At 39.4% G+C, this 144179-nt stretch overlaps 1 protein-coding gene across 3 annotated transcripts; it reads right to left on the bottom strand.

The window, feature by feature from the left end:
* Positions 1 to 34558: 34558 nt before the first annotated feature.
* Positions 34559 to 137425, bottom strand: BEND5 (BEN domain containing 5). 3 transcript variants are annotated; one of them, XM_053693496.1, is made up of 6 exons: positions 137304 to 137425; positions 126547 to 126682; positions 91358 to 91742; positions 72448 to 72596; positions 50115 to 50328; positions 34559 to 35620 (listed from the first exon to the last, which is right to left on the bottom strand). In XM_053693496.1, the coding sequence occupies exons 2-6, from the start codon at positions 126652 to 126654 to the stop codon at positions 35463 to 35465; spliced, it is 1014 nt and encodes a 337-aa protein (XP_053549471.1). In that variant the 5' UTR covers positions 126655 to 126682; positions 137304 to 137425; the 3' UTR covers positions 34559 to 35462. The 3 variants fall into 3 exon arrangements, with proteins under 3 accessions (XP_053549471.1, XP_053549472.1, XP_053549473.1); XM_053693497.1 differs by lacking the exon at positions 137304 to 137425 and adding an exon at positions 134404 to 134971; XM_053693498.1 differs by lacking the exon at positions 137304 to 137425 and having other exon boundaries at positions 91358 to 91740; positions 126547 to 126661.
* Between the last annotated feature and the right edge of the window lie 6754 nt (positions 137426 to 144179).

Genomic DNA, 144179 nt, shown 5'->3' with positions numbered 1-144179 from the left:
ACTGTATGGTTCTCTATTAGTATTACTTAAACAAATTGATACTGGGACAATATAATTGACATAGAGAGTTGTTTTTTAAAAAAACCTGTTTTTTCCCTGCGGGATGTGCTTTGGACGGGATAATATAGGGGGTGCAAGTAAAAATGAAAATAAATTTCCCCTTTCTGTATGTCTCTACGAATCCGTTATAAATATAAATAAAAATGATTGTTAATCTTAAAAGAATCTTAAATTGATCATCAAATAAGCTGAAATTTGAAGGGCAAATTGTGCATCTTTAAATGTATTAGGAATAAGAGCAGAAAGTAACAATAGAAAAAATGTATCATTTTGTATCTGTATCGCAGTTCTCTTTGTTTTTGTTTTTGAATTAATGCCTAACCAATCATATGCAGGGGTGACGGTATAAAAGACCTGACCTCCCATCTATCAGGAGCTTGACAAAGGCCCAGACCGGGCTGAAACGCGTTGCTCCGCCCACTTTTCTAACACACAGGTGACTGGAACTAATTACCAGCGCCGAGACCGCACAGAGACCTAGAGCACATTTTGGTCTATCTGGCGTGAGTGCTGATACGGATTGTAAAAGACAAGAGGTTTCCTTCATTTCGGGGATCCATCCAGCAGTGATCTAATCCAGGACCGCTATAGAGAGACAGCTGGGACTTCATAGAGCATTTTCGGTGTAAGTATAGGTGAACACCTTAAATTTTGGCTCTCTTCCTGTCTGTTTCATTTGGATCCTCATCTCGTTACAGCTCCGGTTAAAATACCACTAACTTCCAGCTGACGTGGATCTTCCTTGGTTTCCAATGGGATCTTTGTTCTCTATCTCGAATTAACCATTTGTGATAATGATTGTCTTATTGTTGTTTTATTGTTATTTCATTTATGCAATTTTATTTTGAGGTTTTTAGGGATTTTATTGATACTACATTTTTCAAACGCCTGATCAGAGTGTTTTTTAAATTTTGTTTTAAAAATATTTTTGTGCACGATTAAGATTGTAATAAAATAAAATTTGTTTATTTTTTACTTGCACCATTACTCTGGTTCATCCTTAAGCACATCCCTTAATCAACTACCCCAGTTTTCACATATTTGCAAGGAATTATCATTTCCATTGTACCAAGGTAATTTATTGCTTATAGTATAAAAATTATAGAACCTTTGCATTACCAATTTTAGCTACACGTTAGCGCCAAGGGTTATTATAGCTAATATCCTTATTACTATTGTATGATTGTATTTTTCTCTGTGAGTTTGAGGATACTCCATTTACCCAGTGGTTTATTGGTAACTTTCCCAGCGCAAGGTTGATCACACCCCTCAGTACACTGTTGTTTTTTATCCTCATAGTGACAATCCGCTGCAGGGATATGACTGAATCTAATGTTTTTAATATAGAGATGAAGTATATAAGGGGATTATACATATTTCCAAACTGATAATATTATTGTCACTCCAGATAATGTAGATTCATTAGCAAACTAATGAAGGATTTAGAGGACAAACTAGTATTAGAGATGAAACATAGAACAGAATTCATTTTCATTGAAAAATATTTAGAAAATAAAAGAGTCCCACGGGGATTACGAATTAAAAAAAGATGTGCTTTTAAAATTGAGATATAGATTTAAAAAAAGGTGGAACGATATCCTAGAGCAAGCTTCTTTTAAACCTTTTGAGATGATAAAAGACTACAGGGGCGAAATTTTGAAAAATTAGAGATTGAGATTAGAGAATTAGAAATTCAGTTAAAAGAGTTTGAGACAATATGGAATATATAAACAAAGAAAAAGAAATCAACGAAATTGCTAGCTAGTACTAAGGAGGATATTTTAAAAGTTAAAATAAGAAAATTTGAAAGGGACCGAGAGGATTACTTATCCCACATAAATCAACCTAATTGGGATAATTATATCTCACCATACATGGAGACAATACAAAATTCACAGAGAAAGAAAATAATAGGACTGACCTAAAAAAGCAGAAAGGGCTAATACTATCAATTCACAACATTATAAAAGTAATGAACAGAGAAGGTATGGGATTATAATCAAGTATCAGGGCACACTAGGGCTAGAAATTATGAAAATTATAATCATTTACAGAAACAGCATAATTTAGGGGATAATTACGACTCCTGCTATAGTCATAATAATAGTAATGAATATGGCCACATGAGGGGAAGATATACAAAGTCCAAGAGTAAGGATTACAATTACAGAGATCAATCGTATAATGCAAGACAAATGTATCAGAGAGATCATAGACCATACATTATAATGATGGTAAACAACAACAAAAAAATAGTAATGAAAACTATAGACCAAATTATAATAATAGATCTCATACAATCAACAAGGTGAAAATAGATATAAACTCAATCGAGATAATAGTAATGATTGGAGACTGTCTGATAGGTATGCTCCATTGCAGGACACTAGGGAAACTGAACAAATAAATCAACATGCATCTACTTCTTCTTCTTCCACCTCTACTTTATCCGCCCTTTTTTAGGACAAGGCCAAAAATTCATTTGCAAGTCCACTTCCGCAAAGAGATTTAAGAAAAAGAAGGGCATCAGACAGAGAGGAAGAGAGGTGGAAGCAGGAGGACTCAAAAAAGAACCCGATTTTAGAGAAACCAGGTAATAACTTAGGGTATCTTTAATCTTAGTAAAGAAAATACTGAATTCAGAACATGAGGCAACTATTGGGAAAAGGTCTATCTTTTGCACCAAGTTGCATACTTAATAGATTCGAGACATATATTGATGCACATAAGTTTGTCAGAAAATTAACTGTAAAGAGATGGTTTCAAAAAAAGTGAAATAGAAAAAATGGCTGGGATACTTTACCAAATAATAGTGATATATACATACAGACCTAAGAAGCAAGTCTGTATTTTACCCAAGCATGAGAAAGGTCCTATAATAGAGACATTTGAGAAATTAATTCTGAGGGACATTGAAATCTGACTGAGGATAAAATAAATAAACATATAGCAATTTAAGTAGGAAACAACTAATGATCATTAGCGAATTGGAGATGGATGATATAAATTATAAAGCCCGCAGCACAAGGGCGGGGGAATAGTCATCTTAGATCAGGCAGACTATCAAATAATGTGTGAAAATACTTGTAAAAGATAACGACACTTATAAAAATTACTGAGTGATCCAACGAAAAGATACAATGAGGAATTAAATAAAATTAATAGATTCTGCACCATGATAAAGGGAATACTTAATGACAAAGAGAGAGGCTATATAGTACCCAAATTTCCAAAAATTCCCCTACTATATTGCTTGCCAAAAAATTCACAAAACACTTTTAACCCTCCAGGTAGGCCGATTCATCTCAGGAATCGGATCCCTGACAGCAAATTTATCGGAATATCAGGATATCTTTTTACAAAAATATGTCAGGACATTACCGTCATACTTAAAAGATTCTCCTACAGATGTTCTGAAATTAGTAGACCACCATCACCTGGCAGGAGGATTACCTCCTTGCACATGTGATGTGACGTCATTATATACCTGTATAAATCACCATGACGGTATATTAGCCGTAAACACATTCTTAGACAAAGATGAGACCTTGAAAGAGGAACAAAAAGGTTTCCTTATAGACTCTATCAAATTCATCTTAACACATAATTTTTTCAGTTATGACTCTCAGTTTTTTATCAAGAAAGAGGAACAGCAATGGGCACCAGGTTTGCTCCAAGTTATGCAAAATTTATTTATGGGTTTTTTGGGACATTTTTTTCTCAGCAATACCAACTTTGGAGCAAACCTGGGTGTCTTACAAGCGTTATATAGATGACATCCTTATTATTTGGAGGGGTGATGAAGTTAGGTTAAATGAGTTTATTGAAAGTATGAATAATAATGAGATGAATCTCCGTTTTACTTGTGAAAAAAGCAAAAAAAGTGTGAATTTCTTAGATCTAGAACTATTCCCTGTGAACAATCAAATACATTCAAAAACACATTTTAAAAATGTGGATGCAAATAGCTATATCCACCATACGAGCTGTCACCATCCAAGATGGATTGACAATATTCCTAAAGGACAGTTCCTACGTATAAAGAAAAATTGTACAAATATATCCGATTTTGACAGTCAGTCTGAAAAATTAAAACAGAAATTTGTAGATAGGGGCTATAATGACAAAAAGATAGAGGAAATAAGACAAGAAATAAGACAAGTAAATAGATGTGATTTGGTAAATAAAAATGGATTTAAAAATAAAAAAAACCCTAAAAGAATTCAACAAGCTGCAGAGGATAACTTATTTATTCCATTTATCACAAATTATAGTAATAATAAATTTCTGATAGAAAAAATTTTAAAAAAACATTGGGGAATACTAAAGAACGATGAGCTCATAGGCTCTCTACTCCCTAAAAAACCACAAATTATTTATAAGAAGGCTCGAAACCTAAAGTCCATTTTAGCACCAACTGAAAATAAAAATAAAAATAGACATAAAAATAAAGAAAAACAAATGGATTTAAAAGGTAACACCTTAGAAGGTTTTTTTCCATGCCTAACCTGTAAGGCGTGTAAACACTCCAAAAAGGAAAAGGAATTCAAATCAACTGTCACAGGAAAATCCTATAAAATTAGAGACACCATAAGGTGCTCAGACAAATCGGTTATTTATTTAATACAGTGTAAATGTGGCAAGCAATATATAGGGGAATCAGAAAGACCCCCTACGAGACCGAATTCGTGAACATATCTGGTCGATTGAAAATCACGATTTAGATAGGAACAAAGATCTCCCTATACCAAAACACTTCATTACCTGTAATGGGGGAGATATGAAGTGTTTTTCATATATGGGTATAGACAAGTTGAAAAAGAACTGGAGAGGGGGAGAAATGCACAGTCAGAATTACTTAAAAAAGAGACCAAATGGATTTTTGATCTAAAATCGCTTAAACCGAACGGCCTAAACTTAGATTTCGATATAGGGTGTTTCCTTAGAGAATAAATCCTATTTGCTTCTTCCCCTTAGTTTTGCTTTTTGTAAATTATCTTAACTCCTTTATTTATATTGCGGACTTAAAATTGTATTTGTTGAATATATCTGTTTAGATTACTGTATGGTTCTCTATTAGATTATACTTAAACAAATTGATACTGGGACAATATAATTGACATAGAGAGTTGTTTTTAAAAAAACCTGTTTTTTTCCCTGCGGGATGTGCTTTGGACGGGATAATATAGGGGGGTGCAAGTAAAAATGAAAATAAATTTCCCCTTTCTGTATGTCTCTACGAATCCGTTATAAATATAAATAAAAATGATTGTTAATCTTAAAAGAATCTTAAATTGATCATCAAATAAGCTGAAATTTGAAGGGCAAATTGTGCATCTTTAAATGTATTAGGAATAAGAGCAGAAAGTAACAATAGAAAAAATGTATCATTTTGTATCTGTATCGCAGTTCTCTTTGTTTTTGTTTTTGAATTAATGCCTAACCAATCATATGCAGGGGTGACGGTATAAAAGACTGACCTCCCATCTATCAGGAGCTTGACCAAAGGCCCAGACCCGGGCTGAAACGCGTTGCTCCGCCCACTTTTCTAACACACAGGTGACTGGAACTAATTACCAGCGCCGAGAGACCGCACAGAGACCCAGAGCACATTTTGGTCTATCTGGCGTGAGTGCTGATACGGATTGTAAAAGACAAGAGGTTTCCTTCATTTCGGGGATCCATCCAGCAGTGATCTAATCCAGGACCGCTATAGAGAGACAGCTGGGACTTCATAGAGCATTTTCGGTGTAAGTAATAGGTGAACACCCTTAAATTTTGGCTCTCTTCCTGTCTGTTCATTTGGATCTCATCTCGTTACAGCTCCGGTTAAAATACCACTAACTTCCAGCTGACGTGGATCTTCCTTGGTTTCCAATGGGATCTTTGTTCTCTATCTCGAATTAACCATTTTGTGATAGTGATTGTCTTATTGTTGTTTTATTGTTATTTCATTTATGCAATTTTATTTTGAGGTTTTTAGGGATTTTATTGATACTACATTTTCAAACGCCTGATCAGAGTGTTTTTTAAATTTTGTTTTAAAAATATTTTTGTGCACGATTAAGATTGTAATAAAATAAAATTTGTTTATTTTTTACTGTGCACCATTACTCTGGTTCATCCTTAAGCACATCCCTTAATCAACTACCCAGTTTTCACATATTTGCAAGGAATTATCATTTCCATTGTACCAAGGTAATTTATTGCTTATAGTATACAATAATTAGAACCTTTGCATTACCAATTTTAGCTACACGTTAGCGCCAAGGGTTATTATAGTAATATCCTTATTACTATTGTATGATTGTATTTTTCTCTGTGGAGTTTGAGGATACTCCATTTACCCAGTGGTTTATTGGTAACTTTCCCAGCGCAGGTTGATCACACCCCTCAGTACACTGGATTGGTAAAGGGCAGAGAGCTCCAGTCCGACTCAGACGCCAGCAAGGTGGAGGTGGAGTACTGGTTTGGGCTGGTATCATCAAAGATGAGCTTGTTGGGGCCTTTTCGGGTTGAGGATGGAGTCAAGCTCAACTCCCAGTCCTACTGCCAGTTTCTGGAAGACACCTTCTTCAAGCAGTGGTACAGGAAGAAGTCTGCATCCTTCAAGAAAAACATGATTTTCATGCAGGACAATGCTCCATCACACGCGTCCAAGTACTCCACAGCGTGGCTGGCAAGAAAGGGTATAAAAGAAGAAAATCTAATGGACATGGCCTCCTTGTTCACCTGATCTGAACCCATTGAGAACCTGTGGTCCATCATCAAATGTGAGATTTACAAGGAGGGAAAACAGTACACCTCTCTGAACAGTGTCTGGGAGGCTGTGGTTGCTGCTGCACGCAATGTTGATGGTGAACAGATCAAAACACTGACAGAATCCATGGATGGCAGGCTTTTGAGTGTCCTTGCAAAGAAAGGTGGCTATATTGGTCACTGATTTGTTTTTGTTTTGTTTTTGAATGTCAGAAATGTATATTTGTGAATGTTGAGATGTTATATTGGTTTTCACTGGTAAAAATAAATATTGAAATGGGTATATATTTGTTTTTTGTTAAGTTGCCTAATAATTATGCACAGTAATAGTCACCTGCACACACAGATATCCCCCTAAAATAGCTATAACTAAAAACAAACTTAAAAACTACTTCCAAAACTATTCAGCTTTGATATTAATGAGTTTTTTTGGGTTCATTGAGAACATGGTTGTTGTTCAATAATAAAATGAATCCTTAAAAATACAACTTGCCTAATATTCTGCACTCCCTGTATATGGTCTTGGTGGAACCATAAACTGTGGTACTCAGGTCTCATACCATTAGATCTGGTTAAATGCAGGATTAAGGCTTGTTTGTATGTATTTCAAAATTAAGTTAGCTGTAGTGTAAACTGAACAGTGTTAAGTTAAACCTGTCTCATTTCAAACACCTGAGCAATCTTAGTCTGAGAGTATAACATTGTATGCAGATGTAAAAATCTTAGATACAATGCCTCCTTGCATCTGGAAAGTCCTTGTGTAAAGGGGCAGTAAACTGGAATGTAATTAAAATATATATATTAATAAAAAAAACTCATATCTGCCAAAAGGGGCACCTACCATTTGTGTATTGAGGAGGAAACATGTATGCATGGCTTAAATATAAAATTTCTACAGCATTGTTCAAATAATCATAAATACACTGCTGCATATTTTTTTCAAAAAAATTGTTTTTATGGACTTCTGGCCCCTCCATACCACTACTACTACACTGAAGTTCCAATCCAAAATTGCACAAAGAAATAAAAAACATTTTCTAAGTAAGTCCTACCTCCTCTGCAAATTAAACTGATCTTCCATCTGGCTCAGGCACACACTGTACAAACTTAAGTGCCAAATCTGTCTCACACTGTGCGTAGTGGTTTAGTGCACACTCAGAAATCCTCTCAAATACTAATGCTTTACTTTATAACATTTCCCACACTCAATAGCACTCTGCTGTAGTACCCACTGGTGGCTGCCAAAATGTAAAAATATATATATATTTTTAAATAAATTGTTCTTGCCCTCATGGGGCCCCCCTGGCCCATTGGGTCCCTGACAGGAGTCACCCCTGTCACCCCCTGATGGCGCCCTGACCGCAAGGCTCTGTCCTCCGTCCGCTTCTCTTCTCCAATCTACACATCCTCACTAGGTTCCCTAATAAAGTCCCATGGTTTCCAATATCATTTGTATGCCGACGACACCTAAATCTACTTCTCTGCACCAGACCTATCTCCTTCCTTGCTAAACCGTGTCACTAACTGTCTTTCTCACATCTCTTCATGGATGTCCCTCTCACTACCTCAAGCTAAATCTCTCCAAAACTGAGCTCCTTATTTTCCCCCCTTCTTCCAAAATCTCCACCCCCAATTTCTCTATAACTGGCGACAACTCCACCATTAACCCTACCCCGCATGCCCGATGTCTCGGGGGGTCACATTTGACTCAGATCTTTTTTTCACTTCTCACATTCAGTCCTTGGCTAAAGCCTGCGCTTCCACCTTAAAACATCACTTCCTTACATAAGACACAACTAAGATTTGAATCCACTCTCTCATTCTTTCCTGCCTCGTTTACTGCAACTCTGCCCTCTTTGGTCTCCCCAGCTGCCGCCTAGCTCCTTTACAATCCATAATGAATGCCTCTGCCAGACTCATCTTCCTTACACGTCGCTCTTCATCTGCTGCACCAATCTCTTCACTGGCTTCCTCTTGCCTCTAGGATCAAACACAACATTCTTACTCTGACATACAAAGCCCTCAACTGCACTGCTCCCCCCTATATCTCAGACATTGTCTCCAGATACTGTCCCTCCCGTCCCCTTCGCTCTGCTCATGACCTCCTACTCTCCTCCTCTCTGGTTACCTCATCACACTCCTGTTTACAGGACTTCTCCAGACTGGCTCCCATCTTGTGGAACTCTCTGCCTCGCTCCACAAGACTCTCCCTAGTTTTGAAAGCTTCAAGCGCTCCCTAAAGACTCTACTGTTAAGGGATGCATACAACCTATGCTAACCTTACTTTATACCAGTTCCTTTCCTACATCGCTATCCCCTGAACCCCCTTAGCATGTAAGCCTAATAGTCCAGCTGTTTGTAGATCACCTTCTTAAGAGCTGACTACAACAGTGCAACTATTGGCAGGGCCCTCTACCCATTTGATCCCTATAATTGTTTTGTTGTACTCCCCCTTTGTTTATAGTGCTGCGGAATCTGTTGGCGCTCTACAAATAACCGATAATAATCTAGGGCATAAAGTGTGCCCTTGTTTAATGAGATACTTCTCTTTAAGACAGAGCCCCAGTTTCAGAGCCCTCACACATTAATTACTCTTTGTCAGTCATAACTAAAATCCACAGTAAATAACTGAAAGTTCTAGATATTTTGTAACAATCTAGAGACGTTTACTTTCATGGAGCTGACTCATATAATTTATTGCTTGGGTAAATATGGATTCATTGAGTCATTAGCACAAAGGTCTACTGAACAGGCTTTCCAGGCCTCTGTACATTATTACTTGGAATAAGAATAAAATAACCTTGCAGGTGGAATGGATCATAACTAATCGCAACATTAGGGAGTTGGTATACATTGGGGGATCATTTAGTGTTGTGACAGAATGGACTGGATCGTGTAGAAAAGGGTATAGGATATGAGGGACCTTTAGTTGATGGCGTGGGAATATGTGTTCAGTGATGTGTGTGTGTGGGGGGGTTATAGGTTAGTAGAATGGGAGACTGATAGAGGATTAGTGGTTACTATGGTTGGAGAGGGTTAGCTAGTGAACTGGGGTTGCAGTAAAATTTAAAAAGTGGAGACTCAGCAAATACAGTTATTCTTTAGGGCATGGGGGAGTAAGCCTTGGTTAGGTTAACTGACTGCCAAAGCAATTACAGACAGACCTATTACAGTGGAGGGGGGAATCAATGCACCCCTTACTACTATTAAAGCATTGATATTTAAACCATATAGTATCAGAGCAGGATTTTGATCTGGCACAAGTCACACCTGTTTGCAAACACAATTTCTGGTATGCACCAGTCCCTGTCAAAAAATTCTAACCAGGTCAAGATCAGTCCGTAGAGAGGGAGAACCAAATATTCACGATGAAAGCTATTTAGCAACTAATAATTTCTTAGTCTCCATATTAGCCATCAATAGCAAAGTCATAACCTGTAAGTTTACCCTAAGACTAGGGATCAAGCTATTGCACTTTGTCACTTTCCATTTAAAGTTCTCATATGATCTCCTGACTTGCCCTACCCATCTCATGTAACCCAAACTCTCATTAGTGCAGTAACCTGAGGCACACACAAATATGTCACCATAAATCATATCTACTTGCTACTCTATAAAGAACATTTTGTCTTTAAACCAAATAATATTGTCTGCTATTTTTTTCATATAATGGCACCAGATAATCGTGCACTCTTAACCAAGAATACACTACATCCAATTATAGCATTAGCAATCAGTAACAATATTATTCCCAGCTGCCACAAACCATAGGATGCTATAAACCTTGCAGAAGAAATCAGTGCCACCTTCTCCAAGATTGCTTTGATATAGTCATGCTGTTCCCCTAATCTGGTTAGTAGTCATTTTCTGCATGTTCTAGAATATGTGCTGTATGATCAGACAAAACACGCTAACAAGTCAGGTCACTGCTCCATATTCTTTTTTCAGTTTCACAATCACAGCAAAAAAAAAAAGAAAAATAATGTGAGCAACATCTCTTTATTAATCTCTGCTTTACTGTCCTGTACTGTGATAATCACATCTTGACTAATGCTCTTAGCCAAGACACAAATGCACCCAGGCTGTCTCCATGGGCAATGTTTTTAAACCATTTAAGCTTTACTTAAACTTTAAACAGGAGTTGGCGATTACTGGACACGACGCACAATATTTACTCAATAAATTACAGTCCGCCAACTGCAGAAATCTTAGGAAAGTCATAACAATTTAAAGGATGAAAAGCAGTTATTTGTTGCTTTGGACAGTAACAATAAAGAGGCTCTGTACTGAAGTTGGCTACAAAAATAAATATATCGACCTACATTACACAATGTGATATTTTGATATTAAAGCTGTTTTTTCCCACTTTTTTGCAGCCTCAAGCAGAACTCCAAAAATGGATCACAAAAATAAATTAGTAGCAAAACCTGTAATGGTGAGAAATTGCCACTGTAGAAAAGTGTTGGATAATAGCTACCACTTACTTGCCAAAAACAGAGCAAATAATTTAATGTACATATTAACCCCTGAACGACCCTACATACCATGTACGTTGTATGTAATTAAGGCAGTTTTTATCCCATTAATAGTGTGGATATCGCCATCAGCATCAGGATGAGCCATTACTGCATTCCTCAATCCAGGAGGTATTCGGCTATAGCGTGGTCTTGCTGCTGGCGGACAGACCCGCACCATTTAACCCCAGAGTTTAAAAATGACAACTGATGTTCAGGGTACGTTGGCTGTCATTAAGGGGTTAAAGGAACATGAAACCAAAAATATTTCTTTAATAATTTAGATAGAGCATAAATTTACTTCTGTTATCAAATTTACTTCATTCTCTTTGTAGCCTTTGTTGATGGAGCAGAATGCAGAACTGGGAGCTAGCTGAACACATCCAGTGATCCTATGATGATGCATGCATGTGCATTGCTGCTCCTGAGCCTGCAAATGTATGTCTTTCAACAAAGGATACCATGAGAATGAAGCAAATTATAGCATATAAATAAGTTTATTCATAAAAATGCTTCAATCTGTCTGTGTTTCTTTGCTTTAAAAATAAACCTTTGTCTCCAAAAAATGAGTGAAAATGTAGAAAATCCCACGAAAGGCATGATGTTGATTTACCTGTGAATACATCTTCAACAAAGGCCTAGAAAACTAACTGAGCACATCCACATCTCACAAATATGACATCTCAGGTTCTGCATAGCTCTATAAGCTACTGAACAGAAAGGGCACTTTACGTTTGGAAATCCTATGACGGTGAACAATAGGTAGAGTATATTTATTAGCTAAATATCACTGGCTACATTCACTAACCGCCTCTCCAACCTCTGTTATTATAAGGTCCCTTACATTAAAAGCATTAGCCTTCTTTAGTGAGCTGACTCTGTAGTAATGCAGATGAATTAATGAGATTGGAGAGATGACATGTATAGCGCTGCAGAATCTGTTGGCGCTCTACAAATAACCGATAATAATAATGTATACAGCCTAGGGACGTAATACATACAAAAACACAGCAAATAAAGTGCACCTTTTTAACACATTCCATCCCCGGTTGGAACACATAAAAAATCGGATGGAGGAGGGGTCTTCACTGGTAAGTATCATAACGGCAGTAAATAGATGAGATTTATAAAACCTCTGCAAGTGAGCGTACAACTTCATTCCATGGGGCATATGTATCAAGCTCTGAATGGAGCTTGATGCCCCGTGTTTCTGGCGAGCCTGCAGGCTCGCCAGAAACAGCAGTTATGAAGCAGCGGTCACAAAGACCGCTGCTCCATAACCTGTCCGTCTGCTCTGAGAAGGCGGACACACATCGCCGGAAATCAACCCGATCGAGTACGATCGGGTTGATTGACACCCCCCTGCTGGTGGCCGATTGGCAGTGAGTCTGCAGGGGGCAGCGTTGCACCAGCAGCTCTTGTGAGCTGCTGGTGCAATGCTGAATACGGCGAGCATATTGCTCGCCGTATTCAGCGAGGTCTGCAGATCAGGTCCGCCAGACCTTGATAACTAGGGGCCCATGAGCTTTAAAGAGACAGTGAATTAAAGTGATTAAAGGGGGTAAAATTAAAGTTTCATGATTCAGAGAGAGCATGCAATTTTAAACAACTTTGCAATTTACTTCCATCATCAAATTTGCTTTGTTCTCTTTGGATCCTTTGTTCAATAGGAAAACTAGATAGACTCACAGGGGCTCAGAAGAGTGCGTGTCTTTAGCACGCTATGGCAGCAGTGTTTGCAACAATGTATGACACTGCTAAAAACAATATTGCAAAACATTGCTGTCATAAAGCACTAAAGACTCACTCAAGTACCTGAGCTACTACGAACCTAGTGCACGGCCCCTCCAATATAAACAGTGTATTCGAACACAAGTGCCGATTCACTGTTTACAACTATGTCAGTGGGAGTTCCCTTCTTGGCACATAGCACAAATACCTTATTTTTAACGAGCCGTGAGGCTAACTTGATGATTGGATGAGTGGCTCAAATGTCAAAAAATGAAAAGAAAAAAATACACCTCGTGAGCGGGGCTGGCATGGGGCAAAGTAAAACTTAAATAGAGGAAATTTACATGACATACGTGAAGTTTAAAAAATATTTATCTCCTTAAATCAATAAAAATCTGTTATTTGCATTGTACAGAACGGGATCCTGTAATCTCAGTCTGTACAGGGAGAACTGACAGTTTTACAAAAATGAAGCGGTTCATTAGTTGCTCTGGTACAAATGGCACATTTTTGCCGTTTGAAAAATAAAGCCTACTATAGTAAACAGGGAAAGTGGCTACCATTTTTTTTATCTGAAATAATATCCCATACTCTTCTTAGGGGCCGAATTATCAAGCTCCGAATGGAGCTTGATGCCCCTTGTTTCCGGTGAGCCTTCAGCCTTCTAAAGACCACTGCTTCATAACTTGTCCGCCTGCTCTGAGGCCACAGACAGAAATCAACCCGATAGCACACAATCAAGTTGATTGACACCCCTGCTAGTGGCCGCGAATCTGCAGAGGTTGGTATTGCACAAGCAGTTCTGGTGAACTGCTTGTGCAATGATAAATGCCGACAGCGTATGCACTTTCATAAATATACCCCATAATCTGGTTTCTAGACCAAAACCTCATCAAATTAAAAATTGGTTACAACAACCAGTAAAAAAATGCATAATGAACAATTTTAAAGTATAATACAAATAAATATCACATCATACCCATAATGCCCCAGCTCAAATGTAACAAATAATTAATTTACAACTTTTGCTATTTTTTTTAGAAGTAAAAAATGTTAATTTCACACATGTAAATTGCTATTTTCATTGAACACTGTACATTGGTATCAGTGCAGACACCTGTATTGTAAGGGATACATCTGCTGAATTACCATTATATTATTTGTAGAATGTGAAACACAACGGGAATCACAATTTACTTACAGTTTTGGTAACTTACATTGCATCATACACCAACATATCCGTACACTTTGCTCCTAGAATAAAGGAACTCTGCTATAATAAAAGAATAGGACAATTATAGAAGCAAGTTAGGCCTGGAGCACAAATGCATATATGATTCTATTTTGTTTTACTGTTATGAATACCAGAAGTTCAGATGCAACAGACTTCTCAAATTTAAACATTTTCAATTGTGTCCTTAATCCATAGAAGGTACAGAAATAACCAGGGACATGTTATTCAACCTTAAAGTGATTGTAAATCCTTTTTTTTTTTTCCAAACGCTAAGATTTACCATCACTAAAAAATGGAGGTTAAGTAATCATTTATGTAAAAAAGGGTGCTAGAATTACCCTGAATGTGCTGTTGCACATCGCAAAACTCACCGGCTCCGGCCGCCCAGGGCACATCGCTCTTCTACCAATGAGGTGCCACTTGCACCTCTAAACAAATAGCCAATCGTGCATATAGAACACTGCCAGTTGACACGCACAGCTATTGGTTTAGAGGTGCTGATCATGCTTGAGATATACTGTTTAGGGTATTTGCAAGGCTAGACCAGATATACGCGCAATAGAGATTAAAAATCAGTCTAGTTTGCTTATTTGACCCCTAAAAGTGGAGAAATTACCATCAGTAAGAGCCTAGTGCATTTTTACCCCACTAAGTAAATTCCCATTATTTTCTAACACGAGTGTAGAATTTTGGAGAATTAAACTTGCTTATTGTGCAGTTTTAATCTATATTGATGATACTTTGCAAAAAGAGTTAATTTGTTAGCACATAATGCACCAAGAATGTTATGTCAATATAAAATGGAAACCAGCTAAAATAATGAATGTGCCCAAGTAGACCATGTAATAAAACACGTCACTTCTCAACTGAATTCCACAAGTTCAAGAACCCACCAAGGAATTGAGCAATTTTGTTTTTTTAATGCATAAACTATAATCCTAGCTTTTTTTTATATCATAAATTGGCTCATTAAATCTAAATCTGTTCACAAATGTATAGCATGTTATATCAAAAGCAATATCAGTCCATCTGATTATTAACAGGAAGGACACAGGATTGGACTATTTCTAAAAGAAAGGTACTTAAGAAATATTTGCTAATTTTGTTATAAAATGTCCTTTGGTTGGTGTTTATAATAAAGGTTTATTTATGAGAATACTTTTAGACAATAATAATAACCTCTTCTATTTAGAAAGAATAATTTTTATATAGTGATGCACAAACATTCCTGCAGATGCCTCTGATGCACAAGGATATCACAGTATCCATATCTTTGTACAGGTAACAATCAGACTGAACGAGCTATAGGTTATTAAAGGGACATTAAACACTAATACATGCTAGATAGAATGATGCATTCAAAGAAAAGATAAGTCCATGACTAACATGTAGATGTATTTTTTTAAAGTTTCATAGTTGTTTAAAAATTGACCAAAATAAGTGTAAATGTTTTAGTGTCTATAAAACACTGGGAGCTGCCATGTTGTAACTTTGTGTTACCTTCTCTGCTGTGGCCAATTAGGGTCAGTTATAAATAGGTCACTAGAGTGTGCAGCCAATGGTTGTGCTGGATTTAATAGTGTTCTGCACTTCCATTTCTAACAGAACTGAAAAGCTCACAATTTCAGAATGGAATTACAGGCAAAGAGAACAAAATAAATAATGAAAGTATAATGCAGAGTTGTTTTATTATATACAATTTATCATTTTATATTACCATCCTCAAAGTGTTTATGTCCCTTTAACTTTGTGATTATTCAGATTCTACTGGTTTTCAAAGCTAATCTAGAGGTAACGACTTGTCTAGCAGGCAAGTCAGGTTCTAGCCTAAATACATTTACCGGAGAATACAAACATGATACTATATAATCAAGCTTTGAGCTAAAGACTAGCAGTCAACACCCAGATTATATTATCCTTTTATAAAGTAAAAAAATATATTTTGTTGGGGAAAACTAGGGCTCATATAAGTAAGGAAAGGTTCAGCTTGTGTGGGCTTATTGGTTTTGATTATTGCCCATTTTCAGTTAATGTGAACATATGAATTTAGATACGGGCAAAGTCTAGGGAATGGTAGATACTCACTCTGTCATGCCTGGAAATCACATAAGATTTTTAATATTGCAATAAAGTCGACCACTCACTTTATAGTTAGTTCAGTGAAGATACCAGAAAGTAGTCTGAACTCACGAGCTGCCTAATGACAAACAACTATTGGATGAGAGTCAGACAAGCTATATAAATGTTACAGCATATACTTCTTTGTTTTTTTATTACAAAGATATACAGACTTCATTTCTGAAGATCTATTAAACATACCTATTAAAGACCAATGACAATCTGTAGGGATGTAAAATGGTGAATGCTTTTAACTGTAAATCCAATAAATATTAGCAAGTTGTGTCTCACTGTAAAGTCAAACGATTTGTTGACTTATTAAAATTTCCTCATAAATAAACTGGTGTTTATTTTATTTTATAGAAAACTGTTTCAGTGGAATGTGTGTCTGACATATTTAGAAAGGTGCCTATGACGCATTATTCCTGGAATTAGGATACATTTAAAGGTAAAAAAATGACTAATCTAATTTGTTACAGCATGTTATATTATTACTAGCGACCCTGCAGCTATATGTGTTTAACCCTTGCAAAGAGGCTAAAGACACAGATAAAAAAGTAACGTTCAGAAGCCGAAGAGAACCGCTAGCTTCATTTGGAAATGGTCGGTGACCCAATCAGCAGTGGTAGTTAAATGACCCAGTTATGTGGCTGGCGCTGTCATTTTTCCATTCTGAACCAGAAGTTTTACGTGACTCCCAAGTGGTTCTTTAACTATGTGTTTAAACGCCTTTGCTAGAGGTTAAACACATAGGGCACAAATCTAAAAAAGCTTCCTGGTATGGAGTGACATTAACAGCTTATTTTTAACTGAGGATTATATTGTCGAGTGTCTCTTCTTAAAGTAAAGTATATTAGTTATTACCCCTTAATGAGACCACAAGCTCCCAAAGGTAAAAACTGCCTTTAAAACTATCCCAGAGAGGCCTTGTAATAATGACAAAGCAACTTATAGGATCTCACCAGACCAGAGAGCTTTAGAGAATTCAGGCCAAAGACTTGTATTGTGTCTAGTGATAAAACAACATGTAAAAAACTAGAGTGCAGTTTTTTTCACCTTTAACTGCTCTTTAACCCCTTAACGTCAAGGGTCGTACAGGGTACATCTTACACAAACTGGTCTTTAAAGACCAGCGACGTACCCTGTACGACCTAGGGTGTTTAAAGCGGCAGGAAGCGATCCTGATCGCTTCCAGCCGCTTTCAAGGTATTGCCGTGATGCCTCGATATTGAGGCATCATGGGCAATACTTTTTCTGGCACACCGATGCAGAGAGGGCCACTCTGTGGCCCTCTCTGCATCGGCCAGCGATGGTGGCGATCGGTTGGGTGGGTGGGAGCAGCTACACGGAGGAGGGCTGGGTGGCCCATCGCTGGGAATCTAGTTCCGGATTAGTCCCCGGTGCGCCAGCGCGCGCGCCTGATCTGTGATGAGAGCGGGTGATGGGGTTCAATTTTTATTTATAAAAGGGATCTAGGAGAGGGGGGTGGGGGTATTGAGGGGGGGCCAGCTACAATACAGAAAAAAAAATATTAAAAAAAATGCACTAAAGTTTGAAAAGTGGGTACTGGCAGACAGCTGCCAGTACCCAAAACGGCACCAAATAGTGAGAGGGGGGAGATTAGAGAGCTGGGGGGGGGGGGGCTCAGGGAGGTTGGGTGCTATGGGGGGCTCCTACACAGCAGCATATGTAAATATGCTGGAAAAAAATTAAAAAAATTAAAAGAGAGCTTTTATTTTAGTACTGGCAGACTTTCTGCCAGTACTTAAGATGGCGGGGACAATTTTGGGGTGAGGGAGGGAAGAGAACTGTTTGGGAGGGATCAGGGGGTGGGATGTGTCAGGTGGGAGGCTGATATCTACACTAAAGCTAAAATTAACCCTGCAAGCTCCCTACAAGCTACCTAATTAACCCCTTCACTGCTAGACATAATACACGTGTGATGCGCAGCGGCATTTTGCCGCCTTGTAATTACCAAAAAGAAACTCCAAAGCCATATATGTCTGCTATTTCTGAACAAAGGGGATCCCAGAGAAGCATTTACAACCATGTGTGCCATAATTGCACAAGCTGTTTGTAAATAATTTCAGTGAGAAACCTAAAATTGTGAAAAATTTTACGATTTTTTTAATTTGATGGCATTTGGCGGTGAAATGGGGCATGAAATATACTAAGATGGGCCTTGATCAATACTTGAAGTTGTCTACTACACTAAAGCTAAAATTAACCCTAGAAGTTCCCTACATGCTCCCTAATTAACCCCTTCACTGCTGGGCATAATACACGTGTGGTGCGCAGTGGTATTTAGCGGCCTTCTAATTACCAAAAAGCAACGCCAAAGCCATATATGTCTGTTATTTCTGAACAAAGGGGATCCCAGAGAAGCATTTACAACCATATATGCCATAATTGCACAAGTTGTTTGTAAATAATTTCAGTGACAAACCTAAAGTTTGTGAAAAAATTTGTGAAAAAGTGAACAATCGCATTTGGCGGAGAAATGGTGGCTTGAAATATACCAAAATGGGCCTAGATCAATACTTTGGGATGTCTTCTAAAAAAAATATATACATGTCAAGGGATATTCAAGAATTCCTGAAAGATATCAGTGTTCCAATATAACTAGCGATAATTTTGAAAAAAAGTGGTTTGGAAATAGCCAAGTGCTACTTGTACTTATTGCCCTATAACTTGCAAAAAAAAGCAAAGATCATGTAAACATTGGGTATTTCTAAACTCAGGACAAAATTTAGAAACTATTTAGCATGGGTGTTTTTTGGTGGTTGTAGATGTGTAACAGATTTTGGGGGTCAAAGTTAAAAAAAAGTGTGTTTTTTTCCATTTTTTCCTCATATTTTATAAAAATTTTTTATAGTAAAATATAAGATATGATGAAAATAATGGTATCTTTAGAAAATCCATTTAATGGTGAGAAAAACGGTATATAATATGTGTGGGTACAATAAATGAGTAAGAAGAAAATTACAGCTAAACACAAACACAGCAGAAATGTAAAAATAGCCCTGGTCCTTAAGGGAAAGAAATTGAAAAATGGCCTTGGTCCTTAAGGGGTTAAAATAATTAGATGCAGTCAACTGCAGCAAAGAAAAATAGATTTTTGAATATTCGTCTGCTGTACTATTCAGTATTCTATAAATATTCGGGGAACATTTACATTCCTGTTCCTTTGGTACAGGTGAAAAAGTTCAATCGTAGCATTATAGTTAACTCTAACGTGCTGCAGAGCGGAACTGATCCCGACCCTTCTTCATAGCCCTGGTCCGCACTAATAGTAGAAGCCTGAGCTAAATGACCTTCGATTTTAAAATGGGCTCTGGGATCGGCCGTGCAAAGCCTGTTATGAGCTCAGCCCGGGACTCTGTGAAGAAGGGTTGGGTTTAGCGAGGCGCTCTAGTGGGCTAAAGGTAAGTATTTAACCCTTTACAGATAATTTAAAGGAGACAAATGTATACTGACTAATTTTGTCAGTGTTTGTTCAGTTTCTTTAAATTAGTTAGTGCATTCGTTCTGATATTTGTTATGTTAAAAAACGAAACGAATGTCCGTGTTTTTGTCACAAATTCACATTTGTAACTAAATGAATCCACGTCATTAAAGGGACATGAAACTCCCAAATTTTCTTTCAGGATTCAGTCAGAGAATACCATTTAAAAAAGGTTTTCAATTTACTTCAATTATCAAATTGACTTTGTTCTCTTGTTTTTCTTTGTTAAAGTGATATCTAGATAGGCAGCGTGCACATATCTGGAGCTCTATATGACAGGTGCTGCCATCTAGTGCTCTTGCTAATATAACATTCTTGCAAAACTGCTGCCATATAGGGCTGCAGACACATGCACACTCCTGAACTTATCTTCCTGCTTTTCAACAAAGGATAACGATCAGACAAAGAAAATTTGAAAATAGAAGTATATGAAAAATTGTTTAAAATTGTATCCTCTATGTGATTTATGAAAGAAAAAATTGGGTTCTATGTCCATTTAAATGTTTTTCAGTGATTTTTTGTTAACTTTTTTTTTTGTTCTGAATGAACCAACTTTTTACTGTTTCTGAAGGGTTCGTCAGTCAGTGAGCAATAGCGAGCTCGGTATCAGATGTGTTTACTTTAAATAGTTTTTATTTAAAAGGGACACTGAACCCAAATGTTTTTCTTTTGTGATTCAGACAGAGCAGCAATTTTAAGCAACTTTCTAACTGACTCCTATTATTAATTTTTCTCCATTCTCTTGGTATCTTTATTTGAAAAGCAACAATATAAGTTTAGATGCCGGCCCATTTTTGGTGAACAACCTGGGTTGTTCTTGCTGATTGGTGGAAAAATCCACCCACCAATAAAACAAGGGCTGTCCAGGGTTTGGAACCAAAAATTGTCTGGCTCCTTAGCTTAGATGCCTTCTTTTTCAAATAAAGATAGCAAGAGAACGAAGAAAAATTGATCATAAGGGTAAATTAGAAAGTTGCTTAAAATTGCACGCTCTATCTGAATCAAAAATATTTTTGGGGGGATCAGACCCTTTAAACACCCTCAAAATAGTTTTAAATTATAGTTTTTTTTTTTAAAACAATTTTTTTTATTGAGACATTCATAAATGAGTACAATGTCATAAGATTAAAAGGAACATTATAATTCGACATTATATTAAAAGATATAATAGAAGTTAGGAGAAACAACAAAGATAAAACATAGTAATATGGTTTGCTACCTTCTGTGTATCATTGACATGCAATACTCATAACAAAGGTGCAAGGGTTAAGTTCTCAAAACTAAGAAAAGTGTCTCATTTTTCGAGATGGAAGAGCAATGTGATTGTGTTTTCACTATAGCTATCCAAAGTAATTATAAAGTATGAATAAATTTCAGGTTCAAAGGTGTCGGCCCAGAGGTGGGGGAAAAGGAAGGGGAAGGGGGGTTTTATGAGAAGGGGGGAGGGTATCTGAATTAGGATAGTCCAAAGTGTAATGTCTAGTCTGGGTGGATTGTACACCATGGAGACCATACATTTAGGTGGAAGTCTGCTTTATCTAGGACCCTATGAGAGTACTGTTCCATTAGTCTGATCTGTCTGACTATGCTCAGGACTTGTGTAAAGGATGGTGTTTTTTTCTTTTTCCAGGTTCTGGCTATAGCTAACTTTGTTGCCATGAAAAGATATATCGTGAGGGCTTCTGTGGGATCATCTAAGATGGGGGTCTGCATATGGAGAATAGTAATCTCCAGGAGATAAGGGGGTTTAATATTAAGGGCGTGTAGAGTGCTAAAAAGATTCCTCCAGAGGGGTTGTATTTTGGGACAGGACCACCAGATATGTAGGGGGGTACACATATAGCCACAAAGTCTCCAACACATAGGAGAGTGCGAGCAGTACATTTTATGTAGAGTGGTTGGGACCAGGTGCCATCTTACTAAAACTTTATAATACAGTTCCCAGAGGGTTGCACAGTGTAGGTGTTTTTTAGTTATCAAAATTCTTTTGTGCCAGGTGTTGGAGTCAGTTATGAAACCCAACTCTCTTTCCCAAGCTGTATGTTGGGATATATTTTGTTGGGAACGGGTATTTGAGAGTAGGTTATAATGGAAGGAGAGGGGATGCTTAATGAGTTGGGGTTTGTTCCATGCGTGTTCCCATAAGGAAGGGACTCTTGGGTTTTGTTTAGGGTAGCCCCATGAACGCAACCAGGAGCTCAGGCGAAAAGCTTCAAACCGGAGTCTTGGAGGAATTTGATATTTAATGCAGAATTGGGGATGAGGGATCCATGTGTTAGAGTAATAAAAGTCATCTACAGTTGTGATGAGCAAGTTCTGCCAGAGGTCTGGGTGTGCGTCTGGTAGAGAGAACAGTGCTGCAGCTAGGGTAAGGTTGGGGCGAGAGGCTATGGTTGGATCGTGTCGTGTTTGGTCCCAAAATTGAAAGGCATCCTGAATGATAGGATGCAGGTCGCCCAACCCTTGTCTTTGATGGGATGGAATCCAGATAAGATCTGGTAGCTCAAGGGAGGGAGGCAATAGCGATGCCTCTATGTGATACCATCCTAACAGTCAGTCTTTGTTGTTCCAGCTAAGTATATGAGAGAGCCTGGCCGCATTGTAATATACAATAAGGTTGGGGAAAGCAAGTCATCCCTGAGCAACTGGTCTCTCCAGAGTTTGTCTAGAGGTCCTGGGTCTTCTGTCTTTCCAGACGTAGGACGTAATGGGGCTTTGTAGCTTGTTTAGAATAGGTCTAGGGATATTATATGGAATACATCTGAAGAGATAGGTGATCTTGGGCAGGAGGGACATTTTTATGGCTGCTATTCTGCCTGTCCAGGATATTTCTCTGAATTCCCATGAGTTCAGTAGTTTACTGAACTCAGGTAGCCTTTGTGTATAATTTTTGGTTATGATAGTTGTAGTATCTGTGGCTAAATGAACTCCTAAAACTTTGATAGATCTCATGTTCCACTGTAACTTGTAGGATTTTTGTAATAGTCTAAGTTCTTGGGGTGTAATGTTGATGCTTGTATTAAGCTTGTAAAAGCTCATCTCGTTAAACTTTCTGATAATGTTGAAAACTTCTGGGAGAGAAGTCATCGGGGAAGTCAAGAAAAGGGTGATGTCATCTGCATATAAAGAAATTTTATGGGGATGTTTTTCTGAGGGTATGCCTCTTACCGGCGGGTTTATTCTTATAGCTTGAGCTAAAGGCTCAATGGCAAGGGCAAAGAGGAGAGGCGATAAAGGGCAACCCTGTTGTGTGCCATTAGTTATGGAAAAAAGATTTGAATGAAAGCCAACTCCCTTGACTCTAGCAATGGGTGAAGAGTATAGGGCCTGGATTACTCGGATAAAAGGAATAGGGAGATCAAAGTTCTTTCCAAAAGATAGTCCCATCTGACCCTATTGAAGGCCTTCTCAGCGTCTAGGGACAGTGCCAGGAAGGGGGTCGCCCTTCTTTGAGGCCAAAATGAGTATATCTAGGATGCGTCTGGTGGCGTCAGGGACCTTGCTGATAGGGATAAAACCCACTTGATCTGTATGTACTATTGAGGTGATGACCTTTGAGAGTCTGTTAGCAAGCAATTTGGCGTATAGTTTCGTATCTATGTTAAGGAGGGAGATAGGCCAATAGCTACTGCATTGTTCTGGGTCTTTCCCAAGTTTTAGTATAGTTACTACCGTGGCTTCCAGAAACTCCAGACCAAAGGATCCTTTTTGCATCACCTCTTGGAACATTCTACAGAGAAGAGGGGCTAATATAGTTTGATACGTTTTATAAAACCTGGCAATATAACCGCCAGGGCCCGGGGATTTCCCTAGTTTCAGAGATTTTATTACGCTTTGCACCTCTTCAACCGTTATTTGGGTAGTTAAGGAATCTGCCATCTCAGAATTCAGAGTGGGTAACGGTAATGTGCTGAGGTAGTCAGAAATGATCGTTTGGGGGGGGGAGGAGGGGTATCTAATTCCATCTGTATGTTGTAGAATGTAGAGTAGTATTCTCGGAATGTGTGACCTATGTCTCTAGGGGAAAAAACATGATTGCCTCCCATTTCCCTGATAGCCAGTACCCTAGATTGTGCTGTGCGATGTCTTAGCTTCTTTGCCAATAAAGAGGAGGCTTTATTACCAAAATGATAATATATTTTTTTAAATTTTTCTAAAGTGGCCTGAGCTGTTTGTAAGTCTAAGTCCTGTATCTTTTTAGTGAGGTCTAGGAGTTGATCGTTTAACGTGGTAGAGTACGAATTATTGAGTTGGAGCCTTAGGTTTCTAGGTTGAGATATAAGCGAGGCAAGGTGGGCACCCATCTCCTTGCGTTTTGCAGAATCTATCTCAATGAAGTGTCCCCGTAAGAATGCCTTAAGTGTAGACCATAGATTCTCTGTGGAAGTCTGCAGGTCATCGTTAACCTCTAGAAAGCCAGAGATCTTTTCTTGAATGTCCGACCTTATAGAGGGGTCTGTAAGTATCCAATCTGGAAGGCGCCATAAGGGCGGTGTGGGGTGCGCAAAGCGCGGGCAAAGAGAGAGGAAGAGAGTGTCGTGGTCTGACCAAGAGATCGGGGTTATTTTAATGTATGATATTTTGTCAAGTAATCTAGAGGTCATGAAAAAGTAGTCGATTTGGGTATGGGACTTGTGTGGAGGGGAGTAAAAGGGAGTATAGTCTCTCTCTTGTGGGTGAAAAGATCTTGATGCTTCATAAGTTGTACAGGCTTATAAGCGTCCTAAATGCCTTGGAAAGCGAATGAATGGATCTGTAATGTGCAGTGATCTTAGGTCCCCCTATTAAGGGTATAATCCCAGATGAGATTAAAGTCTCCAGCTATAATCAACTCCCCTAAATGATAGTTTTTAATAAAAAAAGTTAACTGCTGCTGTTTCATATTTTATAAAGAAAAACAATGAGAACAATGTCCATTTAAATACATCTGCACAGAGAAACCCAAACAAAAGCAACATATATATTTTCAATCAGAATCTGGTCATATTTTCAAGTAAATTATTATTTTTATTTTTGTAAAGTGCCAACATATTTCACCATAAATGAGTTAACAAATGTCTTTCCTTAGCCTAAAACATTGGAATAAATGTAATAATAATATTGTTCATATAACACTTATTTCCAAAGGAGACTCTTAAGTGCTTTGGCCCCTAAGCCTGTAGCAGAAATAAATAACACTCATTATTATTTAGCTTATTAGCATCAGTTTATGGACCTAAGAAGCATGAAACACACTGAACAGGCCGTGTCAGAACCAGATATCTGAATGGGGCTGGCCTTGCGAAAGGGACAGTCTACTCCAGAATTTTTATTGTTTAGAAAGATAGATAATCCCTTTTTTACCCATTCCCCAATTTTATATAATCAATACTGTTATATTAATATACTTTTTACCTCTGTGATAACCTTGTATCTGCCGACTGCCCTCTTATCTCAGTTCATTTGACAGACTTGCAGTTTAGTCAATCAGTGATGACACCTAAGTAGTGAGCACAATCTTTATGGCACACATGAGCTAGCACTGAAATAAGGTTAAAATTCACTGAAATAAGAGGTGGCCTTCAAAAGGTTTAAAAATTAGCATATGAGCCTACCTAGGTTTAGCTTTCAACAAAGAATACCAAAAGAACAAAGCAAGTTTGATGATAAAAGTAAATTGGAAAGTTAATTTAATTTAAAGGGATAGTCTAGTCAAAACAATATTTTAAGCAACTTAATGTACTCCTATTATCAATTTTTCTTTGTATCTATTTGAAAAGCAGGAATATAAGCCTAGGAGCCGGCCCATTTTTGGCTCAGAACCTGGGTAGCACTTTTGATTGGTGTCTAAATGTAGCCACCAATCAGCAAGTGCTACCCAGGTGCTGAACCAAAAATGGGCCAGCTCCTAAGCTTACATTCTTGCTTTTTTAAATAAAGATACCAAGAGAAGTAAAATTGATAATAGGAGTAAATTGGAAAGTTGCTTAAAATATCATGCTCTATCTGAATCATGAAAGTTTAATTTTGACTAGACTATCCCTTTAAGGGACATAAATCTCCAATATTGTCTTTCATGATTTAGATAGAGCAAACAATTTTAAATAACTTTCCAATTTACTTCTTTTATCTAATCTGCTTCATTCTCTTGGAATCCTTTCTTGAAGAAGCATCAATGCACTACTGTGAGATAGCTAAACACATCGGGTGAGCCAATAAAATGAGTCATATATGTGCAGCCACCAATCAACAGCTCCTGAGCCTACCTATGAATCATTTTCAACAATGGATACCAAGAGAACAAAACAAATTAGATGATGGAAGTAAATTTGAAAAATGATTAAAATCCCCTGCTCTATCTGAATCATGAAATAAAACATTTAGGTTTCATGTCCCTTTAACCAATCACACTATTTCACAAACTCAGCTGTTTTTTCAGACAACTCATGGAATGTCTATGAGTGAAGCTGAAAAATGGGCGTTAAACAGTAAGCAAATGTCTGATAGAATGATGTATTCAAAACAAAGATAATCCTGACAATAATATGCAGATGTATTTCTTAAAACGAAAAATAAGTGTAGTTTTACTGACCATAAAGCAATGTGCCACATTGTTGTAACCTAAGTTTCCTTCCTATGAGTCCCATGATTATTGAGTCACTAGAGTGTACAATTAAAGACTGTGTATAACACTGTTTGTCCACCGCGGTTCTCAAGTAGCCCCAACAGGCCAGGTTTTCATTATAGCTGGACCAGTGCACGGGTGAAATAATCAGCTGATGGGTGGGAGCAGGTTAGTAACCATGGTTACCGATCAGATGATTACAACACCTTTGCACTGGTTCAGCAATAATAAAAACCTGGGCCTGTTGAGGGGACTTGAAGACCATGTTGAGAAACACTGGTGTAGAATATAGTAGTGCTAAGTCGGGGGGCCGGAACTACTTCTAACACAATTTGGAAAAGGCCACAATTTTTAGAACTAAAGTTATAGGAAAGCAGAAAAAATAACTAAGATTTTATTTACAATCTCAAAGTGTCAAAATTACACCCAGATTCATTATTTATATTCATTGCTTCAATGTAGCTTGCCCCTAAAAAAAGAAAACTTTATGCTTACCTGATAAATTTGTTTCTTCTAGACACGATGAGGTACACGGATCATCTTCATTACTTATGGATATTCACCTCCTGGGTCAGCAGGAGGAGGCAAAGAGCACCCACAGCAAATCTGTTAAATAGCTCCTCCCTTCCCTCCCACTAATTCGACCGAAGTTAGGAAGAGAAAGGAAAAGCCAAGGTGCAGAGGTGTCTGAAAAGTTACAAAAAATAAACAACCTGTCTTAAAGAACAGGGGAGGGCCGTGGGACTCATCGTGTCTAAAAAGAAACAAATTTATCAGGTAAGGCATACATTTTCTTTCTTCTTAAAGACACAATGAGTCCATGGATCATTACTTATGGGATACAATACCCAAGCTAAAGGACACAGATGATACGGGAGGGACAAGACAGGGAACCTAAACGGAAGGCACCACTGCTTGAAGAACCTTTCTCCCAAAAGCAGTCTCAGTCGAGGCAAAAGTAAGAAATTTGTAAAATTTAGAAAAAGTGTGAAGAGAGGACCAAGTTGCAGCCTTGCAAATCTGTTCTACAGAAGCTTCATGTTTGAATGCCCATGAGGAAGCAACAGCCCTAGTGGAATGAGCCGTAACCCTCTCAGGAGGCCGCCGTCCAGCAGTCTCATATGCAAAGCGGATGATACTCTTCAGCCAAAAAGAAAGAGGAAGCCATAGCTTTCTGACCCCTACGTTTTCCAGAGAAAATTACAGACAAAGAAAAGGACTGACGAAAGTCCATAGTCGCTTGCAGGCAAAATTTTAAAGCACGGACCACGTCTAAATTGTGCAGAAGACGTTCCTTTTGAGAAGAAGGATCATGACACAAGGAAGGAACAACAATCTCCTGATTAATGTTCCTGTCTGAAACAACCTTAGGAAGAAAACCTAGGTTAGTCCGTAACACCACCTTATCTGAAAGTAAAATAAGATAAGGCGAAGTATATTGCAACACCGAGAGTTCAGACACTCTACGAGCTGAAGAAATAGCAAGAAGAAATAAAACTTTCCAAGATAACAACTTAATATCTAAGAAATGCATAGGCCCAAACGGAGCCCCTTGAAGAACTTTAAGAACTAAATTCCGACTCCATGGAGGAGTAACTGGTCTGAACACAGGCCTGTTCCTAACCAAGCCTGACAAAAAGATTGCACATCTAAAACATTTGCAGACGTTTGTGTAACAAAATAGACAAGGCAGAAATTGACCAATTAGGGAACTTGTCGACAAACCCTTCTCCAAACCTCTTGGAGAAAAGACAAAATTCTGGAATCCTAACTCTACTCCATGATAGCCCTTGGATTCACACCAATAAAGATACTTACGCCATATCTTATGGTAAATCTTTCTAGTTACAGGCTTACTAGCCTTTTTGTGGACCCAGGAGATACTTGAAAACGAGAGAAATCTCAATGAATCCTTCCTGGTAAAATATTTTATAAATAAATAAATAATAATCATGGTCTCTATGACGACTCAGAAAACCCCCGCTTGGATAGGATTAACCGTTCAATCTCCAAGCAGACAGCTTCAGAGAAACTAGATTTGGGTGAAGAAAAGGGCCCTTCAATGAGAAGGTCTTTCCTCAATGGCAGGGATGACATCTCACCAGGTCTGCATACCAAATCCTGCGAGGCCAAGCAGGAGCGATGAGGATCACAGATGCCCTCTCCTGCTTGATTTCGAGCAATGACCCGAGGAAGAAGCGAAAACGGAGGGAATAGGTATGCAAGGTTGAAGGACCAAGGGGACAGCCAAAGGATCTATTAGTTCCGCCTGGGGATCCTGGACCTCGACCCGTATCTCGGTAGCTTGGCATTCTGACGATCTGCCTTGTAATACAACTCCAGCCGACCCCATTTGAGGATCAGGATGGAGGAGGATCAGGATGGAGAAAACACCTCGGATGGAGTTCCCCCTCTCCCGGATGAAAAGACTGCTGTTCAGAAAATCCAATCCGCCTCCCAGTTGTCCACCCCTGGATGTGGATCGCTGACAGACAGCAAGAATGGGCCTCCACCCACCGGATTATCTTGGCTACCTCGGTCATCGCTAAGGAACCTCCTCGTTCCTCCCTGATGATTGATGTAAGCACTGTCGTTATGTTGTCTGACTGGAATCTGATGAACTGGGCCGAAGCCAACTGAGGCCAGCCAGAAGAGTATTGAAGATAGCTCTCAGGTCTCAGAATGTGATGGGAAAGAAAGAGACTCTGCTTGAGTCCACACTCCCTGAGCCTTTAGGGAACCCCAGACAGCTAGAAGACTGGCGACTGTTGTCAGAATCACCCAGGACGGCCTGTGAAAGCAGGTTCCCTGGGAGAGATGATCCAGAGACAACCACCATTGAAGAGAATCCCTCGTCCCCTGTTCCAGGATTATTCGAGGAGACAAATCTGCATAATCTCCATTCCACAGCCTGAGCATGCTTAACTGCAGAGGCTGGAGGTGGAACCGAGCAAACGGAATTATGTCCATTGCCGCCACATCAGATCCGATTACCTCCATACACTGAGCCACTGATGGCCGAGGAGTGGACTGAAGTGGCTCGACAGGGTATCTATAATCTTTAATATTTCCTGACCTTCTGTCAGAAAAATCTTTATCAATACAGAATCGATTAGAGTTCCCAAGAAGGTCACCCTTGACTTCAGGATTAAGGAACTCTTTCCTAGATTTACTTTCCATCCGTGAGTTCTCAGGAAGGATAGAACAATGTCGGAATGATCCCTTACTTGTAGACAAGACGGCGCCTGGATTAGAATATTCTCCAGATAAGGCGCCACCGCAATGTCCCACGGTCGTAGAACCGCCAGCAGAGATCCCAGAACCCCTGTGAAAACTCTGTGTGCCGTGGCCAGACCGAAAGGAAAAGCCACAAACTGAAAATGTTTGTCCAGAAAGGTGACCCTCAGGAACTTGTGATGATCTCTGTGGATAGGAACATGTAGATATGCATCCTTTAAATCCACTGTCATCATAAATTGACCTTCCTGGATCAATGGAAGAATGGTACGAATAGTTTCCATCTTGAATGATGGAACTCTAAGAAACTTGTTTAGACTCTTGAGATCTAGAATAGGTCTGAAAGTTCCCTCCTTCTTGAGAACTACAAACAGATTTGAAGAAAAACCCTGCCCGTGTTCCTGTACAGGAACGGAAGTAATCACTCCCAGGGAGGAAAGGTCTCTTACACAATGTAAGAACGCCTCTCTCTTTATCTGGTTTGCAGATAATCTTGAAAGAAGAAATCTTCCTTGAGGAGGAAAATTTTTGAACTCCAGATTGTATCCCTGGGACACTATGTCTATAGCCCAGGGATCCTGAACATCTCGAACCTAAATCTGAGCGAAGGCGGAATTCTTGCCTTCTACAAAATCCGGGTCCCGGATCTGAGGCATGTCCTTCAAGCTGTGTCCAATTCAATAGCAGGTTAAGTGAATTCCAGAGGATATAACTTTCACCAAGCCAGATCCCATCAAGGTCTTCCCCTTGCAAGGAATAGCTAAAAGCTTAAACTTAGAGCAGACATCCGTAGAACATACTCTAACCATAAGACTCTGTGAGCTGGGACAGAAAACCCTGAAACCTATGTTCCCAGAATGATAACTTGAAGGGAAAAATTTGAAATAAAGGAAGTAACCAACTCAAAGGCTTTCATCCTATCCTAGTTCCTTACCCAGGGGAGATTCTGACTTAGTAACATCAGAAAAAGCATCAGACCCATATGTCGTCTCACTAGTGACGGCAGCAAAATACACAGCTGGTTGCCATTATGAGCCCTGGTGTACGTCCCCTTCTACTTCTTCCATAGGACCTTCGAACCCAACTATCCTCTAAGGGAATGGTAGTTCTCTTGGCCAAGCTGGAAACTACTCTGTCCATAATAGTGAATGCTTGTCCAGCCTCCATTGCTAAGCCGACTATGGAAAATATCCTTTTTTAATTAAAGGGAATGCGGTTCCTTCCATTCCTTAACAACTTACTGGACGCACTAGATAAAACTAGCAGAGTCGAAATCGCCCAGGGTAGCTAAAATCTCCTAAAGTAACAAATGTAGGTAATCAAGCTAAAAAACAGAGAAAACAACCTCAGGATCAAATAAAGATATTATTCCATCTGAATCTAGACAAATCAGAATAGAGGGCGCCACATGGTGCAGATCAGATGGTAAATGACAATACAAGCAAAGAGGACAAAAGAATCCTACTCACGAGATGTAGAGCACAGATGTGCAAAACCAGCAATCCGGAACCACTCGTCGTCCGGTAGACCAATAGAGATAATCACAAGGGCGAATCCTCGTCTCACCAGGGAGAGTCCAGGGATGCCTAAAGCAGGAGTCAGTCAGCAGAGAAGAAATCCAACGGTGACCAGTCCCACACCTCAAACAGCTAGAAAGGAGACTAGACCAGCTCCAAAAAGGTCAACGATTAGAGGATCAAAAAGGTCGGCAGCAAGTGAGATGAATAAATCTTAAAATTTATTAAAATAAGCTTTTGTTTTTATTATTTTAATAAAATTTTAAGATTTATTCATCTTCTCACTTGCTGCCGACCTTTTTGATCCTCTAATCGTTGACCTTTTTTGGAGCCGGTCTAGTCTCCTTTCTAGCTGTTTGAGGTGTGGGACTGGTCACCGTTGGATTTCTTCTCTGCTGTCTGACTCCTGCTTTAGGCATCCCTGGACTCTCCCTGGTGAGACGAGGATTCGCCCTTGTGATTATCTCTATTGGTCTACCGGACGACGAGTGGTTCCGGATTGCTGGTTTTGCACATCTGTGCTCTACATCTCGTGAGTAGGATTCTTTTGTCCTCTTTGCTTGTATTGTCATTTACCATCTGATCTGCACCATGTGGCGCCCTCTATTCTGATTTGTCTAGATTCCTTTTTCCCTGTGTCGTGGCGTGACACCCTAGAGGAGCGGCCTGTCCGGAACATCTCTTCTGGGACTTTACATCACGGATATTAAGGACTTTGCCTTCACATGCCATCCCTTATTGGATGATAGTTTGTATATTATAGATATCATTGTATACTCTTGCCTATAGTCTTTTATAGACCATTTATCTAATTCATCTACTTGTATCTGTTTGTTACTCCTAGGCGCCTCTTACAAGTACTATAGTGATATTAGTTGTCACTGGAGTACTAGTCTACCATTATTCCATCTGAGCCTGAGAATTCTCTATTAGATAATCCCAAAGTATCTTCCACCCTTCATTAACAGGGAAGAAACAGCTGGGATAACAACTACCAAAACAATCACCCTAACTGATTGAAATTAATTCCTCTAGTAATGTACAGTAATTCCAAACGGAGAGTTAGAGGAAGCGCAGGGCACTGCATGCGGGCTATGTTGTGGGACACTAGGAGACATTTGTGGCATAGATTGACCATAGTCAACAGACTCCCAATAGCAGGAGAAGGTTCAAAATTTTTTTTTTTTTTTTTTAAATTGACACAAAAGTTACTGTCTCTTTAACAATTAAAAGTAACTCATTTTTTTGTGTGTTCCAGTTCCATCCCAAGACACAAGGATGGATTAGACAAATAAACAGAGAAATTATTTTAATAAAGATTAACAGATAAAACTGTTAATGTCTCTTTAAATGTAAAAAGAAACTCATTTATTGTGTGTTCCTGTTCCATCCTAAGACACAAAGGATGGAGTAGACAATAAAACAGTGAAATTATTTCAATAAAGATTAACAGAGAAAACTGTTACTATCTCTTTAAATGTAAAAAGAATTCATTTAATGTGTGTTTTTGTGTCATCCATCAACCCAAAGGATGGATTAAACAAATAAATAGTAAAATTATTTCAAATAAGAGAAACAGATAAAAATGCTGTCACTTTAAATTTTAAACAGTAACCTTTTATCTTAGTGTGTGGGAAAATGCTTATAGTGCACAAAACATAGAAACACGGGCAGAAACCTCAGTGAAAACTTGCTGAGGCGCCCTCTAATGCTGAAACCTCTCTCAAACTTCAAGTACCTAAGAAGGACATGACAGATTATAAACGGATCCGGAGCGCAGCTGTAGCGCTAACCGGACTCATCTAGCATAACCCATGTGTAACTAACAAAGCCACCAGAACTCCGTAACGGAAGAGCAAGTGCGGGCTAAGTCGGCCCCAATCTCCGCCCTTTGTGGGCATGACACACATCTCAGAGACTGCAGGGTAGAGAAATACAATATGCGCTGCTGAAAAACGGCGCTAAAACTAAACCCCCCCTTCGTTGGCGTAAAAATACATGCTCTCCCGGTAGCCATTATTATGTAAGGAATAGACTACCGGGAGATGAAAGTAAAAACTTCTTTGAACCTGAGGGCAAATTACCATACCAGTAAAAAGTACAAAATGTGCCTAACATACTTATACAGTTGAATTGAGCCAGCCTACAAAAATATAAAGGCAATAGTGGATTAGCCCTCACTGTTATAGGGCATACCCTCATGGAATCCAGCTCGGTTTAAGTGTCCCCACAAGCCACTCTCCTCAGCCCCAGTGCCTGCTATAAACATGCTGTTTAGAAAATCCTCCTAAATCTATATATAGGAGATATATGTCCCAGTAAAGTGCTATACTTCCTCTGTTCTGAATCCTTCTGTGTGTTTCAGACCCAGAATAAAAAGTTAGCACTTACCTTTGTATTCTGCCCGGCAGCAGGACAGTCCAGCAGGTGTAAGAGGTCCTCTTCCTCCCATAGCCCTGTGGAAGAAGATCAGCCTGAGTTAACAGTGCTTAGGCTATCTGAATTAGGGCAGCAACATGTATAGGAGGCGCAGTGAGAATTATGTCCCACCAGTTCCTATTGCTTTAAAGCCACCAAAAGCTCTGCTGTAGAGACTGATCTGGACTAGGCTACACCGTAGAACAAAGTAGTACTCTCTCGCACTACTTTAAAAACCTCACTTTGCCATCTCCTATCACTAACGCAGGCAAAGAGAATGACTGGATTGGCAGGGAAGGGAGGAGCTATTTAACAGCTTTGCTGTGGTGCTCTTTGCCTCTTCCTGCTGACCAGGAGATGAATATCCCATAAGTAATGAAGAAGAAATGTGTGTTTTTCAGCTACTGAAATTGGTGCTGGAGTGTTCTGAGCTTGACCTTGCAACAAGCTAAACACAGTCTGCTTTATCAATGCAAACGCTAATTTATAGCTTCACTGGCCACAACTGCAGAGATAATATGAAGAAAATATTCACAGTCTTTCAAGGGTTATGACTTTGGAGTGCTTTGAGAAAGTAAAACAATAACAATTTTGCTAAGAAAATGCAGTTGAGATGCTTATAAATTGTTTGTCTATGCAGGCCTCTGGTGATGCAGTGATTAATTGTGGATATATACTATGTATATATAAAATGACTTCAAGGTCCTTTTAATGCTTTGCAGGCCAAGAAAGAAATGTGCACTCTCCTGAGTGCACAGCTACGTAAGTGCCATGTATCTGGGAGACTTCAGTATAGTAAACAGTAAAGGGTAAACTATCCCAAGTGTATAAGCCCAAGAGACAAAATTGCACAACATCACGGACAGAGGAAGATTACATATTTTTACAGAGAGCAAAATAATACAAACAAGAATATTCCAGGAGCGACAGTGGGAGCATCTGAAGAAATAGGATATGGAATAACATCACTGATCAATTGTAGAATTTAGATGATAGAACGTGGATTCTTTCAGTACAGGATCAGTTTCTTCCAGAAGGTTAACTCCAGCCAGGAGGAAAAAGAAAAAAAGTTGCATCACAGCAAGGAACGACCAGGGTTGATAAAGCAGAGAAATAATGAGCACCAATAAATAACACAAATTTGACAATTTTCCCATATTAAAATGTTAATAAATTAATATACTTTTAATTGACATCAAAGTAGCCTCTTTATCCACACCACTGCTAATTTTGGACCAGATGACCCAAGATTCTCCACTCAAAAGATGATCTGAGACATCTTGTAAGTACTGCGAGATCCCTCAAATAATTTTAGAAACACAAATTTTAGCTTGAGAGCAGTTCATCTCACTATTAAGGGTTCTGGATGTGAATGAGAAACAACTACATTACAATATAAGGTCTAAAAAAAATCCAAAATATTTTCTGTGAGTTTTCTCCATGCAGGTGAGTTTTTGATCATCAGCCCCAAAGACACATTTTTGACAAAACAGATATTAATGAGTGGCGCAATACACAAAATGTCTGATGACTGGGCCTCTTGGTGCGTCATTCCCACATCATGAACGAAAACATCACATTTGGCAACAAATTTGTGCAACAGAATCACAGAGAGTTGAGGGTCAACCACTGAGAAGGTACCATCAGCTGAGGGTTCACGTTGCTTTGCTAACTAAATAACTTATTTTCTGTTTATGGTTCCCGTCTGTGTGAAACAGCTAATCCTTACATTTCCACATGACGGAAAGATGCAAAGAGCCAATATTTACTGTAGATTGTACTTCGCCTCTCTCCTCTCTTCATTTTTACACGACTTATTAATATCCATGATTTTTTCACAGATGTATTTGTTGATTTTGGACAGCCTCTGAGCAATTTCATTTTCATCCATTGTTTCTTGAGCTATTCTGTCGTACATACATTCTATGGAAGAAAGTAAATACCAGTAGGTTACTAAAAGAAAAGGTAAAAAAAACAAAAAAATACCCCTGAAAATGTGGAAGCCAGAATCTTGGGATGAGTGTGCTGAGAAAATGTGCAAACACAGCAGATTAATGAAGATAAAAAACATGGAAAAGTCATAAAAAGAAGACATATCCCAATAAACATTAAAATTGGCTAACCATCCTAGATAACAAACACAGGTATAAAAGACAGCTGTAGACCGGATAACCGATTCCCAGTATTATAACAATCTGCAGCCATTGATCATGCAGAAAATAACACACTATTGCTTAAGGGAAGATGTAGAAAAAGTAAAGAAAGATTAGCAAAGATAATATTTTGAATTGTTCACTTGTTGCTTTAATGAGGTATCAACCAGTACTTCACTCACATGCTGCTGTGGGACCCTACTAAACCAGTCCCTACTCCCTTCCTTGCCTCACTAGCAGCCATTTTCCTTGTTGACCTCTTTTAGCTCTGATCTAGAACATTGTAACCAACGTTGAGCTCATGTGTTACATTGTGCTTGCACAGGGCTATGATGTACGTAGTAGCTGAGCTCTGCAGCATTAAAACATAAATTATCCTTACCTAATAATTTTCTTTTCTTCAGATGGAAAGAGTCCACAGCTGCATTCATTACCAGGAGGAGGCAAAGACATCCCAGCCAAAGGCTTAAATACCTCCCCCCACTTCCCCCATCCCCTAGTTATTCTGCAGAGGAACAAGGAACAGTAGAAGAAATATCAGGGTGAAAAGGTGCCAGAAGAATAAAAATAACAGACGCCCCACAGAAGAAATACGGGCGGGAGCTGTGGACTCTTTCCATCTGAAGAAAAGAAAATTATCAGGTAAGCATAATTTATGTTTTTCTTCATAAATGGAAAGAGTCCATAGCTGCATTCATTACTTTTGGGAAAACAATACCCAAGCTATAGAGGACACTGAATGCTAAAACGGGGGGTACAAGAGGCAGCCCATTCTGAGGGTACCAGGCCTGAAAACTCTACCCAACAAAAACCTGCTTCGTCCGAAGCCGAGAAAACCTTAAAAAAAAAAAAAAAAAAAGGAAGTGGCCCCAATGACACTGACCCACAGATAGTCCACAAGCCTTGCTAGAGACCGCAGGAACTAGACACGACTGCGCCAACAAGCCTCCAGGAGACACCGTCTCCAAGCAGTCGGTCCCAAACACACCCCTTACTAGAGAAAGGGATCAGGTTACCGTAATCTCCCACAAAGGGAAAAAACACGGATGAACATCCATCAAGGACTGCAGAAAAACCCTAAATAGGGTAACAACGAGTCCCAAATAAAAATACAAGGCAAAAACCAGAGAAACCGAGCCAAGCTCACAGAGACCCAATCAGTCTCGAAGAAACAAGGGGAGGCAATGCCCAGACCCCAGATTGTACAGAAACCATGGGGTAGGACTGGGAATCTGAAACAAAGAAGAGATCTTCTCCCAAACACGTGCAACCGCACCCTAGAAGACAACTAGAAGACGAAAATCCCCAGAATCACAAAGGTCGCTCAAAATATCTAAATCCTCAGTAACCGAAACCACGTGCAGCACAAATAGGTAAACACCTAAGTCAAAACACTGCACACTACAGTCATCCAAAGATGACTCTGAAATTTGAAAACTTGCAGGGCAAGTAAAGAGCAGCTGAAGATAGGTTCCAAACCGTCAGACTGCTAAGCATCCACTAAGCAGTGGACACGTCAGGGGCTATCCAAGAGCCGCCAATCCTTCCCACAGATCCTGAACGTGGAGAAGACACAGAGCCCTCAAGGAGGCTCACCGTACCTCGAAGATCTGAGGATGAAGCAGCAGAGCAACAGACCACATATCCTGCTCCAAACACCAGACCAGCCCAAGCGACAGGCATGTCTGAAAGACGGGGGAACAGACAAAGACCCCAACCACAAGCCCCCAGGGAATGGAAAGAATGGGAGGAAATCACCCACCCCAACAGAGCTTGGGTGCCAACCCAATCTGCTCTTCCAATATAGGTACTCCCAAGGAGAACCCGAGGACCTGAACAGAGAAAATTGCAGTAGCTCCCTGAGAAGACCTGGCACAACCCTCTATAACAGTCCCGGCATGGAGACTTCAACTTCCATAGTTGGAAAAGAACAAGCCCCGGAACAGCAGACCGCTATCCCCTAGGACCTGTTCCAACCTGCTGCACACAGGGAAGGTCAACGACCCTCCAGAGAGAGGAAAACCCCACCTCTTAAGGAAGACAAGTACCCCCTCAAGGGGAGAGCACAGATAAAGGACAGCGCACATGCCCAAAAGACAAGAAAGTCGTAGTCTGATCAAACCGTGGACCGAATGAAATTCATCCAGACACCACTGTTGATCCAACAGAGAAAAAACTCCCCAAACACACTTCATAAAAGTCCATGTGCAAATTATTGTATCACAGAACCACCATAAAGTGAAAGGACATGCATTGTGAAGAACATGTAGCCATAGCTGGAATTGAACTCTCAACTATCAGCTTACAAGCCTGCAAAGCCTACAACTAAACCATTGCGGGACACTTTCCAAGGACAAAACAGGCCATAAGGAACATGCCAGCACCCGAAGGTGAACACAAATCCTGGCTCAGCTGCTTGCAGGCTCAACGAGCTAGCCATTAAACCAAGCCTGTGTTCCTGGGAAAAACTGGGTCGCCCCGAACCAGTCCTCAGGATCATAAGTCTCCAGACATCCATAACGATCCAAGACACGAACCCTGAGCCCGGGCGCCAGAATCGTTTAAAAACAAACAACACCTCAGGGAACACAAAATACCTTGACTGAAGGAATCAGACCTCACAGAGGAAGATAACCGGACTAAACCGGAGAACGGGAACAAGACTCACTCGTAATTCCCAGCCCAAGGGAAGAGGCACCCCTAGCAGGAGTCCAACCTTCAAAAACGTGCAAATACTCTAGAACCCAAGGGCATCAAGGACAACACACAGGAAGTCCAAGCCCAAGGGGAAAAAAAACAGATGACTAACTCCCAGAAGTAGGAAAAAGCCACACAGCCCTCACTTCCTAAATTAGACGGCAAAAACCATCAAGTAGAAACAGACAAAGTCCAGAAGTCTGGACCCGAAGGAAGAGAACCTCAAAAGGAACATTCCAAAGAGCCCCTGAAGGCAAGATTGCCAGGAACCGGCAGCAAGGAGGTCCGAAGTCCTCCCAACCCACGCGGGGAAAGAGACACTCCAAGACCAGACAGAAAAACGGAATCAAATGAGTGGGTTGCATTAGAACTCCTAGTCCCAGTCTACCAACATGAGAGGCTAATGAGGACTGAACCAATCCCCCATGTCTAATAGACCCTCAGGTCCTCTCAGAATGCTTAGCTGAAACTTGTTAAAGAAAAACAAGAAATAAGACAAATAATAATGTGAAGCACTAGGCGCCCTAACCTGACCAGCCAGGCAAAACAGGCGCCACGTGTCTGATTAGGCCTCAAGACAGAAGGATCTGAACCCAATCAGGACCAGCCTGTAACCAAGGGCTCTCACTGTCAAGGCTGCATAGAATCCCCCCTAGAGAGGGATAAATAAACAGCAGACAAACATAGGACTAAAACACGTCTAGAACAAACTTCCTAAGAAGTAACAAGGCGATCAAACAATCGCGAGTATCGATTCCAGATAAAATTCCCGAAGGAAATATAAATCTAACATGAGCTTTAAACCAAATAAAAACAATCCTAACCAGATATAAATAAAAGATAAGGCAACCCACAGGTTATCGCCTATGAAGAACAGGCGCACCCGCAGGATCGGCCCAACAGGGACCCTGTTCTTCCAAGCTCAGAACTGGAAAGGGATACTCAATAAACAAGACTATAAGAAGATTACTTCATCCCCTTATGTCTAATTCTGTAAGCTATTCGAAGAAGCAGACTGAAAATTCTCAGATCCATTAAGGATGGGATCTTCCGACAATGCTAAAGTGTGCCTCAATAAAACACGAAGGCGTATCAGTCTATACCAAAAAGCACAGCATACCCCCGCCAGAGCAAAAGATGACTCCAGCCCCAAAGGTTGACCCCCTGAAGCCTCAGGGACAGTCGTTCCCCCAGAGAGCTGAACAGGCCATTCCATGCCTGAAGAGCCCTGGATAACGGAACACGAACAATATCTTAAGCCAACTTCTGGACATTGCAGATGCGCCAGCACCAAAATTATGGACATGCAAAATCGTGCCGAAACCCTCGGCGGGAAAAAGCCACCTTCCAGAGAAGGATAAGCAAAGTCTGGGTTACCTGCATGCATAGTAAGCGATGGTGGAACGGAACTCACCACTTGGAGGACAGAAGCCCCAGAGGTGGATGGCTCAGCGGCCTCTTGATCCCGAGGAATTGAGCACTCTAATACGGCATTCAGAACATAACTGATAGGCTTGTATCATCTGGGGCAATACGCATTTTGCGCAAGGAATAGAAACTTAAACAGAGATGTCCGTCTCCACAATATCAGACTCCTGCATTACTAGGATATTGAATACAAAAGATTGGACCAAAAAATCTAAACGACACCTGACACCCACAATGGCTGGGGCACTCACCACCTCCTATGAACCCGACACCAGCAGACCAGAATTTCTCAGTCGCCACACGGTCAGAAATGCGGAAATGGAGGCCATAAATGTGACCACGCCCGGTCACCAGGAGAACTTTATAGTGCAAAAATGCACGCCCGACCGTAAGGCCACGTCACTTTCCAAAAGCCGTTATGTTCCACAAGCCATGAGCCAAAATACACAACACATAAGCAGGTTGAATCATATAACAAAGATGATTAAAAAAAAACCCTCAGGAGATATTAAGCCTTGATTCCAAGATACAAAAGGAGCCTCACTGAGGCCCTTTGATATAAGTTAGTCTAGCTAGGTGGTAGCCCCTCGGGAAAACATCTGTAATACAGTACATTTGAGGCAAAAAGTACAATGAAATGATCTTACCGAAATCTACGCTGTGGAGCAGGAACATGGCCCTTCAAGTGTGACAGATAGTAGCATCGCTTCTGCCATGGACTTGAGAGAACAAAGCAGGCAGCGATACTTCTCAACGCCAATTGCTTGTGAAGCTGTTAAAATGAGTCGGGATGGTTTAGCAGAAAGACTCTCCCTGCATCTACGGACTCTAACTTTCATCCAAGCTTTCACTGAAAGGCTGACAGGACTACTTAAAACTCCAGTCCCATGCCGAAGAGTACTACTCTCCATAAGAGACTAATTCAAAACTTCTGACACTTCTCTGCCAACCTCCTGGGACGAAAGGCAAAGAAAGACTGGGGGATGGATGAAGAGGGAGAGGTATTTAAGCCTTTGGCTGGGGTGTCTTTGCCTCCTTCTGGTGGCCAGGTTCTGAATTCCCAAAATTAATGAATGCAGCTGTGGACTCTTTCCATTTATGAAGAAAAGGAAGGTTTCTGGGTGTCAAGCTGCCATCCCCAGTCACCATAGCCACCTTGTACCACCGGAATTTGTCAAGTGCTGCTAAAACAGATAACAGTTTGGCATGGTGCTTGATCAAGGCTAAGTTATACTCCCCATAGCCCTAAAATGTCTTTCCATACAATTTTTTTGTCATGTACTGGTTCTATTAGTCATACTATATGATAGTTAATACGACAGCTGTTTTTATAAAAGGAGGCTCAAGGTCATTATCATGAACACTTATACCGGTAGCATTTCCTAGAACAGTCAGAATATTACTTAAAGGGACACTCAAGTCAAAATAAACTATTATGATTCAGATAGAGCATGCAGTTTAAAGACATTTTCCAATTTACTTCCATTATCAAATTGTGCACAGTTTTTTTATATACACAGCGTCAGGGGAACAAGCTCCAGCTCAGAGGGTATATGTATACTGGTCTGTGATTGGCTGTCATCTGTCACATGATGCAGGGGCCGGAAAATGGGAGAAAAAAATAAATTGGTCAGAAAAAAATCTACTCATTTTAAATTCAGAAAGGTGTTATTGCATTGTCTTTTTATTATGCACTCGTAAATTATGTAATTCTACTGCATTGAGTTTCCCTTTCATCAGGAATTAATAATTTAAATCAAATACAATAGCTGAAAATGGTCATGAAAAAAAGAAAAAAAAAAAAAAAAAGTACAAAAAAAGAGGGAAGAATCACATAAAATGAAAAAAAAAAAAAGTTAATCAGGCCTAACAAAATGTGAAAAATCCACTTCTGAAATAATAAATATTGAATATGAATAATCTGCAAGTTGAAGCCCAAAGAAACTATAGGCCTATATTACCTCTACACATTCTTACTGGTGTAATTAACAAAGGTCTATAATACCTCTACACATTGTTACTGGTGTAATTAACAAAGGTCTATACTACCTCTACACATTATTACTGGTGTAATTAACAAAGGACTATAACACCTCTACACATTGTTACTGGTGTAATTAACAAAGGTCTATACTAACTCTACACATTGTTACTGGTGTAATTAACAAAGGCCTATATTACCTCTACACATTGTTACTGGTGTAATTAACAAATGCCTATAATACCTCTACACATTGGTACTGATGTAATAAACAAAGACCAATAATACCTCTACACATTGTTACTGGTGTATATAACAAAGGCCTATAATACCTCTACACATTGTTACTGGTGTATAAAGACCTATAATACCTCTACACATTGTTACTGGTGTATATAACAAATGCCTATAATACCTCTACACATTGTTACTGGTGTAATAAACAAAAGCCTATAACACCTCTACACATTGTTACTGGTGTAATTAACAAAGGCCTATAATACCTCTACATATTGTTACTGGTGGAATAAACAAAGGCCTATAATACCTCTACACATTGAGAACAGTTAAGTAGAGAGGTCTCTACCAGGAAAGACTACATACTGTACTGTAGTCTTTCCTGGTAGAGACCTCTCTACTTAACTGTTCTCATCAAACTACAACTACATAGCACCTATCCTATCCAATCCAATATATATATATATACACAGGGAATAAGCCCTAAATTAACTAATTTGGAAATAGTGGGTTAATATTGAGTTAGACACCTACAAGTAGTGCCATTTACCCTACCCCCCTCTAACTAGTACCTCTACACATTGTTACTGGTGTAATAAGCAAATGCCAATAATACCTCTACACATTGTTACTGGTGTACATAACAAAGGCATATAATACCTCTACACATTGTTACTGGTGTAATAAACAAAGGCCTATAATACCTCTACACATTGTTACTGGTGTAATAAACAAAAGCCTATAATACCTCTGCACATTGTTACTTGTATAATAAACAAAGGCCTATAATACCTCTACACATTGTTACTGGTATAATAAACAAAGGCCTATAATACTTGTATACATTGTTACTGGTGTAATTAACAAAGGCCTATAATACCTCTACACATTGTTACTGGTATAATAAACAAAGGCCTATAATACTTGTATACATTGTTACTGGTGTATATAACAAAGGAATATAATACCTCTACACATTGTTACTGGTGTATATAACAAAGGCCTATAATACCTCTGCACATTGTTATTGGTGTAATAAACAAAGACCTATAATACCTCTACTCATTGTTACTGGTGTAATAAACAAAGGCCTATAATACCTCTACACATTGTTACTGGTGTATATAACAAAGGCCTATAATACCTCTACACATTGTTACTGGTGTAATAAACAAAGGCCTATAATACCTCTACACATTGTTACTGGTGTAATAAACAAAGGCCTATAATACCTCTACACATTGTTACTGGTGTAATAAACAAAGGCCTATAATACCTCTACACATTGTTACTGGTGTAATAAACAAAGGCCTATAATACCTCTACACATTATTACTGGTGTAATAAACAAAGGCCTATAATACCTCTACACATTGTTACTGGTGTAATAAACAAAGGCCTATAATACCTCTACACATTGTTACTGGTGTAATAAACAAAGGCCTATAATACCTCTACACATTGTTACTGGTGTAATAAACAAAGGCCTATAATACCTCTACACATTGTTACTGGTATAATAAACAAAGGCCTATAATACTAGTACACATTGTTACTGATGTAATTAACAAAGGCCTATAACATCTCTACACATTGTTACTGGTGTATATAACAAAGGAATATAATACCTCTACACATTGTTACTGGTGTAATAAACAAAGGCCTATAATACCTCTACACATTGTTACTGGTGTAACTCCATTGCTAGAAAAACTGTATCCCAGACCATAACCATATCTCTGAGCACACCAAGTCTTTGATAAGAGATAGACTGTACCTCCATATAAAAAAACAGAATTTATGCTTACCTGATAAATTACTTTCTCCAACGGTGTGTCCGGTCCACGGCGTCATCCATTACTTGTGGGAATATTCTCTTCCCCAACAGGAAATGGCAAAGAGCACAGCAAAAGCTGCCCATATAGCCCCTCCTCAGGCTCCGCCCCCCAGTCATTCGACCGACGGTTAGGAGAAAAAAAAGGAGAAACTATATGGTGCCGTGGTGACTGTAGTGTATAGAGAAAGAAAATTTTTCAAACCTGATTAAAAAACAGGGCGGGCCGTGGACCGGACACACCGTTGGAGAAAGTAATTTATCAGGTAAGCATAAATTCTGTTTTCTCCAACATTGGTGTGTCTGGTCCACGGCGTCATCCATTACTTGTGGGAACCAATACCAAAGCTTTAGGACACGGATGAAGGGAGGGAGCAAATCAGGTTGCCTAAACAGAAGGCAACACGGCTTGCAAAACCTTTCTCCCAAAAATAGCCTCCGAAGAAGCATAAGTATCAAATTTGTAGAATTTGGCAAAAGTGTGCAGAGAAGACCAAGTCGCTGCCTTACATATCTGATCAACAGAAGCCTCATTCTTGAAGGCCCATGTGGAAGCCACAGCCCTAGTAGAGTGAGCTGTGATTCGTTCAGGAGGCTGCCGTCCGGCAGTCTCATAAGCCAATCGGATGATGCTTTTCAGCCAGAAAGAAAGAGAGGTAGCAGTAGCTTTTTGTCCTCTCCTCTTACCAGAATAAACGACAAACAAAGATGAAGTTTGTCTGAAATCCTTTGTTGCGTCTAAATAGAACTTTAAAGCACGGACCACATCTAAATTATGTAACAAACGTTCCTTCTTTGAAACTGGATTTGGACACAGAGAAGGAACAACTATTTCCTGGTTAATATTCTTGTTGGAAACTACTTTTGGAAGAAAACCAGGTTTAGTACGCAAAACAACCTTATCTGAATGGAACACCAGATAGGGTGGATCACACTGCAAAGCAGATAATTCAGAAACTCTTCTAGCAGAAGAAATAGCAACCAAAAATAGAACTTTCCAAGATAGTAGCTTGATATCTATGGAATGTAAAGGTTCAAACGGAACCCCTTGAAGAACTGAAAGAACTAAATTTAGACTCCAAGGAGGAGTCATGGGTCTGTAAACAGGCTTGATTCTGACCAAAGCCTGTACAAAAGCTTGTACATCTGGCACAGCTGCCAGTCGTTTGTGTAACAAAACAGATAAAGCAGAAATCTGTCCTTTTAGAGAACTCGCTGACAACCCTTTATCCAAACCCTCTTGGAGAAAGGAGAGAATCTTAGGAATTTTAATCTTACTCCAGGAGAATCCCTTGGATTCACACCAACAGATATATTTTTTCCATATTTTATGGTAAATCTTTCTAGTCACAGGTTTTCTGGCTTGGACCAGAGTATCTATCACTGAATTTGAAAACCCACGCTTGGATAAAATCAAGCGTTCAATTTCCAAGCAGTCAGCTGCAGAGAAACTAGATTTGGATGTTCGAATGGACCTTGTACTAGAAGATCCTGTCTCAAAGGTAGCTTCCATGGTGGAGCCGATGACATATTCACCAGGTCTGCATACCAAGTCCTGCGTGGCCACGCAGGAGCTATCAGAATCACCAAGGCCTTCTCCTGTTTGATCCTGGCTACGAGCCTGGGAAGGAGAGGAAACGGTGGAAACACATAAGCTAGGTTGAACGACCACTAGAGTCGCCTTGGGATCCCTGGATCTGGACCCGTAGCAAGGAACCTTGAAGTTCTGACGAGACGCCATCAGATCCATGTCTAGAATGCCCCATAATTGAGTTAACTGGGCAAAGACCTCCGGGTGGAGTTCCCACTCCCCCGGATGGAAAGTCTGACGACTCAAATAATCCGCCTCCCAGTTGTCTACTCCTGGGATGTGAATTGCAGATAGATGGCAGGAGTGATCCTCCGCCCATTTGATAATCTTGGATACCTCTCTCATCGCCAAGGAACTGTTTGTTCCTCCCTGATGGTTGATGTAAGCTACAGTCGTCATGTTGTCTGACTGGAATCTTATGAATCCGGCCTTCGTTAGTTGAGGCCAAGCCCGGAGTGCATTGAATATCGCTCTCAGTTCCAGGATGTTTATCGGGAGAAGAGACTCTTCCCGAGACCATAGACCCTGAGCTTTCAGGGAATCCCAGACCGCGCCCCAGCCTAATAGACTGGCGTCGGTCGTGACAATGACCCACTCTGGTCTGCGGAAACTCATTCCCTGAGACAGGTGATCCTGAGTCAACCACCAACGGGGTGAGTCTCTGGTTACCTGGTCTACTTGAATCTGGGGAGACAAGTCTGCATAGTCCCCATTCCACTGATTGAGCATACACAGTTGTAATGGTCTTAGATGAATTCGAGCAAAAGGAACTATGTCCATTGCTGCAACCATCAATCCTACTACTTCCATGCACTGAGCTATGGAAGGCTGCAGAATAGAGTGAAGAACTTGACAAGCGTTTAGAAGCTTTGACTTTCTGACTTCTGTCAGGAAGATCTTAATTTCTAAAGAATCTATTATTGTTCCCAAAAAGGGAACTCTTGTTGACGGAGACAGGGAACTCTTTTCTACGTTCACCTTCCACCCGTGTGATCTGAGAAAGGCTAGAACAATGTCTGTATGAGCCTTTGCCTTGGAAAGAGACGACGCTTGAATTAGAATGTCGTCTAGATAAGGTGCCACTGCAATGCCCCTCGGTCTTAGAACCGCCAGAAGGGACCCTAGCACCTTTGTGAAAATTCTGGGAGCAGTGGCTAAACCGAACGGAAGAGCCACGAACTGGTAATGTTTGTCCAGAAAGGCGAACCTTAGGAACTGATGATGATCTTTGTGGATAGGAATATGTAGGTACGCATCCTTTAAATCCACGGTAGTCATATATTGACCCTCCTGGATTGTAGGTAAAATTGTTCGAATGGTTTCCATTTTGAACGATGGAACTCTGAGAAATTTGTTTAGAATTTTTAAATCCAGAATTGGTCTGAAAGTTCCCTCTTTTTTGGGAACTACAAACAGGTTTGAGTAAAACCCCTGACCTTGTTCCACTGTTGGAACTGGGTGTATCACTCCCATCTTTAACAGGTCTTCTACACAATGTAAGAATGCCTGTCTCTTTATTTGGTCTGAAGATAAGCGAGACATGTGGAACCTTCCCCTTGGAAGACGTTCTTTGAATTCTAGAATATAACCCTGAGAGACTATTTCTAGTGCCCAGGGATCCGGAACATCTCTTGCCCAAGCCTGAGCAAAGAGAGAGAGTCTGCCCCCTACTAGATCCGGTCCCGGATCGGGGGCTACCCCTTCATGCTGTCTTGGTAGCAGCAGCAGGTTTCTTGGCCTGTTTACCCTTGTTCCAACCTTGCATTGGTTTCCAAGCTGGTTTAGCCTGGGAAGCGTTAGCCTCTTGTCTAGAGGCTGCAGAGTTAGAAGCCGGTCCGTTCCTGAAATTACGAAAGGAACGAAAATTGGACTTATTCTTAGCCTTGAAAGGCCTATCCTGTGGGAGGGCATGGCCCTTCCCCCCAGTGATGTCTGAAATAATTTCTTTCAATTCTGGCCCAAAAAGGGTCTTACCTTTGATAGGGATATTAAGCAATTTTTTTTCTTGGAAGATACATCCGCCGACCAAGACTTTAGCCAGAGCGCTCTGCGTGCCACAATTGCAAACCCTGAATTTTTCGCCGCTAATCTCGCTAATTGCAAAGCGGCATCTAAAATAAAGGAATTAGCTAACTTAAGTGCGTGAATTCTGTCCATGACTTCCTCATATGGAGTCTCCTTATTGAGCGACTTTTCTAGTTCATCGAACCAGAAACACGCCGCCGTAGTGACAGGAATAATGCACAAAATTGGTTGGAGGAGGTAACCTTGCTGAACAAAAATCTTTTTAAGCAAACCCTCCAATTTTTTATCCATAGGATCTTTGAAAGCACAATTGTCCTCAATGGGAATAGTCGTGCATTTGGCTAGCGTAGAAACTGCCCCCTCAACCTTAGGGACTGTTTGCCATGTGTCTTTCCTTGGGTCGACCATGTGGAACAATTTCTTAAATATAGGAGGTGGGACAAAAGGTATGCCTGGTTTCTCCCACTCCTTATTCACTATGTCCGCCACCCTTTTAGGTATCGGAAAGGCATCAGGGTGCACCGGGACCTCTAGGAATTTTTCCATCTTGCACAATTTTTCTGGAATGACCAAAGAGTCACAATCATCCAGTGTAGTTAGCACCTCCTTAAGTAATGCGCGGAGATGCTCTAACTTAAATTTAAACGTCACAACATCAGGTTCTGCCTGTTGAGAAATTCTTCCTGAATCAGAAAGTTCTCCCTCCGACAAACCCTCCCTCACTGCCACTTCTGACTGGTGTGAGGGTATGACAGATAAATTATCGTCAGCGCCTTCTTGCTCCACTGTATTTAAAACTGAGCAATCACGCTTTCTTTGAAATGCTGGCATTTTAAATAAAATATTAGCTATGGAATTATCCATTACTGCCGTTAATTGTTGCATAGTAACAAGCATTGGCGCGCTAGACGTACTAGGGGTCGCCTGCGCGGGCATAACTGGTATTGACACAGAAGGAGAGGATGAAGAACTATCCTCACTACCTTCATTTGAGGAATCATCTTGGGCAACCTTATTAAATGTGACAGTACTGTCCTTACTTTGTCTGGACGCCATGGCACAATTATCACATACATTTGAAGGGGGGACAACCTTGGCCTCCATACATACAGAACATGTTCTATCTGAAGGTACAGACATGTTAGACAGGCTTAAACAGGCTAATAATGCAAAAAAAACGTTTTTAAACAAAACCGTTACTGTCTCTTTAAATGTTAAACAGAGCACACTTTATTTCTGAATGTGTGAAAAACTATGAAGGAAATATCCAATCTTTACCCAATTTTCACCACAGTGTCTTAATGCTTTAAAAGTATTGCACCCCAATTTTCAAGCTTTTAACCCCTTAAATGAGGAAACCGGAGCCGTTTAATCAATTAGCAATTTTAACCCCACTACAGTCCCAGCCACAGCGTTTGCTGCGACTTCACCTGTCCTTGGGGGTTATACGATACCAAATTAAGCCTTCCAGGAACGTTTTCAATGATCACCAGACCCTCTCACATGCAGCTGCATGCACTGCATCCAAAAGAAACTGCGCAATTATGGCGCGAAAATGAGGCTCTGCCTACTATAGTGAAAGGCCGTTCCTGACTGGGAAGGTGTCTAAACGACTGCCTGGCGCCTAAAAACGTTCCCCAACACTAAAAGTTTAGAAATCACTTCAAACTTCATAAAAAACTAAAATAAAGCAATCGATTTAGCCCACAAGAGTGTCAACCAGTGTATAGCCCATAATAAGCCTTCATTCTGTTAAGAGTCTAAGAAAATGGCTTACCGATCCCCAAGAGGGAAAATGACAGTCTTCTAGCATTACACAGTCTTGTTAGAAAATGGACTAGTCATACCTTGAGCAGAAAAGTCTGCAAACTGTTCCCCCCAACTGAAGTTCTCTGGGCTCAACAGTCCTGCGTGGGAACAGCAATTGATTTTAGTTACTGCTGCTAAAATCATACTCCTCTTTTAAACAGAACTCTTCATCCCTTTCTGTTTTAGAGTAAATAGTACAAACCGGCACTATTTTAAAATAACAAACTCTTGATAGAAGAATAAAGAACTACAACTAAACACCACATACTCTTCACCATCTCCGTGGAGATGCTACTTGTTCAGAGCGGCAAAGAGAATGACTGGGGGGCGGAGCCTGAGGAGGGGCTATATGGGCAGCTTTTGCTGTGCTCTTTGCCATTTCCTGTTGGGGAAGAGAATATTCCCACAAGTAATGGATGACGCCGTGGACCGGACACACCAATGTTGGAGAAACAAGCATGTATGAGAAAAAAAAAGTCAGTAACTTCGACTACTATAACTTGTGAAGGGTAGAGGCTGGGGAGCCATATTTATATAGACCAATGTGCATGCTCTCAGCACAAAGACAGTATTTATATACAGAGAATAAGAGTAACATTCAGACTTAGCGTACCAGAAAAGAGAGTTGTATCGTCATATATAAGAAGCAATCCGTACCGTACCTCTGACTACACTGAGCTTGTGAGGGGACAGAGGTGGTTTAGGAATAGCGTCCTTTTTCTTCTTTGTAGCCACACCGGTTACACTTCGATTTTTTAGAACATCTGTGCCCCAAATCATGACGGCTAGGTTCTTTGTGAACTTGGAGTCTCCCTGTGTTGCCTGCAGCTGGTGCCACTTCTCCTCATTTACCCAGACCCCACTGCCCAGGTGAACCTGTGAGTAAAGGGCCAATATATTACAGGTGTACCAGTCATCGCATGTAGAGAATAGTAACCTGCCTTTGCAATGATTGTAAAACTGTTTTCTTCAATAAAAATTAAACTACTTTTCAACAGCAATGTCTAGTAAGCTGAGGCGTACAAAGGAATGTTTTTTTTTTTAAATCTGAAATGCAATTAACAAAAACTACAAATATTTCTCTCTCTCATACATAAACACACATTATTAGATGTATGCAAGTTACTTAAAGTGACATTAAACACTTTGAGATGGTAATATAAAATGATACATTGTATATAATAAAACAATGAAAGAGAGAAATTGGAACCCAATTTAAATAAAGTTGTAAAATTTCTCCTAAAGTGTTTTGTCAAATAAAGTATATGATTTCTCAACAATATATTAGTGAACACTTAAAGGGACACTGTACCCACATTTTTTCTTTCATGATTTAGAAAGAGAATGCATTTTAAAACATCTTTCTAATTTACTTCTATTATCTAATTTGTTTTATTCTCTTGATATTCTTTGCTTAAAAGCATATCTAGATATGCTCAGTAGCTGCTGATTGGTTGCTGCACATAGAAGTCTCATGTGATTGGCTCACCCATGTGCATTGCTTTTTCTTCAAATAAGGATATCTAAAAAATGAAGCAAAATAAATAATAGAAATAAATTGTAATGTTGTTTAAATTTGTATGTTCTATCTGAATCATGAAAGAAAGATTTTGGGTTTAGTGGCCTTTTAAGGAGCAGTGCAAAAGCATAAACAATACAATGTAGTACAGATTATGACTATACTTGCTCAAGAAGCAAGTTAGTCAAACAAAAAAGAAATGCTTATATGCACTGATATGATATCATTATTGGTTATTTAATCATGATTACTGTGCCTTGAAAAGCAAAAAAACATAATTTATGCTTACCTGATAAATTCCTTTCTTCTGTTGTGTGATCAGTCCACGGGTCATCATTACTTCTGGGATATAACTCCTCCCCAACAGGAAATGCAAGAGGATTCACCCAGCAGAGCTGCATATAGCTCCTCCCCTCTACGTCACCCCCAGTCATTCGACCAAGAATCAACGAGAAAGGAGAAACCAAGGGTGAAGTGGTGACTGGAGTATAATTTAAAAAATATTTACCTGCCTTAAAAAACAGGGCGGGCCGTGGACTGATCACACAACAGAAGAAAGGAATTTATCAGGTAAGCATAAATTATGTTTTCTTCTGTTATGTGTGATCAGTCCACGGGTCATCATTACTTCTGGGATACCAATACCAAAGCAAAAGTACACGGATGACGGGAGGGATAGGCAGGCTCATTATACAGAAGGAACCACTGCCTGAAGAACCTTTCTCCCAAAAATAGCCTCCGAAGAAGCAAAAGTGTCAAATTTGTAAAATTTGGAAAAAGTATGAAGCGAAGACCAAGTTGCAGCCTTGCAAATCTGTTCAACAGAGGCCTCATTCTTAAAGGCCCAAGTGGAAGCCACAGCTCTAGTAGAATGAGCTGTAATTCTTTCAGGAGGCTGCTGTCCAGCAGTCTCATAGGCTAAACGAATTATGCTACGAAGCCAGAAGGAGAGAGAGGTAGCCGAAGCCTTATGACCTCTCCTCTGACCAGAGTACACGACAAACAGGGAAGACGTTTGTCGAAAATCCTTAGTTGCCTGCAAGTAGAACTTGAGGGCACGAACTACATCCAGATTGTGTAGAAGACGTTCCTTCTTTGAAGAAGGATTCGGGCACAGGGAAGGAACCACGATCTCTTGATTGATGTTCCTGTTAGTTACTACCTTAGGTAAGAACCCAGGTTTAGTACGCAGAACTACCTTATCTGAATGAAAAATCAAATAAGGAGAATCACAATGTAAAGCTGATAACTCAGAGACTCTCCGAGCCGAAGAAATAGCCATTAAAAATAACACTTTCCAAGATAACAACTTTATATCAACGGAATGAAGGGGTTCAAACGGAACTCCTTGTAGAACGTTAAGAACAAGGTTTAAACTCCATGGCGGAGCAACAGTTTTAAACACAGGCTTGATTCTAGCTAAAGCCTGACAAAAAGCCTGGACGTCTGGATTTTCTGACAGACGCCTGTGCAACAAGATGGACAGAGCTGAGATCTGTCCCTTTAATGAACTAGCCGATAAACCCTTTTCTAAACCTTCTTGTAGAAAGGACAATATCCTAGGAATCCTAACCTTACTCCAGGAGTAACCTTTGGATTCGCACCAGTATAGGTATTTACGCCATATCTTATGGTAAATCCTTCTGGTAACAGGCTTCCTAGCCTGTATCAGGGTATCGATAACCGACTCAGAAAAACCACGTTTTGATAAAATCAAGCGTTCAATTTCCAAGCAGTCAGCTTCAGAGAAGTTAGATTTTGATGTTTGAATGGACCCTGTATCAGAAGGTCCTGTCTTAGAGGTAGAGACCAAGGCGGACAGGATGACATGTCCACTAGATCTGCATACCAAGTCCTGCGTGGCCATGCAGGCGCTATTAGAATCACTGATGCTCTCTCCTGTTTGATTTTGGCAATCAATCGAGGAAGCAGCGGGAAGGGTGGAAACACATAAGCCATCCCGAAGTTCCAAGGTGCTGTCAAAGCATCTATCAGAACCGCTCCCGGATCCCTGGATCTGGACCCGTAGCGAGGAAGTTTGGCGTTCTGGCGAGACGCCATGAGATCTATCTCTGGTTTGCCCCAACGTCGAAGTATTTGGGCAAAGACCTCCGGATGAAGTTCCCACTCCCCCGGATGAAAAGTCTGGCGACTCAAGAAATCCGCCTCCCAGTTCTCCACTCCCGGGATGTGGATTGCTGACAGGTGGCAAGAGTGAGACTCTGCCCAGCGAATTATCTTTGATACTTCCATCATTGCTAGGGAGCTTCTTGTCCCTCCTTGATGGTTGATGTACGCTACAGTCGTGATGTTGTCCGACTGAAACCTGATGAACCCCCGAGTTTTTAACTGGGGCCAAGCCAGAAGGGCATTGAGAACTGCTCTCAATTCCAGAATGTTTATTGGTAGGAGACTTTCCTCCTGACTCCATTGTCCCTGAGCCTTCAGAGAATTCCAGACAGCGCCCCAACCTAGTAGGCTGGCGTCTGTTGTTACAATTGTCCAGTCCGGCCTGCTGAATGGCATCCCCCTGGACAGATGTGGCCGAGAAAGCCACCATAGAAGAGAGTTTCTGGTTTCTTGATCCAGATTCAGAGTAGGGGACAAGTCTGAGTAATCCCCATTCCACTGACTCAGCATGCACAATTGCAGCGGTCTGAGATGTAGACGTGCAAAGGGTACTATGTCCATTGCTGCTACCATTAAGCCGATCACCTCCATGCATTGAGCTACTGACGGGAGTTGAATGGAATGAAGGACACGGCATGCATTTAGAAGCTTTGTTAATCTGTCTTCTGTCAGATAAATCTTCATTTCTACAGAATCTATAAGAGTCCCCAAGAATGGAACTCTTGTGAGAGGAAAAAGAGAACTCTTCTTTTCGTTCACTTTCCATCCATGCGACCTTAGAAATGCCAGAACTAACTCTGTATGAGACTTGGCAGTTTGAAAGCTTGAAGCTTGTATCAGAATGTCGTCTAGGTACGGAGCTACCGAAATTCCTCGCGGTCTTAGTACCGCCAGAAGGGCACCCAGAACCTTTGTGAAGATTCTTGGAGCCGTAGCCAATCCGAATGGAAGAGCTACAAACTGGTAATGCCTGTCTAAGAAGGCAAACCTTAGATACCGGTAATGATCTTTGTGAATCGGTATGTGAAGGTAAGCATCCTTTAAATCCACTGTGGTCATGTACTGACCCTTTTGGATCATGGGTAAGATTGTCCGAATAGTTTCCATTTTGAACGATGGAACTCTTAGGAATTTGTTTAGGATCTTTAAATCCAAGATTGGCCTGAAAGTTCCCTCTTTTTTGGGAACCACAAACAGGTTTGAGTAAAACCCTTGTCCTTGTTCCGACCGCGGAACCGGATGGATCACTCCCATTAATAACAGATCTTGTACACAGCGTAGAAACGCTTCTTTCTTTATCTGGTTTGTTGACAACCTTGACAGATGAAATCTCCCTCTTGGGGGAGAGAATTTGAAGTCTAGAAGGTAACCCTGAGATATGATCTCTAGCGCCCAGGGATCCTGAACATCTCTTGCCCAAGCCTGGGCGAAGAGAGAGAGTCTGCCCCCTACTAGATCCGGTCCCGGATCGGGGGCCCTCGATTCATGCTGTCTTAGGGGCAGCAGCAGGTTTCCTGGCCTGCTTGCCCTTGTTCCAGGACTGGTTAGGTTTCCAGCCTTGTCTGTAACGAGCAACGGCTCCTTCCTGTTTTGGTGCAGTGGAAGTTGGTGCTGCTCCTGCTTTGAAATTCCGAAAGGGACGAAAATTAGACTGTCTAGCCTTAGCTTTGGCTTTGTCTTGAGGCAGGGCGTGGCCCTTACCTCCTGTAATGTCAGCGATAATTTCTTTCAAACCGGGCCCAAATAAAGTTTGCCCTTTGAAAGGTATATTAAGTAATTTGGACTTAGAAGTTACATCAGCTGACCAGGATTTTAGCCACAGCGCCCTACGTGCCTGAATGGCGAATCCTGAGTTCTTAGCCGTAAGTTTGGTTAAATGTACTACGGCCTCCGAAATGAATGAATTAGCTAGTTTAAGGACTCTAAGCCTGTCCGTAATGTCGTCCAGCGTAGCTGAACTAAGGTTCTCTTCCAGAGACTCCATCCAAAATGCTGCCGCAGCCGTAATCGGCGCGATGCATGCAAGGGGTTGCAATATAAAACCTTGTTGAACAAACATTTTCTTAAGGTAACCCTCTAATTTTTTATCCATTGGATCTGAAAAAGCACAGCTATCCTCCACCGGGATAGTGGTACGCTTAGCTAAAGTAGAAACTGCTCCCTCCACCTTAGGGACCGTTTGCCATAAGTCCCGTGTGGTGGCGTCTATTGGAAACATCTTTCTAAATATTGGAGGGGGTGAGAACGGCACACCGGGTCTATCCCACTCCTTAGTAACAATTTCAGTTAGTCTCTTAGGTATAGGAAAAACGTCAGTACTCGCCGGTACCGCAAAGTATTTATCCAACCTACACAATTTCTCTGGTATTGCAACAGTGTTACAATCATTAAATCCGCTAAAACCTCCCCTAGTAATACACGGAGGTTCTCCAATTTAAATTTAAAATTTGAAATATCTGAATCCAATCTGTTTGGATCAGAACCGTCACCCACAGAATGAAGCTCTCCGTCCTCATGCTCTGCAAGCTGTGACGCAGTATCAGACATGGCTCTAGTATTATCAGCGCACTCTGTTCTCACCCCAGAGTGATCACGCTTGCCCCTTAGTTCTGGTAATTTAGCCAAAACTTCAGTCATAACAGTAGCCATATCTTGTAATGTTATCTGTAATGGCCGCCCAGATGTACTAGGCGTCACAATATCACGCACCTCCCGGGCGGGAGATGCAGGTACTGACACGTGAGGCGAGTTAGTCGGCATAACTCTCCCCTCGCTGTTTGGTGAAATTTGTTCAATTTGTACAGATTGGCTTTTATTTAAAGTAGCATCAATACAGTTAGTACATAAATTTCTATTGGGCTCCACCTTGGCATTGGAACAAATGACACAGGTATCTTCCTCTGAATCAGACATGTTTAACACACTAGCAAATAAACTAGCAACTTGGTTACAATCTTATTTAACAAAAACGTACTGTGCCTCAAAGAAGCACTAAACGATTAACTGACAGTTGAAATAATGAACTGAAAAAAACTGTTATAGCATCAATCCTGAAAACAACACAACTTTTAGCAAAGGTTTGTTCCCATTAGTAAAGTAACAATAATTAATTTTGAAACGTAAAAATTACAGAGCAACGTTTTTAATCACAGTCAATATATAAGTCTCACAGCTCTGCTGAGAGAATCTACCTCCCTTCAAAGAAGTTTGAAGACCCCTGAGTTCTGTTAGAGATGAACCGGATCATGCAGGAAATACAAGAGTAACTGACTGGAAATTTTTGATGCGTAGCAAAGAGCGCCAAAAACGGCCCCTCCCCCTCACACACAGCAGTGAGTGAGAAACGAAACTGTCACAATTAAAACAAGCAACTGCCAAGTGGAAAAATAATGCCCAAACATTTATTCACTCAGTACCTCAGAAAATGCAAACGATTCTACATTCCAGCAAAAACGTTTAACATAATAAATACCTATTAAAAGGTTTAATATACTTTTTACAGAGTAATTCCAGTGAAGTACCATTCCCAGAATACTGAAGTGTAGAGTATACATACATGTCATTATAACGGTATGGCAGGATTTTCTCATCAATTCCATTCAGAAAATAAAAACTGCTACATACCTCAATGCAGATTCATCTGCCCGCTGTCCCCTGATCTGAAGCTTTTACCTCCCTCAGATGGCCGAGAAACAGCAATATGATCTTAACTACTCCGGTTAAAATCATAGTAAAAACTCTGGTAGATTCTTCTTCAAACTCTGCCAGAGAGGCAATAACACGCTCCGGTGCTATTGTAAAATAACAAACTTTTGATTGAAGTTATAAAAACTAAGTATAATCACCATAGTCCTCTCACACATCCTATCTAGTCGTTGGGTGCAAGAGAATGACTGGGGGTGACGTAGAGGGGAGGAGCTATATGCAGCTCTGCTGGGTGAATCCTCTTGCATTTCCTGTTGGGGAGGAGTTATATCCCAGAAGTAATGATGACCCGTGGACTGATCACACATAACAGAAGAAATATAGAGTATTAAAATGTAACCTTTATTAATATAATTTAAAAAAGACAGCTTATTGTGGATCGTTATGCTGCCCAAAAAAAGTATTAAAAACACACTCCCTGTGTTTTGTAAATATTCAGCAAGTGCTATTTGTATTGAGAAATTTAGACAGATCTGTGTGCAGCTAAAAGAAATGAGAAATTAACAGAAGAGCTATTGTAACTCATAGAAGCCCAAAGTTGAGCATATCATGCTCTAAGAAATTTCTCAATAATTATATAGGTATTTATCTATGCTTAAGCTCACAGAGAACTATGTGATTTATAGTGACAATTGGATATTATCCACACTGGTAAATACTAAGAATGGTAGGGGACAGTGGTCCCAAAGAAATGTAGATAGAATATAATACCCTTAATGTTATCCTATTACAATCTTAGGCTGCTGGTAAGTCTAGGTACTCAGGATAATATTGTGTTCATGCGTTAGTTGTACTTAACAGGTAGCAGAGAGGAATAAATTAATATTATATACTGTTAGAGAAAACGAAATTGTACCACTACAAATGTGGTTTGTGGAACCCAAAACAGTATTGATAGATATAGTAATATATTACTGGTCAACTGCACCTTAAAATTGCACTTTATTTACTATAGAGTTACACAAATATTTTTGTTATACTTAAGAATGATATCTAGTGTACTGCGGTTAGTACTACAGAATGTACAGGTATTAGCTTAAAGGTTATGTCTTGATTAATCACCTGTTTATACTCAGCGTTATTTTCTATGCTGGATACATAACTCTTAAATATATAATCCCCTCATATATAGGGCTGGTAGATATAATTAGAGATATACAGTTTGTGTTATAATTTAAGCCACTGTGTAGCTTGATTGACTCTAAAGCATAGTATGCAGGCTGGTCCTTTAAGACTTGTATGTTAGCTGATGTGCGGTGCTGTAAATATCAAAACAGCGTATAATATTATGAAATACACCACCATAAAAAAAAAATAAGTAACCTGTTTAAACCAGTGTATTTAAATTAGTTTAAGAACTTTATCATCATAATTCTTAGTACCACATTTCATAGTTTAAGTATAAATTGTGCTTATTGGCTACCCTAAATCTGCTTGTGATACACAAGGCTGTCACTTACACGCTTATAAAGCTGAAGCGTATAAGTCTTAAATTGTTAGTAAATAATAGAGCACGAATGATTTAATTATACATATGAATAGTACCTAGAGTACTGTGGTTAATACTACAGAGTATACCAGTATTGGCATTAAAGGTTATGTATTGGTTAATCACCTGTTATTACACAGCGTTTAAACCTATGCTAGATATATTTCTAACTGGTACAAGACACTAAAAAATCTAATTCTCCCATATATAGGGCTAGTAGATATACCTGGAAATATATAGTTTGTATAGATATTTGAGTCACTATATAGCTTGACTAACTCAAAAACATAGTGTGCAGGCTGGTCCTTTAAGACGTTAATATTAGCTGATATTCAGTGCTGTCAGTATCTAAACAGCGCATAAGATTGTGCAATTAATCAACGTAAGAGAAATAAGTAACTGATTGATACCAGGGTATTTAAATAAGTCAACAAGCTTTGCCATCATAAGTATAAGTACCGCATTGCAAAATATAAGTATTATGCGTGCTTATTAGTTAACCTGAGTCAGCTTATAATACACATAGCTGTCACTTATACGCTTATAGAGATAAAGCGTCTAAGTCTTAAATAGTTTTTAAATAATAGAGCATGCTGAGTTTTTATAATTTTAACAACAAGAGAGGCTAGTTAAAAAATAGAGGAGACCCCTGACGCAGCGTTTCACTAACGCTTCCTCAGAGCGTTAGTGAAACGCTGCGTCAGGGGTCTCCTCTATTTTTTAACTAGCCTCTCTTGTTGTTAAAATTATAAAAACTCAGCATGCTCTATTATTTAAAAACTATTTAAGACTTAGACGCTTTATCTCTATAAGCGTATAAGTGACAGCTATGTGTATTATAAGCTGACTCAGGTTAACTAATAAGCACGCATAATACTTATATTTTGCAATGCGGTACTTATACTTATGATGGCAAAGCTTGTTGACTTATTTAAATACCCTGGTATCAATCAGTTACTTATTTCTCTTACGTTGGTTAATTGCACAATCTTATGCGCTGCTTAGATACTGACAGCACTGAATATCAGCTAATATTAACGTCTTAAAGGACCAGCCTGCACACTATGTTTTTGAGTTAGTCAAGCTATATAGTGACTCAAATATCTATACAAACTATATATTTCCAGGTATATCTACAAGCCCTATATATGGTAGAATTAGATTTTTTAGTGTCTTGTACCAGTTAGAAATATATCTAGCATAGGTTTAAACGCTGTGTAATAACAGGTGATTAACCAATACATAACCTTTAATGCCAATACTGGTATACTCTGTAGTATTAACCACAGTACTCTAGGTACTATTCATATGTATAATTAAATCATTCGTGCTCTATTATTTACTAACAATTTAAGACTTATACGCTTCAGCTTTATAAGCATGTAAGTGACAGCCTTGTGTATCACAAGCAGATTTAGGGTAACCAATAAGCACGATTCATACTTAAACTATGAAATGTGGTACTAAGAATTATGATGATAAAGTTCTTAAACTAATTTAAATACACTGGTTTAAACAGGTTACTTATTTTTTTATGGTGGTGTATTTCATAATCTTATACGCTGTTTTGATATTTACAGCACCGCACATCAGCTAACATACAAGTCTTAAAGGACCAGCCTGCATACTATGCTTTAGAGTCAATCAAGCTACACAGTGGCTTAAATTATAACACAAACTGTATATCTCTAATTATATCTACCAGCCCTATATATGAGGGGATTATATATTTAAGAGTTATGTATCCAGCATAGAAAATAACGCTGAGTATAAACAGGTGATTAATCAAGACATAACCTTTAAGCTAATACCTGTACATTCTGTAGTACTAACCGCAGTACACTAGATATCATTCTTAAGTATAACAAAAATATTTGTGTAACTCTATAGTAAATAAAGTGCAATTTTAAGGTGCAGTTGACCAGTAATATATTACTATATCTATCAATACTGTTTTGGGTTCCACAAACCACATTTGTAGTGGTACAATTTCGTTTTCTCTAACAGTATATAATATTAATTTATTCCTCTCTGCTACCTGTTAAGTACAACTAACGCATGAACACAATATTATCCTGAGTACCTAGACTTACCAGCAGCCTAAGATTGTAATAGGATAACATTAAGGGTATTATCTACATTTCTTTGGGACCACTGTCCCCTACCATTCTTAGTATTTACCAGTGTGGATAATATCCAATTGTCACTATAAATCACATAGTTCTCTGTGAGCTTAAGCATAGATAAATACCTAAATAATTATTGAGAACTTTTTTAGAGCATGATATGCTCAACTTTGGGCTTCTATGAGTTACAATAGCTCTTCTGTTAATTTCTCATTTCTTTTAGCTGCACACAGATCTGTCTAAATTTCTCAATACAAATAGCACTTGCTGAATATTTACAAAACACAGGGAGTGTGTTTTTAATACTTTTTTTGGGCAGCATAACCATCCACAATAAGCTGTCTTTTTTAAATTATATTAATAAAGGTTACATTTTAATACTCTATATTTTTTGCTTTTCAAGGCACAGTAATCATGATTAAATAACCAATAATTATATCATATCAGTGCATATAAGCATTTCATTTTTGTTTGACTAACTTGCTTCTTTAGCAAGTATAGTCATAATCTGTACTACATATAATAAAACAACTCTGCAATATACTTTCATTATTTATTTTGTCCTCATTGCCTGTAATTCCATTCTGAAATTGTGAGCTTTTCAGTTCCTGTTAGAAATGGAAGTGCAGAACACTGTTAAATCCAGCACAACCATTGGCTGCACACTCTAATGACCTATTTATAACTGTCTCTAATTGGCCACAGCAGAGAAGGTAACACAAGTTACAACATGGCAGCTCCCAGTGTTTTATAGACACTAAAACTTTACTCTTATTTTGTCACTTTTTAAACCACTAATGAAACTTTAAAAAATACATCTACATGTTACTCATGGACTAATCTTTACTTTGAATGCATCATTCTATCTAGCATGTATTTAGTGTTTAATGTCCATTTAAGTGCCTGGGCGCGATGTGCACTGAAATATCTATACACACAAAATCTGCTCTTATATCAGTAGATCTTGTAGCACTGAGCAGCAATATTGCCACTATAACAAAACACATACAGTATTCTGTCTGGGAGAATTAAAGAGATATGAAACCCAATAATGTTCTTTTGTAATTCAGACACAGCCTGCAATTAACCCCTTAACGACTGAGGACGTGCAGGGTACGTCCTCAGAAAAAAGGCAGTTAATGCCTGAGAACGTACCCTGCACGTCCTCAGTGTGGAAAGCAGCTGGAAGCGATCCTGTTCGCTTCCAGCTGCTTTCCGGTTATTGCAGTGATGCCTCGATATGGAGGCATCCTGCAATAACCCTGCATGGCCATCCGATGCAGAGAGAGCCACTCTGTGGCCCTCTCTGCACCGGACATCGGTGGCCGGTAACGTTGGTGGGTGGGAGCTGACTTGGGAGGCGGGTGGGCGGCCATCGATGGGCCGTATAAGGTGGAGGGGGGGCGGGATCGGGGCCGGAGCTGACGGGGGCGGGATCGGGGCCGGAGCTGACGGGGGCGCGCACGGGCGCGCGCGCGTGCACAGAGGGTGGCGGGCGGGCGCGTGCACGGGGCGGGAGCGGGTGGGAACCGCTATACTACAGAAAATTAGATTGTAACTGTGGGGGAAAAGGGACAAATTAAAAAACAAATAAACTTTAGTAAAAGGGATCTTGGAGGGGTGGGGGGGTGTTCTTGGGTGTGGGGGGAGCTACACTACAGAAAAAGGGATTTTTCTTAAAAAAAAAAGCACATTTTTGTTCTAAACTGGGTACTGGCAGACAGCTGCCAGTACCCAAGATGGCGCCCATTAAGGCAGAGGGGGAGGGTTAGAGAGCTGTTTGGTGGGGGATCTGTGAGGTTGGGGGCTAAGGGGGGATCCTACAAAGCAGCATATGTAAATATGCTAAAAAAAAAACTCAAAAAAGCCCAAATATACCTTTTATTTTAGTACTGGCAGAGTTTCTGCCAGTACTTAAGATGGCGGGGACAATTGTGGGGTGGGGGAGGGAAGAGAGCTATTTGGGAGGCATCAGGGGGTCTGATGTTTCAGGTGGGAGGCTGAGCTCTACACTAAAGCTAAAATTAACCCTGCAAGTTCCCTACAAGCTACATAATTAACCCCTTCACTGCTAGACATAATACACGCGTGATGCGCAGCAGCATTTAGCGGCCTTCTAATTACCAAAAAGCATCGCCAAAGCCATATATGTCTGCTATTTCTGAACAAAGGGGATCCCAGAGAAACATTTACAACCATTTGTGCCATAATTGCATAAGCTGTTTGTAAATGATTTCAGTGAGAAACCTAAAATTGTGAAAAAGTTAACGTTTTTTTTTTTATTTGATTGCATTTGGCGGTGAAATGGTGGCATGAAATATACCAAAATGGGCCTAGATCAATAGTTGGGGTTGTCTACTACACTACACTAAAGCTAAAATTACCCCAAAAAGCTCCCTACATGCTCCCTAATTAACCCCTTCACTGCTGGGCATAATACACGTGTGGTGCGCAGTGGCATTTAGCGGCCTTCTAATTACCAAAAAGCAATGCTAAAGCCATATATGTCTGCTATTTCTGAACAAATGGGATCCCAGAGAAGAATTTACAACCATTTATGCCATAATTGCACAAGCAGTTTGTAAATAATTTCAGTGAGAAACCAAAAGTTTGTAAAAAATTTGTAAAAAAGTGAACGATTTTTTGTATTTGATCGCATTTGGCGGTAAAATGGTGGCATGAAATATACCAAAATGGGCCTAGATCAATACTTTGGGATGTCTACTAAAAAAAAATATATACATGTCAAGGGATATTCAGGGTTTCCTGAAAGATATCAGGGTTCCAAAGTAACTAGCGCTAATTTTGAAAAAAAATGGTTTGGAAATAGCAAAGTGCTACTTGTATTTATGGCCCTATAACTTGCAAAAAAAGCAAAGAACATGTAAACATTGGGTATTTCTAAACTCAGGACAAAATTTAGAAACAATTTAGCATTGGGTGTTTTTTGGTGCTTGTAGATGTGTAACAGATTTTGGGGGTCAAAGTTAGAAAAAGTGTGTTTTTTTCGATTTTTTCCTCATATTTTATAATTGTTTTTATAGTAAATTATAAGATATGATGAAAATAATGGTATCTTTAGAAAGTCCATTTAATGGCGAGAAAAACGGTATATAATATGTGTGGGTACCGTAAATGAGTAAGAGGAAAATTACAGCTTAACACAAACACTGCAGAAATGTAAAAATAGCCTTGGTCCCAAACGGACAGAAAATGGAAAAGTGCTGTGGTCATTAAGGGGTTAAAAAAAGTTTCCAATTTACTTTTATTATCAGATTTGCTTTGTTCCCATGGTATTCTGTATTGAAGAGATACCTAGGTAGGTGTGTGGAGCACTACATGGCAGGAAATAGTGCTGCCGTCTAGTGCTCTTGCAAATGGATATTGCTGCCTTATAGTGCTGCAGATATGTGCACACTCCTGAGCTTACATCCCTGCTTTTCAACAAAAATACCAAGAAAACTATGAAAATTTGATAATAGAAGTAAATTAGAAAGTTCTTTTCAACACATACCCCCCACATTCTCTTCCTTTCAAGTCCATACAATTTATTTATTCTCAACTCAAAATTTTTATGTTGCTGGCATTTATCGCCCCCTTGGGTCACCCAGCCTTTTCCTTGACCACTATGTCTCACTACCTTATTTCCTCTCCTGCCCTCATTCTCGGGGACTTCAATATTCCCATTGATAACCCTTGCAATCCTGGAGTTTCAAAGCTTCTGTAGCTCACTTCCTCATTTGGCCTCTCGCAGTGGACTAATTCCCCAACTCACAACGATGGCCATTCAATTGACCTAATCTTCAGCCACGATTGTTTGAAATGCTGCATCACTACACAAAATGCACATTAACCACCTAGCCCTTCAAACAGACTCCATAGAAACTTACACACCATAAACAGAGAACTACTCTCTCACACCCTAAACCCCCTTCTCTCTGCAACCTCCTCCCTTTCCTGTCCTGAAGAACCTCTCTGTATAATTCCATTCTGACCTTGACAAAATAAACCCTAATTCCATAGCTCGCGACCAACGTAAACACCCACAACCTTGGCAAACAAATCAGACATGCTACTTGCAAAAATGCACCTGCACTGCAGAACGGCACTGGAGGAAATCTCGCTCCTCTGCCAACTTCTTACATTACAAATTTTTGCTGCACTCCTCCTAATCCTCTGCCATCAAACTCTACAAACAAAACTAAATGTCATTTAAACTATGTCCCACAATCCTAAACATCTTTTCACAGGTCTTAATACCATCCTGTGTCCTCCCTTTCCTCCCATCACCAATTCCCTCACATTATATGACTTTTCAATACTATACATTTAAAAATCAAAATTGACTCCATCAAACATTAAATAACCTCCTACCACAACAATATTCACCCAAAGCTCAGCACATTCACTCCTGTTACAGAGGAGGTTCTGCTCTCCGTCTTCTTGAGCGGTTTATAAACACATCACACTGTCTCATCTACACCTCTTCTTGACCCTTTGCATTCTGGTTTTTGCCCAACACTCTACCGAAACTGCCATCAACAAGGTCACAAATTACCTGCTTACTGCCAAGTCTAAAGATCATTACTCAATGCTAGTTGTTTTAGACCTCACTGCAGCCTTTGGCATTGTTGACAACCCATTGCTGCTCCAGACCATTCAATCTTTGGGTATTTGTGACACAGCTCTACTATGGCTCTAATTTTACCTTTCTAAACGTACCTTCAGTGTATCCTTCTCTGGTTGCTCATCCTCCCCTCTACCACTCTATGTTAGGGTACCTTAAAGGGACACTAAACCTCAAAAAATTATTTCATGATTCAGATAGAGAATACAATTTTAAATAACATTCCAATTGACTTATATTATCTAATTTGCTTCATTCTTAAGATATCCTTTGTTGAAGAAATAACAATGCACATGTGTCAGCCAATTACACGAGGCATCTATGAGCATCTACTAATCAGCAGCTACTGAGCATATCTAGATATGCTTTTCAAATTAGATAATAGAAGTAAATTAGAAAGTTGTTTAAAATTGCATGCTCTTTCTAAATCATGAAAGAAAATATTTGGGTTTCATGTCCCTTTAAGGCTCAGTTCTAGGGAAAGCTTTAGAACAAGAAGGACGAGCCACTCCTCAAAGGTTAGATAAAACCAAAATTTATTGACAAATCTTTAAAACAAGTAAGGGAAGCTCCCAAACACTTATCAAAGCAGGAGCTTTTATTTGTAAAAACATTTAATAAAGTTCTATTATTTAAAATGCCACTAAAATGAAATATTTAAGTATTTGAAATGTACTACCCTTCTTTTTCATCATTAACATTATTGGATCAGTTGTGAAAAGACCTATAAACTATCTTACGTCCCCTATGGTTACCCTGTATCCTCTTTACCCATGGCTAACAATTATTTAATTAATAGTATTCTTAATTGGCCAATCACATTGTCCTTGCTGTTTTAAATATGAAAGCAAGGAACAGCACTATAGGCTATGTCTACGGCTACAAAGCCGAAACGCGTAAGCCCAGTGCTGCGCCTGCTTTGATGGGAGCTTCCATTACTTGTTTTAAAGATTTGTCAATAAATTTCGGTTTTATCTAACCTTTGAGGAGTGGATCATCCTTCCTGTTCTACAGCTTTGCATCACCCAGAAATAGATCCACATACTCAGCACATCGGACCGTTTCCTGCCAGTTCCCGCAATCCCCACTCGGCTTAGCAACGGGCGATGACGTCATTGGAGCGCCCGTGGAAGCCCAGTCAGCTGTACATTGCACTGTGAGACGCAAGCAGTATGGACGGTGAAAGGAGGCAGGAGTAAAACTTCTAGCATACCGCATGGACAGCGGAATTCCTTTACACTGGAGAGCGTGAGTACATTTGCAGTTGAAAAACAGCGGTTAAAATACAGCTCAAGGAGTATATAGGTACTACGGCGATTTGCATTTAAGCGAGTGGGAATATTACTGGTAAAACCATTTGAACTTGAGCTTGATATGCTTGTTTAAAAATTGGGATAACACTCTGCTACTCTTTATTAACTTCAGTTCTAGGCACCCTTCTTTCTTAGTCTACACATCATCTCTAGGGTCATTAATCAAGTCTAGTAGGTTTCAGCATCATCTTTATGCTGACGACACCCAAATCTACCTTTCTGCACCACACATTTCCTTCTCCCTGCTGACTTGTGTCACCAGCTCCCTAGCTAATATCTCATCCTGGATGGCCTCTAACTACTTAAAGGGCCACTGTAAGTAAATATTTTCTATGCCTGTTACTATCTAACTACCCCAAATACGCTTTTTATCAATAGCATTTCATTAACATATCTCTACCGTATATCAGAAATCTTGTCTGCAAATTTAATTGTTTTCCACACCCACTCCGTGGGTATCCTTTGCTCTGTACCAATCCGTTTACAATACCTAGGTTCCAAAATGGCGCCTTAAACACAAAGTTATTGGTTTAAGCATTTTGAACATGCAGTGCTGAAAATAGTGGGCAGGATAACGTGACATCATCAGCGAATAAAATATATAACTTTTAGAATGTTATGAAACTTCGTTTTGGAGAAAATATAGGTCAGTAGGTTTTAATTAATGTTTATTAACTTTAATATGTTAGTTGTTTAGCTTAAAAATTATAACAGAAAGTAATCCTTTAAGCTGAACCTCTCTTAAAACTGAGCTCCTATTACCGCCTTCTACCAATCTCCCCATTCTCCAAATCTCACTTACTGTGGACAACACTGTCATCACCTCTACTCTTCAGGCCCGCTGTCTCTGGGTCACACTTGACTCCAAACTTTCTTTTCCTCCCCACATTAAGTCCTTAACTAACTCCTGCCGATTCCACCTTAAAAATCTCTATAATTTGTGACTTTCTCACTAAAAATACAACTAAGATTCTTATCCACTCCCTTATTTCCCACCTTGACTACTGTAATTCTGTCTTCTCTGGTCTCCGAACTACAGCCTGTCCCCACTACAATCCATTATGAAGGCCTCTGCCAAGCTCATTTTCCTTAAGCATCGCTTCACATCTGCTGCACCTCTTTGCTAGCACCTCCACTGGCTTCCTTTAGCCTTGGGAATAAAATACATTTTGACCATAACATACAAAGCCCTCACCAACACTGCATGCTCCTATATCTCTGCCATCATTTGCAAATACTCTCCAACACGCCCCCTCCACTTTTCCAAAGACCTACTTCTCTCCTCATCTCTCATTACTCGTTTGCAAGACTTTTCTAGAGTTGCACCTATCATATGGAACTCTAGTCTCAAAAACTTCAAGCGTTCCTTAAAAACATATCTGTTCAAGGACACATACAACTTACTTTAAGATGTCTCTACTATCTATGTTTCCCTCTTCCTCAACGTCCCCATGTACCTCCTTTATATTGTAAGCTTGAGAGCCTCTCTAACTGTAGCTCACTTTGTATAAAGTGCATCTATTTAGTCTGTAAGCTTGAGAGCCTCTCTAACTGTAGCTCACTTTGTATAAAGTGCATCTATTTAGTCTGTAAGCTTGAGAGCCTCTCTAACTGTAGCTCACTTTGTATAAAGTGCATCTATTTAGTCTGTAAGCTTGAGAGCCTCTGTAACTGTAGCTCACGTTGTATAAAGTGCATCTATTTAGTTTGTAAGCTTGAGAGCCTCTCTAACTGTAGCTCACTTTGTATAAAGTGCATCTATTTAGTTTGTAAGCTTGAGAGCCTCTCTAACTGTAGCTTACTTTGTATAAAGTGCATCTATTTAGTCTGTAAGCTTGAGAGCCTCTGTAACTGTAGCTCACGTTGTATAAAGTGCATCTATTTAGTCTGTAAGCTTGAGAGCCTCTCTAACTGTAGCTCACTTTGTATAAAGTGCATCTATTTAGTTTGTAAGCTTGAGAGCCTCTCTAACTGTAGCTCACTTTGTATAAAGTGCATCTATTTAGTCTGTAAGCTTGAGAGCCTCTCTACCTGTAGCTCACGTTGTATAAAGTGCATATATTTAGTCTGTAAGCTTGAGAGCCTCTCTAACTGTAGCTCACTTTGTATAACGTGCATCTATTTAGTTTGTATGGTTGAGAGCCTCTCTAACGGTAGCTCACTTTGTATAAAGTGCATCTATTTAGTCTGTAAGCTTGAGAGCCTCTCTAACTGTAGCTCACTTTGTATAAAGTGCATCTATTTAGTTTGTAAGCTTGAGAGCCTCTCTAACTGTAGCTCACTTTGTATAAAGTGCATCTATTTAGTCTGTAAGCTTGAGAGCCTCTCTACCTGTAGCTCACGTTGTATAAAGTGCATCTATTTAGTCTGTAAGCTTGAGAGCCTCTCTAACTGTAGCTCACTTTGTATAAAGTGCATCTATTTAGTCTGTAAGCTTGAGAGCCTCTCTAACTGTAGCTCACTTTGTATAAAGTGCATCTATTTAGTTTGTATGGTTGAGAGCCTCTCTAACGGTAGCTCACTTTGCATAAAGTGCATCTATTTAGTCTGTAAGCTTGAGAGCCTCTCTAACTGTAGCTCACTTTGTATAAAGTGCATCTATTTAGTTTGTAAGCTTGAGAGCCTCTCTAACTGTAGCTCACTTTGTATAAAGTGCATCTATTTAGTCTGTAAGCTTGAGAGCCTCTCTAACTGTAGCTCACTTTGTATAAAAATGCATCTATTTAGTTTGTAAGCTTGAGAGCCTCTCTAACTGTAGCTCACTTTGTATAACGTGCATCTATTTAGTCTGTAAGCTTGAGAGCCTCTGTAACTGTAGCTCACTTTGTATAAAGTGCTTCTATTTAGTCTGTAAGATTGAGAGCCTCTCTAACTGTAGCTCACTTTGTATAAAGTGCATCTATTTAGTTTGTAAGCTTGAGAGCCTCTCTAACTGTAGCTCACTTTGTATAAAAATGCATCTATTTAGTTTGTAAGCTTGAGAGCCTCTCTAACTGTAGCTCACTTTGTATAAAGTGCATCTATTTAGTTTGTAAGCTTGAGAGCCTCTCTAACTGTAGCTCACTTTGTATAAAGTGCATCTATTTAGTCTGTAAGCTTGAGAGCCTCTCTAACTGTAGCTCACTTTGTATAAAGTGCATCTATTTAGTCTGTAAGCTTGAGAGCCTCTCTAACAGTAGCTCACTTTGTATAAAGTGCATCTATTTAGTCTGTAAGCTTGAGAGCCTCTCTAACAGTAGCTCACTTTGTATAAAGTGCATCTATTTAGTCTGTAAGCTTGAGAGCCTCTCTAACTGTAGCTCACTTTGTATAAAGTGCATCTATTTAGTCTGTAAGCTTGAGAGCCTCTCTAACTGTAGCTCACTTTGTATAAAGTGCATCTATTTAGTCTGTAAGCTTGAGAGCCTCTCTAACTGTAGCTCACTTTGTATAACGTGCATCTATTTAGTCTGTAAGCTTGAGAGCCTCTCTAACTGTAGCTCACTTTGTATAAAGTGCATCTATTTAGTCTGTAAGCTTGAGAGCCTCTGTAACTGTAGCTCACTTTGTATAAAGTGCATCTATTTAGTCTGTAAGCTTGAGAGCCTCTCTAACTGTAGCTCACTTTGTATAAAAATGCATCTATTTAGTCTGTAAGCTTGAGAGCCTCTCTAACTGTAGCTCACTTTGTATAAAGTGCATCTATTTAGTTTGTAAGCTTGAGAGCCTCTCTAACTGTAGCTCACTTTGTATAAAGTGCATCTATTTAGTTTGTAAGCTTGAGAGCCTCTCTAACTGTAGCTTACTTTGTATAAAGTGCATCTATTTAGTCTGTAAGCTTGAGAGCCTCTGTAACTGTAGCTCACGTTGTATAAAGTGCATCTATTTAGTCTGTAAGCTTGAGAGCCTCTCTAACTGTAGCTCACTTTGTATAAAGTGCATCTATTTAGTTTGTAAGCTTGAGAGCCTCTCTAACTGTAGCTCACTTTGTATAAAGTGCATCTATTTAGTCTGTAAGCTTGAGAGCCTCTCTACCTGTAGCTCACGTTGTATAAAGTGCATCTATTTAGTCTGTAAGCTTGAGAGCCTCTCTAACTGTAGCTCACTTTGTATAAAGTGCATCTATTTAGTCTGTAAGCTTGAGAGCCTCTCTAACTGTAGCTCACTTTGTATAAAGTGCATCTATTTAGTTTGTATGGTTGAGAGCCTCTCTAACTGTAGCTCACTTTGTATAAAGTGCATCTATTTAGTTTGTAAGCTTGAGAGCCTCTCTAACTGTAGCTCACTTTGTATAAACTGCATCTACTTAGTTTGTAAGCTTGAGAGCCTCTCTAACTGTAGCTCACTTTGTATAAAGTGCATCTATTTAGTCTGTAAGCTTGAGAGCCTCTCTAACTGTAGCTCACTTTGTATAAAGTGCATCTATTTAGTCTGTAAGCTTGAGAGCCTCTGTAACTGTAGCTCACTTTGTATAAAGTGCATCTATTTAGTCTGTAAGCTTGAGAGCCTCTCTAACTGTAGCTCACTTTGTATAAAAATGCATCTATTTAGTTTGTAAGCTTGAGAGCCTCTCTAAGTGTAGCTCACTTTGTATAACGTGCATCTATTTAGTCTGTAAGCTTGAGAGCCTCTGTAACTGTAGCTCACTTTGTATAAAGTGCATCTATTTAGTCTGTAAGCTTGAGAGCCTCTCTAACTGTAGCTCACTTTGTATAAAGTGCATCTATTTAGTCTGTAAGATTGAGAGCCTCTCTAACTGTAGCTCACTTTGTATAAAGTGCATCTACTTAGTCTGTAAGCTTGAGAGCCTCTGTAACTGTAGCTCACTTTGTATAAAGTGCATCTACTTAGTCTGTAAGCTTGAGTGCCTCTGTAACTGTAGCTCACTTTGTATAAAGTGCATCTATTTAGTCTGTAAGCTTGAGAGCCTCTCTAACTGTAGCTCACTTTGTATAAAGTGCATCTATTTAGTTTGTAAGCTTGAGAGCCTCTCTAACTGTAGCTCACTTTGTATAAAGTGCATCTATTTAGTTTGTAAGCTTGAGAGCCTCTCTAACTGTAGCTCACTTTGTATAAACTGCATCTACTTAGTTTGTAAGCTTGAGAGCCTCTCTAACTGTAGCTCACTTTGTATAAAGTGCATCTATTTAGTCTGTAAGCTTGAGAGCCTCTCTAACTGTAGCTCACTTTGTATAAAGTGCATCTATTTAGTCTGTAAGCTTGAGAGCCTCTCTAACAGTAGCTCACTTTGTATAAAGTGCATCTATTTAGTCTGTAAGCTTGAGAGCCTCTCTAACTGTAGCTCACTTTGTATAAAGTGCATCTATTTAGTCTGTAAGCTTGAGAGCCTCTCTAACTGTAGCTCACTTTGTATAAAGTGCATCTATTTAGTCTGTAAGCTTGAGAGCCTCTCTAACTGTAGCTCACTTTGTATAAAGTGCATCTATTTAGTCTGTAAGCTTGAGAGCCTCTCTAACTGTAGCTCACTTTGTATAAAGTGCATCTATTTAGTCTGTAAGCTTGAGAGCCTCTCTAACTGTAGCTCACTTTGTATAAAGTGCATCTATTTAGTCTGTAAGCTTGAGAGCCTCTGTAACTGTAGCTCACTTTGTATAAAGTGCATCTATTTAGTCTGTAAGCTTGAGAGCCTCTCTAACTGTAGCTCACTTTGTATAAAGTGCATCTATTTAGTCTGTAAGCTTGAGAGCCTCTGTAACTGTAGCTCACTTTGTATAAAAGTGCATCAACAACTGATCAAGGGCAGGGGGGCGCTCCTCTCCTTTTGTTCACGTTTGTCAATGTAAGTGTAGTAAAGTACATTGTACAGTCTTACATAATGTCTCATTGTACGTTTTTTATATTATTGTACATTTAGGATTGGAATGCATCTTTGTATAGTGCGGCATAACATTTTGGTGCTTTATAAACAATAATAAATATGTATTCAGCCATTCATGTCACAGAACCCCAGAATGTATTTCTGAAACTAGTGGATGAGCTAGAATCAGAAAAAGACCAATTAAAACAGCATTATTACCCACACTGCGAAGGAAATAATTTAACATTGAATTAAGTTGTTCCCTGTCACCATTTAAACGTAATATTACCTGTCCGTTCTCTAAAATATATTTGTCTAGCACTGGAGCAGGTGTAGAGTAATACGACGACGTATTTGCCTCCTCAGTTGGAATTTTATGTATTTCAACATCTGGCTCTTGATATTCAGATTTCTCACTTTCTAGTTCTACAGTGGGTCCTGCAATGTACAGAAGAAGCATGTAAATATCAGCGACTGCACTAAATCCACATAAATGATACTGACGTATCTCTTCACCTCTTCTCAAACATTTATTGTGGGTCTAAATATACACAGCTAACTTTATAGAAAAACTCCAGGCTTCATATTTAATACATATGCATAAAAGTTTTCAAGACATTAAATTAACTATTATTCTGATTATTTATAATAATTAGATTATTTTTTAATTGTATTAAGACTTTTGGCAAATTTGTAGTGATGGCTGTAAATTCCTATCATATTTCAGCACCTTCCTATCCTATGCACATAAAACCTAAAATTAGATTAGCTGTTAGTCCTACTTGTTTGGATTGGCATTACTGTTCCTCACCACAAAGTGCTGCTAACCTGCTAGGTTCTTACAAAGCTTTTGCACAATTCATCCCTAAGATAGTTATCTGGCTAATAAGGACACCTCCCAATATAACTATATTGAAGGACAATGACGCAGCTCAAAAATACCCTCAAAAGGAGACAACCAAGATATTACACTTGTTGCTTCTCATCTATTTTATTCTCATCTAAGGTGCAAATTATGAATAAAATATGTTTTATAAATTAATTAAAAATGGGAGTTATATTTGAATATAAGGATAAAGTGTTGCGTGCATTGTTTGTGGTGGCCTTTGTTCATTTTTATACCACAAAAAACATAAAAATACTTTGTGCTGAAAGCTCCTTTATTTGTTTCAAGCGTTGCCGCACTGAGCTGCTAAGACAGCCCACGGCACAAAGTTATTTTGCTAAGGTGGTGACGTTTCCACCGCTTAGAAAATAGCGTGCAGGAAATCCGGCGCCACACAGAGTCAAGCCGGATATCCCGCACGGCTATTGGCTAAGAGGTGAAAATGTCACCTCTCAAGCAAAATGGCGTGCTGCCGTGGAGTGTGGCAACGCTTGAAACAAACAAAGGAGCTTTCAGCATGAAGTATTTTATACTTTATGAATGAAAGACCCCTTTTATTTGTTCCAATGGTCAATTCTAGCGTTTTATGAACGCTAGGATTGACTTTCACTTTAACTCTGCTAAAAGTAAGCTTTTTGCACACATCTGGTTGCGCTTATATTATTGAGCTGAAAGTAAACTGTTTTCAATCAATCACACACACATTATCATATATAGGAATATCTATCTAGAAATACTTAGAACATAATCCCCTATGTGCAGAACACTGGAATGTAAAATGTTTAAAGTAAATACATAGTTAAAACCTTTATTAAATATGAATATTGCATAAATACGATTTTTCATGTTTTCATCTACTTAACTACAAATGGCTAAAATGCACTTTTATATATATTGTATATATATATATATATTGTATATATACACATATGTAACACACACACACATACATATTTATGCATGTATCTCCAGGTTACACACACACACACAAATGTTGCTATATGTATGTATCTATATTTTAAAGCCCTTTGCCTTCTTTTTTTCTAACTGAGACCTCATATCTTTGAGCCCTTATAACTTTTGTATGCAATATTTTTTTTTATTAGATGGCATTATGATTGTAAGTGTACGTTGTAATGTATTTGTGATGTGTTTTGTAAAACCTTTTTGTTTTGCAAAACAGCTAACCAGAGCTCTGAGATTGTGCTAACACGACGCACATTAACTTCAATTGCGCTCAAGCGATCGGGTTTACTTTCAACTTGTAATACGAGCGAAAAACCCAATACGCGCAAACGGCAGCAATAAACCCGTTTTTGCTTGTGCGCAACTGTTAGCGTGTCACTCGTAATCTAGCCTGAAATTGTAATTTCAATCTGAAATCAACGTTTTTCCACTATCGCCAGAGAGGCTGAAGTGCATTATGTAAAATGTAGAACCTTCTGTAAGCTGCACAATGATTGGCCTTATGTGCAGGAACTAATTTACATATGTTACTTATTGGCAATAGTAAAGGAAGATAACATTTAAGACATTTTATAAAGAGTGTGTTCCTAGTCTGCAAAACAGTGCAGATTGTGCTCACAAATTTACAGTTTTAAAGGTTAAAACATTTTTGTATGTATTTTGTAATTAAGCGATTCATTTCTGATGCCTATATAAAAATAATGAATGTCACTTTAGTTAAAAAAACAAATGGAAAAAATGCAAACAAAAACAAACACTTAAAGGGACACGGGGACACTGAACCCAATTTTTTTCTTTTGTGATTCAGATAGAGCATGCAATTTTAAGCAACGTTCTAATTTACTCCTATTATCAAATTTTCTTCATTCACTTGGTATCTTTATTTGAAATGCAAGAATGTAAGTTTAGATGCCGTCCCATTTTTGGTGAACACACTGTGTTGTTCTTGCTGATTGGTGGATAAATTTACCTACCAATAAACAAGTGCTTTCCATGGTCCTGAACCAAAAAAAAATAGCTTAGATGCCTTTTTTTCAAATAAAGAAAGCTAGAGAACGAAGAAAAATTGATAATAGGAGTAAATTAGAAAGTTGCTTAAAATTGCATGCTCTATCTGAATCACGAAATAAAAAATTTGGGTTCAGTGTCCCTTTAAGCTAAATTAAAGGGACAGTATACATCAATTTTCATTTAATAGCATGTAATAGACACTACTATAAAGAAGAATATGTACACATACTGATATAAAAATCCAGTATAAAACATTTAAAAAACTTACTTAGAAGCTTGGAATTTAGCACTGTTGATAAGGTTAGGCTGGGACACCCACTAAGAGGGGATGAGAAAGCAGGAAGAGCAGACACTCTCCCCTCCCCAGCATATGACCCTCCCCTGCATATGGAAAACCCATTACACAAAAAAGGAGCTGCAGGAGTCTGACGACATCAGTATACATCTAAAACTTTGGGGCTTGGTTAGGGGTCTGAAAATCAGCACAATGTTACTAAAAAATAAGCAAAATATTACATTGTTACAAAAGCACCCTCAGATAAGCTATATAAATGTATCATCTATAAAATATTTATGCAAAGAAAAATGTAGTGTGTTAAGAAGCTGTACTAAAGTTTTTTCCCCATAAAATCAGCCCCCTTTATTACGCTTACTGACCTTATGTGATAAACTCCTAACTCAACAGCCGTTTTATTTTCCTCTCTTTATGAAGCAGAGTTACAGCTAACCACAAGCTGTAATACTCTCTTGTAGGAGTACTTGAAAGGTAAGTGAGGGTAAAGGGAGTTACATTAACAAAAGATATTATTCAGGCAATAAAAGGTGTTTAAAGGGGGGGCGGAGCCGACAGCAAGCAAGAATGGTCGCATTCATTCAGAGCTCCAACTGCTACTGTTTTATAATTGATATAAGATGTGATTTAGCTATGTAATTAGACACAGCAAAAAAGGGGCTTCATGTTTGATTTCTAAACAGCACTCAGAGAACGCAGATTTTGCCTCTGACACTCTGGCATCGAGTTGAGGCCTGAGATTAGTTTTGCAGTTGCAAAGACGGTGGCCATCTTGCCTTCCTTTGGCCTAAGTTAAAGTGAACACCGCTCTACCAGCACAGTATAGAATCGCAACTACAGGGTACGCAGAGCAGATTGAGATTCCCTGCAGACTTCTCCTTGAAAATGGAGGAGGATTGGTACTTAAAGGTACAAGCCTTGTTCGAGAAACATGAGCAGCAGATACTCAGTAGATTTGATCGCACCCTAGCTATAGCAGGAGACCAACAGGAGGAGAAGGGGATCAATGAGTCTGCTGTAGCGGGTGAGATGATCACTGATATGCAGCCTGTCACACAGCTAACAGTGGGGAATACTTCTGCAGTAACTACTATACCTACAAAGGACTTTGGGCAAGCCGACACCATGGAGGTGAGTGCTGGAGATGCCTGGGGGTCAGCCGCTCTGGGAGTGTATGGGGTGCTGACGGTTGCGATCAGAGACAATGTGTGTGAAGAACCCTTACCTAGCGATGGGGAAACTGCAGGAGCTACTGACATTTGTTCCTGGCAGGGCGTCCGGACTGTTACTATACGCGGCGCTGCGCAGGTGAGAGCTGCCAATTTCCTGATGCGCGGCCCTGATGATGAGAGCTGGGTGTCATTGTCCTGCTGTCCTCCCAGTGCCTTGGGGACCTACTCAGATAGGGATCAGGGTCTACAGAGCGCATACGTTCCAGTTACAGACTTAACCTTGCTCTTTGCGCATACCTCTGCATCTCTAGGACGACCCATGTTTACCCCTCTGCTGGACATTTATTCTAACAAGATTTGTGACCCTTTTTCCTTCTTACAATTGGATTTTTCTGCTGAGTTAGTGGGACTACACTGTGTGAAAGCAGGTGTGGGCTGAATGTTTCTGCTGAAGCTGTAGGAGCATGCAACCGCCAGACTCAGCAAGATGTCTTTGCCCTGTAACTACAACTTTGCATGAAGACCATAAGGTCTGAATTTACAGCCTCAGCATCCTGACCATCTTGTTTTATGGCTTCAGCAATCTTAGTGTATTCAATATTATGGAGATGTGAGACTTTTCTATTCTATCTGACTGTTGGTTTTACCCTTGGTTCAAATGTCTAATTGCTATGTTTCCCCTTATGTGGACAATTGCTACTCTTTGCCCCTTGAGCTTTCTTGTTAACTATTATGAGTCAGAGCAGTATTTCAAGTTCTTGTTGAGCTCTAGGGAAAGGGAGAAAATTTTAGCATGGCAGTTTACTATGTGTTCATTGGGGATTATGGGGGGATGTCTATCACTCTCTAGTTGTAAGCTCATAACACATAGCCTCACTGATAAATAGGTAATTTCCTATGAGAATACTTTCAGAAGCTATAATATGTGTTTGTCAATAGACAGCGTGTCTTGCTGATTTTGGGTCTCTCTCCATGTGGTTGCTCACACTGGCCTATGAATCCCCATCTAGCTGAGAGTGTAGCTTTAATTGAGGCCGGCCCCATGGCTTATATGTTTATGCAGATAGACTCCTAATAGTCCACACCCCCTGCCTATGGTGTACTTGCGATTTTTTTTTATTGAGCAGCCTTGCACCTGTGTGCGACATCACCTTAATTCATAACTATATGGTATAAATAGTTAAAAGTTCTCTCCTATTGCATGTGAAATAACAAACAAGATACACAGATTACTTTCCACTTTAGTATAGGGATAAGGATCCAGAGTTCAATTGGTTGTATGTATTCACTGTGTGCCATTTGCTAACCTGTGTTATAAGTGTATTATTTAGTCAAGATAATTTCTAGTAGTTGTATACACTAACGTGACTGTTCTGCAATTGTAAGACCTAAAGGGGATTTATGAGTAGAGGCCTGTGGGTTCCATGTTTAGATAATTAATTGAGGGGAATACCCTCAACCTGCTCCCCAGTACTTTGAATCATAATGCTAATTGATCCTGCCCGCTCATAGGCTTATTAGCTCTAAATTGTTTTTGAAGCAACCACTAACTTGTGTACTTATGTTAATATGGACTCCACTGGGCAGAAATTATTTGCGTTTGTTATTGCCTAATGTCCGCCATAATTATAATAGTTTTTGTCTATGGCGTAGGTCAGCAGTAGGGGAGAACAATATTATTAGTCTGGTGCTCACGCCCCCCCCCCCCCCCCTTTCTATGCGGTAAGGGAAGAGTCATTTTTCCTCCGCATTAATATTCTGGCAGAGTTTCGTAGTCTCTGCCCTATCCGAAGAGCCTGTTTATAGCTTTTTTCCTTATATGTAATGACAGACTCTTAGGGGCCTAAATATAACAGAAGAAGTGTGGCGACTATACTTATGTTCCTTATTAACTACAGTCAAGATGTCTAATTTTATTAAGCTTATCCGGATTCCTGATGTCTGACCAGTTTTGAGAGTTTTATTAGAGTAATTTTCACTATAGAATGTTTGGAGTTATTATCCTATTGTATTTTCATTGTTTTCTGAAGACTGTCTGGACATAGCACTTGATTTTATGCGCTACTATTTGTCACCACCAAAGACGGACCTTGGTGTCATCCGTGATCTTATCGAGTATGTTCCCACCAGTGGAGTTAGCTGTCTTTGATGACACAACAAACTTTTAAAAGCTTAAATGAGGAACAGAAAAGATTGGCCACTAAGACAACTGTGTAATGTATTGTCATGGTGATGTGTTTACCTTGTTGTCAAATTTTGAGATACCCTCTGTACCTACATTTGCCTTGTATGTAATATTGTGTTATGCTTCCTCAATAAAAATAGAAATAAAAAAAAAAAAAAAAAAAAGGTGTTTAAAGGGACATAACACTTTTTTTTTTAATGATTCCGAGCCTACAAACTTAAAGTGAATGTCAATTTTTAATGTTTGGATGATATAGTTATGTACAGAATCATCCTATATAGCATACCGCCACAATCATTTTTTAATATAAGTTATTATTTCTTTATAATTTTATATCCTAAATATCGTTGATGTACTTTACCCACTCCTCCCACTCACTGTTTCCTAATTCTCCTCGAAAATACGTAAACAGCGGTCCCACCCGCTGTTTACATATCGGCATTGCGCGCTCCCGTTTAGATTAGCCATTGCGCATGCGTTACTCCTGTTTCCGCTATTTAACCACATAGTATTCATTGAATGAGTGTATTCAATGAAAACTATCGTGGCGAAGGAGCGAAGGACAGGAAATAGGAAATAGGGGCATAGTTGGTTAGATAGAGAAGAGAAAGTACTTGTATACGGAGCCCTTTCATATCAACTTACCCAGCGATAATAATGTTAGGAAATGACAAGACTCCGTATACATTTCTATTGCTACGCCGTATACATTTCTATAGCGCATGCGCGAAATGTGCACAAGCTTAGAATAGAAGTGGTTTGCAGCGCAATCGAACGCATGCGCAAGAAGGAGTTATTACGTCATGGTAAGGGGGTGGGTCCCCCTGTGGTTAGAGCCGTTATTGGCTGTGAAGACGTACGTTAGAAACAACAGGAAGGGAGCGCGAATGCCGGGAGGAGGATGATTACAGCGAAAAAGAATATAAAGTATTGAAAATAAAGGTAACAAAGTAAAATGTGAGGAATTGATGAATGAAAGTCAAGTTTTTTTATAGACAAATGTTACAAAGATGTTTAGACCGGAGGCTGACTTTACATTCACTTTAAATAACTTTCCAATTTACTTCTATTATCAAGTTTATTTTGATCTCTTAGTATAATTTTAAAGGGACACTGAACCCAAAAAACATAATTTATGCTTACCTGATAAATTCCTTTCTCCTGTAGTGTGATCAGTCCACGGGTCATCATTACTTCTGGGATATTACTCCTCCCCAACAGGAAGTGCAAGAGGATTCACCCAGCAGAGCTGCATATAGCTCCTCCCCTCTACGTCACTCCCAGTCATTCGACCAAGGACCAACGAGAAAGGAGAAGCCAAGGGTGTAGTGGTGACTGGAGTATAAATTAAAAAATATTTACCTGCCGCAAAAAAACAGGGCGGGCCGTGGACTGATCACACTACAGGAGAAAGGAATTTATCAGGTAAGCATAAATTATGTTTTCTCCTGTTAAGTGTGATCAGTCCACGGGTCATCATTACTTCTGGGATACCAATACCAAAGCAAAAGTACACGGATGACGAGAGGGACAGGCAGGCTCTTTATACAGAAGGAACCACTGCCTGAAGAACCTTTCTCCCAAAAATAGCCTCCGAGGAAGCAAAAGTGTCAAATTTGTAAAATTTGGAAAAAGTATGAAGTGAAGACCAAGTTGCAGCCTTGCAAATCTGTTCAACAGAGGCCTCATTCTTAAAGGCCCAAGTGGAAGCCACAGCTCTAGTGGAATGAGCTGTAATTCTTTCAGGAGGCTGCTGTCCAGCAGTCTCATAAGCCAAACGAATTATGCTACGAAGCCAAAAAGAGAGAGAGGTAGCAGAAGCTATTTGACCTCTCCTCTGACCAGAGTAAACGACAAACAGGGAAGACGTTTGTCGAAATTCTTTAGTTGCCTGTAAGTAAAATTTTAGGGCACGAACTAGAACTACATCCAGATTGTGCAGAAGACGTTCCTTCTTTGAAGAAGGATTTGGACACAAGGATGGAACAACAATCTCCTGATTGATATTCCTGTTAGTGACTACCTTAGGTAAGAACCCAGGTTTAGTACGCAGAACTACCTTACCCGAGTGAAAAATCAAATAAGGAGAATCACAATGTAAGGCTGATAACTCAGAGACTCTTCGAGCCGAGGAAATAGCCATTAAAAATAGAACTTTCCAAGATAACAACTTTATGTCAATGGAATGAAGGGGTTCAAACGGAACGCCCTGTAAAACGTTAAGAACAAGGTTTAAACTCCATGGCGGAGCAACAGTTTTAAACACAGGTTTAATCCTGGCCAAAGCCTGACAAAAAGCCTGAACGTCTGGAACTTCTGACAGACGTTTGTGCAACAGAATGGACAGAGCTGAGATCTGTCCCTTTAAGGAACTAGCAGATAACCCCTTTTCTAAACCTTCTTGTAGAAAAGACAATATCCTAGGAATCCTAACCTTACTCCAAGAGTAACCTTTGGATTCGCACCAATATAGGTATTTACGCCATATCTTATGGTAAATTTTTCTGGTAACAGGCTTCCTAGCCTGTATTAAGGTATCAATAACTGACTCAGAAAAACCACGTTTTGATAAAATCAAGCGTTCAATTTCCAAGCAGTCAGCTTCAGAGAAATTAGATTTTGATGTTTGAAGGGACCCTGGATCAGAAGGTCCTGTTTCAGAGGTAGCGACCAAGGTGGACAGGATGACATGTCCACTAGATCTGCATACCAAGTCCTGCGTGGCCATGCAGGCGCTATTAGAATCACTGATGCTCTCTCCTGTTTGATTCTGGCAATCAATCGAGGAAGCATCGGGAAGGGTGGAAACACATAAGCCATCCTGAAGGTCCAAGGTGCTGTCAAAGCATCTATCAGGACCGCTCCCGGATCCCTGGATCTGGACCCGTAACGAGGAAGCTTGGCGTTCTGTCGAGACGCCATGAGATCTATCTCTGGTTTGCCCCAACGTCGAAGTATTTGGGCAAAGACCTCCGGATGAAGTTCCCACTCCCCCGGATGAAAAGTCTGACGACTTAAAAAATCCGCCTCCCAGTTCTCCACTCCCGGGATGTGGATTGCTGACAGGTGGCAAGAGTGAGACTCTGCCCAGCGAATTATCTTTGATACTTCCATCATTGCTAGGGAGCTTCTTGTCCCTCCCTGATGGTTGATGTAAGCTACAGTCGTGATGTTGTCCGACTGAAACCTGATGAACCCCCGAGTTGTTAACTGGGGCCAAGCCAGAAGGGCATTGAGAACTGCTCTCAATTCCAGAATGTTTATTGGTAGGAGACTCTCCTCCTGACTCCAATGTCCCTGAGCCTTCAGAGAATTCCAGACGGCACCCCAACCTAGAAGGCTGGCGTCTGTTGTTACAATTGTCCAGTCTGGCCTGTTGAATGGCATCCCCCTGGACAGATGTGGCCGAGAAAGCCACCATAGAAGAGAATTTCTGGTCTCTTGATCCAGATTCAGAGAAGGGGACAAGTCTGAGTAATCCCCATTCCACTGACTTAGTATGCACAATTGCAGTGGTCTGAGGTTTAAGCGTGCAAAGGGTACTAAGTCCATTGCTGCTACCATTAAACAGATTACCTCCATGCGTTGAGCCACTGACGGGTGTTGAATGGAATGAAGGGTGCGGCAAGCACTTTGAAGTCTTGTTAACCTGTCTTCTGTCAGGTAAATCTTCATTTCTACAGAATCTATAAGAGTCCCCAGGAAGGGAACCCTTGTGAGTGGAACGAGGGAACTTTTCTTTTCGTTCACCTTCCATCCATGTGACCATAGAAATGCCAGTACTAACTCTGTATGAGACTTGGCAGTTTGAAAGCTTGAAGCTTGTATCAGAATGTCGTCTAGGTACGGAGCTACCGAGATTCCTCGCGGTCTTAGTACCGCCAGAAGAGCACCCAGAACCTTTGTGAAGATTCTTGGAGCTGTAGCCAATCCGAATGGAAGAGCTACAAACTGGTAATGCCTGTCTAGGAAGGCAAACCTTAGGTACCGGTAATGATCTTTGTGAATCGGTATGTGAAGGTAAGCATCCTTTAAATCCACTGTGGTCATGTACTGACCCTTTTGGATCATGGGTAAAATTTTCCGAATAGTCTCCATTTTGAACGATGGAACTCTTAGGAATTTGTTTAGTATCTTTAAATCCAGGATTGGTCTGAAAGTTCCCTCTTTTTTGGGAACCACAAACAGATTTGAGTAAAACCCTTGTCCCTGTTCCGATCGTGGAACTGGATGGCTTACTCCCATTAACAAAAGCTCTTGTACGCAGCGTAGAAACGCCTCTTTCTTTGTTTGGCTTGTTGACAACCTTGACAGATGAAATCTCTCTCTTGGAGGAGAGTATTTGAAGTCCAGAAGGTATCCCTGAGATATTATCTCTAGCGCCCAGGGATCCTGGACATCTCTTGCCCAAGCCTGGGCGAAGAGAGAAAGTCTGCCCCCCACTAGATCCGATCCCGGATCGGGGGCCCTCAATTCATGCTGTTTTAGGGGCAGCAGCAGGTTTCCTGGCCTGCTTGCCCTTGTTCCAAGACTGGTTAGGTCTCCAGCCTTGTCTGTAGCGAGCAACAGCTCCTTCCTGTTTTGGAGCAGAGGAAGTTGATGCTGCTCCTGCTTTGAAATTCCGAAAGGAACGAAAATTAGACTGTCTAGCCTTAGGTTTGGCCCTGTCTTGAGGCAGGGCGTGGCCTTTACCTCCTGCAATGTCAGCGATAATTTCTTTCAAACCGGGCCTGAATAAGGTCTGCCCTTTGAAAGGTATATTAAGTAATTTAGACTTAGAAGTAACATCAGCTGACCAGGATTTTAGCCACAGTGCTCTGCGCGCCTGAATGGCGAATCCTGAATTCTTAGCCGTGAGTTTAGTTAAATGTACTACGGCCTCCGAAATGAATGAATTAGCTAGCTTAAGGACTCTAAGCTTGTCCGTAATCTCATCCAGAGTAGTTGAATTAATGGTCTCTTCCAGAGACTCAAACCAGAATGCCGCCGCAGCCGTGACCGGCGCAATGCATGCAAGGGGTTGCAATATAAAACCTTGTTGAACAAACATTTTCTTAAGGTAACCCTCTAACTTTTTATCCATTGGATCTGAAAAGGCACAGCTATCCTCCACCGGGATAGTGGTACGCTTAGCTAAAGTAGAAACTGCTCCCTCCACCTTAGGGACCGTTTGCCATAAGTCCGTGTGGTAGTGTCTATTGGAAACATCTTTCTAAATATCGGAGGGGGTGAGAACGGCACACCGGCTCTATCCCACTCCTTAGTAATAATTTCAGTTAGTCTCTTAGGTATAGGAAAAACGTCAGTACTCGTTGGTACCGCAAAATATTTATCCAACCTACACATTTTCTCTGGTATTGCAACTGTGTTACAATCATTCAGAGCCGCTAACACCTCCCCTAGTAATACACGGAGGTTTTCCAGCTTAAATTTAAAATTTGAAATATCTGAATCCAATCTGTTTGGATCAGAACCGTCAGCCGCAGACAGAAGCTCTCCGTCCTCATGTTCTGCAAGTTGTGACGCAGTATCTGACATGGCCCTAGCATTATCAGCGCACTCTGTTCTCACCCCAGAGTGATCACGCTTGCCTCTTAGTTCTGGTAATTTAGCCAAAACTTCAGTCATAACAGTAGCCATATCTTGTAATGTTATATGTAATGGCCGCCCAGATGTACTGGGCGCCACAATATCGCGCACCTCCCGAGCGGGAGATGCAGGTGCTGACACGTGAGGCGAGTTAGTCGGCATAACTCTCCCCTCGCTGTTTGGTGAAATCTGTTCAATTTGTACAGATTGACTCTTATTTAAAGTAGCATCAATACAGTTAGTACATAAATTTCTATTGGGCTCCACTTTGGCATTAGCACAAATAGCACAGATATCTTCCTCTGAATCAGACATGTTTAACACACTAGCAAATAAACTTGCAACTTGGAAATACTATTCAAGTAAAATACTATGAAAACGTACTGTGCCTATAAGAAGCACAGAAAGATTTATGACAGTTGAAAATTAATAAACTGAAAAGGTTATAGCATCAATTCTTGTAAAAAACACAATTTTAGCAAAGGTTTGTTCCCATTAGCAAAGGACAACTAACCCTGATAGCAGAAAAAAAGTTACAGAATAAACGTTTTTTATCACAGTCAACTACAATCTCACAGCTCTGCTGTGAATGATTACCTCCCTCAAAACAAGTTTTGAAGACCCCTGAGTTCTGTAGAGATGAACCGGATCATGCAGGAAATACAATGAGCTTCTGACTGAATTTTTTTGATGCGTAGCAAAAGCGCCAAAAAACGGCCCCTCCCCCTCACACACAGCAGTGAGAGAGATCAGTAAACTGTCAGAAATTAGATCAAGCAACTGCCAAGTGGAAAAATAGTGCCCAAACATTTTATTCACCCAGCACCTCAGAAAATGAAAACGATTTTACATTCCAGCAAAAACGTTTAACATAAATTAAGAGTTATTAAAAAGCCTGTTGCTAGTCCCTGCAAAATAGGCTAAAGTCTTATGTACACAGTGCAATTCCAGTGAAGTACCATTCCCCAGAATACTGAAGTGTAAAATATACATACATGACATTACATCGGTATGGCAGGATTTTCTCATCAATTCCATTGTCAGAAAATAAAAGCTGCTACATACCTCTTTGCAGATTATTCTGCCCGCTGTCCCCTGATCTGAAGTTTACCTCTCCTCAGATGGCCGAGAAACAGCAATATGATCTTAACTACTCCGGCTAAAATCATAGTAAAAACTCAGGTAGATTCTTCTTCAAATTCTACCAGAGAAGGAATAACACACTCCGGTGCTATTATAAAATAACAAACTTTTGATTGAAGGTATAAAACTAAGTATAATCACCATAGTCCTCTCACACATCCTATCTAGTCGTTGGGTGCAAGAGAATGACTGGGAGTGACGTAGAGGGGAGGAGCTATATGCAGCTCTGCTGGGTGAATCCTCTTGCACTTCCTGTTGGGGAGGAGTAATATCCCAGAAGTAATGATGACCCGTGGACTGATCACACTTAACAGGAGAAATTTTCTTTCGTGATTCAGATAGAGCATGACATTTTAAGCATCTTTCTAATTTACTCCTATTATGAAATTTTCTTCATTCTCTTGGTATCTTTATTTTAAATGCAAGAATGTAGGTTTAGATGCCGGCCCATTTTTGGTGAATAACTTGGGTTGTTCTTGCTGATTGGTGGATACATTCATCAATAAAAAAAAATAAAAAATACATTCACCAATAAAAAAGTGCTGTCCAGGGTTCTGAATAAAAAACTTAGATGCCTTCAATTTCAAATAAAGATAGCAAGAGAATGAAGAAAAATTGATAATACGAGTAAATTATAAAGTTGCTTAAAATTTCATGCTCTAAGTATTGTTGCAAAACTGCTGCTATTTACTGTAGATCGAAATATAGTGCTTGCCCCTAAACAATCTATGTTTGTTATTCAATAAAGGATCAAAAAACAGAGACGCGGGCTCAGATAAAAAAAAAAATTAAAAAAAAAAAAGTCCTTTATTCAAATGAACAACATCATCAATAGTAGTATAAGGAAAATCACAGGTAAGATACACGGTCTTATTCGTTTCGGCACGAAACAGCCTTAATCATAGACCTGTGTCTCAGCCCACATTCTCATATATAAAGGCACACCTGCAACCTAATTAGAGACATGAGAACCTCCCACAAAAAAAGAAAAACTCTATCATTTAAAGGGCTAAGAGTATGTTAATTTAATGTCAATAGGACATTTGATATAAAGAGAGTAAATATTTATATACCTGTATATATAATTATAAATAAGAACCCAAATAGCTTCTCTTTTGTCTAAAAGTGCTTCTATATCAACACCCTTAGGGGGCGCCTGGTTTTTTCAACAACAAACCATTTAAAAAAAGATGTGTATATCATGATGTTCATCCATAAAGAATACAAAGAGAAAAAAATATAATAGATGTAAAATGGAAAGTTGAGTTTCAGATCTTTTTTTTTTCCAGGTGTTTAATGTAGAATTTTCAAGACAGAGGTTCCTTTAAATTTATATATAAAGTAAGGGGCTATTGCAACAACAAAAAAGGCAACGCAGGAATGTTTGTGTGCAAATACTTCTCTAACATAAATGTAAAACCTGACATCATGTGCACAGCATAACACGTTACCCCCTAATGCAGAGAAGTCAGACAACAAAATAAAAGAGCAGAAAGTGGAAACGAATTGAGCAGCCTGAAGCACTTTCCTGTTCCTACACACAGGGTCTTGCCGTGCATCATTCAGAATGTGTTACCGTTATATACGCAGCGGCAGATCTGAGCACCCTCCATACAAAATCGTAAGAAACACAAACAAATACAGAATGGTTTTTATACAGAGATTTTCTCATAGGAAATACATGATGTACAGGACAAAGAGAAACATTTTCAGGCAACAAAGTAAGAAGCAAATGGTAGGATGTTGTCAGATGGGTAGAGGGCAGGCGTGTCCCACTCCTCCAATAGTGCTACAGGTATTGTCATTAGCAGCCAATAGAAAGTAATAAGAAATACACAACTGATACTATGAAATTAGCATCAATTTAAATGTTAACAGCTTTTACTTAACCATTTATGCATTTTTGACATAGGTACTACGTAACAGGGTACTTTGCTTGGTGCACTCAATTGACCTATGTCCAACCTTCTGCCTCCTGCTGTGGCCCCGGCTGTCAGCTTTGACAGCTAAGACCACAGCCAAAAGCACCTTTCTTCATATGGTAATGGATCGCTGATCGTGCTCCCTTTATTATATGAAGGTAAATTACTGATGCCAGGCAGTGACACTGTCTGCATTGGCATGTGGTGTCACCGCGGGTTGTGTGGGAGGCAAGAAAGGAGGCATGGACAGCTCATCGCAGGAGGGGAAGAAGGGGAGATTCCCTACTTACCGACTTGCTTAATGAGGGAGGGGGAGAGATGGGTTCACTACACTACGGAAAGGTGTGAGGGAGGGTAGGTATATGAGCAATCTGTTTGGGGGGTCCCTATACTACAGAAACATTTTTTTAAAAATAAACGATACCATTTTTAAGAAAAAAATGACTAAAAACTGGATATTGCCAGTACCTAAGATGGCGGCACCTAGTGAAAGGGGGAGGGTTTGAGAGCTGTTTGGGGCTTGGAAACAGGGAGAGGGTTCCCTACACTACAGAAAATAAAAAATACATATATTGGGGGGGGGGGGGGGGGAGAAAACTACTCCCTAAACTACATACTATCAGACTGTTTGCCAGTACCTAAGATGGTGGTGATCAGTGTGGGGTGAGGAATTATATAACATTAGTTTGTAAGTTTACTGCCCCTTTAAGACTAAATACATTATTTAAGCATAGCACAGAGGTTATTCCCCAACTCCCTCTAGTCATGGGTGCCCCTATGTTGAAATCTAGCTTACACTACATTCTAGTTCTGCTGTGTTTGCACGTGCAGTAACTCTCCCTCAGATACCTGCAGTGTAACCTAGGTTCTGTAATGGCAGCACTCATAAATAGAATGAGGTGCATGAAATCTATTTAGTGTCTCTTTAAGAGAGTCTCGGATACTTAGCCCTTCAATACAACATGGATATTTTCCATGCAAATCCATATTTTGTATAAATGTAAAATTATTTCCAGATTATGATTAACCTGTTGGCTGCCTTCTCTTTGTAAATATTAAAAAAAGGGAATCCAATTAAACTATGCAATATCTAATTAAGAAAAGGTGTCACATTGTTAAATGAATGACACTTTTCAAGTTGATAGTAAAAACAAGTGAAGTCAGGATAAATTACAGTAAATCAAAGATTACACAATTTTCTAGGTAGGGACATGTTAATGAACAGATGTAGTTGGTAGAATTGCTTTTAAGACCACTCAAGTCTCTTCTTTAGATGTGTAGCAGCAGAAGCATCAAAGCGTGTGATTTAAGTTGTCCCCCGAGCAACCAGAGACCTCACCTGATTATAATGAGGTGCTGAAGTGGATAATATCAGTTACAAGCAACATGAATCTTGGGAAAAATAATTGTAATTAGGGAAACTAAGAGATGAAAAATCAGAAAACCTGAACTTTATTAGTAGCAGTGCAAGACGAAAGGAGCGCTTCATACAACGTAGTTCTTGCACTTATACTGATTTGAAGAGATAACTGAGACCTAGGTTGCAACATTTCAGCACCCAATACTTTATATAGACCAAAAGAAATAAGTGTAAACACTGCATATAATTTAAATTATTCTACATATTATTCTAAGGCTAAACTTATCTTTGAATACATCATTATGCAAACACTTTATTTCTGTTTAATGTACATTTTATTTCTAGGTACGATTCTTGTAATTCATAAAAATTAGCAATCTGAACTTGCACACATCCTGTATCCTTAAAGGGACATAATACTCATATGCTAAATCACTTGAAACTGATGCAGTATAACTGTAAAAAGCTGACAGGAAAATATCACCTGAGCATCTCTATGTAAAAAAAGAAGATATTTACCTCACAATTACCTCAGCTCAGCAGAGTAAGTTCTGTGTAAAAAGTTATACTCAGCTGTTGCCCAGCTGCAGGTAAAAAAAAATAATAAAAAAAAGAAGAAATGAACAGCAGCCAATCAGCATCAGCAGTGCTGAGGTCATGAACTCTTTTACTGTGATCTCATGAGATTTGAATTAACTCTCATGAGATTTCATAGTAAACTTCCTTTAAACTGAATAGGGAAATAACATGAGAGTGCATGAGGCTCAACTCTTAAGCTGTCCCAGGACAGACATACTAATATGCTGCTTAGAAGTCCTTTACAATAGGATGTGGCTACTGAGGAACTTTTGAGGTAAAATATCTTTCTTTTTTACATAGAGATGTTCAGGTGATATTTTCTAGTCAGCTTTTTACAGCTATGCTGCAGCACTTTCAAGTGTTTAAACATTTGGGTATTATGGCCCTTTAATGTTTAGGCAACTGTAAACAAACATCATAAGCCCTCATAGATACGTTTCCCCTGAACCCAAGACCGTGCTTTAACAGCTTCCCTCCCTCCCTCCTGTAGGCCACCTGTTATAGAGCGGTCTTGCCGCTGGTGGGTGGAGAGAGCCGTGCTATCAAAAACACAAGCTCCATTAAAAGACCAGTGACGTATCACGTAGCTGGTCTTTTAATGGGGGCTTGTGTTTTTGATAGCGTGGCTCTCTCTGCCAGCAGAGGGACTGTGCTGTAATGGGCCAAGGGGTTAACTATCTCATTTCTGTATGTGATGACAAGATACATAAATACAGGAAAGAGCTCAATAAACTAAGCATTTTAAAGGCATATTTAATGTACACTAGGGCTGTAAGATATAGAAAAACTAAATTTGTTTTTGTTTTTTTTTGGTGAAATATAGCAATTGCTATTTTTATTGTGATGAAATTAAATTATTATTTATTTACATACGTTTTGCATTAAAAAATGTGTTTAACTGTTCAAAACAGAGGCTTGTTCCTTCTGGAATTTGCACTGCAGACTATATACGCCAGAGAAAGAGCCCAACAAGTCCACCATCTTCCTGGTCTGTGCACACCTCAGGATTGAAGCAGCAAACCACAAGCCAAGTAAAATGGAGGCTGTAGAGTTATATGCTGTATTACTGATGTTACGCTTCCTAGTCTGCCCCCCCTAAAGCAGGGATCAGTGCTGCTTCTGGGCTGGCCTGGTGCGTTTGCGCGACTGACATGACATGGTAAAGAAGCGTTTTTGGACTGTTTTTTTTTTTTTTGTTTATAACAAGATTGAAGTCTAATATTAATTGAATCATGGGATTAATTGCACAGCCCTAAAATACACTGTAAAAATTAGATACATATTACACATGTATAAAACAGTACTCATCGAAAAAGCTGTCAAAAACCACCGGCAAATTTACATTATTCCATAACATAGGACACAAAAATGTATGAAAACAAAGTTGTAATCTTAATCAAGATGTCAAATTTTGAAGGGTTTGTTATATTTATTTTGTGCAGCATTGGGAGGTGTGCTGAACAGGGGCATTCCTTGGGCATATATCAAGTTTGCTTGCAGCTAGTATGGGAATGATCTAAGCACATTACGCTTGCCGGTCTTACAGTTTCATCTCATCTCACTGAATGTAGGCTGGTGAGTGTTTCACAATACGTATTGCACTTACTAAGATGAAGAAAAAAAGATATGTATGCTAAACTAGAAACAAATGCAAAGTAAATTATGCTAAATACATTGTGATTTGATTTGTATGTGCTTCAGAAATAATATTGCTATCAAAGCCAGGTGCTCCCCTGTCACATTCACTTTCCTCTAGTGAGATTTTTTACTTTCTATAGAGGCAAGTTTGTAACTCTGTGGTAATTTCTGGTTTAGCCCCTTTTCTTAAATAATTTTGTGAGGTCTGCTCACTCAAGGGTGGGCATGACATGTCTCACCATGATAATGAATTTAAGGTCATCTGTTCCATAGTATAAAAGAAGATGACTAACCCAGTTATAATAATAAAATAAATAAACAAGGTTTGAGGTTTTACTGGAAGTGAAATACCTTCTGAAACAACAGCTTTAATACTCATCCACAATCAGACTTTATAATTAAATTAAGTTGAATAAGTCACACATGGTCACACCATCTATCAGTTCAGACACTTACCACTGCCTAGCCGTAGAAGTAACACATCCTGGAGTCTCCTGTTTAGGACTCTGAGTTCTTTTACTTCTGTAACTAACACGCCATAATCTTTTAGTTTTTTAGCCTGCTGAACAAGCTGTCTCCGAGTCCTTTCTAGTTCATTCTGGATGTGCCTCATTTCCTCCTGCTGTTGCTGGTAACTCCTCAGTAACTCCTCGTACAGAACTCGAGGAACCAGGGACTCATCCAGTCTGTCCATGTGGACCACCGTTTGGCAGGGCTCTGGGAATGTTTCATCACAGATTGAGTTGTGACTACTTCTAACACCATTCTGTTTCTCCAGACGTGCAACAACGGCTTCAATGCTCTTATGAGATCCTTCTACTGGTTTCCTTCCATCTGGTCTCTAAATGCAATGGCAAGTATTAGAGAGAATCATAATTTTTTTTTAAAAAAAATCATATTATATATATATATATATATATATATATATATATATATTTTTATTTTTTTTTCTTAAATGCTGAGGTCACTTGATGGAAAAGTAATAATACCAACACCTTTTCGGGTTTTGATATAAACCTAAAGTTCAAAAGGAAATAGTAAGCACTAAGAGCAACGTATCCATCATTCAACATAAGCCGGTGCTCGACAAACCTGTTTAAAAATTAGGAGCCAGTAAGAATATTTAGGAGCCAGACAGTGGTAGTTGTATATAGATATATGGAGAATAACCCAAAAAATTAGGAGCCAGGGGTAAAATTCTAGGAGTCAGTGGCTCCCTGGCTCCTGGGTTTGTCAAGCCCTGACATAATTTACAGTAGAATATAATAAGTACTTAGTCTGTATACAGTATTATGCTATGATTATGTAAACGGCAAACAAACATATGCTAGATTTGTATATAATGCCATCCCAACATTACAGCCACAAAGTTACTATGGCGAGAATGTGGTTGCAGAAACATCAAAAGCGACATTTATTGTAGTGAGACCTCATATGCTCACAATTTCAGAAGACTCAAGAACTTGAGTTGTGACACTATGGTCCCCTTATAGGGCCCAAGTACTCTTTAACTGGCAAGATACCAATCACTGAGAAAATAAAAAAGACAACCCTTTTTTGTGTCACATTACTTTCACACATTTAAACACTGGGTCTAACTTTGATGAACATATTCCCTACTGACCATATTTAGTTATTGTAGAAAACAAATGGCTTATAAAGCATGTTTTTCTTTCTTAACTACTTTGTAAACCGCCCTGCTTAAAGGGACAGTCTACACCGGGATTTTTGTTGTTTAAAAAGCTAGATAATCCCTTTATTACCCATTCCCCAGTTTTGCATAACCAACACTGATATATTAATACACTTTTTACCTCTGTGATTACCTTGTATCTAAACAGACTTGCAATTTAGCCAATCAGTGCTGACTAATAGGTAACTCCATGGGCGTGAGGTAAGTTCTTACATAAATTAATTTCTTTCATGTAATTGGCAAGAGTCCACGAGCAAGTGACGTATGGGATAGCAATACCCAAGATGTGGAACTCCACGCAAGAGTCACTAGAGAGGGAGGTATAAAAATAAAAACCAGCCATTTTTCGCTGAAAAAAATAATCCACAACCCAAAATATAAGTTAATTCTCATGAAATGAAAAAACTTAAAACATAAGCAGAAGAATCAAACTGAAACAGCTGCCTGAAGAAGTTTTCTACCAAAAACTGCTTCCAAAGAAGCGAATACATCAAAACGGTAGAATTTAGTAAATGTATGCAAAGAAGACCAGGTTGCTGCTTTGCAAATCTGATCAACTGAAGCTTCATTCTTAAAAGCCCACGAAGTGGAGACTGATCTAGTAGAATGAGCTGTAATTCTCTGAGGCGGGGCTTGACCCAGCTCCAAATAAGCTTGATGAATCAAAAGCTTTAACCACGATGCCAAGGAAACGGCAGAAGCCTTCTGACCTTTCCTAGAACCAGAAAAGATAACAAATAGACTAGAAGTCTTCCTTAAATCTTTAGTAGCTTCAACATAATATTTCAAAGCTCTTACCACATCCAAAGAATGTAAGGATTTCTCCAAATAATTCTTAGGATTAGGACACAAGGAAGGGACAACAATTTCTCTATTAATGTTGTTAGAATTCACAACCTTAGGTAAGAATTTAAATGAAGTCTGCAAAACTGACTTATCCTGATGAAAAATCAGAAAAGGAGATTCACAAGAAAGAGCAGATAATTCAGAAACTCTTCTAGCAGAAGAGATGGCCAAAAGGAACAACACTTTCCAAGAAAGTAGTTTAATGTCCAAATAATGCATAGGCTCAAATGAAGGTGCTTGTAAAGCCTTTAAAACCAAATTAAGACTCCAAGGAGGAGAGATTGATTTAATGATAGGCTTGATACGAACCAAAGCCTGTACAAAAAAGGGAATATCAGGAAGCTTAGCAATCTTTCTGTGAAATAAGATAGAAAGAGCAGAGATTTGTCCCTTCAAGGAACTTGCAGACAAACCCTTATCCAAACCATCCTGAAGAAACTGTAAAATTCTAGGAATTCTGAAAGAATGCCAAGCAAATTTATGAGAAGAACACCATGAAATATAAGTCTTCCAAACTCGATAATAAGTCTTTCTAGAAACTGATTTACGAGCCTGTAACATAGTATTAATCACTGAGTCAGAGAAACCTCTATGACTAAGCACTAGGCGTTCAATTTTCATACCTTCAAATTTAATGATTTGAAATCCTGATGGAAAAACGGACCTTGAGACAGAAGGTCCGGCCTTAATGGAAGAGGCCAAGGTTGGCAACTGGACATCCGAACAAGATCCACATACCAAAACCTGTGAGGCCATGCTGGAGCTACCAGCAATACAAACGACTGTTCCATGATGATTTTGGAGATCACTCTTGGAAGAAGAACTAGAGGCGGGAAAATATAAGCAGGTTGGTAACACCAAGGAAGTCTCAACGCATCTACTGCTTCCGCCTGAAGATCCCTGGACCTGGACAGGTACCTGGGAAGTTTATTGTTTAGATGAGAAGCCATCAGATCTATTTCTGGAAGACCCCACATCTGAACAATCTGAGAAAACACATCTGGATGGTGGGACCACTCCACCGGATGTAAAGTCTGACGGCTGAGATAATCCGCTTCCCAATTGTCTACACCTGGGATATGTACCGCATAAATTAGACAAGAGCTGGATTCCGCCCAAGAAAGTATTCAAGATACTTCTTTCATAGCTAGGGGACTGTGAGTCCCACCCTGATGATTGACATATGCCACAGCTGTGATATTGTCTGTCTGAAAGCAAATGAACGATTCTCTCTTCAACAGAGGCCAAGCCTGAAGAGCCCTGAAAATTGCACGGAGTTCCAAAATATTGATTGGTAACTCGCCTCTTGAGATTTCCAAACCCCTTGTGCTGTCAGAGATCCCCAAACAGCTCATCAACCTGAAAGACTCGCATCTGTTGTGATCACAGTCCAGGTTGAACGAACCAAAGAGGTCCCTAGAACTATACGATGGTGATCTAACCACCAAGTCAGAGATAGTCGAACATTGGGATTTAAGGATATTAATTGTGATATCCTTGTATAATCCCTGCACCATTGATTCAGCATACAAAGCTGGAGAGGTCTCATATGAAAATGAGCAAAGAGGATCGTGTCCGATGCTGCAGTCATGAGACCTAAAACTTCCATGCACATAGCTACTGAAGGGAATGATTGAGACTGAAGGTTCCGACAAGCTGAAACCAATTTTAATTGTCTCTTGTCTGTTAGAGACAGTCATGGACACTGAATGTATCTGAAAACCTAAAAAGATAACCCTTGTCTAAGGAATCAAGGAACTTTTTGGTAAATTGATCCTCCAACCATGTCTTTGAAGAAACAACACTAGTTGATTTGTGTGAGATTCTGCAGAATGTAAAGACTGAGCTAGTACCAAGATATCGTCCAAATAAGGAAACACCGCAATACCCCATTCTCCGATTACATAAAGTAGGGCACCGAGAACCGTTGAAAAGATTCTTGGAGCTGTTGCTAGGCCAAAAGGGAGAGCAACAAATTGGTAATGCTTGCCTAGAAAAGAGAATATCAGAAACTGATAATGATCTGGATGAATCGGAATATGAAGATATACATCCTGTAAGTCTATTGTGGACATATAATGCCCTTGCTGAACAAAAGGCAGAATAGTCCTTATAGTCACCATTTTGAAAGTTGGTACTCTTACATAACGATTAAAAATTTTCAGATCCAGAACGGGTCTGAATGAATTTTCTTTCTTTGGGACAATGAATAGATTTGAATAAAACCACACACCCTGTTCCTGAAATGGAACTTGCATGATTACCCCTGATAACTCCAGGTCTGAAACACACTTCAGGAAAGCCTGAGCTTTTAATGGGTTTGCTGGAATTCGTGAGAGAAAAAATCTTCTCACAGGCGGTCTTACTCTGAATCCTATTCTGTACCCCTGAGAGACAATACTCTGAATCCATTGATTTTGAACCGAATTGGTCCAGACATCTTTGAAAAATCTTAATCTGTCCCCTACCAGCTGAGCTGGAATGAGGGCCGCACCTTCACGTGGACTTGGGGGCTGGCTTTGATCTCTTAAATGGCTTGGATTTATTCCAATTTGAGAAAGGCTTCCAATTGGAAACAGATTCCTTGGGGGAAGGATTAGGTTTCTGTTCCTTATTTTGTCGAAAGGAACGAAAACGGTTAAAAGCTTTAGATTTACCCTTAGGTCTTTTATCCTGAGGCAAAAAAACTCCCTTCCCCCCAGTGACAGTTGAAATTGTTGAATCCAACTGAGAACCAAATAATTTATTACCTTGGAAAGAGAGAGATAGCAATCTGGACTTAGAAGTCATGTCAGCATTCCAAGATTTAAGCCACAAAGCTCTTCTAGCTAAAATAGCTAAAGACATAGATTTAACATCAATTTTGATGATATCAAAAATGGCATCACAAATAAAATTATTAGCATGTTGAATCAAGTTAACAATGCTAGACAATACAGTATCCAATACTTGTTGCGCTAAAGTCTCCAACCAAAAAGTTGAAGCAGCTGCAACATCAGCAAAAGAAATTGCAGGTCTGAGAAGATGACCTGAATATAAATAGGCTTTCCTTAGATAAGATTCAAGTTTCCTATCTAAAGGATCTTTAAAAGAAGTACTATCTTCTGTAGGAATAGTAGTACGTTTAGCAAGAGTAGAGATAGCCCCATCAACTTTGGGGATCTTTTCCCAAAACTCTAAAGTAACTGCTGGCAAAGGATACAATTTTTTAAACCTTGAAGAAGGAATAAAAAAAGTACCAGGTCTATTCCATTCTTTAGAAATCATACCAGAAATAGCATAAGGAACTGTTAAAACCTCTGGAGTAACCACAGGAGGTTTATAAACAGAATTTAAACGTTTACTAGTTTTAATATCAAAAGGACTAGTTTCCTCCATATCCAATGTAATCAACACTTCTTTTAACAAAGAACGAATATACTCCATTTTAAGTAAATAAGATTTGTCAGTGTCAATATCTGAGGTAGGATCTTCTGAACCAGATAGATCCTCATCAGAGCAGGATACTTCAGCATGTTGCCGGTCATTTTAAATTTCATCAACTTTATGAGAAGTTTTAAAAGACCTTTTACGTTTATTAGAAGGCGGGATGGCAGACAAAGCCTTCTGAATAGAATCAGAAATAAATTATTTTAAATTTACAGGTATATCTTGTGCATTAGATGTTGAGGGAACAGCAACAGGTAATAAACTACTACTGATGGATACATTCTCTGCATATAAAAGTTTATCATGACAACTATTACAAACCACAGCTGGAGAAATAACCTCCATAAGTTTACAACAAATGCACATAGCTTTGGTAGAACTGTTATCAGGTAGCAGGGTTCCAACAGTGATTTCTGAGACAGGATCAGATTGAGACATCTTGCAAATGTAAGAGAAAAAAACAACATATAAAGCAAAATGATCAATTTCCTTATATGGCAGTTTCAGGAATGGGAAAAAATGCAAACAGAATAGCCCTCTGATAGAGAAAAAGGCAAGAGGCATATAGAAATGGGGTCTTAAATAATGAAAATATTTGGCGCCAAGTATGAAGCACACAAACAGAAAAATATTTTTTGGCACCAATAACGTCCGGAAATGACACACTCGCGTCACAGATGATGCAACCTTGTGAAAGACTTGGCGTCAACTAAGACGCCGGAAATGACGAATTTGCATCAACGAATGTAACTTTGCGGCAAAAAAATCTTGCGCCAAGAATTACACAATAAATTTTGGCATTTTGCGCCCTTGCGAGCCTAATTCTACCAGCAAATTTAAAAAAAAAAAAATAGTCAATTTGAAAAAAAAGAGACTAAACCCCAGGTAAGAAATACATTTTTCTAACAAATGCATTTCCCAGATATGAAACTGACAGTCTGCAAAAGGAAATATACTGAAAACCTAATATACTGAAATCATGGCAAATATAAGTACAATACATATATTTAGAACTTCATATAAAAATACATAAAGTGCCAAACCATAGCTGAGTGTGTCTTAAGTAATGAAAACATACTTACCAAAAGACACCCATCCACTTATAGCAGATAGCCAAACCAGTACTTAAACGGTTATCAGTAGAGGTAATGGAATATGAGAGTATATCATCGATCTGAAAAGGGAGGTAGGAGATGAATCTCTATGACCGATAACAGAGAACCTATGAAATAGGTCCCCATGAGGAAAACCATAAAATCAATAGGCAATACTCCCTTCACATCCCTCTGACATTAACTGTACTCTGAGAGGAATCGGGCTTCAAAATGCTGAGAAGCGCATATCAACATAGAAATCTTAGCACAAACTTACTTCACCACCTCCATAGGAGGCAAAGTTTGTAAAACTGAATTGTGGGTGTGGTGAGGGGTGTATTTATAGGCATTTTGAGGTTTGGGAAACTTTGCCCCTCCTGGTAGGATTGTATATCCCATATGTCACTAGCTCATGGACTCTTGCCAATTACATGAAAGAAATTAGCATATGAGCCTACCTAGGATTAGCTTTCAACTAAGAATACCAAGAGAACAAAGCAAATTTGATGATAAAAATAAATTGGAAAGTTGCTTAAAATAGCATACCCTATCTGAATAATGAAAGTTTATGTTTGACTAGACTGTCTCTTTAATCATCAATCCTAAGAACATACTCCATGGCAAAGTCCTACAACTTGGTTGATGCAGCTACTGAGTAAAGAATGCAACTTATACAGCAGCCCAGGGAAAGAGACTTTGCCCTTCCAGTTTCCTTTTGTTCCTTCTAAACTCAATACTTCATATCAAACCATTATAAAAGGATATCAGGTTAAATACACTTTTAAAGATAAAGGGTATCACGCCGTGCATTTCTCAGTCTTTTCTTTCCTGCATACACAATCACATGAACTAAAACATACAACATATATAGACAGAAAGACTTACTGCCAGTATTTGCTCCATACTATGTCAATAGAAGTAAAATTAGAGGGATTTTTTTCCCTAAGGAAAACAAGACAAGGTTGTTGGTCTTGTGCCGTTTAAAAGGGACATGAAACCGAAAAACTTTCTTTTATGATTCAGAGAATACAATTTTTTTGTTTCCAGTTTACTCCTATTATCAGATTTGTGTCATTCGCTTGTTATTCTTTGTTGAAAAGATATCTAGATAGGTAGCGTGCACAACTCTGCTAATGTATAACATTGTCACAAAACTGCTGCCATATAGTGCTGCAGACGTGCACGCTCCTTAGCTTACATCCCTGCTGCTCAATAAAGGATAACAAGATAAAGAAAATTTGATAATATAATTAAATTGGAAAAATATTAAAATTGCATGCTCTATCTGAATCACGAAAGAAAATGTTTGGGTTTATATCCCTTTAATATGATTTTACCAATGTCATTTTTACCATTTAAATTAAAAACTTCAGGCTGAGAGCTTATTAATACATTGCACATTCGACCACAGTTTAAAGGGACAGTAAAGTCATAATTAGACATTCATGATTTAGACAGAGCATAACATTTTAAACAACTTTCCAATTTCTCTTCCTTCTCTTGTTATCCTTTGCTGAAAGGTTTATCAAGGTAAGCTCAGGAGCAGCAAAGAACCTAGCTGCTAATTGGTGGCTGCATATATATATATACCGATTGTATACCGATTAAGTTAGAAACCAGTAGTGCATGTCTGCTCCTTCAACAAATGATACCAAGAGAATGAAACAAATTTGATAATAGAAGTAAACTGGAAAGTTGTTTAAAATTGTTTGTTCTACCTAAATTATAAAAGAAAAATTGTGTGTTTCATGTCCCTTTAAAATTGCTGTGAATATTAGAATGAAGGGGCAAAATTAAATAACATTAATATCAAGATCTACATCAACGTGCTGAAGAAGAGATTTTTATTAACGCATAGATCAAATAATCATGCAAACAAAGACAATCGTGTATCAGCGTCGACCCTGTTTACACACTGCTTCCTTGGAATGGGTCAAGCTGAAGTCTTAGGAGAAAGAATAGTTGAATTATTCCTCCGAAGCCACTACCTTAGGTCATGATCAAGATGGCGGACTACTAGAGAACAACATCCCTTATTAGTGTTTCTTTTAAATGAGTCTGGCTAAATCTATTTGCTTTTGAGAAAATGAATAAGTAAATATTCCTATTGCGATCTGAAAGAGATGACTGCTTTGGTACTAAGCACCAGCCTAGCAGTCGGAGGATTCATAACTCACGCTGCATTATTTAAAAATGACATTAGCAATAAAATCCCCAATATTTTACAAGGACTTTAATTAAGGAAAGTGAAAATAAATATTACTCTTCTGCAATTCACAAGGAGAAATCATTGAAGCCAAATTATATTTAAATAATGTAATGCAAAAAGCTTGATTCATTAAAAAAAGAATTACTTAAAGCTATACCCTGTGAGCAAGTAATCAATGCTCAGAGATTTTAGGCGTGAATAGCTCATTAACCTTATATATTGCTGATGGAAAATCGAGCAGATTTGTAGCTATTTCACAAATTTGATGAGCTCTGAATATTCCAGCACATTTCTTTTTTCTTTTTTTACATTAGGGTGATTAAGGAATAATGACACAAAAAATAATTCTGTGTCAACATTCACTATTTAGGCACATTTATCCAACGCCTTAAAACATGACAGGAGATGTGGCATCTAAAATTCTGGCTTTGGCTCATAACTGAATTATTTCTTAATCCTATGCAACTTATTGAATCTGGCTCCTAAAAAACCCAGATTCCTCAGTTTTTATTTTAGGCAACTGCTACATTTTAAATACATTTTGTAAAACTCTTCTCTATCGGTATTAAAAGAACATGAAAAGTCAAAATTAAACATTCGTGATTCAGATAGAGCATGCAATTTTAAATAACTTTCCAATTTACTCCTATTATCAATTTGTCTTCATTCTCTTGCTATATTTATTCGAAAAAGCAGGAATCTACGCTAAGGAGCCAGCCCATCTTTGGTTCAGCACCCTGGATAGCGCTTGGTGATTGGTATCTAAATGTAGCCACCAATCAGCAAGCACTATCCAGGGTGATGAACCAGCACTACGGAATTTTGCGGCGCTATACAAATAAATTATAATAATAAAATGAATCAAAAATGGGCCAGCTCCTAAGCATACATTCTTGCTTTTCAAATAAAGATAGCAAGAGAAGAAAAATTGATAATAGGAGTAAACTAGAAAAGTTGCTTAAAATTGCATTCTGTATCTGAATTATGAAAAAAAAATGGGTTTAGTGTCCCTTTCAGCTAAAATTATCTAATTTTAAATTGTTTTAATGTTTGTTGCACACATTATCAAACATTAATGGTGATTTTCTGTTAAAAAGGACACAAACAGCGCTGGTGCACAAAGCATATCTAGGTATGCAGTGGAATCTTTTGGCACTCTACAAATAACTGCTAATAGTAATAATAATAATATTAATAGGTATACTTCACATGCCTATGCACTGAAACAGTGATAACATACATATATTAGCAACAAAAAATGTAGTAAATCACATCACATGCAAATGCTTTTCAACTTTGAATAGAACCATTTTTGCATTTCAGTTTTGGCTGGAATGTCCCTTTAAAGAAATGCAACCAAACTCCATTTAGTTTGTTTCACTGATAACATATACTCTGAAAGCGATCCTAAACTTAGACATTTTATGTTTTGAAAAACAACTCATATTCTACATCTCTGCTATAATAATTTTCATTTTCAGTGCTAAACAATAGATTTGCATGCAATTGACAAAATGGCATAAATATGAAACGTCTCCAGTTAATAGGAAACCTTTTATAGTACTCAGTGCAGAACATCTACAAAATAATACCTGTCAAGATCACAGTAAAAGAAACATATTAAAATATTTCTCAGATTTCCTAAGCAATTAAAAGTCTAGTCAAAGCATACACGTTTTCAAAGGGATTCAGTAACGAAACCTCTATAACGTGGTGTTCAATTAAAAGTAACAAAAACCTTCCATACCTAGTGGTGCTTAAATATCTTGACAATTTTCTGTAACATGATGTAAATATCTATGTTGCAGAAACCTTCTTATCACAATATTGTGGTTTTAGTAGTCACATACTGAACACCACACCTTAAAGGGACACTGAACCCCAATTTTTTTCTTTCATGATTCAGATAGAGCATACAATTTTAATCAACTTTCTAATTTAATCCTATTATCAAATTGTCTTCGTTCTCTTGGTATCTTTATTTGAAAATGAAGGAATGTAAGCATAAGAGCCAGACCATTTATGGTTCAGCACCCTGGATAGGGCTTGCCGATTGGTGGCTATATTTAGCCACCAATCAGCAAGCGCTACCCAGGTGCTGAACCAAAGACGGGCTGGCTCGTAAACTTACATTCCTGCTTTTTCAAATAAAGATACCAAGAGAAGGAAGGAAAATTGATAATAGGAGTAAATTAGAAAGTTGATTAAAATGGCATGCTCTATCTGAATCATGAGAGACTAAAAACAGAATTTATGCTTACCTGATAAATTACTTTCTCCAACGGTGTGTCCGGTCCACGGCGTCATCCTTACTTGTGGGATATTCTCTTCCCCAACAGGAAATGGCAAAGAGTCCCAGCAAAGCTGGTCACATGATCCCTCCTAGGCTCCGCCAACCCCAGTCATTCGACCGACGGACAGGAGGAAATATATATAGGAGAAACCATATGATACCGTGGTGACTGTAGTTAGAGAAAATAATTCATCAGACCTGATTAAAAAACCAGGGTGGGCCGTGGACCGGACACACCGTTGGAGAAAGTAATTTATCAGGTAAGCATAAATTCTGTTTTCTCCAACATTGGTGTGTCCGGTCCACGGCGTCATCCTTACTTGTGGGAACCAATACCAAAGCTTTAGGACACGGATGAAGGGAGGGAGCAAATCAGGTCACCTAAACGGAAGGAACCACAGCTTGCAAAACCTTTCTCCCAAAAATAGCCTCCGAAGAAGCAAAAGTATCAAATTTGTAAAATTTGGCAAAAGTGTGCAGTGAAGACCAAGTCGCTGCCTTACATATCTGGTCAACAGAAGCCTCGTTCTTGAAGCCCTAGTGGAGTGAGCTGTGATTCTTTCAGGAGGCTGCCGTCCGGCAGTCTCATAAGCCAATCGGATGATGCTTTTAAGCCAAAAGGAAAGAGAGGTAGAAGTCGCTTTTTGACCTCTCCTTTTACCAGAATAAACAACAAACAAGGAAGATGTTTGTCTGAAATCTTTAGTAGCCTCTAAATAGAACTTTAGAGCACGGACAACGTCCAAATTGTGTAACAAACGTTCCTTCTTTGAAACTGGATTCGGACACAAAGAAGGTACAACTATCTCCTGGTTAATATTTTTGTTAGAAACAACTTTAGGAAGAAAACCAGGTTTAGTACGCAAAACCACCTTATCTGCATGGAACACCAGATAAGGAGGAGAACACTGCAGAGCAGATAACTCTGAAACTCTTCTAGCAGAAGAAATTGCAACCAAAAACAAAACTTTCCAAGATAGTAACTTAATATCTATGGAATGTAAGGGTTCAAACGGAACCCCTTGAAGAACTGAAAGAACTAGATTTAGACTCCAGGGAGGAGTCAAATGTCTGTAAACAGGCTTGATCCTAACCAGAGCCTGAACAAATGCTTGAACATCTGGCACAGCTGCCAGTCTTTTGTGTAGTAAGACAGATAAAGCAGAGATCTGTCCCTTTAGAGAACTTGCAGATAATCCTTTCTCCAAACCTTCTTGTAGAAAGGAGAGAATCTTAGGAATTTTTATCTTATTCCATGGGAATCCTTTGGATTCACACCAACAGATATATCTTTTCCATATTTTATGGTAAATCTTTCTAGTTACCGGTTTTCTGGCCTGAACCAGAGTATCTATCACAGAATCTGAAAACCCACGCTTTGATAGAATCAAGCGTTCAATCTCCAAGCCGTCAGTTGGAGGGAGACCAGATTTGGATGTTCGAATGGACCTTGAACAAGAAGGTCCTGTCTCAAAGGTAGCTTCCATGGTGGAGCCGATGACATATTCACCAGGTCTGCATACCAAGTCCTGCGTGGCCACGCAGGAGCTATCAAGATCACCGAGGCCCTCTCCTGATTGATCCTGGCTACCAGCCTGGGAATGAGAGGAAACGGTGGGAATACATAAGCTAGGTTGAAAGTCCAAGGTGCTACTAGTGCATCTACTAGAGTCACCTTGGGATCCCAGGATCTGGACCCGTAGCAAGGAACCTTGAAGTTCTGACGAGACGCCATCAGATCCATGTCTGGAATGCCCCATAATTGAGTTATTTGGGCAAAGATTTCCGGATGGAGTTCCCACTCCCCCGGATGAAATGTCTGACGACTCAGAAAATCCGCTTCCCAATTTTCCACTCCTGGGATGCGGATCGCAGACAAGTGGCGGAAGTGATCCTCCGCCCATTGAATTATTTTTGTCACTTCTTTCATCGCCAGGGAACTCTTTGTTCCCCCTTGATGATTGATATAAGCAACAGTCGTCATGTTGTCTGATTGGAACCTTATGAATTTGGCCTTTGCTAGTTGAGGCCAAGCTCTGAGAGCATTGAATATCGCTCTCAGTTCCAGAATGTTTATCGGAAGAAGAGACTCTTCCCGAGACCATAGACCCTGAGCTTTCAGGGATTCCCAGACCGCACCCCAGCCCACTAGGCTGGCGTCGGTCGTGACAATGACCCACTCTGGCCTGCGGAAGCTCATTCCCTGGGACAGATGGTCCAGGGTCAGCCACCAACGGAGTGAATCTCTGGTCTTTTGATCTACTTGAATCATTGGAGACAAGTCTGTATAATCCCCATTCCACTATTTGAGCATGCACAGTTGTAATGGTCTTAGATGAATTTGTGCAAAAGGAACTATGTCCATTGTTGCAACCATCAATCCTATTACTTCCATGCACTGCGCTATGGAAGGACGAGGAACAGAATGAAGCACTTGACAAGAGCTTAGAAGTTTTGATTTTCTGACCTCTGTCAGAAAAATCCTCATTTCTAAGGAATCTATTATTGTTCCCAAGAAGGGAACTCTTGTTGACGGGGACAGAGAACTCTTTTCTTTGTTCACCTTCCATCCGTGAGATGTGAGAAAGGCTAGAACGATGTCCGTATGAGCCTTTGCTTTTGACAGGGACGACGCTTGTATTAGAATGTCGTCCAAGTAAGGTACTACTGCAATGCCCCTTGGTCTTAGAACCGCTAGAAGGGACCCTAGCACCTTTGTGAAAATCCTTGGAGCAGTGGCTAATCCGAATGGAAGAGCCACAAACTGGTAATGTTTGTCCAGAAAAGCGAACCTTAGGAACTGATGATGTTCTTTGTGGATAGGAATATGTAGGTACGCATCCTTTAGATCCACGGTAGTCATAAATTGACTTTCCTGGATGGTGGGTAGAATCGTTCGAATAGTTTCCATTTTGAACGATGGTACCCTGAGAAATTTGTTTAGGATCTTCAAATCCAAAATTGGTCTGAACGTTCCCTCTTTTTTGGGAACTACGAACAGATTGGAATAAAATCCCATTCCTTGTTCCTTTATTGGAACTGGGTGTGTCACTCCCATCTTTAACAGGTCTTCTACACAATGTAAGAATGCCTGTCTCTTTATTTGGTTTGAGGATAAGTGAGACTTGTGGAACCTTCCCCTTGGGGGTAGTTCCTTGAATTCCAGGAGATAACCTTGAGAAACTATTTCTAGCGCCCAAGGATCCTGAACATCTCTTGCCCAAGCCTGAGCAAAGAGAGAGAGTCTGCCCCCCACCAGATCCGGTCCCGGATCGGGGGCTACTCCTTCATGCTGTTTTGTTAGCAGTGGCAGGCTTCTTGGCCTGCTTACCCTTGTTCCAGCCTTGCATTGGTTTCCAGGCTGGTTTGGGTTGTGAGGCATTACCCTCTTGCTTAGAGGATGCAGAATTAGAGGCTGGTCCATTTCTGCGAAAAGGACGAAAATTAGGCTTATTTTTAGCCTTAAAAGACCTATCCTGTGGAAGAGCGTGGCCCTTTCCCCCAGTGATGTCTGAAATAATCTCTTTCAAATCAGGTCCAAATAAAGTTTTACCTTTGAAAGGAATGTTAAGCAATTTTGTCTTGGATGACACATCCGCTGACCAAGACTTTAGCCAAAGAGCTCTGCGCGCCACAATAGTAAACCCTGAATTTTTCGCCGCTAATTTTGCTAATTGCAAAGCGGCATCTAAAATAAAAGAGTTAGCCAATTTAAGTGCGTGAACTCTGTCCATAACCTCCTCATATGGAGTTTCTCTACTGAGCGACTTTTCTAGTTCCTCGAACCAGAACCACGCTGCCGTAGTGACAGGAACAATGCATGAAATTGGTTGTAGAAGGTAGCCTTGCTGTACAAAAATCTTTTTAAGCAAACCTTCCAATTTTTTATCCATAGGATCTTTGAAAGCACAACTATCTTCGATAGGAATAGTAGTGCGCTTGTTTAGAGTAGAAACTGCCCCCTCGACCTTGGGGACTGTCTGCCATAAGTCCTTTCTGGGGTCGACCATAGGAAATAATTTCTTAAATATAGGGGGAGGAACAAAAGGTATGCCGGGCTTTTCCCACTCTTTATTTACTATATCCGCCACCCGCTTGGGTATAGGAAAAGCGTCGGGGGGCACCGGAACCTCTAGGAACCTGTCCATCTTGCATAATTTCTCTGGAATGACCAAATTGTCACAATCATCCAGAGTAGATAACACCTCCTTAAGCAGTGCACGGAGATGTTCTAATTTAAATTTAAATGTCACAACATCAGGTTCAGCTTGATGAGAAATTTTTCCTGAATCTGAAATTTCTCCCTCAGACAAAACCTCCCTCATGGCCCCTTCAGATTGGTGTGAGGGTATGACAGAACAATTATCATCAGCGTCCTCTTGCTCTTCAGTGTTTAAAACAGAGCAATCGCGCTTTCTCTGATAAGTAGGCATTTTGGATAAAAGATTTGCTATGGAGTTATCCATTACAGCCGTTAATTGTTGCATGGTAATAAGTATTGGCGCACTAGATGTACTAGGGGCCTCCTGCATGGGCAAAACTGGTGTAGACTCAGTAGGAGATGATGTAGTATCATGTTTACTCCCCTCATTTGAGGAATCATCTTGGGCAATATCATTATCTGTGGCAGTACTGTCCTTACTTTGTTTGGACGCTATGGCACAATTATCCCATAAATTTAAATGGGGAGACACATTGGCTTTCATACATATAGAACATAGCTTATCTGAAGGTACAGACATGTTAAACAGGCTTAAACTTGTCAACAAAGCACAAAAAACGTTTTAAAATAAAACCGTTACTGTCACTTTAAATTTCAAACAGAAAACACTTTATTACTGAATATGTGAAAAAGTATGAAGGAATTGTTCAAAAATTACCAAAATTTCACCACAGTGTCTTAAAGCCTTAAAAGTATTGCACGCCAAATTTCAGAGCTTTAACCCTTAAATTAACGGAACCGGAGCCGTTTTTCAATTTAACCCCTATACAGTCCCAGATATAGTCTTTGCTAAGACCCAACCAAGCCCTGAGGGGAATACGATACCAAATGACGCCTTCTAAAAGCTTTTTCAGAGATTCTTAGATCCTCACACATGCATCTGCATGCCCTGCTCTCAAAAAAAAAACAACTGCGCATTAATGGCGCGAAAATGAGGCTCAGTCTATGACTAGAAAGGCCCCCTGACTGAAAAAGGTGTCCAATACAGTGCCTGCCGTTTTATAAGCGTTCCCCAAGATTATAAATGCCAATTGTTAGCCTAAATCTGAATAATATGCACAAATAAAGCAATCGATTTAGCCCATAAAAATGTCTACCAGTTTTTTAGCCCATAATAAGCCCTTTATTCTGTTTGTTAGACTAAGAAAATGGCTTACCGGTCCCCATGAGGGGAAATGACAGCCTTCCAGCATTACACAGTCTTGTTAGAAATATGGCTAGTCATACCTTAAGCAGAAAAGTCTGCTAACTGTTTCCCCCAACTGAAGTTACTTCATCTCAACAGTCCTATGTGGAAACAGCAATCGATTTTAGTTACTGTCTGCTAAAATCATCTTCCTCTTACAAACAGAAATCTTCATCCTTTTCTGTTTCAGAGTAAATAGTACATACCAGCACTATTTTAAAATAACAAACACTTGATAGAAGAATAAAAAACTACATTTAAACACCAAAAAACTCTTAACCATCTCCGTGGAGATGTTGCCTGTGCAACGGCAAAGAGAATGACTGGGGTGGGCGGAGCCTAGGAGGGATCATGTGACCAGCTTTGCTGGGACTCTTTGCCATTTCCTGTTGGGGAAGAGAATATCCCACAAGTAAGGATGACGCCGTGGACCGGACACACCAATGTTGGAGAAATGTGGGTTCAGTGTCCCTTTAAAAGGTGTGTGACTGCAAAGAATTTGAAACAAACGATCAAGGTCCTAAGACAGCATGCAAGGAGAAATCGTGAACATGTTGAACCAGGTGAAAAATAAAGCAATTTACATTTGCAATCAAAGACGTTGGTTATCTGACTTTCTATTGACCACTCTGGGGATTATGACCATTGGTGGAAATTGATACACCACACCCAGAATTGTTATAATAGATTTGCACAACACACTAGGGGTTTGGGACTATGTCTGGACAACATCAAAATGAAATGTGGCATTACCTCGTCTATGAACAATTGTCCACCCTTAAAAGGGACAGTCTACACCTTAGTCATCTTAAAGTCTTAACTTAGCTTAAGCAGCAAATAGCCTCATCCACCCCTTTCTATATCATGCAGCCGGAACGGTAAAGAAGTTATTTTAAAATTAATATTGTTTCTGGCCACTTTGAAATGGCTGACAAGCTCCACCCACTGATGACATCACGATCTCCGCTGCATCTATGCACTCTGCTGAATAGCATTGACAGTCTGTTGAATCTAACTAGTGAGCCTTTTGTGATTGGACACCATATGCAGCCCAGATTGTGATGTCATCAGCCTGCGGACCTTGGCAGCAATTTCAAAGTGGCCAGGATCAACATTCATTTTAAAATAACTTTTTTACAGTTCCTGCTGCATGATATCAAAAAGGTGCAGAAGGCTATTTGCAGCTTAATCTAAGGTACGACTTTGGATGTAGGTGTAGACTGTTACGTTAAGGCAGAGCTTTATAAAACATCTTGCAAGTTAAGAGGCATATATGGGGTTAACACAATAAGAGGCTGTGCATTGATTGTAAAAATAAAAATAAATAAATAGAAAAAAGCCTCCTCAATGGGATGGAACTCTTGTAGCAGGCACTTTGCTACCTCTCATTATCCAGTAGACAGTAGTTGAGTTGTTTGACAAGTCAGCATGCTATGATTTCCAAGGAGTGTGTAGGGGCAGCTATAACCACATGACATTTGCTTGGACAGCACAGGGAGCCTAGAGAGATGCTGTTGGCTACCAGACAGGGTGTGATGGAGCAGGTGCGTGTAATGAATTTATTCTATTGCACCCGGGAGCAGCCCCTACCCATAGCCTACTGGCCTAATGGACGTAAATCAGTATTTAGTTCTTTTTTTTCTTTTAGATCTTTTCAGCTCATAGAGCGTTGTGAGGGATGGATCATTCCATATGAAATCAACAATTTAAATGAAAAAAAATGCCTCACCATTTTTGATTATTCTGAAAATTGGGTAGGGATGTATTATCCCCCTTCTCGAGCAAAAACCCATTTCTTTTTATAAAAAATGTTCTGGTGATATATAGGTAATTATTGTTACAAGGGTAGCATACAATCATCTTATCAGGACATTTTTGGATTGGCCCTATTTTTTTTTCTATAAGAGCAATACAGCCCCCACACAGTGTCTTTGGAAAGCTTATTACATGTTCTTTTTAATGTTATAATTAAGTTCTGTGATTTGTTTAACTCTATAGCTATCTAAATATGACTAAATGAACTTTTATTTTCTACATATTTGGATGTGAGCATACATTTTTTTTGTTTTCTTATATATTAACATATTAAAAATGTTAGGGGATTATTAGCAAAAATAAGTCAATTCAACTTTTGCGGCCTTTGCTAATGATTAAAAGGACATGAGACCCACATTTTATCTTTCATGATTTAGAAAGAGAATGCAATTTTAAAACATCTTTCTAATTTACTTCTATTATCTAATTTGTTTTATTCTCTTGATATTCTTTGATGAAAAGCATATCTAGATATGTTCAGTAGCTGCTGATTGGTTGCTGCACAAAGAAGCCTCGTGTGATTGGCTCACTCATGTGCATTGCTTTTTCTTCAACTAAGGATATCTAAAAAATGAAGCAAAATAAATAATAGAAGTAAATTGTAATGTTGTTTAAATTTGTATGTTCTATCTGAATCATGAAATAAATATTTTGGGTTTAGTGGCCCTTTAAAGGGATATTCCGGCCAAAATTGGAAACCACATGGGTGCATTTTGGTATTGAACAGAAGCAATTTTGTAATATACACGCATTAGCAAAAATGCTTCTAATAAAAGCTATAGCTGTTTCAAAAGTGTATTTAAGTATGCACCGTGCACCAGCATTTTAAACACAGCACTTGCTTGGAGAGCCTAAAGTGCTTGTACCATCTGGTAATGACTCAATTTGTTAATTGCTGACATGATACAAGCCCCATTGATGATCTGAGCAACTGCATTATTTAAAATGTGGGTGCAGTGACAATATCTAGCTGTGCTTCACATGCACGTGCAGAGAAAAATGTTAACACTAAAACAGTGATAACTTTTACTAGAAGCATTTTTGCCAGTACATGTATATTGCAGATATGTTTCTATTCAAACATGAAATAAATCTATGTGCATTTAAATTTTGACTGGAATGTCCCTTTAATGGTTAGACTCACTGGGGCATATTTATCAAGCTTCGTATGGAGCTTGATGCCCCGTTTTTCTGGCGAGCCTGAAGATCGCTGCTCCATAACCTGTCCGCCTGCTCTGAGTCGGCGGACAGACATTGCAGGAAATCAACCCGATCGAGTTGATTGACCGCAAATCTGCAGGGTGCGGCTTAGCACCAAATATGCTGTCGGCATTTATCGATGTGCAGCGGACATGATTCGCAATATCGGATCATGTCCGCTCGCACTTTCTTAAATAGGCCCCACTGTCTTAAAGGGACAGTAAACTACAAAATTGTTATTGTTAAGTTTAGAAATACCCAATGTTTACATGTTCTTTGCAAGTTATAGGGCAATAAGTACAAGTAGCACTTTGATATTTCCAAACCATTTTATTTTTTCAAAATTAGCGATCGTTACATTATAACACTGATATCTCTCAGGAATCCCTGAATATCCGTTACATGTGTGTATATATATATATATATATATATATATATATATATATATATATATATATATATATATATATATATATATATTTATTTAGTAGACAACCCAAAGTATTGATCTAGGCCCACTATGGTATATTTCATGCCACCATTTCACCGCCAAATGAGATTAAATAAAAAAAAAAACGCTCACTTTTTCACAAACTTTAGGTTTCTGACTGAAATTATTTACAAACAGCTGGTGCAATTATGGCACAAATGGTTGTAAATGCAGACATATATGGCTTTGGTATTGCTTTATGGTAATTAGAAGGCTGCTAAATACTGCTGCACACCACACTTGTATTATGCCCAGCAGTTAAGGGGTTAATTAGGTAGCTTGAAGGGTTAATTTTAGCTTTAGTGTAGAGATCAGCCTCCCACCTGATATATCCCACCCCTTGACCCCCCTCAAACAGCTCTCTTCCCTCCCCCACCTCACCATTGTCACGCCATCTTAAGTACTGGCAGAAAGTCTGCCAGTACTAAAATAAAAAGCTTTTTTTTTTTAAATAATTTTTTTTAAATGTATTCTGCAGTGTTTGATCCCCCCCCTTAGCCCCCAACATCCCTGATCCCCCCCCCAAACAGCTCTTTATCCCTCCCACTCTACCTATTTGCCGCCATCTTGGGTAATGGCAGCTGTCTGCCAGTACCCAGTTTCCAAAAAAAAATGTGTTTTTAATTTTCTTTTTTGGGGGGCAAAAAAACATAATTTATGCTTACCTGATAAATTTATTTCTCATGTAGTGTAGTCAGTCCACGGGTCATCCATTACTTCTGGAATATATCTCTTCCTAACAGGAAGCTGCAAATGTATCACCCAGCAGAGCTGCTACATAGCTCTTCCCCTCACATGTCATATTCAGTCATTCGACCAAAGCAGACGAGAAAGGAGAAACCATAGGGTGAAGTGGTGACTGGAGTTTAATTAAAATTTAGGTCTGCCTTAAAGACAGGGCGGGCCGTGGACTGACTACACTACAAGAGAAATAAATTTATCAGGTAAGCATAAATTATGTTTTCTCTTGTTAAGTGTAGTCAGTCCACGGGTCATCCATTACTTATGGGATACCAATACCAAAGCTAAAGTACACGGATGAAGGGAGGGACAAGGCAGGAACATTAAACAGAAGGAACCACTGCCTGAAGTACCTTTCTCCCAAAAATAGCCTCCGAAGAAGCAAAAGTGTCAAATTTGTAAAATTTTGAAAAGGTGTGAAGCGAAGACCAAGTCGCAGCCTTGCAAATCTGTTCAACAGAGGCCTCATTTTTAAAGGCCCAGGTGGAAGCCACAGCTCTAGTAGAATGAGCTGTAATCCTTTCAGGAGGCTGCTGTCCAGCAGTCTCATAGGCTAAACGTATTATGCTACGAAGCCAAAAAGAGAGAGAGGTAGCCGAAGCCTTTTGACCTCTTCTCTGTCCAGAGTAAACGACAAACAGGGAAGAAGTTTGACGAAAATCTTTAGTTGCCTGCAAATAGAACTTCAGGGCACGGACTACGTCCAAATTATGCAAAAGTCGTTCCTTCTTTGAAGAAGGGTTAGGACACAGTGATGGAACAACAATCTCTTGATTGATATTCCTGTTAGTAACTACCTTAGGTAAGAACCCAGGTTTAGTACGCAGAACTACCTTGTCTGAATGAAAAATCAGATAAGGAGAATCACAATGTAAGGCAGATAACTCAGAGACTCTTCGAGCCGAGGAAATAGCCATCAAAAACAAAACTTTCCAGAATAACAGCTTGATATCAATGGAATGAAGGGGTTCAAATGGAACGCCTTGAAGAACATTAAGAACTAAGTTTAAGCTCCACGGCGGAGCAACAGTCTTAAACACAGGCTTAATCCTAGTTAAAGCCTGACAAAAAGCCTGAACGTCTGGAACTTCAGCCAGACGTTTGTGTAGAAGAATAGACAGAGCAGAAATCTGTTCCTTTAACGAACTAGCAGATAAGCCCTTTTCTAAACCCTCTTGTAGAAAAGACAATATCCTAGGAATCCTAACCTTACTCCATGAGTAACTCTTGGATTCGCACCAATATAAATATTTACGCCATATCTTATGGTAAATTTTTCTGGTAACAGGCTTCCTAGCCTGTATTAAGGTATCAATAACCGACTCCGAGAAGCCACGCTTTGATAGAATCAAGCGTTCAATCTCCATGCAGTCAGCCTCAGAGAAATTAGATTTGGATGTTTGAAAGGACCCTGAATTAGAAGGTCCTGTCTCAGAGGCAGAGACCACGGTGGACAGGACGACATGTCCACTAGGTCTGCATACCAGGTCCTGCGTGGCCACGCAGGCGCTATCAGAATCACCGAAGCTCTCTCCTGTTTGATCTTGGCAATCAAACGAGGAAGCATCGGGAATGGTGGAAACACATAAGCCATGTTGAAGACCCAAGGGGCTGTCAGAGCATCTATCAGCACCGCTCCCGGGTCCCTGGACCTGGATCCGTAACAAGGAAGCTTGACGTTCTGGCGAGACGCCATGAGATCCAGATCTGGTTTGCCCCAACGAAAAATCAGTTGAGCAAAGACCTCCGGATGAAGTTCCCACTCCCCCGGATGAAAAGTCTGGCGACTTAGAAAATCCGCCTCCCAGTTCTCTACGCCTGGGATGTAAATCGCTGACAGGTGGCAAGAGTGAGACTCTGCCCAGCGAATTATCTTTGAGACTTCCAACATCGCTAGGGAACTTCTGGTTCCCCCTTGATGGTTGATGTAAGCCACAGTCGTGATGTTGTCCGACTGAAATCTGATGAACCTCAGAGTTGCTAACTGAGGCCAAGCTAGGAGAGCATTGAATATTGCTCTTAATTCCAGAATATTTATTGGGAGGAGTTTCTCCTCCTGAGTCCATAATCCCTGAGCTTTCAGGGAGTTCCAGACTGCGCCCCAGCCTAGAAGGCTGGCGTCTGTTGTTACAATCGTCCAATCTGGCCTGCGAAAGGTCATCCCCTTGGACAGATGTGGCCGAGAGAGCCACCATAGAAGAGAATATCTGGTCTCTTGATCCAGACTTAGTAGGGGGGACAAATCTGAGTAATCCCCGTTCCACTGACTTAGCATGCACAATTGCAGCGGTCTGAGATGCAGGCGCTCAAATGGTACTATGTCCATTGCCGCTACCATTAAGCCGATTACTTCCATGCACTGAGCTACTGACGGGTGTGGAATGGAATGAAGGACACGGCAAGCATTTAGAAGTTTTGATAACCTGGCCTCTGTCAGTTAAATTTTCATCTCTACAGAATCTATAAGAGTCCCTAGAAAGGGAACTCTTGTAAGTGGTAATAGAGAACTCTTTTCCACGTTCACCTTCCACCCATGCGACCTCAGAAATGCCAGAACTATCTCTGTATGAGACTTGGCAGTTTGAAAACTTGACGCTTGTATCAGAATGTCGTCTAGGTACGGAGTCACCGCTATGCCTCGCGGTCTAGGAAAGCAAATCTTAGGTACCGATAATGATCCTTGTGAATCGGTATGTGAAGGTAGGCATCCTTTAAATCCACTGTGGTCATGTACTGACCCTCTTGGATCATGGGAAGGATGGTTCGAATAGTTTCCATTTTGAATGATGGAACTCTTAGAAATTTGTTTAGGATTTTTAAGTCCAAGATTGGTCTGAAGGTTCCCTCTTTCTTGGGAACCATAAATAGATTTGAATAGAATCCCTGCCCGTGTTCCGTCCGCGGAACTGGGTGGATCACCCCCATTAGTAAAAGGTCTTGTACACAGCGTAGAAAAGCCTCTTTCTTTATTTGGTTTGCTGATAACCTTGAAAGATGAAATCTCCCTCGTGGAGGAGAAGTTTTGAAGTCCAGGAGATATCCTTGAGATATGATCTCCAACGCCCAGGGATCCTGGACATCTCTTGCCCAAGCCTGGGCGAAGAGAGAAAGTCTGCCCCCCACTAGATCCGTTTCCGGATAGGGGGCCCTCTCTTCATGCTGTCTTGGAGGCAGCAGCAGGTTTCTTGGCCTGCTTGCCCTTGTTCCAGGACTGGTTAACTTTCCAGCCCTGCCTGTAACGAGCAACAGCTCCTTCCTGTTTTGGAGCGGAGGAAGTTGATGCTGCTCCAGCCTTGAAGTTACGAAAGGCACGAAAATTAGACTGTTTGGCCTTTGATTTGGCCCTGTCCTGAGGTAGAGCATGGCCCTTACCTCCCGTAATGTCAGCTATAATTTCTTTCAAGCCGGGCCCGAATAAGGTCTGCCCTTTGAAAGAAATATTAAGCAATTTAGATTTAGAAGTCACGTCAGCTGACCAGGATTTAAGCCATAGCGCTCTGCGCGCTTGGATGGCGAATCCGGAGTTCTTAGCCGTAAGTTTGGTTAAATGTACGACGGCATCAGAAACAAATGCGTTAGCTAGCTTAAGTGCTTTAAGCTTGTTCATAATTTCATCCAATGGAGCTGTGCGAATGGCCTCTTCCAGAGACTCAAACCAGAATGCCGCCGCAGCAGTGACAGGCGCAATGCATGCAAGGGGCTGTAAGATAAAACCTTGTTGAACAAACATTTTCTTAAGGTAACCCTCTAATTTCTTATCCATTGTATCTGAAAAGGCACAACTATCCTCCACCGGGATAGTGGTACGCTTAGCTAAAGTAGAAACTGCTCCCTCCACCTTAGGGACCGTCTGCCATAAGTCTCGTGTGGTGGCGTCTATAGGAAACATTTTCCTAAATATGGGAGGAGGGGAAAAGGGCACACCAGGTCTATCACACTCCTTGCTAATAATCTCTGTAAGCCATTTAGGTATAGGAAACACGTCAGTACACACCGGTACCGCATAGTATTTATCCAACCTACATAATTTTTCTGGAATTGCAACCGTGTTACAATCATTCAGAGCCGCTAATACCTCCCCTAGCAATATGCGGAGGTTCTCAAGCTTAAATTTAAAATTAGAAATCTCTGAATCCAGTCTCCCTGGATCAGATCCGTCACCCACAGAATGAAGCTCTCCGTCTTCACGTTCTGCAAACTGTGACGCAGTATCTGACATGGCTCTCACCTCATCCGCGCGCTCTGTCCTTAACCCAGAGCTATCGCGCTGGCCTCTTAATTCTGGCAATTTAGATAATACTTCTGTCATAACAGTAGCCATGTCTTGCAAAGTGATTTGTAAGGGCCTCCCTGATGTACTTGGCGCCACAAAATCACGCACCTCCTGAGCGGGAGGCGAAGGTACTGACACGTGAGGAGAGTTAGTCGGCATAACTTCCCCCTCGTTGTCTGGTGATAATTTCTTTACATGTAAAGATTGACTTTTATTTAAAGTAACATCAATGCAATTAGTACATAAATTTCTATTGGGCTCCACATTGGCCTTTAAACATAGTGAACAAAGAGATTCATCTGTGTCAGACATGTTTAGAATAGGTTGTGTTCCTCACAGCGTCTCCTCTATATCCAACTAGCTCCCCAGAAAAAATAAGACACCTAGTTTGTCTATAGATATTGAACAGTGTATAATTTAGAATCTAGGGAGCGCCTCAAATTGGGCTGGGATATATGCACATAAAACGTTGATGGGTATTTAGAAAAATTTCACAGGTTTATTCATACAAACACGATAAAAACAATTAAAAATGTAAAAAATATATGAATGCGATCGAAGTGAGTTGAAATTACTCAACTTATTAGATATATATCCTCTTATACATTAACTTTTATGGTATCAGACAGGATGGTGATACACAAGTGTAAAAGAATAAAAAGTATAGAGAATATAAAAAATATAAAAAAGTCCTTCATGGATCCATGAGTACAGTAAAAAATATATGAATAAAACCATATAGCAGGTATAGAAATACAATCTTCAAAAAATATCAAAAATTAAGATACTAAAAACATACAATACAATATAGTTAACGATTCCTAAATATAATAATTATGTAAACAGTGTGTAGTGTCTCCTATGTGTATTAGACATTCCCTGATATTAGGGTAAATAGTTCCAAGTTCCTTGGGGGCAATTCTGCCCTATGGTGAGTCGATCCTAGGGGGTATAGCTGTGAAGGTGTCCAAGAAGTTTGACTTAGTGAAGGGTGATGTAAAATGTAAAAATGTGGAAAAAACAAATAGAAAAATAATGTCCTAGTGCTGTGATCAGTGGCAATAAAACTCAGATCCAAAAAAATTTTGTGACAAAAATAAGTGGGAAGTAGAAAAAAGTTGAAAAAAGTGAAAAAATAATCGTTTTAATGTCCCAATTCCAAAATCCAAAAAGATTTATAATAAAAAATCCAAATAGAAACGAATAAGATTCCCAGTGTACCTGTGGAATATAAAACAAAAACAAATAGTGCAATAACGTTTAGGAAATCCTTAGTATAAATGAAATGAGGCTTACCATCAATAGCCAACGCGTTTCGGCCCTTCCTTGGGCCTTTTTCAAGACTGTATTGTGGTAAGCATAACTAGGCCTCTTTTTATACTATGGTGCACCTATCACAGTGCACCAAAATTGCGCCAAAAAGTGTTCACCTTTGACCCGGAAGTGATACCTTCCTGTATCTCAAATGTTTTATGCATACTTATTTTTATTTTTATTTGGTTATTGTGGCCAATTTTAGGCTGTTGCTTGATTCCTCTCTAAGCAGAATAAGGAGAGGCAGAAAGGCGAATTTTTCATCGCCGAAATCGCCGAAACCGGAAGTGCACTTTGCATGTTGGTGTCACTTCCGGTTCGTGATTAGGGGCCGGTGTCGTTTAAAAGTACTTCTGGACTGACATATACTTACAACTGACTATGGTGTCTTGGGTTGTACATTTATTGCTATTTGGTCCCAGGGGAGTGTTATTTCTTATGTCATTTCGGCCAATACGCATTACCGGAAATGGTGTCACCACCGGAAGTGGAGTTCCGGTCTCCTTATGACCGGAAGTGACGTCGTAACCGGAAATGGTGTTCCGGTCTATGTGTGACTATGGGTATTTTTCAGGGGTTTGTAATACTGAATGTGAAATACTTAGTAAAATGTTATACATGGATTCATTGTGGTCAAAAAAATAATAAAAGCGTATGTGTACAGAAACGGTCAGTGAAATTATTTACAGAGGCGAATTTGTAAAACACTTTTAAAAATATATAATAAAAGTATAATACAAGTCTGTTATTAAGGTACATAAGCAGATTACTTTAAATCAGAGGTGTCAGAAATCACTATTCCAGTTAGGTGCCTAATTAGTGTCATATTTTGAAAGATGAGGATTCCACTAGTTCATATGCTGGTAAGATGGGTTCCCTCAAAAACAGGTGTTTCTCTGTGTGGAATCCACCCGGTAAATAGGGCTCTATATTACCACATCAGGAAGAATTGGTGGGAAGAATTATAAAAAATCTGGTAATTTTAGATAAAGCGGATTACAACCAAGAATGCAATAGGATTCTCGCAGACAAAAAAACCTATGAGAAACTCAGGAATAACCCCGTTGAAGGCTACAAGAAGGACTTAGATAGGATCTTGGGGGAGGCAAGGAGAAATGGAATACTGAATGAGAAGGAATACAAATACTTGAATGTTAAACACCCCATCACTCCAGTATTCTACTACCTCCCCAAGATCCACAAATCCATCGAAAAACCGCCAGGAAGACCAATCATATCAGGGATAGGTTCTTTAACAAGTAACCTATCAGAATATGTAGACAAACAACTCCAACAACATGTAATGAAACTTCCATCATACTTGCGGGATTCAACCCAAGTCCTAAATGTATTAGAGGGTATCGAATGGAAAAGCAACTACATTCTGGCTACCTGTGATGTAACATCCCTCTACACGAGCATTCCTCATCAGGGGGGCCTAGAAGCCTTCGACTTCTTTTTGACAAAGGATCCGGACATGCCAACACTACACAAGAACTTTATTTTAGATGGCATCAACTTTATACTGACTCATAACTATTTTTTTAACCAGGGGACCTATTTTAACCAGATATGCGGAACAGCAATGGGGACCAGGTTCGCGCCCAGCTACGCGAATCTGTATATGGGAAGATAGGAACGAATTTTTTGGGAATCGTGCCCAGCGAGCGCGGACCTGGTCCTATACCGAAGGTATATAGACGATATTTTGTTAATCTGGAAAGGTTCTATGGAGGACCTTTTATACACAATTGAGGTCATGAATAGTAATAACCTCAACCCTAAAGTTTACACACGAAAATAAGTATGAAGGAAATTACATTCCTGGATCTAAAAATTGAAGTAATCGAAGGCAAACTAGAAACATCTACTCACTTCAAACAGGTAGACTGTAATAATTACATTCACCAAGACAGCTGTCACCACTCCAATTGGAAATCTAATATACCTAAGGGTCAGATGCTAAGACTAAAGAAAAACTGTTCCAACCCGGAGAAATGGGAACAACAAGTGACTATGATCAAAGAAAGGTTCCTTGAAAGAGGATATGATAATGACAGCTTGGAGAGAAACATATCAGAGGTTAGGATGAAAGACAGAAAAGACCTTCTACTGTATAAAAATAAGGAAAACAAATCAATATGGGATGATGAAATAGTGAACATCCCTTTTATAACAAAATACAGCACTAACAGACACATTATAGAAAAGATCATAAGGAAACACTGGTCGATTTTGAAAGATGACGATGTACTCGGGGAAAGGCTCCCAGAAACACCAAAATTCATTTACCGTAAATTAGAAAACTTGAAGAGTATACTCTCACCAAGTATACCCAGAACCCCTAAGTTGAAAACGAGAGATATACAAGATAGAGACATTAAGGGTTTCTATCCATGCCCTAGTTGTAAGGCGTGTGAAAGAGGTGTAAAAACCAAGCAATTCACAGCACATAACACCAAAATAGTTTACCCTATAAGAGACCATATAAGGTGTAGTAATAAGGGAGTCATATACCTCATAGAATGCAGCTGCGGTCTCCAATATATTGGTCAGACCTCCAGACCCCTTAAGGACCGTATCAGAGAGCATCTACTACAGATCAAAAATAAGAGTACAGAGACTCCACTATACAAACATTTCACTAGAAAACATCAGGGAAACAAGAAAGATTTCAAATATTGCGGTATCCAACTAGTAAACCCCAGTTGGAGAGGGGGAGATCAAGAGAAAAAACTCCTTATAGAAGAATCTAGGTGGATATTCTATTTAGACTGCCTTCACCCCAGGGGTCTGAATAACAAGGAGGATTTGTCACATTTATTTAATCTCAAATAGACATGCGCTATAGGAAACAAAGATCCATTATTAGCATGTATCTTCATACTAGCGTAATAGACTAGTTTACCTAATGAGTACATGATACAACTCCCCTTCAATTTTACCCTTAATCTTTAATAATCTTTTATTATCCACCTACCCACCAGATTTTTAGATAAATTTTTGATGATGTTTTAACAAATGTTTTTAACGATCCCATAAAATCCCTTTCTACATCTTTTTAGACCCCTTAGCAATTTTTTATAATTCTTCCCACCAATTCTTCCTGATGTGGTAATATAGAGCCCTATTTACCGGGTGGATTCCACACAGAGAAACACCTGTTTTTGAGGGAACCCATTTTACCAGCATATGAACTAGTGGAATCCTCATCTTTCAAAATATGACACTAATTAGGCACCTAACTGGAATAGTGATTTCTGACACCTCTGATTTAAAGTAATCTGCTTATGTACCTTAATAACAGACTTGTATTATACTTTTATTATATATTTTTAAAAGTGTTTTACAAATTCGCCTCTGTAAATAATTTCACTGACCGTTTCTGTACACATACGCTTTTATTATTTTTTTGACCACAATGAATCCATGTATAACATTTTACTAAGTATTTCACATTCAGTATTACAAACCCCTGAAAAATACCCATAGTCACACATAGACCGGAACACCATTTCCGGTTACGACGTCACTTCCGGTCATAAGGAGACCGGAACTCCACTTCCGGTGGTGACACCATTTCCGGTAATGCGTATTGGCCGAAATGACATAAGAAATAACACTCCCCTGGGACCAAATAGCAATAAATGTACAACCCAAGACACCATAGTCAGTTGTAAGTATATGTCAGTCCAGAAGTACTTTTAAACGACACCGGCCCCTAATCACGAACCGGAAGTGACACCAACATGCAAAGTGCACTTCTGGTTTCGGCGATTTAAAATTCGCCTTTCTGCCTCTCCTTATTCTGCTTAGAGAGGAATCAAGCAACAGCCTAAAATTGGCCACAATAACCAAATAAAAATAAAAATAAGTATGCATAAAACATTTGAGATACAGGAAGGTATCACTTCCGGGTCAAAGGTGAACACTTTTTGGCGCAATTTTGGTGCACTGTGATAGGTGCACCATAGTATAAAAAGAGGCCTAGTTATGCTTACCACAATACAGTCTTGAAAAAGGCCCAAGGAAGGGCCGAAACGCGTGGTCAGACATGTTTAAACAGACTAGCAATGAGACTAGCAAGCTTGGAAATACTTTTCTAAATAAATTTACAAGCAATATAAAAAACGCTACTGTGCCTTTAAGAAGCACAAAAAGCTGTCACAGTTGAAATAACAATGAACCAAAATAGTTATAGCAACCAATTTTTCACAGTAAATGTATTAAGTTAGCAAAGGATTGCACCCACCAGCAAATGGATGATTAACCCCTTAATACCCAAAAACGGATTAACAATTTAATAATTAACGTTTTTCTCACAGTCAAAACACACTGTCACAGGTCTGCTGTGACTGATTACCTCCCTCAAAATGAATTTTGAAGACCCCTGAGCTCTCTAGAGACGATCTGGATCATGGAGGATGAAGTAGACAAAGCGCTAAAATAGGCCCCTCCCACTCATATTACAACAGTGGGGAAGCTCAGAAAACTGTTTCTATGCAGAAAACAAAGATGGCCATGTGGTAAAAATCATGCCCCAATAAGTTTTATCACCAAGTACCTCACAAAAAACGATTAACATGCCAGTAAACGTTTTAAACATACATTTGAAAAGTTATGAATTGTTATTAATAAGCCTGCTACCAGTCGCTTTTACTGCAGTTAAGGCTCATACATTATTTCAATATTAACAGTATTTTCAGAGTCAATTCCATTCCTTAGAAAAATACATTCAGTGTACACACACTCATCAGCCTAATACCAGTCGCTATCACTGCTTTTAAGGCTGAACTTACTTTACATTGGTATCAGCAGTATTTTCTCAGTCAATTCCATTCCTCAGAAAAATAATTACTGCACATACCTCATTTGCAGGGGGGCCCTGCATGCTATTCCCCTTCTCTGAAGTTACCTCACTCCTCAGATGAGAACAGCCAGTGGATCTTAGTTACGTCTGCTAAGATCATAGAAAACGCAGGCAGATTCTTCTTCTAATGCTGCCTGAGAATAAACAGCACACTCCGGTGCCATTTAAAATAACAAACTTTTGATTGTAGAAATAAACTAAGTTAAAAAACACCACAGACCTCTCACAGCGACCTATCTAGTTAGGCTGCAAGAGAATGACTGAATATGACATGTGAGGGGAGGAGCTATGTAGCAGCTCTGCTGGGTGATCCTCTTGCAGCTTCCTGTTAGGAAGAGATATATTCCAGAAGTAATGGATGACCCGTGGACTGACTACACTTAACAAGACAAAAGACAATTTTCTGTAGTGTAGCTGCCCCTCTCCCCATTCCCTTTCTTAACATTTATTAACCCTCCCTCCCTTTCCCTCTCCCTCCATCTCTTCACCGTCAATGTATTTTTAAAAAAAAAACATTTTATGTATGTTTTTATTTGAGATTAAGATTATACAATATAGAAACAGCAGCATGGTTACAATATAATCAGTGACAGAAACATATATCCAAGTATTAGCATCAAACTGACATAAAATGTCACCACTGTGTATCTTATATCTTACAGGCATAGTATAACATTTTAAAACACAAACATAATCATTATTAGGTAAGTAACCCATGCATTCTCAACCAAGTCTCTTTTTATCTATTTGTGGTCACAGTTTCCAGTGTAATGTAGGTATTATCAGTTTCCCCTAAAGTAGAATATAAAGATAACTAGAGAAAGGTATACCTCCTATTAAAGGTAGTGGTTACTCTTGGACCTCTGGTATTATTACATAGTGGCTTGAGGATCACTTAGGGAACATACAACAAATGAAAGCATATAGGAGTGGAGTTTCTATAGGATTCATTTTCCTAAACCCAATGGAGTAAAAGGGGGGGGGGGGGGCGCTGAGATGCTTGAGTAAAAAAGTTGGCGAAACACTCAACAATCTCAAGAGACCTCATAATGTCATACTACTAATTGTCCTTCCTTATTGTTATCTGCAGCATATGAGACCTCCTGCGTCTTGCCAGTGCCTCACACCTTGTATTCCATAGGGAAGCTACCAATAATATAAACCTGGACTAAGCACCAATATAATGATGGGTGTTCAGGGAAGGGACTATACTATGACCATAAGATATTCAATTATAAAGCAAGGATTCCCATATCTAATTGGTACCAAACTGTATGGGAGGTATATGTAGGTGTAAAGTGTGATGTACCATAACATAACATATCGTTACCATTTCCATAAAAACAAACCTTAGCAACCTGGTACGGCCCTATACCCAGGTATCAGGTAGATTATCTAAGTGAGTAGTCAGAGAATGGACAAATCAAGAAACAGGGCTCAACATTAAATTATCCTTGATATCAAGCAGGGTGGGCAACATCTATCATAATCCTTTATAACAACATTGAAAGCAGCTATGTATGGTCAAGTAACCGAACCGTGCTCTCTTTGGCACCCATAGAGCACATAATACTACAATAATGAATTAGGTGAGATGCTTTACCAATTTGATGACATATGTGACAGGAAATACTAGCTGGGCATTAGGTAAATCGTATAAAAGGGTTTGTGCATAATAGAGTACATGAAAACTTGTATTAGTTTAGGGTTAAGATTCAGCCATGTTAACTATAGAATTTAACAAATCAGCTTGTATAAAGGTTAACAAGCAATTGTAGCTGGATTACTCCTGTCAGGGGATAGAGATAAGTGGTATTTCAACAATCTCCCTTATTATGATAGGGGGATATAGGCCGAGCTCCCTCATTTCGATTACATGAACAAGAGCAGTATATAGGGGTCGATTTATCAAAGTCATCCTCCTTGAATTCCGTCCAGCTTCAATTGCGTGTTGTATATTTCGCCATACAGACTGAGGCAAACACCATTATAATACATGCTTTTACATCTTGTGATGCAGTACTTTCTTCTTTAAACTAATTTTTCAAAGGCTCAGCGACAAAAAGAGACCGTTATTGCAAGAAATTTGCGCTTCCACTGGCGAATATGGGTACCAACAGTTTTATATCTATATATCGAAGTATTGATATATTTATTTTTGTGATCTTCAATTATCAACATATGGCAAAAACAGCACAGAAACATTATAATATATATAAGCTAAATAGTTAACCTAAAAAACGCTTTTTTAATAATGAAAATATTGCGGCGTAAATATTTATAGGGATGTACTGTGATAAATAGGGAGTAAATAGGGAGTAAATGCTTTTGCCGATAGGCAAAATTTATCATTATTACTCCCCAAAAAAAAAAATTACGTCTATTTTTGTTATAAATTCAGGCGCACATGTGCGCTTCTACGGAGGCGAGTTGGGGCACAGTTACAGGCGAAGCACATACAGAGTTCCCCTAGCCTTTGATAAATCTAGCCCATGGAATGGCCCCACATTCACATATTAACACTATTAAACCTTATATACCCTACATAACTAGATTCACCCAGTGCACTATACTCATGTCTGCCATAGAGCCCCGAGTATTGAACTACATAATATACCTAGTAATACTCCCCACAACAAAGATTAAACCTCAAGTCAGAAGGATCCTTATGCAGTAGGCTTAAAGAAGCTTAGATTAGAATGCAGCAGTCAGAGAACATCAGCATTAACATCATTGGACAAATGCAAAAATACAGTGCCTACATCATATATATGCAATCCAAGGGTAGAGAACAGAGTTAACAAGAAGTACATATGTCCCTCTTCTTCAAAATATTGCCTAAGAACATAGCAGGGTATTTTGCGCTTCAACTGGTACCGGATCTAGAACTTCACCCTATTATTAAGGTTTGGTGAGTCTAGTGAGTTTATCCAATGACATCATATGCTAAGTGGACAGCAGACAAGGGAACTAAGCCACTCTAACATACTATCTTCAATTTATATATACATAGGCTATATTGAGTATTATTGAGAATGTTTAACATAAAGCCAAAGTATGAACTAGTTTTAGGCCATAAAGCTCAACATTAAGTTATTTACAATATAAAGCCGAGTTGGCAAAAGTGGGCTGCTGCCTCTGTGTCCTCTAGGTGTTATATCTTAACAAGTAAGGAGACATAATAATATATATCTGAATATATCAAGGTTTTGCACATGAATAGATGTAGTAGTGGACATATATGCAAGAGAATAGCAGGGTCAAAGGGAAACCATTGTATAAAATGTGGGCAGGAGTCAAATGTATTAACTATTTAGGCGGCAGACAGAACAGGCCAGATCTTTTATTATCTTTTTATTTATATCCAAAAAACAAAAAAGAAACAAATACATCAAAAAGAAACAGGAAGAAGACAAACAAACAATACTCAACACATAAAACAAATTACATAGAGCAAATTTCCCCAAAATAGCAACACATTTAAATCAAACCAGTTACCAGTTCCCAAATTATTCCAGATCTACTGTAGTGAAACTAGTCCGCAGGACTAGACAGGAAAGTGAATAGATCATGCAATATATATTAACTCCAAGTGCATAAGAAATGCTAATTGTATATCTAATCAGAAGCTACTTGCAAACCTATGTAGTATAAAAAGCAGCTTCATTGTAAGCACAATACTCAGACTTACATAACGCTGCTTAGCCATAGGGCGCCAGAAAACGGATTATTGGTTGATTCGGATAAATATTAATCAGTTTTTCAACTTCTACACTGTAACCATTTTTAATACAAACATAGTAGCTGTCTAATCAATATCTTTGCATTTGTGCATGTTGTATAGCGCTATAGCAAACTATCACACCTGAGGATAGATAGATAGATAGATAGATAGATAGATGAGGAAAATGCCCGAACAGATCATGTACAAAACAAACAATAGTATCAGAGAAGACTGCACGGTGTGTACCTTAGTGTGCTGAAGCTCAGAGTCCTCCTCATTGTCATATTTTTTAAATTCCCACAAGTCTTCCGAGGAGTTCAGACACCGCTTGGGGATTTTGATTTTTTTCTGCATTACACAGTTTTCCAGATCGGTTTAGCTACTAAAGAAAAAAAAAACACATTAAAAAGATTAGATTTCTGCTTCCTCTAAGATCAAAATACTCTTTGTGATGCAAACATTAAAAAGCTGAAGTCTGGAGAATGTGAGTCTTTCCAGAGAATAGAGAGAGAGATTTTTCATGTGTGTACAATAAAAACAGAACAAAGGAAGAATCTAACTGGAGATGATTTTGAAAACTAGCCCAAAAGGGAAAAAAAAGAACTTTATTATCAATATGCATTTGTATCTGCATTATCTGATACCCCTCTCTCACAGGCTGACTTATAACAGAAACAGAGTATTCAAATATAAAATAAAACCACTGTCACAATAGAAACCCAAAACAGCAAGCATGTTATTGTGAGAGAGGCATTATAATATTAGTATTATGATCATACTCAAAAAATGATGTCATTAACCCCTTAATGACACGAGTCGTACAGGGTACGTCACACAGAACCTGGTCTTTAAAGACCAGCGACGTACCCTGTACGACCTAAGTGTTTAAAGTGGCTGGAAGCGATCCTGATCGCTTCCAGCCGTTTTCAAGGTATTGCCGTGATGCCTCGATATTGAGGCATCATGGCAATACCTTTTCTGGCACACTGATGCAGAGAGGCTTACTCTGTGGCCCTCTCTGCATCGGCCAGCGATGGTGCCGATCGTTGGTGGGTGGGAGCAGTTACAGGGAGGAGGGTGGGTGGCCCATCGCTGGGAATCTTGTTCCAGATTAGTCCCGGTGCGTGCGGGCGCGTGCACGGGGGCGGGGCTGCGATCTTAACATAGTATTAGCACATAAACGGTCCGGTTGTGGTGGGAGCGGGAGGTGATCCGTGGTGGGAGCGGGTGATGGGGGTTTAATTTTTATTTATAAAAAGGATCTGGGAGAGGGGGGTGGGGGGTATTGAGGGGGGGCCAGCTACACTACAGAAAAAAAAATATAAAAAAAAAAAATGCACTAAAGTTTGAAAAGTGGGTACTGGCAGACAGCTGCCAGTACCCAAAATGGCACCAAATAGTGAGAGGGGGGAGATTAGAGAGCTGTGTGGGGGGGGCTCAGGGAGGTTGGGTGCTATGGGGGGCTCCTACACAGCAGCATATGTAAATATGCTGGGGGAAAAAATAAAAAAATTAAAAGAGAGCTTTTATTTTAGCACTGGCAGACTTTCTGCCAGTACTTAAGATGGCGGGGACAATTTTGGGGTGAGGGAGGGAAGAGAACTGTTTGGGAGGGATCAGGGGGTGGGATGTGTCAGGTGGGAGGCTGATCTCTACACTAAAGCTAAACTTAACCCTGCAAGCTACCTAATTAACCCCTTCACTGCTAGACAAAATACACGTGTGATGCGCAGCGGCATTTTGCCGCCTTGTAATTACCAAAAAGAAACTCCAAAGCCATATATGTCTGCTATTTCTGAACAAAGGGGATCCAAGAGAAGCATTTACAACCATGTGTGCCATAATTGCACAAGCTGTTAGTAAATAATTTCAGTGAGAAACCTAAAATTGTGAAAAATTTTACGATTTTTTTAATTTGATGGCATTTGGGCGGTGAAATGGTGGCATGAAATATACCAAGATGGGCCTTGATCAATACTTGAGGTTGTCTACTACATTACACTAAAGCTAAAATTAACCCTAGAAGTTCCCTACATGCTCCCTAATTAACCCCTTCACTGCTGGGCATAATACACGTGTGGTGCGCAGTGGTATTTAGCGGCCTTCTAATTACCAAAAAGCAACGCCAAAGCCATATATGTCTGTTATTTCTGAACAAAGGGGATCCCAGAGAAGCATTTACAACCATATATGCCATAATTGCACAAGTTGTTTGTAAATAATTTCAGTGACAAACCTAAAGTTTGTGAAAAAATTTGTGAAAAAGTTAACAATTTTTTTTATTTGATCGCATTTGGCGGTGAAATGGTGGCTTGAAATATACCAAAATGGGCCTAGATCAATACTTTGGGATGTCTTCTAAAAAAATATATATACATGTCAAGGGATATTCAAGAATTCCTGAAAGATATCAGTGTTCCAATATAACTAGCGCTAATCTTGAAAAAAAGTGGTTTGGAAATAGCCAAGTGCTACTTGTACTTATTGCCCTATAACTTGCAAAAAAAGCAAAGAACATGTAAACATTGGGTATTTCTAAACTCAGGACAAAATTTAGAAACTATTTACCATGGGTGTTTTTTGGTGGTTGTAGATGTGTAACAGATTTTGGTGGCCAAAGTTAGAAAAAGTGTGTTTTTTTTTCCATTTTTTCCTCATATTTTATAAAAAAATTTATAGTAAATTATAAGATATGATGAAAATAATGGTATCTTTAGAAAGTCCATTTAATAGCGAGAAAAACGGTATATAATATGTGTGGGTACAATAAATGAGTAAGAGGAAAATTACAGCTAAACACAAACACCGCAGAAATTTAAAAATAGCCCTGGTCCTTAAGGGAAAGAAATTGAAAAATGGCCTTGGTCCTTAAGGGGTTAAGGAAGCAGCATTAAATACTTCTCTGTCAGTTGGTGTAAAAACATAAAGAGAACAAGAACACTGTGTTTATTCTTCTTTTATTACACTTTTCTACCAAATGCATCTGAGTGATAACAAGTAGATGTAAAAGATAAATACAACAACCTATCCCATCCACATCAGGAATTCAGTCCGGGCAGACAAGTAGCGGCTGATAAAACATCTTATTTGAGATGTCACTGTGAGCACAATGTGTCCCCAGGAATGTCACCTGTACAGGCATGCCATGAGCCTCAAAATATCTTCCCTTCAACATTCCATGATATGACAACTGACCGCTGTTAGTCAACACTCTAAATCCAACATAGAGGGCACGGAACCTCATTAAAAATATGAGTCTATTATTAAGATAAGTGTCAGTGTTCTCCCCAGGACTTATTTTAAAGGGACAGTAAAGCCAAATTCAGATAGAGTAAGTGATTTTAAACAGCTTTCCAATTTACTTTTATTGTCACATGGTATTGGTTATCTTGATATCCTTTGTTAAGAGTAAAGCTAGGTAGTTTAAAAGCAGCTCAGGAGTGTGTGTTGCAAACACTGCTGTCAGATGGCTAGAGATACGTGCATGCTCCCAAGCTCACCTAGTATTACTTTTTAATAAAGGATAATAAAAGAACTAATCAAAATGTTTAACAGAAGTAAATTAGAAAGACATTTAAAAGGTTATGCTCTATCCATTCCAGTCCATTTAAGTTTCATTTTGACTTTGTCCCTTTAATGGGCACACCTGATCCCCCAGCTAAAATTTAAGCCAATATGAAGCAAATATAAACTAATATTATTTTTTTTACAAATGTTAAATGCACAAATTATCATTAAATCAATTTATGTTAAATAATTTATGCTTTGGATAGTTTAAAGGGCCATTACAATTGAAAAATCACATGCTCTTTTGCGCATGTAATTTTGATATTAGCAACCCTGTACCTCTATGTGTTTAACCACCGCAAAGGGATTAAACACACAGTAGAGGTACCACTTGGCGGAAAACGATGCTGACCAGATCAGCACCGGTAGTTACACAGTCCGGAAACTAGCACTGATGATTGGCGCATGTCATTTTTGGATTACAATGGCCCTTTAAGTAACATTTATAAGTAACATAAAACATATTATTATTACATTGCCCCCACCTGGCTACTTCATAATATCACCTAGCTATAGCAACTATGAGAGAAACATGACACACATTGATGGCATTACAATATAGTTTTACCATTTATATAAGGGATGGGGGCTTCCACAGAACCCACTCGCATAGACGTTGTAAGACACAGGGGTGTGGTAATGTAAATAAATAAATAGTAGCCCAAAGGATGATAGCACTAATCAAATCTACTTGCCGGATGAATAAAATGATGATAAAAAGTAAAAGGGCACACAATGGTTGGGTATAAGGGAGGGAAAGTACCCGGGGAGGCTGTATAGAGGGGAGAACCGAACCCTCTACCAGCGGGATAGTGAAAGGATAGAACTTAACTATCATAACATTCAGTTTTAAAAAGAAATAATAATAAAATAAATGTTTTTTGATGCATTCATTTATTTTTAGGAACTTACATTTCAAAATGCATTTATATTAAAGGGAAATAAAACATTAAATGCATGCTAGAGATAATTAAAGGGATATGAAGCCAATGCATTTTCTTTGGTGATTCAGACAAAGACTACAATTTTAGTTTCCAGATTATTTCTATATTCAAATTTGCTTTGTTTCCATGGAAGAGATATCTAAGTAGGAGTATAGAGCCCTACATGGCAGGAAATAGTGCTGCCATCTAATGCTCTTGCAAATGAATAAGATTCTTCTAAAACTGCTGCAATATAGTGCTCCAGACACGTGCACGCTCCTGAGCTTACGTCCCTGCTTTAAAAAAAAAAAAAGATACCAAGGGAACAAAGAAAATTTGATAACTGAAATCACTTAGAAAGTTTATTAAAATTGCATGCAAGAAAAATTGGGGGTTTTGTATCCCTTTAAGTATTCAATTTGCAAAAAGCAGCAACACAGTAGATTAAACAATTATTTTTTAGAAAAAGAAAAACAATGTAATACAATTTTTTTCGGATTATCATATATGCAATTACTCAGATAAAGCCATGTGTAAATATCATTTAGCTCCTCCCCATGACATTATTCTATTAACCCATTCAAAAACAGCAGGCTATTAAATTGTCCAATTTTTACAGAAACATAAAAGATTCCATTGACTCCATGAGGGACCCTAGTTTCCAAATGAAAGATCCAAAAAGCCTCCCCTTGTTTAAGTCTCTGTTCTCTATCCCTTCCCCGTCTGATTAAGGGCACATGGTCAAAAATTTGAAACCCTAATTGACTTACTGTATGACCAACCTAATCAACACGATCATGGACCCTTTTGGTAGTTTCACCTACATTTAATAAGCCACATGGACATTTTAGTAGATAAATAATCTGTAATGCAGGTGAAATATTTATTAATAAAATACTTTTTTGACAACGCGTGGATAAAAAAATTAGGGGCCCTGTATTAAGCTATTTTAATTAATGCAACCATTTTTCTTAGAACACAAATAAGATTGTTTTAATACCTTATCAGGGCCAATATCGGATCTAATTAAAGAATCCCTTAAATCCCATGATCTCCTATAAGTTGCTATAGGTGGTTTTTTAAATTTTTTAACAAGATTGTAAAATATCCCGAAGTTTATTAACCCTTTAAGGACACAGCTTTCAGTTTGCTCAATTGTTTTATGACGCAAAAATTCCGTCATATGTCCTTAAGAGGTTAATGATTTGCAAACCTTTACTTTGTTTATTAAAAAGAGAATCAAAAACCTTTAAAAGGGACAGTCTAGTCAAAATGAAACTTTCATGATTCAGATAGGATATGCAATTTTAAACAACTTTCCAATTTACTTTTATCATCAAATTTGCTTTGTTCTCTTGGTATTTTGTTTTGAAAGCTAAACCTAGTTAGGCTCACACTGATTTCTAAACTGTTGAAAACCGCCTCCTACCTCACACACAGTTTGACAGTTTTTAACAGACAGTGCAAGTCTATGTGTGTCATATAGATAACACTGTGCTCACTCCTGTGGAGTTATTTAGGAGTAAGCACTGATTGGCTACAACACATGCCTGTTAAAAGCACTCAGATAAGGTGGCAGTCTGCAGAGGCTTAGATACAAGATAACCACAGAGGTAATAAGTGTATTAATATCACAGTGTTGGTTATGCAAACCTGGGGAATAGGTAATTACAGGGATTATCTTTCTTTTTAAACAATAACAATTCTGGAGTAGACTGTCCCTTTAAGTATTCTGGAGTAGACTGTCCCTTTAAGTATTCTGAGCACAGCTTAGCTTGTGAATAATTTACAGATGTGTTGTTTTAATAATATAAGATGTTTAAATATTGAAAAAAAAAAAACAGTACACAGTTTTAGTATTCATAAAGCAATGGGAGCTGCCATGTTGTAATCTAGGTTTCCTTCTCTGCTGAGGCCAAACAGGAACAGTCTTACATGGGTCTCTATAGAGCACCGGTTTTCAAACCTGTCTTCAGGCCTCCCCAACAGGCCATATTCTCAGGATTGCCGTGGGTGAGAGCAGGTAAAATATTCATGTTTAATAATCAGCTGATTATGTTACCTGTGCTCTAGTTCAGATATCCTCAAAATGTGGTCTGTTAGAGAGGCCCAAGGACAGGTTTGAAAACCAGTGCTATAGAGTACAACCAGTGCCTGTGTGCACTTATACTTCATACAGGAATTAGAAAGAACAACATTTTCAGAATTAAAATTACAAGAAAAAAAAAGGAGTATATAAATACAAAAAGTTTATAGCAAAGTTTTTTAATAAACATAATTAAACATTTTATAGTACAATCTCAAGTGGTGTAAGGTCCCTTTAAGTTGTCTCCCTCCCTTTTGTAGTGTATGTCAGGTTGCATGTCAAACTACACGCTCCATCTCTAGAGAATGATTGTTTCCAGAAATAAAGAGCTACAATCCCAAACATCACTTATATAAAATCCCAAACATCACTTATATAAAATCCTAAACATCACTTGTATAAAATCCCAAACATCACTTGTATAAAATCCCAAACATCACTTGTATAAAATCCCAAACATCACTTGTATAAAATCCCAAACATCACTTGTATAAAATCCCAAACATCACTTATATAAAATCCCAAACATCACTTATATAAAATCCTAAACATCACTTGTATAAAATCCCAAACATCACTTGTATAAAATCCCAAACATCACTTGTATAAAATCCCAAACATCACTTATATAAAATCCTAAACATCACTTGTATAAAATCCTAAACATCACTTGTATAAAATCCCAAACATCACTTATATAAAATCCCAAACATCACTTATATATGGGAACATTAAATACATATAAGTTACAGATAACCGAACAGCTGAGATGATTAGGTCAAAGCCCCCCCAAGATAAATAAATATATCTTATCTCTTCACCTAAAAACCAATATATGCACCATATTCCCTGTTCATATCACCATGTCCCAGTTCAGTGAATTTTCATTAAAGGGCACTAAACTCAAAAATTAACTCTCCATAAAATGTTTTAAGAGACAGGAAATCCCAAACATTGAATGAATGATTTGGATAATACATACAATTTTAAACAACTTTCAAATTTACTTTATTCAAATTTGCTTCATTCTCATGTTATCCTTTGCTAGAGGAACACATCTAGTTAACCAAACACAAAAGACAAATGTATACAGGCACCAATCACCAGCTAGCTCCCACTAGAGTATGATATGTGCATATTCATTTTCAACAATGGATTCCAAGAGAACAACGCACAATGAAGCAAATTTATTCAAATTTGCTTCATTCTCATGTTATCCTTTGCTAGAGGAACACATCTAGTTAACCAAACACAAAAGACAAATGTATACAGGCACCAATCACCAGCTAGCTCCCACTAGAGTATGATATGTGCATATTCATTTTCAACAATGGATACCAAGAGAACAACGCACATTTGAAAATAGAAGTGATTTTGAAAGTGTCATAAAATTGCATGCTCTGATTCTTGCAAGTTTCATTTTGACTTTTCTATCCCTTTAACTCATTTAAAAATAAATGCATGCGTAAATTAAACAATTTAAAAAAAAACTGGAACGTATTTTTATATTTATTTTGCTTGTTTTACCTGTAATTTTGAAAATGCAGGTTTCCCACTGCTCCAAAGAGGCTGAAGTGGGTCTTATAAAATCCAGAACATCGTCTCTGCAACATGCTACACAGCAGAAGCTCATTTATACCTGTTCATAATTGTGTTGAGCTGAGATGTTTAAATCAAACTTGATTATAACCCAAATCCCTAGGTAGGTCAGTCCCCCATCAGTCCTATCTCTCTCATGATTTCTGCCACCTTTCTCTTCAGTCTTATAGTCTCTTTTACCTTTGGTATCTCCCCTGCAGTCATACTCATTAAAAAAAGATTAAATATTTTGTCAGCATGAGAACACTGGAACACATTTCATATGTGCAGCTAGTAGGCGAGTCCACTGCTCCACTCAGCCCCCTATTCTGCTCCCATTCACTTTACCTCCTATCTTCTCCTTCCAATAAACCCCTCCTCTCACTAGAATTCTGCTCCCACTCAGCCCTTCTTTCTCAGTCCCAGCCTTCTCATCCCCTCTTTCACATCCCCTCTTTCTCAGCCCCAGTGTTCTCCTCCCACTCAGCCCCTCTTTCTCAGTCCCAGCCTTCTCATCCCCTCTTTCTCAGCCCCAGTGTTCTACTCCCACTCAGCCCCTCTTTCTCAGTCCCAGCCTTCTCATCCCACTCAGCCCCTCTTTTTCACCACCAGTCTTCTCCTCCCATGCAGTCCCTGTTGGCAACCTTCAGTCTCCTACTCCCACTCAGCCCCTATTTCTCACCCCAGTCATCCTCTCTGGGTCACCCCAAGTCTTCTCCTCCCACTCAGCCCCTCTAAGTCAACCCCAGTCTTCTGCTCTTACTCAGCCCCTCTTGGTCACCCCCAGTCTTCTTCTAACAATCAGCCCCTCTTGGTCACCCCCAGTCTTCTTCTAACAATCAGCCCCTCTTGGTCACCCCCAGTCTTCTTCTAACAATCAGCACCTCTTGGTCACCCCCAGTCTTCCCCTCCCACTCAGCCCCTCTTGGTCACCCCCAGTCTTCTTCTACCAATCAGCACCTCTTGGTCATCCCCAGTCTTCTCCTCCCACTCAGCCCCTCTTGGTCACTCACAGTCTTCTGCTCACACGCAGCCCCTCTTGGTCACCCCCAGTCTTCTGCTCACAAGCAGCCCCTCTTGGTCACCCCCAGTCTTCTGCTAACACTCAGCCCCTCTTGGTCACCCCCAGTCTTCTTCTAACAATCAGCCCCTCTTGGCCACCCCAGTCTTCTTCTAACAATCAGCCCCTCTTGGCCACCCCAGTCTTCTTCTAACAATCAGCCCCTCTTGGCCACCCCAGTCTTCTTCTAACAATCAGCACCTCTTGGTCACCCCCAGTCTTCTCCTCCCACTCAGTCCCTCTTGGTCACCCCAGTCTTCCCCTCCCACTCAGCCCCTCTTGGTCACCCCCATTCTTCCCCTCCCACTCAGCTCCTCTTGGTCACCCCCAGTCGTCTTCTACCAATCAGCCCCTCTTGGCCACCCCAGTCTTCTTCTAACAATCAGCACCTCTTGGTCACCCCCAGTCTTCTCCTCCCACTCAGTCCCTCTTGGTCACCCCAGTCTTCCCCTCCCACTCAGCCCCTCTTGGTCACCCCCATTCTTCCCCTTCCACTCAGCACCTCTTGGTCAACCCCAGTCTTCTCCTCCCACTCAGCCCCTCTTGGTCACCCCCAGTCTTCTGCTCAAATGCAGCCCCTCTTGGTAACCCCCAGTCTTCTGCTCACACTCAGCCCCTCTTGGTCACCCCCAGCCTTCTTCTAACAATCAGCCCATCTTGGTCACCCCCAGTCTTCTTCTAACAATCAGCACCTCTTGGTCACCCCCAGTCTTCCTCTCCCACTCAGCCCCTCTTGGTCACCCCCAGTCTTCCCCTCCCACTCAGCCCCTCTTGGTCACCCCCAGTCTTCCCCTCCCACTCAGCCACTCTTGGTCACCCCCAGTCTTCATCTACCAATCAGTACCTCTTGGTCACCCCCAGTGTTCTCCTCCCACTCAGAGCCTCTTGGTCACCTCCAGTCTTCTGCTCACATGCAGCCCCTCTTGGTCACCCCCAGTCTTCTGCTCACACGCAGCCCCTCTTGGTCACCCCCAGTCTTCTGCTCACACGCAGCCCCTCTTGGTCACCCCCAGTCTTCTGCTCAAACGCAGCCCCTCTTGGTAACCCCCAGTCTTATGCTCACACTCAGCCCCTCTTGGTCACCCTCAGTCTTCTGCTCACACTAAGCCCCTCTTTCTCACCCACAGTCTTCTCCTCACACTCAGCCCCTCTTGGTCACCCCCATTATTTTCCTCTCACTCAGCCCCTCTGTCTCACCCCTAGTCTTCTGCTCAAACTCAGCCCCTCTTGGTAACCCCCAGTCTTCTGCTCACACTTAGCCACTTTTGTTTTCCCCCAGTCTTCTGCTCACACTTAGCCACTTTTGTTTTCCCCCAGTCTTCTACTCACACTTAGCCACTTTTGTTCACCCCCAGTCTTCTCCTCACAATTAGCGCCTCTTGGTCACCCCCAGTGTTCTCTTCCCACTAAACGCCTCTTGGTCACCCCCAGTCTTCTGCTCACACTCAGCCCCTATTGGTCACCCCCAGTCTTCTGCTCACACTCAGCCCCTCTTGGTCACCCCAAGTCTTCTGCTCACACTCAGCCCTTCTTGGTCACCACCAGTCTTCTGCTCACACTCAGCCCTTCTTGGTCACCACCAGTCTTCTGCTCACACTCAGACCCTCTTTCTCACCCACTCAAACTCCAAACGTAATCCCCTGTCTTCTCCTTTTTTCAATATCCAGTGTCTCTTCCCCATCAGTCTCTCTCTCCCGTCTACCTACAAACCGTTCAGCCTGTCAGTGTCATTATCTCAGGACACCATTGCCGTACCTAGACCGGTCTATGTCGCCGACACTCCGCTTACCTAACCAGCCGTAATGCCCTGGGCCGGGGTCACACGTTACTCTGCAATAACCGGGGAACAGAAACACTGTATACCCGGGCCCCAGATCGGCAACTCGACGCTCTGCAGGACGCGGCTGGCATGGCAACCGCAGGGGAAAACAACAGAGCGCCGAGAGATGCAGGGATACACAGTGAGGAGCAATAGAGCGCCGAGACAAGCAGGGGAAACAATAGAGCGCCGAGGAATAGGCAGCAGGGAAAGTAATAGAGTGCTGAGACACCTAAGTGGTCAAAAGGATGGGTACAGGGCATACGAGAGAGGGGTACATTGCAGTTATAGAGGAATTAAATGAGCATGGTAAGGAAGCATGTGCCCCCCTCACGGCCAAGCAGCAATTATATGCTAAATATACTTTGCATAGAATTTATTAAAGGGATATAGTGCTTTTTACTTGTAAAAAAGCAAGTAATATACTTGTTTTCTTGCAACATGACCACTTTCAGTGTAGCCCCTGCCTACAACTAGATAAGCAAGCAGATATTACAAAACCTAAGTTCTATTATCACATGACTTTTGTAGCAGAAGTCCCCTACTGATCATGGACAATAAACTGACTGGAGCTATTTTATGGTGTCTCCTAGCAACACTTCAAAGGGGAAAAAAACTTAATTTGCTTTCTTGTAGAGAGGAAGCAAATTAAGTTAAAAAGGGAATTAAATGCAAAATCTCTTTAAAATGACGAATAAAAGAATAATACGTATTGCAATAATTTTTTTAAGTCTATTAAGTATAACCCACTCCTTTAGTGCTTTTTTTATGAAACAGACTGTTTTATATCTAAAAATTATATATATATATATATATATATATATATATATATATATATATATATATATATATATATATATATAGTTGTCAACAGTCCCTGATCTCCAGGGACAGTCCCTGTATTATGTTGTATTTCCCTGGATTTTTTTTGTCCCTGGAAATGCTACCTCATTTGCCCAACATTTGGTGTGTGTATATACACAAAAACACACATATACATACATATATACATATAGATCATAGATTGATAGATGTAGTGTATTATTTAAATATAATTCATTCCTAGTGGAATATTGTTATTATTGAATGGGTTCACATATTATTTGTTTGCCTAATTTTGATGCTGTGTTGTAAAAATAACCATATGCCCAGAATGTGTTCCAGAGACTGGGTAGGTGCAAGAGCTTGGTGCTGTAATCTGTATAATAAACTATGAATACGTCTAAATTATACTATTACTATCATATAGGTGTATTTTGATTGCAGAACTGAGAGGGGGGGAGCAGTTGAACAATAGGTTGTCAGACATCCCAACCTGCAAAAACTCATTTCAGGGAGGTGGGTTCATCCGCTACTGTGCCGCCACCCCCCCCCTCCCAGTAATATATTGGACACCTTGAAACCATAAATAAGATAGAGACTTATCATTAAAGTAGCTTCCCACTAAAGTCACATTAAAAAAAAGTAGCTTTATTGCAAAACCACATACAACAAACCTATTTTCCAGTGCTCGTACGCTTGTTGAATGCTTGAATATTTTAGAATACAAAGTTTAATTACTTCCAGTAAATAAGGTAGTATTTTTGTTTTTATTTTATTAGAATAAGTGGGGGCTTTTTGGTTACTGGTGCATGCTTCGAGGGTTCTATAACGTCCCAGCAACTAAAGGCATTCCTTAAAGAAACACTTTTCCAGATTTGGGCCACGTTGGATCATGGTACTTGGAGTTTCAGGGAGATTGCATTCCATTTGCTGGCATCAGGGAGCCGCTATTACAATCAGGGAGACTCCCTGAACTTCAGGGAGAGTTGGGATGTCTGGGTTGTCAATAATTCGATAACCTGCTTGGTTGCTCTGCTGCAGTGTCCCTGGAATTTTTTTTTTAAATGTTGGCAATTGTGTATATATATATAAAAAGAGAGTAAGACACACACTCAGCTGAGACAGAACAAAATCTAGAATAACTTCCATTCCTGTTCATTTTTAGTGCCACTAAGGGTGCGTACTCTTTTAGCACACATTTATGCCTTTTCACAGAGAAATACCAGGCAATTCTCCTTTGAACAAGAGAAACAACAAACCCCAGACATACATTTCGACCTTCTGTGGGCCTCTCTATGGCATGTGTGCAAGGAGTCCATGGGGTAGATTTATGTCGGACAGCTCAGCTTAGACAGAACAAAAGCTAGAATAACTTCCATGCCTGTTCATTTTAAGTACCACTCAGGGTGCATACTCTTTATGATTTTTCACAGAGAAAAAATATCCTGTAGCATATCAGTCTGACCCTGCCCAATGACAGTTCAGCGCAGAAATACCAGGCAAATCTCCTCTGAACAAGGGAAACAACAAACCCCAAACATACATTTTGGCCCTGAGTGGCACTGAAAATGAACAGGCATGGAAGTTATTCTAGCTCTTTTTTCTTATTTATGCTATGGCAAATTAGGAACAGAGCTCCCCCCATTTATCCTTTATATTGCAGGCAAACACTGCAGTTTCCAGAGAAAAACTAGGGAGGCCAAACTTTGCCCATGAAATGCCCAACCTCACCCATGGCACACATCTCACCCTCTTAATAGCTCTGCCCACAAAACACCCCAGTGTCCCACAAATTCCGCAGCCTCACTGGGGGCAGTGGGAAAACTTCAGTTTTCAGATTGAAATTACTGAAAACAGACAAAATAAATAAGAAACATGTACTAAGCATAAGCACAATTAAACCTTTATGGTGAATTATATTTTTAGTGTAATGTCCCTTTAACTGTTGAGCCTTTCCCACCCCTGTGTTGAGCTATGTTGGAGTTTTAGGTGCTACTCACATTTAAACCCACTGTAGGTAATTTTTAGTGAAAAATACACCCAAACTATATATTGGGGGGGTTTCAGCGAAGCCATCAGTTTCAACCTATACCATTATTTTATATATGTATCTTGCCACATGAAAACTCTGGAGCAAAATTTGCTAAACTAATTTTATAAAAATTAGTGTTTTTTCTAACCACTGTTATATCCACAAATAAAAAAGGCCCTTTGGGTATATGTATATAACTTTAATCTGCACATTGGTACTCCCATGAATCTCTACTCAAATAAAATGCCTAATTACGCAAGGTGATCAGTATTACCACAATAATCAACTGGCTATTAAAGGACAATAATAGTCGAAAATGATCCTGCTATAATTTGTTAAAACATTTCATTTTATGATTAATGACTCTACACTACTGTGTGTTTAACTCCCACAAGGGTTCAACAAAAAGTATAAGAACCCTCAGAGCACTGCTGGTCCTGATCTGAAACCATCGCTGATTCAATCAGCAGTGACCCAGCTGTGTAATAAGCTGCCTTTAAAGGGAAAGTCTACTCCAGAATTAGTTTTGTTTAAAAAGATAGATAATCCCTTCATTACCCATTCCCCAGTTTGCATAAACAACACTGTTATATTAATACACGTTTTTCCTCTGTGATTACCTTGTATCTAAGCCTTTGCAGACTGCCCCCTTATCTCAGTTCTTTTGAGAGACTTGTATTGTAGCCAATCAGTGCCGACTCATAAATAACTCCATGGGGGTGAGCACAATGTTATTTATATGGCACACACTAACTGACTGTGAAAATCTGTCAAAATGCACTGAGATAAGAGGCAGCCTTCAAGGGCTTAGATATTAGCATATGAGCCTACCTATGTTTAGCTTTAACAAAGAATACCAAGAGAACAATGCAAATTTGATGATAAAAGTGAATTGGAAAGTTGTTTTTGTCCTTTGTTTTTGCTAGAATGTACGCCAGGTCACTGGAGGCTGTGACATCTCATGTGCACTCTGAGAAGAGAGCCCTGGTGATAAGGCGGAGACTACTCCTAAACCAAATGATTTTTTTTATTTGAAAATGACAACAGATTCTGTAATTGTAGACTACTGCTTTGTCTGGATATACATACATGTTTGCTCAACAGCATCCTGTGTTAAAATGCCTTGGAATTTCTGACAAATGTCAACTACTCTATGAAGATTTTAGTTCATCCTAGAACATACACTTCTATACATACAAACACATTCACACATTAGCTACATTTTAATATATTCATTTTGTATGTTTCATTCATGGGTCAGCATGATAGTACACCATAAAGTTTTAGAATGTAACATTTGTTTTGTGCATGGGTAAAACACACTGACATTACTCCCTGTATACTGAGATTACGAAGCAGTCATTAAACAGATACTAGCGCTACCTGCTTAGTCAATTAAAGTATAATCATTAATATTAAGCACTTTAAGCTCAATCCATAGCTTAACAAACACACATGCCCGCTGTACTCATAATGTCTTTGACGTTTAAAAAACACACTTATCTGTATTGTTTTGTAACACAATTGGTTAATTGTACACATAACTTATTAGTGTCACTACACACTATCATACCTCCCAATATTTTTGGCTGGCTCTCCAGGACCCAAGAGGTTAAAAAGGACCTGTCACCATTTTGAGTGTGGCTAGTAGGCAGGGTTGTTGTCATGTCAAGACAGTCAGTGGGCGTATCTGGAGAGCTGGTGGGTGGGGCTAATATAGTTCCTTTTAAACAACTGGGAAAACATGCAGTTTGGGGTATATGATTCACAGCAGGAGAGAGCTCAGACTTTCTTGGGAGGTCTTCATTATTAAAAGGGATACATTAACATACAGTTCTGTATGGGAATGGTGCACATTTGATTTTTGGATTGTGAAACCTGTTGTAGGTAACAATTCCTACTTTGGGCCAGATTACGAGTGGTGCGCTGTTTTGCGTGAGAGATTTTGGGTTTATCGTAGCTCTTTGCGTGCATTGGAAGTAGCGTGTTTATTACAGTTTGAAAGTAAACACAATCACTTAAGCACAATTGAACTTAATGCTCGGCGGGTTAGCAGGAGCTCGAGTTAACTGTTACGCTCGACAAAAAAGTTTCTCAAAACACACAAAAAATACATTTAAAAGTACTATTACACTCATAATAACACTATCTAATAAAATGTATTTAAAAAGTGTTGCATAAATAAGTTATAAAGACTCAAAAATATGAGGTCTCAGGTGTTAGAAAAAAAAAGGCAGACAAAGGGCTTTAACTTAGAGATACAGTACATGTCTAAAGATATGTATGTATGTGTATATATATATATATAATACATTTGTATACTTATCTAACTTTATATAAGTGCATTGGAGCCCTATGCAGTTACTGTAAGTAGAGGAAAACATGTCAAATCATATTTATGCAATATGTGTATTTAATAAAGTGTTATACTGTTTTTTTAGTGTAAATATTTTACATAAAATTGAACATATTCTTCTATGTGTAGAACATTGGAATGTGACATATTCATAGCACACTTGAGAAAATGTGATCAGGTTTACACGCGAGTAGGGTGTTAGTTTTTTTTTCCAATTTGCTCCATTGAAGTTTATGGGGTAATACATTAACATGGTTGCAATATTCGAAGTTCGGGTTAGCGCGTGAGCGAAAAGTTTTTACTTTCAACATGTAATATGAGCACTACCCGACGCGTAAAATTATTATACACTAGGCAATACTTAGCTTTAATTGTTAATGGTTTGTTAGTTGCTGAAGCATACACAGGCAGGGAAGTCATCAAACACAGGAGGAACCTCCATCTCATCAGTTGACAAACAGCTTGTAAAAGGTTCAACAGTTTGACGATACCCAAAAGCAACACTGACCCAAAAATTTAAGTCTGCATCTAACTCTGCCTGGTATCAGAGAGACAGTTGTGGCTTGCCCGCAACTCCTTGCCCTCCTTCCACAGAACTTATTTTTTATTATAGGACTGGGAACAATATATTAACTAACTGTGATGTATCTACTTGCTGCCAGTTGTTTAAAAACATTATATTAATTAGTCATAATAAAGATCGTTTCTTATAGTGCTATGCAATACTGAAAGCCTATATTGTTTATGTCGTGCACAGAGCAGGAATGTAAACAAAGCCTATTTCCAAGGCCTTAGCTGCCCTGCAAAGTTTTAATATAAACACTCCAAGCAGTACATTCAACAAAGAATGCCAAAACAATTAAGCAATTTTGATAATATAATTAAATTGAAAAGTTATTTCAAGTTGTATGCTTTGAAAGAAAAATGTCACATTGTATGCCCCTTTAATATGCATTTTTCTTTTCTTTTTTTTTTGCATTAGAAGTTTCCTTTAAGTGTCTGGTCTTATTATAGGATACATTATTATTTCTTGATAGTACACTAAACTCCTGATGTTTGTGGTGCAGTTTAAATGAAATGTTCCTATAATCAGAGGTAATACTAATAATCTGTCGTGTTCTTGCTTGTTGATAACTGACTCAGACTACCAAATCCCTGCCAACCAATGACCCAGTACATAACCTGCTTTACCCCCATATTCCCTAAACACACACAGACCACAAAGCCATGGCACCGGTCCTGATTTCCTGGAGCAAAATGCTGAGAGTTTTCTATTATAGTCATCTTTATAGCCCAGAAGCAACCATCTGTAAGAGAGAGGGTAATAGCCTTAGGCTTTTATAACTCACTTTTTTTCTGCATCATTCCAATTACCATTTGTATAGAAAAGTTTTTTCATAGCCTGCCACAGTGAGTGACATCTTCATAACTTACAGCTGTCTATGTGAATATTAAAGTTAGACTATTTTGTATTCAAAATATGATGATAATTTACACTAATTCATCTGTAAGATGCTCTTAAAACAATATTACATTAATATCAGTTTTAGTATTATTATAATTTTTATTTGTATATAGATAAAAACAACAAGTGTGATTGTAATGTAGCATAAATAATAGCTAACCAGATAAAATA

Source organism: Bombina bombina, chromosome 10 (assembly GCF_027579735.1).
Source record: "Bombina bombina isolate aBomBom1 chromosome 10, aBomBom1.pri, whole genome shotgun sequence".
Taxonomy (NCBI): Eukaryota; Metazoa; Chordata; class Amphibia; order Anura; family Bombinatoridae; genus Bombina; species Bombina bombina.
Note: the sequence above shows the minus strand (reverse complement) of the source record. Positions and strands in the feature narration are given on the sequence as shown.

Bases quoted from the DNA above. Each gene is read 5' to 3' on its own strand.
- BEND5 (XM_053693496.1), bottom strand. From the start codon at position 126,654: ATGCAGAAAAAAATCAAAATCCCCAAGCGGTGTCTGAACTCCTCGGAA. The intron at 72,597-91,357 runs GTAAGTGTCTGA...TGTACATTGCAG, and splicing joins ACTTCTACGGCTAGGCAGTG to GACCCACTGTAGAACTAGAA. The intron at 35,621-50,114 runs GTACGGTACGGA...TTTCTTCCATAG, and splicing joins CAAGCTCAGTGTAGTCAGAG to AATGTATGTACGACAGAATA.